Source organism: Arachis stenosperma, chromosome 6 (genome assembly GCF_014773155.1).
Source record: "Arachis stenosperma cultivar V10309 chromosome 6, arast.V10309.gnm1.PFL2, whole genome shotgun sequence".
Lineage (NCBI taxonomy): Eukaryota > Viridiplantae > Streptophyta > Magnoliopsida > Fabales > Fabaceae > Arachis > Arachis stenosperma.
The window spans coordinates 20591269-20735447 of NC_080382.1; the positions used below are offsets into that span (position 1 = coordinate 20591269).

The following is a 144179-nucleotide window of genomic DNA, read 5'->3' on the forward strand; positions in this document are numbered from 1 at the left end:
AGTTTATTCAAGTCTTGGGAGGATAAAATGTATGTGACACTACAAAATAATTGAAATTTTAGCAGTAGAACAATTATAATACTAAATTATACAGAAGTATTAAAATTATTTGTTAAGTATCCATTATATACTTACAAAAAGTTATATTTATCTAAGTTGCATTAGGTTTTTCTTTAAAAATCTCTTTTAGAGGGAGATTAATATCACCAGTTGCTAACTAAATATATAAGTATTTGATGTTACATTATTTTTTTTTTAAATTAGGAATAAGACTTAAACTTAAAATTTTTAGGTGATAATAAAAAATTATATCATTTGAATTATAATTTGTTGGTTATATTATTGTTATTTTACTTAAATCTTAGCGAAGTATATATATATATATAATTATGTAAATCTTCCTATATATTTAGTAATTATGCATTAAATATTAGGATTTAGCTAAGTTTATAAATTAAAAATTTTTTTATTAAAAATATAAAAAATTTAAATTTTAATATATTTATTTTATATTTATTAAATAAAAATATTTAAATTTTTTATTAATAATAAATTTATTATGTATTTTAAAGATATATGTTAGCTAAATCTTAAATATTATAGTACTCGTCAATATAACTGTAATAATGTCATTTTATTAAATCGATGAACTACTGCACAAAACGACGACAAAGGTTGGAAGCATATATGATATTGTCAACATGAGAAATTAATTACATCACAATATTTAGAGAAACCTGTGATATTGATAACTTTGACCCGAAGGAATTCTTTTTATTGTGATTTTTTATTACATAGTATAATATTTTATTTTATATTTCTTTTATTTAAAGAGTATATAGAGAAAGACTATAATTTACAATATCACAATCTATAAGTTTTTTTTGGGTCTGGCCTGTTAATTTTATTCTCTGCTTGACTAATGCCTCTGCCTCGGCGAAGGGTACAATCCCGTTCATATTTAATTTTTATGGTTAATTTATTTTAATAAAGTTTGTTATCAAATAATAATAATAATAATAATAATAATAATAATAATAAATAAATAAATAAATTTATTATTATTATTATTATTATTATTATTTAGTTTAATTATTCTGTTGGTTCTATAGTTTTGCGAAAATTTCAATTAGGTTTCTATATTTTTTTTTCTTTTAATAGGTCCTTATATGTTAATTTTTTTTTTCAATTTAGTCTATATTAACATTAAACGTCAAAAAAATGTTAGTGAATTGTGAAATTACTTTTATACCCTTAGGGACCTAATTAAAAAGAAAAAAAATATAGGGACTTAATTGAAAATTCGGTGAAACTATAAATATTCAATGAAAGATATTCCTATAATCTCTATTCAATGATTCTAAGATATGAAAAATATTCCTATAATCCATTTTATTTTGTCACTATCATTCTTTTGCTTATTTATATACAAATTGTATCAAAAATACTTTCTTTTTTTTTCGATTTTCAAAATACCTTATCTTAAGAACCTAAAAAAAAAGAATGGATAAAATGAAATAGAAATAGTGGTAATAAGCATGTATAAAATTCAATTTTCATCCTTCAAGTATTCATTATGATAATGCATCCAGTTTACATAATAAACTTTACATTAATACTTAAGAGCATACTTACATCTAGTTTGAAATTTGAGGAATGCATCTACCAATTGATATTGTATACAAATAAACAATAATCGATGTAAAATAAAATACTACAATTTTGTATGCGCCCTTTAGCAAATGAGCAAAAGATTATCAGTGTGAAAATCCATACTATGCCTAATGAATGCAAAATTGGGTGACTTCAATTCAATAGGTAACTACTCATGCCTGTCTAAGAACTTCTCTATAACGACTGAGAATGCCGCAAAGCCAGCACAATCAGCACATGCTGCTTTTGGACCACTTACAATCACAAAGTAACACCAAAGCATTTTGAAACAAAGATAGAGAACAGATTTTTGAACTAAAAACAAAAAACATTTAAATCTTAATTGAAAACAGTGTACAAATGCCACATTGCATCCCAATCTTAATTCATACCACATTTTCTTTGAAAATATAAGAATGTTTGCTATTCCTTTAAGAATGATAGATTCTATTATCAGGAAAGAATAACTTAGATACTAATAATGCTTTGAATTTCCAAGATTTATTTGAAGAATTGCTCTTAAAAAATAACTGACATTTGAGAAAGGTGCTGACTAACATTAGTAGAAACAGGAGATGCAATGCAATTACATCAAATATCAAAACATTATTAGCAATTTATAACGATCATTTGTAATGTCTTAGCAGAGAAAAACAAAGAAAGGAGGCAGAGAAGGGAACAATGTATTCTCACAAATATATTTTCAAGCTCCTTCTCACAAGCTTCATCACATAATTTCGGCTTATCTTCCGGGAGCAAACCAGCTCCTTTGGCTTCCAATGAACCAACAAAAAGGCTTGAGATTCCCAAAGCCAATCCAAGAAAGTCTCTGCAGGAATTGGTATTGACCATAGCAGCACATTCAGTTGTATCTGAGGCCTTTGCTTTTATCACCGATCTTCGGTATTGCGGAACCAAGCATCGAAGCCTGTCAGCAGCAATGCCTTGAGGATTGCAGCCCAAACTTTTACAAGTAGAACCTGTATGCCTCTATGACAATGATCAATTAAACTCATAATCAATTAATTATAGATAACATACATAATCAAAACTCATAATCAATTCAACTCTCTCAAAGGCATTTAATCAAACACCTTATCTCCAATCTCATCTCTTTCCTTATTTCTAATATAATCAATTAATTACACATAAAATACATAATCAGAACTCATAATTAAAATTTTTTAGCACAATCAAAACTAATTTTAGCAAACTAAGCTTCACAATTAAATCAGTTGGTTCTCTTTGTCATTCAGAATGCTGGTTATCTAATCAAATAAAGTCAAATTATATACAAGCAGCAACCAAAAATAAGCATAAGCAAAATTAAAGGTATTTAACAATTAAGATTTCTCAACATTGAACCTAAAGTATTAGAATCGGGAGAGGATGCCATTTGACTACTAGTTATTTTAAGCATAACATTTCTCCCGTTCTTAGTGTAGTGGGAGGAAGACATTATTGAGAAGAATTATTATCCAATGCTAAAAAACTAAAACAAAATTCAATCATCACCTGTTGTTGCAGAACCAGTCCAGACAACAAAACGCGGAGTCGAGGAGCGGCGATTTGAGGCAAGGCACCGCGAGGCGCGGTGAGGCAAGGCGGGACGAGGGGATGCAATAGGCAAGGCGGACGAGCGGAGTAGAATAGAGCACCTGTGGGCGTCGCAGAGGGACGACGACCACCCAGCGACGGACGACGATGATGCCATGGAAGACGGTAGCAGAGTGCGACGGAGGAGAAATCTAATTGGGAACTTAGGAGAATAACTTGGGGATAGTTAGAGTTCTCTGATTTTGAGGGACAAAAATATAAAGGATATTTTTGGTATTTTGTAAAAATAGAGGTGTTTTTAATTAAATTTTTTGACTAAATTATGAGAATATTCGATTTTTAATGGAATATTCTGTTATTTCAAATGGTTTTATGACGGTAAGGACTAAATTAAAAAAAATAAAAGTATAGGGACTCAATTAAAAGAAAAAAAGTATAGAGACCTAATTGAAAATTTTGCAAAACTATAGGACCAATAGAGTAATTAAACCTTATTATTATTATTAGACTGACGACCCTAACTAGCTACTAAAATCATCATCATATATATTATTATAAAATAAAGCGGGCGGAATATATTGAATTTCTTAATATATTAATATATGAATATTTCTTATTATTCATTTATCATCCTTCTTATAAAATCATATATCTATAACAATATATAATGCGAAAACTTTAAGTTTGGTGTCCAATTTTCTTTCCTATTTTAACCCTGCTAAGTGCCAACATAATCCAAAACTAACTTTACAGTTATGCATTTTGTAACACCCTAATTAGCCTAAGCCTTACCTCGCGTCGTAAAGCCAAGGTTAATCAGAGATTACGACAGTTCTAAACTCATACATAATATATATATATATATATATATAGAAAGAATAGCATAATCTAGAAGCCCGATGAAAGATATAGCTCAAAAACAAAATTTCGAAGCATAAACGTACTAACGGAGCTACTAGCTTAAGGCATAAGAAACAGACAAGATATAACAAAAGATAAGTATATAATATCATAGGGAACTAGCCACGACTCGCAGAGTTTAAGCCGGCTAGCCATATACTGATATACAATACCATACAGTGAAAACAGCTTATACAAGTTTTTTTCTCTCAAATACATGCCTCTAGGCAAAACAAAATACAAAAAGAGATGTATAAACAAAATAAACCAAAAAGAACTCCAAAATGATCCAAGATTCTCCGCTCCTGTCACCAACAAAAGCAACTCACCGAGATGGGTTGCGACCTGCATCTGAAAAATACAACAACAATATGGTATGAGAACCGGAGGTTCTCAGTATGGTAACAGTTCCCAGTGATATAGGATATAAGACCCCGGGACGCCAAAGGCAATCCTAAGCTTCATATCCATCACAAGATTCAACTTAAAGCATTCTAAAACATTTAAGCATAATATACCAACTTGACTTAAATAAACCAGGTTATCTATCTTAAGAGATTTCTATTCTAACCAAACACCGCTGTCCCACAGCCTTCACCAACCGATTCTCCATGCGATCCCATCGCCACCGCCTTCCGAACCTCCTCAATCCCAGCAGAAAACACAGATAATGTTCAAAGCAAGTAAAGCACAAGTAGTAGCATATATGGCAACTAATTCAGATAGCAAGTTAGCAAGTAAGCATGTTATTCAATTAGGCAAACCATTACAAGTAGACAAAGTATATAAGCAGATAGGAAATGCATATGATGAATGCCTGCCCTACTGGCTGTGATATCACATTGTCGGTTCAACTGCCAACCCGACACATCTCCATGGAGACGTCGCCCTTCGGATTTCTCATATGGGAACCCCCGAGATATAGTGCCCGGATCACTGTCCAGGTACCGGCGCCTGCTCGCCCTATAGATCCGAAGGGATGTGAGCGGAATATTCTTGCCTCAGACCTCACATCTCAACGTAAGCGAGATTAACCACCGTCCTTACGCCGCCGCCGCTACCTCGACAAGCGGGATTAACCACCGTCCCTGCCAGGCGCATAGCGTCTCAAAATATCATGTAAAAATATTATTCCAGTGGTTTTCAAAAGCATTTTCAGTATACATAGATCCATCATTCCTCATCTCATATACCAATTATCCTTCACCTAATGTCAAACCATTCTCAGCACGCCAGAAACCTAGGCCTCCGTTTTCTAATTTTATCTTAAAATCATGTACTAGAGCCCTTGATTTATATCCCATGTTCTAATACTCAAAACTAGGCCCAAACGTCTTAAAATGGTGTTATAGAAGCTTACAACCTTGTTGGGAAGGCAAAATAGTTGAAAACAAATAAATTTTTGAGAAACAAGACGTGTGCACCCGCATAATTCAGAAATCATGAAACTCTGTAACTTTGTAAAATTTCAGATTTTTAACACCAACTTTGAATGATCGTAACTTCCTCTACAAAATTTCAATTTTCACAAACTTTATACTGATTCAAAGAGTTTTCAAAGATCTTTAATTCTAAACAATTTTCAATCAATTTCGAAAATCAAGGCAAAAGTTATGATCGAACAAAGTTCATCAAAAACTCAATTTTTCCAAACTTCACAATTACCACCCTATCTCACCATACCCACACCAAATCATACCAAACCATCCAAAGCTCCATTTTTCATCAAAATGTACCTGTTATAGCATAATACATCAACTTTACCACATTTTTCTTCTCAATTCCAACATCAACTAAATAACACTTATGATCAAAATCACCATCAAACCCACCATTTCATAAATCATAACACTACAATCATCATAATAACCAACTCCCAATCCATACAATCATTCAACATCATCATATCATTATAATTCATCACAATCAACTCAACATTCATCAATTCATCAACATTTAACACACCAACCATCATTTTAGTTCAACCTATCCTATTGGTCACTAGCCTATGTGTCCATGAATATTATATACTACATAGAGGAAACCGAAACCATACCTTGGCCGATTCTCTTTATGCACCCAAACTCAAAATAAGCACCAACAAGCTTCCAACCACAATCCAAGCTTTCAAATCCACTCCAACAAGCACAAATAAGTTCCAAAAGCTCCCAAAGCCACAATAATCAAACTATATACATATAAATCACCACAAATCAACCTAGGGTTCAACATAAGCATAATCTCACAAGGGTTTAAGAGCTCTTATCTTTTCCAACAGATTTGACAACACAAATCCAAAGCTAAGCAAGGATTAGAGCAAACCTAAACATCCAAAATCACAAAAACCCATTTAACCCAAAACTCTAATAAAATCCAAAATTTTGAAGAGCAGAACTGGAAGGATTTCGTGATTACCTTGAGGGTTTCTTGGGTGGGTTTTGTAGAGCTCTTCACAAGGAATGCGTAGCCGCAAACGGTGCGGCGATCGGAGCTCCGTAGCTCAAGATATGAGCTTGGAAAGTTTGAAGTGAATAGTAACAATAGTGGAAAGCTCTCACCTCTCTCCTCACTTCAGCTGCTGTTGTGTTTAGGTTATGAAGGTGAAAGTGGCTGAAATGGGTTCATTTAAGTGTATTTATATGTTGGGCTTGGGCCCAACTTGGGCCCGGTCCAACCCGTTAGTGTTTTTAGCCCGTTTGGCCTAACTTCGGGTCAAACCTTTAAAATAAATGCCCGATTTTCTATTCCTAATATTTTTCTAAGTTTTTTGACGGTTTTCACTTTTTATTGTGCGGTACTTGGCAGACTTGAACCGGTTCAATTGCCGGTTCGTAATTTTTCACGATTTTTTGTAGAAAGCACATTTTCTGACTCAGAAAGATCCACTGAGTCCAAAAATCACCTTTAAATCCTCAAATTCTCTCTCTAACCTTTCGGAATCTAATTTGGGCAATTAATTCACTTAATTAACCGGTTGATTAGTTGCGGTTCTTACACATTTCACTACCAGTTACAAAAAAAATTCACACGTAACTTCTTTTTCAATCTTCCACTTAAATAATCTATTTTTTTTAGTTTGTACCGTTTTGTTCTAAGTACAATGTAATGTACTCTGTAGCTTCATTCTAATTATTTTATTAAGAGTTTTTGTTGTAGTTTCTTAAAAAATTTTATCATTTTTGTATTTCTTTTGATATTTTTCTTCTCCTTTTTTTTAACATTCTCAATTGAATTGCCTCCATCCTCCTCCTTTGCCTTTCTCTACTGCGGTTACAATTTTTTTTTTCAATTTACTTACTCAATTTATATTTTTAATTTATTTTTTATTTTTTTTAATTTGTTACCAACTTTTTACGTAGACAAATAGCATTATTTTTTTCTCTCATTAATTTGATTTGACAAAAAAAAAAAAAACAGTTTCTTTACATTTTATATGCACATTTTATTTATTTTTTTAACATGTTTGTATTTAACTATCTATCAATGATAGAATGAAAAAATTTTATAAATATTTTTTTAACATTTTTTTATATTGCTTTTAATGGGATAATTTTTTTAATTTTCTAAAATACTTGATTACTTAGAATATTGTATTTAAAATTTGAGTATATAAATATTTTTAAATCTATAACAATATATAATGGAAAAACCCATTTTGGTCTCCAATATTTTTTTCCATTTTTATCCTTTTTAATAACTTACTTCCAGTTACAGAATTTTCACTATTTCATTTTCATTCACGTTCACGTCAATATAACTTCTCCCATTAATTTCTCTCTCTCACATCACGTTACTGCATCAGTTATAAAATTCCTACTACTTAATCTTCATCTTCATCTTCTTCATCTATAATAACTAATAGGATACCAATTTTCAATTTCTCCTCTTAATCTCTCTCACTGCACTGGTAACTCCATAATAATATAAAAAAGTTCCTTCCTTTCTCCTCCATCTTCTCCCATTTTTATATGTTTCTTTGAATAATTAGAACAGAGGCAACAACACCTTGCCAGAAGGCGTGCCAGTTACCAAGAGAGTATTAGACGAGAAAAATAAATCGATATATCAAGTGGACCAACTAACATGACAACACCATTACAAGATATCACAAATATACCCCATCAACAATAATCTGTATTAGGTACTCTAAGTTATACTTCCCATTAATAAATTTATGTTGTTAGTTGATCATTTAATATCAATTATTTTTTACGATATATTTATGTTACTGGACTCTTAGTACGTACCAATTACGTATAATTTATCAAATTACATTACTTTCATCTTACTAACAAATTTTCTATATATACAGATACTCACAATAACACCGGAGCTGGTTCAAGTAATATACCAAACGGTCCAAATATGGGTAGAAATCCTATATATTTATATTTATTTAATTAATAATAATTTATTTTTTCTTAAATTTTGATTTAATAAATCATTTATTATAATTTTAAATATATATATATGTTCAATGTTTAATAATATATTTGTTATTAAATTTTTTTACTCTGTAACAAAAAAAACTTAGTAGATAATTCTGGTATTTTTTTAATCTTTTTTCTACAATTTAGTTTGCCATTTAATTTGAATTATTTCTACAATATTTCTGTGTTACTGTACTCTTAGTTCTATGTTACTGTACTCTTAGTACTATTTATCTGTAATTTATCTACCAAATGTACTCTTAGATTCTCAACATACATTATTTTCATATTAATAATAAATACTTATAATAAAAGAGAAACTGATTCAACTAATAGATCGAAAGGTAATAAATATGGGTAGGACTCCTGTATATTTATTTAATTAATAGTAATTTATTTTTTCATAAATTTTGATTCAATAAATCTTCCGTTATTATCCTAAATAAATAATATTATTATAAGAATAAATAAAATGTTCTCGCGCCGTATCATTATAAAAAAAATTATATTAGATATATGTTTAATAATAAATTGTAACTTAAATTTTTTCACTATAGAACAAAAAAAATTAGTTGATAATTTCGATATTTTACTATAGAACAAAAAAAATTAGTTGATAATTTCGATATTTTTTTTTTTACTTTTCCTCCTAAAAAATAGATATATCAAAAGTGACAATTTCTGATTTTTTTCCCTACATAAATTTAAATTGATAAATTTACTATTTTTAATATCTATAACAATATATAATGACAAAACATGAGTTTGGTGTCCAAAATTCTTTTTCAATTTTACCCTTCCTATAATCTATCCCACTGTATGTCAGTTATTCTACATTAAAAAACTTCAACTACCTCATCTTCTCTCTTATCACATACATCATGTTCTCTCTTATCTCATTCATTCACATCTACAAAACTTCTATAATTATCTCTTTTTTCTCTTATTATTCATCATCTCAAATTACTATTACTGCATAATATGGGTAGTAATCCTATATATTTATTTAATTAATAATATATTTTTCTTAAGTTTTGATTCAATAAATCTTTAATTATTGTCCTAAATAATATTGTTATAGATATTATTATATTATCTTAATGTACTTTAAATTCATAACAATATACAATGACAATAACAGAAGTTTTGGTGTCTAAATTTAAGTTCCAATATTGTTCTTAATGAAAAAGATTTATTATTAAAAAGAATTCTCCTATAGAATCGTCAAGTTACTTTAAATAAAAAAATTTTCATCCATTTTAAACAACAACTCCCTTAAAATTTTTCTATTGGATGTAAACCATTGTTGCAGAATTTTAAAGAACAAAAATAAAATAGTTTAAATAGGGCATTTTTTAAATAAATGTACAAAAAATATATTTTTTTTAAATTATTATTATTATTATTATTATTATTATTATTATTATTATTATTATTATTATTATTATTATTATTATTATTATTATTATTATTATTATTATCGTATTAGTTTAATATACTCTTGGTATCTACATAATATATAAGGATAATTGGTGTGTCTAAATTTAAGTTTTAATATTGCTCCTAAAAAAAGGTTTTTTTTGTGACTACTAAAAAAAGGTTTATTATTAAAAAATTCTTTCATCAATTACGTTAAATAAAAAAAAAATTTACCCTTTTTTTTAGGTAATTTCATTAAAATTTTTTTATTAGATGTAAATTATTATTGTAGAGTTTTTTTATTTGGATATATTTTTAAAGAATAAAAATAAAATAGTGCAATAGGAACAATTTTTTAAAAAATAAATTTACACAGAATAATTTTTTTTATTATACTCTTCTAATATACTCTAGGTACCTACACAATATATAATGTCAAATGGCGTCTATATTTAAGTTCTAATATTATCCTTAACGAGAGAGAAGTTTATTATTAAAAAAATTTCTCCCACACATTCCTAAGTTAAGTTGAATACAAAAAATTTCACACATTTTTCATAGCAACCTTATCAAGAGTATTGGATGTAAATTATTCATGGGAATTTTTTTTACTTATAGATATACTTTTAAAAGAATAAAAGTAAAATAGTTTAACAGAACAATATTTTTTAAAAAAATTTATTATTAATATATCAGAATTCATTTTACATATAATATTCATTCATCTGAGTATATTCATAAAGTGCCTTATAAAAATTATATTTAAGTAATTTTTTGTATCTTATAACTATTTTATATTTTGGAATTCAAAATTTTATATTTTTTTTTATTCAAGATTTATTTTTATATTTTATTTTAGTTATGTTAATAAAAAAGTATTAACATTAGTTTTAATGTTTAATTTTTAGAATAAATAAAAAGATGAGACTTTTTTTTTATAAATTAAATGATTAAAAAATTATTTATTATGGAAGTAGTTAAGTCTATTTTTTTACTATAGGAATATATATAATTTATTCTTGAATGTAATCAAAATAAATATATATTTATTTAATTTTTTAAATTTTATATTAATTATTAAAATCATGATGGATGTATTCCTATAAAAAAAAATAAAAATGACTTCATAATTATTTTTTGTTGAAAGAAAACATGACTCAATAATTATAGGGTAATTTAAACAACTGTAGATAAGTAACATAAGTAATAAAAAATGGACATAAAGTTTAATTTTTTTGTTATTTGGTACAAAAATAACTATAATAAAATAAATTACTGTTTTCATACATAACGACATAAAATATAACATTATTCTTTTCTAGAGCTATTTTTTTTAGTTTTTATCCTTATTTTTGCATTTTATTTTAATTTTATCAAACAAAAAATACTAATGTCATTTAATTTTAATTTTTAACTTTTATCATAAATAAAAATATGTGACATTGTATGTATTAGATAATAAAAAAATTCATAATAAAAAAAGGTTAAATTTACTCATTTGTTATATTTATAGGAGTGTAGATGATTCACATAAGAGTTACGAGATTTTTTTTTAAACTTTTATTTTTAAAGTAATATTCACTTATGAGTGTAATAACCATGAACTAATATATGTTAGTAACTAATTGCGATTGAAGAGAAGATAGAAAACGAATAAAAATCGGAGGAAGAACGAGAGAACAAGTTAATATAAGAGTAGTGGTGACACATATGTAGATAGATAGATAGATAACGATAAAAAAAAGAATAATGAAAAACAAAAATTAAGAATTCTAAAAGAATAATAAACTAAAGATAATTTAAAATGTTGAATATAAAATTATAAGAAATAAAATTTTTTAGCTATTAAAATTATGCGAGAGAAAGAGTGATTTAAATATAAATTTTTATATCTGCTTCAAATTAAATATAATTGAGAAATAAATAAATTTACAAATATTTATAATTTTTTATCTTCATTGTTACACATAGTAATAACATAATAATTTTAGTATTATACCTAAATTAATTTAAATTCAATTATTCTATATATTAAAAAAAATAAATAACTAATAATTTTTTTATTTTTTATTTAATTATTCTATACAAAATTTTTGAATGCTTGATATCTTAGATTTTTTGTAAAATGATAAAATATGACTTAACAAGTAAATATGAAAAATAAGTATCTATATAATAGCTATACACCTAGATATCTAAATCAAACAAAAAAATAATTCTTTTAACAAATCTTTAACAACTCAAAAGTTAACACAATGGATATGCATGGATCAAAGTGATAAACAAAAATGAGAGTTGTGATAATGATAATATGAAATGATGGTAATTGATTGCAATTGTGGTTAATAGAAGAAGAAAATAAAAAAGAAAAATAAAACAAGGTAACATAATAGTGACGGCAAAACAATAATAATTATATATATAAAAAAATTATAAAAAAAAATAAAAGTGTATAATATGATGAGATGATATAATAAAAATTAATAATTTTAAAATAATAATAAAATTAAGGATGTTTAATATAAAATTAAAAAAATAATTTTTTATCTATTAAAATTATGTGTAAAAAAAGAATATTTTAAATATAAATATAAATTTTTAAATTTATTTTAAATTAAATAAAATTAAAAAATAAATAAATTTAATATATAAATAACTAATTTATAAATATTATTAGTAAATTTTTATCTTGATAATAACAATATAATTTTTTTTAATTTTTTAATTTAAATTTATTTATTTTATATTATATATATATATTAAATAATTTAAAATATTTTATTTTTTATAATTTATTTTTTAATTATTGATATTAAATTTATAATTTTAAAAATAAAAATATAAAATTATTTTTTAACTCAATAAAAAAGCGACTGAACAGAGACTGCCGCTAGTTTAATTAAACAAAATACGTGAGCATTATTCATTTTATAAAGTGTAATACTTTATGACTCCAATAAGTATATATAATTATATATATATAACTCTTCTTTATTTGGAATCAAGAGATCATTTACATCATTCCATTTATTTTATCCGTGAGTTCTATATATATAACTCTATATATAATATAGAGTTCTATTAAATAAGACAAATCAAGGTACGTAAACGGTATTTTTTTAAGCCAATAAACTATAATTCAATAGTAGTATAGTATTTTTTTCTCATCAAAAAATTTTTAATTTGAATTTTACTTTTAATTTAAAAAAAATTATATTTTTTCAAAGAACTCTATTTAAATATAATTTATTTCAACGTGTTATAATAAAATATATTAGAGTTCAAACTCGGAAACTAATAATTAATTATATCTACTATATTAACAAAAGATCAGAATCATTAAAAGTTTTGAGAAGTTAATTAGTTTCATTACAATAATATATCTATTGGGAGAATTCGTAGACATCTAATTTTTTCTATGTGCATGTTTGGACGTCATTATTTTGTTAAAAAAAAATTTTTTTCAATGAAAAAAGATCTTTTTTTATTTTTTAACATGTTTAGCAAATTTCCAAAAGTAAAAGTAAAAGCACTAGTAAAATCAAAATAAGATCTTTTTTTAGAAGCTGTAATTTACATCTTTTTTTAAAAGATCTTTTTTTTTCTTAAAAAAAAAGATGTTTTTCATGTAATAAATAAACAAAAAAGTACTTTTATATTGTTATACCCAAACATAATTGATAGATAAAAAGACCTTTTTACATGAGATATCCAAACATAAAATTACTTTTACTTCTCTATAAGATCTTTTAAAAAAAGATAATTGAAAAAAAGATCTTTTCTTAAGAGTTTACCCAAACAAGCCCTATACGTCCTCTTATGAAAAGCAAATCATCCTATATATTAATTAGGTCTTAAATTACCTCCTACCAGCCACTCCATAACCATGAGGGGTTTGATGGATATAAGGATTTATGATTTATTTTTTTTAATAATTATTATATCCAAAAGTAAATTTGTTTTATGCTATATAAACATAAAATAATTTTCTTAAACTAACTTATTCTTCATATATTCGAATAGGGTATTTATGAGTGCGAATAATCTAATTACTTTGATAAAACTGACCTGACTCGACTATATTGATTCTGTATCCAACGGATAATCAGGTGCAATTAGTTCGGACCGATTAAACTCAATCTTAATTGATTCGAATATTAATTTTGAAGTTAAAGAATTTGAACCAATCTAATTATTTGATTAGATTTTTATTAATTTTATAAAAATAAAATATAATAATATATATGTTAGAATATAATTAGGATCAATTAAGATCAATTAGTATTATTTAGTATATCTGAATATTTATTATAAGAGATTACGTCTTTATTATTATGATTCTTTTAGTACTTATAAATACTCTTTCATATTGTATCATTTCAGACAACTTAAATAAACAACTTAAATACACTCAATAATACACAAATTTTTTCTCCAATTTAGCCTCTTATTTTTAACAATATATGCAGTTTTATCCTCTCTCTAATTTAAATTATGATATTTATTTAACTATAACTTTAATGATGTATTACTTTTTATATTATTTTATTTACCATTACATGCATATTATTTACATAAAATTTTTTATTTTTTTAATTTTTAATTGAACACCTGATTATCCAAACAATTATTTCGGATTGGTTCGAGTTCATTATATTCACAAAAAAACCTTAGATCTAAACCCATTAAAATTTAATCAATTTGATTTTTTCTTCTTTAAATCCAAACCAATCTGACGTTAGAAAAAACAATTCAATTCTTTTTAAAATAATTCATCTAATTTTTTTTAACTTAATTTCTTAAAAAGTAGTTATGCCAAAAATTAGTTAAAGCAAACAAACTCTAATAAATACTTGTGTGTTAGAGCAAAAAAAATAAAAATAAGAAAAAGTTCAATTCCGTTTTAAAAAGGCATTTGATTCTTCAAAAACTAGAAGTTGAGGAACCCACCTTCATTGGGCATATATATTTAAAAAGAAAATGCCATAAAAGAAAAGTAGGCAATAATATTTATGTGGTGGGCAAGGCAAATATTAATATGGCCATAGGAGGAGCGAAGAAAATAAATAATATTTTTTGCGCAAATGGAATATATGTATATATAAGGTTTATATAATTTTGTTTTGAATTAAATTGTAGAGAATACTTAATACTATTAATAGAGACCATAATAAAAATGGAGTCTTATTAATTGGTTCTTGAGTCATACCATCCAACTAATAACTAACAACTTTATAAAAGTCTGAAAATTAAGCATTTCCCAAAAGTCCTTTATAATAAGATCACTTGACCAAATAATAATAATTATGAATACGAATATGGATTAGCGTGCACACGATTAAAATGGAATAAATAAAATAAAATAAAAATGAACTTAATTAAATGGTTGTGGTTAGATTACAATCTTAGGAAGTTAGTAGACAGGAACCATACACGTCGATGCGTGATTTTGTCACTTTCACCTACTTCCAAATTTCGAATCCATCTAACTATATATATATCACATTTTTTTAGCTATTTTATTTTATATATGAGTTAATTATTAGACCATTGTTCAATTAAAACTTTGTATTTATAATATATGAAGTTTAGAATTTCATATATCCTAGTACTAACATACATTTTTCTATATAATATATAGGCAATTAAATATCTATATATATAGAATATTTTTATATTGACAATATAATGAATAGAGTCATTTATGTAAAATAATACTTTTATTTCAAGACAAATTTATCTATTTTTTAACGACTCAAATACTTAAAAAATGGTAGAAATAGGGATTGAAGTATAATGTTTTGGCCTTATTTTTTTTTTTTTTTATATCTATACTTCTATTTTGGGATATGAATATACAAATAAACACAATTTCATCATTTTATTTTATTTTATTATGAGACAAAATATTTAAATTAATTGTTAGGTCTCTTACCCAATAAGTGTCCCGGAAGAGAAATACATACATAAGTATAAAGATATACTACAAGAAATTTGGCCAATTAACTCTCAATTGAATTAACTAGTGATCCTTTTCTTGCTAATTTCAAATTGTTAATTAATGGGGCAAAAATAATATAATTTGTCATAAAATTATTTAGCGACGCAAAATGTTAGTCACTAAATCCATCATTAAATCAAAAGTTAATTTCACAGCAAAATAGATTAATATAATTAATCGTTGCTAATTAACAATAAATTTTATCGCACCGAATTCGTTACAACATCAAAGTTAACTTCATAGACAAAAAAAATTTCGTCAATAATTAGAGACAAATTGTGTTATATTTAACAACTTGTCACAAATTATTCTTTAATAGTTTAATACCATTGCAAATCCGTTACATTTTGTAACAAATATATTTAGAAAAAAAAACAAATATTAAGACTAGTACAACTTGTTTTAATTTTATGTTTTAAAATCTTCTATTTGACACTTTTACCAAATTAAATACATTTTATATTATTTGATTTAATTTATTAGTATGAGACAAGGACATGTTTCTGTTGAGAAGGGAAATTGTTCATTGTAACAGAAGATAGATACATAGAAAGGAAATGAAGATTATGATTTATGCGTTAAGTGTAGGTTTAAGGGTGTAAGGTGTTGCAACTTACAACAGATTCACCAACTGGTTGTTAGGGTTTGAACAATTCCAAGCAAACAACCACTTCTATCTTCTTCTCTTCTTCTCTTCTTCTCTTCTTCTTCTTGTTGTTCTTCATATTACATCTCACATACAAGTTCCTAACACCATTCAATGTTTCTCTTGTTACACTACCATAAACCAAATTATAAGGCCATGCTTTGTTCCTAGAAATTTCTATATTCACCTCTTTAATTTTTTTCTTGAACAAAAAAATTTAATAATTAATTAATAAATAATTAGTTTGATAAAGCATATTTATTCTAAAGTAAAAATTTAGGTGCAGTTAACTTTATATAAAGTTAATAATTTAACATGTTTGACTTAATTTATTATCTAACAACTATCAATTATCAACTATCAACTTTACATAAAATTAACTACACCCGAGTTTTCACCTTATTATAATACAAAAAGTTGTTCATCATACATATATATTTGTTTAAAAGAAGTTAAGTATTAATATATTATTCTTAGCATAATAATTTTAATTGAATAATTAACTCATGATAACGATATGTCTTTATATTGGCCAACAAAGAAATTTAAGAATAAAACCTCAAGTTATGACCTTTTGATATGGTTATATTATAGGAATCAAACACTTTTAATAATATAATAATAATAATACACTTTTAAATAAAGGTAATTGTGTACTAATATAATAATACACCTTTAAATCTTAATATTTGAACAAATTAAAAAGTTTTTAAATAATCTAATAATTATGATTAAATAATTTAAAATCCACCATAAAAAATAAAATAAAATCATTGAACTCTTAAAGAAGAAATTATTGTGTATAAAACATGAATAAAACACTAATAAAATAAAGTATATTTTTATACTATTCTTTTTTCTTTTCTAATGCCGTTTGTCACACGTGACATTCTCAACAATGATTGATATTGAAATTTGCTAATTGTTTATTCCTTTGCAAATTTTTCCTCTCACTATAGACATACACACAAATTACAAAACCACACAAATAAATAAATATATAAATAAATAAATAAATAAAGGTAGTTGGTGTTGGGAAGTAATCAATTTCTTTCACTAATAAATAAACATATTTTTCCTTCCATTGGTTGTTACTATTATTATTATTATTAAACATATTTTCTTCCTTCATTCAATAGGTTGTTACCATTGTTTCAATCAGATAATAATAACAATAATAGTTTAATATTATTATTATATAATACAATAATATGAAATTTATATATCTTGGGATTGCCACTTGTCTAGGCTTCCCCAAACTGTGGATTCTTGTTCTTTCTCTGTAAACTTTGCTCTTAACTTCTTACCCTTTTGTTTGCTTCTTCTCACACTCTCTCTCTTTCCTCTTCTTTCTTCAGGTATCTCTTTCTCTCTTTTCTGTCATCTCTTCACTTTTTCTCTTTCAAATTATTATTCTTTTTCTTCTGTGTATGGTGTTTTTCCATGTTTTGTTATTCCAAACCATAGCATATTAATAAGAATAAAATAATAATAATAAAATTGTTTTCTGTTCCTTGTTTGTCATGTGTTTTTGTGTTCTTTGTTTCTGGTGTTGCGGAATTTTGTTTGGTTTTCTGAACCATGTTTGGTTACATAGGTTTCTGCTACCTGCTGCTACTGTTCTTGCAACTCTAGATGAAAAAAGAATGCTTTTTTTTATTATTTTTTTGCTTAGTTAAACCAAACAAAGCAAAACCCTTTTTTTCCTTTTCTTGATAGTGTTGTATTACATGGTATGCTTAATAAATGAAAGTGCCACAGTCCTAAGTGCATGGTAACTGAAATTACTTTCATTCATTGAAAGTTTTCTTAGCTGAAATATGCAGGAGCAGGATCTAGGTACTAGTTCAATGAAGTGGTGGTGTTGTTTCATAGAATCCCCTTACCATGTTTTAGTTTCCTTTTTCCATGCAAATTATGAATTCGCCGCCGTAGGTACCGGTGAGAGTTTAGTCTAGTGGTAAGCGAGTTGAACCATGAAGGAAATACCAAAAGTTCAAAATTTTTTGAAGATAGTTCTTGGAAGAGTGCATAGGCATATTGATGAATGTATGAAAGTATGATGTTGAAGGTTTGGAAGAGTACTAACTCTTTTAGTTGTCCATTTTTGGAGGGTAAAACTAAAATTGAAAAAGAAAAAAATTTTTGGAAGAAAACAAAAATTGTTAAATTATCCCATGAAATTTGAGTGCTTAGCCTTATAATAAAATAATCTTTTTGTTTGTACTTGGGGGACTTCTATATTATGAATTTTTCCGAAATTCAGTCTTTCATCATTAACATGTTCATCCATTTTTGGCAATTTCCTTTTTAGGCTTAATCCACAGAGAAATTCCCAACTAAGATTCCATGGAAGAGGTAACATTATAGCTTCTCAAAGCCTCATTGGAGAAGATGTTTATGTGAACTAGATTTCGAAGAAGGGACCAAGAATAATAACTAAACCTCTCATTTTCAAATTGCAAAGTCATATATATTATATATCATATATCATATCATCATCATGTATCAGAACCAGGCCTTTCCTTCAGGATCCTATGAAGAAATGTTATCTGGGAATTCCCTATTAACTCATCATAACTATGGCGATTCGGTTGGAGGAGGAGGACACAACAATGAGCTGAAGTTCATCACCTCTCTAGGTGAATCAATGACTATGCAGCCTCTTGAAGAGCATTCCAATGCTGCTGCGACCGGCGATCCATCTTGCAACTCTTTTGGTGATCAAAACATTCAGTGCCAAGGTTTGTCGCTTAGCCTTGGATCGGTTATGCCTTCTATTGCAACATCAATGCCTCATCACTTTCAATACCCGCAGTATCACAACTCTAGCTTCACTTCACTGATGAATGCCATGCCAAACTTAAAGGGAAATAATGGATCATCTCTTAAGGATGATGAGGTGAGAAACACCGAATGCATGACCCCGCCAATGTCTTCCGGAGGATTCTACAACTCTATAAAGAGGGAAGGTTTGTATAACAATACTAATCATCCTTCAATGTGCCTCAGCGAAGGCCAGGTTGATCCAGGCCTACACGGATCGGCTGGTTTTTCCTCCAGTACTGCCTTAAACTCACAATACCTGAAGGCAGCACAGGAGTTGCTTGATGAAATAGTTAATGTTCGAAAGGCTTTGAAGCAACCCGGATTGGAGAAACAACAGAGTTTTCGTGATGCCGGATTAGATGGCTCCAAAGATTCTGATGGAAAATCTAATAGTCAATCTATGCAAGTATCTTCAGGTGCCAATGGTTCTGCTGTAAACTCTTCAACCGAGCTATCGCCGGCAGACCGACAGAATTTGTTGGACAAGAAGACAAAACTTTTGGCTATGTTAGATGAGGTAATTAAAATGCTATACCCTTTATAAGTCTTTATCTCTTCACTAATACTCTAATGTCATGATTTATTTAAATCCCAATGGAACTGATGAGAAATATCAGTGATTTGGTGACATTTAGTTTCATATGGTTGATCTTATATTATGCAAATTTAGTTTCATAAGTAGGTTGCATTATTGTTGAACCATATGCTTAGCTAGAATTTTCTTTGTGCTCATCATAGGTAGATAAAAGATACAGACAGTATTGCCATCAGATGCAAATTGTGGTATCATCATTTGATATGGTTGCCGGGTGTGGAGCTGCCGAACCGTACACTGCGCTTGCATTGCGCACAATTTCACGCCACTTTCGATGTTTGCGCGACGCCATCAGTGGCCAGATTCAAGTGACTCAGAGGAGCCTTGGAGAGCAAGAGGGAATACCTCGGCTCCGCTACGTCGATCAGCAACTAAGGCAACAAAAGGCACTTCAGCAACTTGGTGTGATGAGGCAAGCTTGGAGACCTCAGAGGGGACTTCCTGAGAGCTCTGTTTCTATACTTCGCGCGTGGCTATTCGAGCATTTCCTTCATCCGTAAGTCACCTTATATCTTTTCTTAATCAACAGTGATATTCATATTAGAATAGATAATTCTTGGAGAGTTTATTTGATAATTTCTATTCAAATTTTTCATTCTTATCAGTTATCCAAAGGATTCAGAGAAGATTATGCTGGCAAGGCAAACAGGCTTGACCAGAAACCAGGTACAATTTAATGTTTTCCTAACTGCACATTATGTTCATATATGATTATTATGAGTTAAGGCCAAAAGATCAAGAATCTACAAATATTTCCATGGTATCAAGTTAGTTCACTAGAAATTTTGTACATTAATTTGGCCCCTTAATTTAGATCACCTTATATGTAGAAGCTTCTGTTTCGGTCAATTGCCAACAGAGTAGATTTGTTAAATGTATTCAACCTTCCCGGGACGACCGGTGAATTTTCTACCTTTTGGGCTAATTTGCTAGCATGTTAACCATTTTTGTACCATTTGAAGATTGATTTCATAGGTAATAAAATATACACTCCAAAAATAAGCACCATGAAGTTGCTAAGCTTTTAATATTGGTTCATTTTAGGTGGCAAATTGGTTCATAAATGCAAGGGTGCGGCTATGGAAGCCAATGGTTGAAGAAATGTATAAAGAAGAATTTGGTGACTCTGAGATGAGTTGCAACCTCTTATCTGAAAACAGCATACCAAAAGCTTCAAGAGATGATGTTCAAGTTTCTGATAATAACAAAAGAGAAGAATCACAAGAAAATTTGGCAGCTGTTGATGATAGTGTTCAACATGGTATCCAAAGTAGCGATTATGGTGAAAACCTCATGGATTCTTCTTCTTCAAGGACTAGTAGGAAATTGCAACAATGTGATCAAAGATTTAACATGAAAAACACACCGTTTTCAAATGCTTCTACAATACAAATCAATCACCATAATGGTCATGATGATGGTAATGGTTGCTTAGCTTCTACTCATGCAACATATGATTATTCCGCGTTGGGAAACTTTGCGGCCGTTGGTGGCCATGTGTCCCTTGCGCTCGAGTTGAGGAACCGCGAGAGCAATGGATTAGGCATGTCAAATGGTGATGAGATACACAACAAAAGAAGTAGTAACCAGACTTTGGCTTCTTCATCTGAGAATGATTTGTTGGATTATCATTTGACAGAACAAGAGAAGCAACAGCAACAACAACAACACAAGTTTGGAAATCCACAACAACGGTTGTTACACGAGTTTGTTGTTTGAAATTTGAAAGTTAAGCTACATAGAAGTAGAAATTAGATCTATGATGTTGCTTCTTGTTGATAAAAAAAATTACTGCATCCAATATACTTAATCAAAATGATAATGTATTTTGTAATTGTAATGGTGTATTGTAGTACTTATACTTTCATGCCACGCCCAAATTGCTTTTGGACATCCAAAATTAATGTTGTTGATAAAAGTTTTCATCTCCATTCCATACCAGTAGTTCTAGTTTTGTTTAAATGTTTAAGTATTTGTGGTCACTTTATCAATCACCTCAACAATGAGGCAATAATTGGATCAGCAGCAAGGTTTATTTTAGCTTCACAGAATCTTCATGCACATAATGTTACTAAACTAGATACTCATTTTCTTTCTTTCTACTATTGATTTTTGTCATTCTTTTTGGGTGAATTATTTCAAATTCATTAAGAGCTGCCATGACTATGCAGGTTCACAAGTTCTTCTGGTTTGCTCAATCATTTTTGGCTGCCAGCTACCGTGAAATAATTTATTATAAATTTATAATATTCTAACTGTGTAGCGCTGCTAATCTGCTATGAACAAATATAACAGAAAAGAAACAACCGCAACTATTGTTACATTCTTCAACCTGCTATTGTATTTTTGTTGTGCCAAAACAAAAATAAGCATTTCGATTCAAGCAAATTTCCAAACTTTGCTAATTCATTCAATACTTACATAACATATATGATTACATTTCTCTACAATTTTATTCCATCTAAGCCATTGAAGCATACAAGCAGCAACCAAATTTTATCATGACTCAGAATAAGGTATAGGCGTCATGCTCTAATAATCAGGGATGGCAGAAAAGCGGTATCCTTGGGCACCTCGCCATGCATAATACGCAAGTCGAGTCTCATAAAAGCCTGTGGCCGAAAAAACAGTACTATGTTGCAGGATTAGCCAATAAAAGATTGTGATAACAAAAAAAAAAAAAAATAATAAAGGTTGCATGATATAAGCAAACTAGATTTCTTTGGTCTACTATTGCAATTGCACTATCTTATGAACAAACAAGACAATCGAGAAAATTGTCAAGAAACATCATCTCACTTGGAAACGCACATCGATAAAAGCCTTTTTGTAGTCCTACTAGACGGAAGATGGTTAAAATATATCGATAAATTATAATGATAACATGATTATATATTGTCATTCTGTTGAAACAGTCTTCGGTGATTCAATACAAAGGTTGGTAAACAAAAGGAGGCAGCACAGTTTATGTTGTGATGTGAAGTCAATACCGTCAATTTCACTGAAGTTATTTGAACACTAACAAAAACGGATCCTATACGCTTGCCATGCTAGATGGAGCACTCAAAATTATCTTTATGGTTCATATTACAGAACCATCACCAAATTCATCTAAAGGCATATTCGCAGGCTCAGTTGCCAGAAACAGTAACTCCCCTGTTCTTTATGGTAAACTAGAGCAACTAGTGTAAATAAGTAACACACATGACATTCTGGTAAACCCAACATACCTGGGAGAAAGCTAAGAAACCCCAGGGCTAAAAGGCCATAAGCTTGAGAACGATCTCCTCCCATATGACCAGTGAAGATGAAGTATGATAGAAACAAAAGTCCTGTCCCAAGGAATAACAGAAAGAGAGCTAGAGCAATGGATTTCCAGGGAACTTTTTCCAAACTTTTTGGTGTATAATCAAATCGAGGATCGAACGGTCTATTCCGATTACGAATATCATCATCCTCATCTGTAGGAAGAGATGTGTAGCGGACATTGCGCCTAGTTGCCATTTCCTGAGTTCTTTGCTCCTAAGTTATGTGACACAAAACAATCCGAGGCTGCCCTCAAACAAGATAGAATAAAAAGGTTACATTAGATTTAAATCTGATGAGTGCCAAAAAAGAACTTAACCAGAAATTCTAACCCCAGACAACAAAATTATAGAGACTGGGATTCTTTCAGTCAAGGAAGGTTAGCTGCGTCAATGGATTGAAAAAACTACTATCACTTACACTAACAGATTTATGAACACAGAACATACAATAATATGACAAATTTCAGTATTTCATAACAATATTATCATAAACACTATACATGCAAACTGTTTATAATTCACTGTAGTCCTAATCCTACTTAAACATACACAATAAATTTGTCTAGCATTTCTTTTTTTTCCCCTTTTTTTTAAAATTTACGCCATATATGCATCACTAAAAAAAGAGAACAAAAAACAAAAGCACAAATCTTGGGTTTTTAACACTGAATTATGATTTTCCAAACTTGAATTCCTTTAGAACTTACATGGCAGAATTATCAGAGCTGCAGATAATTATGAAACAGCACACATTAAGGTTTGGATATCATTTAATTTTAAACCCTAAGTTACGAGACCCTAGATTTACAGATTGCTTACGAGAACTGTTTAAGATGAACAAAGAGGGAAAAACTATCGGGATTTTCGATTTGCGAGGCTTACCGGTGCTTTGCCGATTGGTCGGAGAGAGTTCAGCCGCCGCCACCGCCGCCGCCGGAGGGAAAAGTGAAGCAAGCTATGAGGTGAAGTTAGAGGGATGCGAGATTTTACTTATTTGTTCCGAGAGACACACAAAAGATGAGTAAAGACCCGGTTCTTCTCCGTGTTCGTTCTCCGTTTTCCCGAACGACAAAAGGATCCTTATCTAAAAAAAAGACATTTCGACTCTTGACCTTTTTATTTTGGAATAATACGATTTTTTTGTTAAAAAATTTATTAAATAATAATAAAAATTAATTTTGTGGGGTTTTATTTGTATTTTATAGGAGTTTTAAATTCCGACAAAAATCTTTTCAACAATATAATCAATTACTATTACTATTACCATTATCTTTTTCATCCTCATTATTATCATTCTTACTTCTATTATTTTTATTATGTAACCATATTTTATCATTATCATTATCTCTTTTACCGTCATCATTACCAATACCAATATTATCAACATTAAAGTTTTCTTCTTTCATTTTTTATTCCATGTTATTTTTTTTCTTTAAAAGGTATTATACTATAATTACTTTTATTTTGTGGCATCATTTTTATCAATGGTTTTTCTTCACTTAACCACCATTGATGAAAGAATTTTTTAAAAACAAAGTTATTAATAGTTTGTGGAGGTTTAAAACCCCCTACAAAATACAAATAAAACCCCCTCACAAAATTAATTTTTATTATTATTTAATAAATCTTTTAACAGAGGGACCGTATTGTCCCATAATAAAAAGATTGAGGGTCGAAGTGTCCATTTTTTGTGGACAGTGATCGTTTTGTCCTTCGTAAAAAGGGACGAGGATCGGATTGAGTGTTTACTCTACAAAAGATGAAAGTCACCTTTAAATTGTAAGTGTACTTTAATACTTAAAAACAATTATTATTAGTTTGAATAAATTATCATTTGTACTCGTAAAAGATGCAGACGTTGATAAATGTACTCATAAAAGAATAAAACGAGTCAACAAAAAAAAAAGAATAAAACGATAATTGTAACCACGAAAGATAGCCTTCATATGCCAAGAGTATCCAAATGTTGGTTATGCAATTTAGGAATGAACGCGGATTCGATATGGCTAAAATTTCGATCCGATCTACACTAAAATCATCAGATCGGATCCAATATCCGTAGTTTTTTAGTTTGGATCCGATCCGATGCGCATATTTGTGGATCGGATAGAATATCGGATATATCCACAAAACACAAAAATATTTTTAAAAGCTTATTTTTATTAAAAAATATCAATAAAATTCATTTTTTCTATTTTTAAAATATATTTACTCTTAAAATAAACATATTTTTTTAAATAATAAATTAAAATAATACAATATATGATAATTATTAGTTGAAATAAAATATAAAAAGAATATTTATTTATTTATTTATTTATTTATTTCTTTATTTTTGCGGATACCTACACAAAATCCACAATCCGATTCGATTAGTGTGCGGATCTTATCCGACAGCCTTGCAGATCGGATCCATATCCGCAATTTCGAATTAGATTCGGATAAATACTGCGGATATGCAGATTGGATCCGATCCATTAACACCCCTAACTTGTAATTGGTCTGTTGGGGTATTTTTAACACACGAAAATCATTTTTTGTAGTTACAATTGTCATTTTATTCTTATATGGGTACATTTGTTAACGTCCGTATATTTTATGGGTACAAATAGTAATTTATTCTTATTAGTTTATTACCATGAGTATGTATACAAAATTTAGTTATAAAATATAGGTTAATACTTAATATATAAAATACATATTAAAAAATATGTATATAATAAATTATTTAAATTAATTAATTTATTATTATTATTATTAAAAAAATTTATAATGTATATTTCTTTTATTTTTATTTAACAAAAACATCAAACAAACCAATCAAATTGGTTATTAATGAATTCTCATTCTAATATTTTAGTTTGAATAAATTTTAGAATAATATTATATATTTAAGTTTTTTTTATGAATTAAGTTTTATTAAGTTAAATAATAAGATTTAAAATAATACTAGTTATAATTTATAATTAATTTTTATTATATTAGATCAACTTAGTTAAATTTAATTAAAAAAAATTTAAATATATAATATTATTTTAAATTTTAATAATCATTTTTTATTAGAATTTAATAGATTTAGTGAACTTGTCTTTATTATTGTTGTTTAAAAAAAACATTTTGAAAAAAAGAGCTTCAAATTGACACTCGTACTAAAAATATTTTTTAATTTAATAAAAAAATATTAATTTTGATTCACCGAAAATATAAAAGATGTTATAGAATTATTTAATTATATTTATTTTTTTAGATAATTTATTATTATATTATTAAATATATGTATAAAATTACTTCAGGAATTAAAAATATATATATTTTTTGGTGACTTTAAGTGTACTATTAAAATTAAATTAAAAAAAATGCAGCAAAACATTGATGATTAAAATATTTTTAAAAAAATAGAGAGACGAAGATATTGATGATGATTCTGGACTCCAGAGGAAATGCAAGTAAGTGAAACAGAGAAGTGAAGGGAAAAAGAGAAGAGAAGAGAAGAAGGTGTAACTGCAAAATGAGCGCATGCCCTCTCTATGGTTCCATAATCAAGCCACCATCATCATCAACAACCCTATCCCTTCTTCTTCGTAATCCTCCATTATCATGCAACTTCCCCACTCTCATTCTCAGGAACCGAAATTCCATCTTTGCCCTTCACTCATACGACGCCATTTCTACTCAAAACGCCATTCGCTTTGACGTACAAGATTCCACCGCAACTGATTCAGCTGAGGTAGTAGTGGAACCTGCTGAAGCACCTCCATCAGGTTCATGTTTGGATTCCTTATTATTCGTTATTCTATTTAGTTTAAGCTGTTAACATAAAAAAGAAGCCATTTTTTTTTCTTCCCAAACATGCCGTAGACAGTGTTGTTGCTGCTGCGAAACCTCAAGAGAAATTAACCAAGCTTCGGAAGAAGAAAGTACTATTTCAAGAAGACGATGACACCATCGACAACCGCTTCAAGCTCCGCAATGGACGAGAGGTTAGTAATTTGAGTGCACAGAACTAATTATCAGCAACAGGAAAAAAATGGAATTAATTGATTTTTATTTTTTTATAAATTGTTAATTATTGTCATGAAACCACTTGTGTAAATTGGTATTTTGAAGTGTGAATCTCGCTTTTTGTTTGTTAAAATTCTTTTTTTTGGAACAACAAATATCGAATTCTAAACTTTTTTTTTTTCGTCATGGAATGAAATTCCTTAGTATCTAACAATTACTATTTGAAGGTATTTGAAGAGAAAGCTTATTTGGTAGGGGTAGAAAGGAAGGGAGATAATGAGGATGTGTTTGGGATAGAAGAATCTCTGAGGGAATTGGAACAGCTAGCTGACACTGCTGGCTTAATGGTTGTTGGCTCTACCTACCAGAAGTAAGTTCTAAGTTCTAACTGCTTTGTAATTTATTTGTTTTTCTTGGTTTGGTTTGCCTTCAATTTGAAACATAGCATAGTTCAACACAAAGGTCGACTTCCCAATGCATTGAAGGTGAGAGTTATGTTTATGTTGCTTGAGAGGAGGGAAATCTTGGTCACTGAATTATTTATGGATAGTGAAGATTACAGAAGTTATTTAAAAAGCTGTATGGTAACTTAAAATAGTTGAATAACTTTATGTGTTATTATATTAATATTTATTATTCAGTGGTCAAGATTCAAGATTTACTTATTTTGTTCTCACCAATGACCAGCCTTACAACTTGATATGCTCGATCTGATGTTGTATCTAATTCTATTCTTTGTGCTTACACTGCGAAAATTCTTTGGGAATAGAGTGCAGGCATTGTAGTTATCTTCTGCGTGCATGACAAACTAGTAACTGAGTCTCTTTGATTCCATTTGTTTTCAACTACCTGAAGGCCACTTCTTATTTATGACAGGAGCTGTATTTAGTTTATTCTTTTCTTCGTCCCAAATTCTTCTGTTGATGTTAATAGATAGGCATTCAGTCTATGTCTCTTACTATTTCTTTTCCCCTTCATCATGCTGTCAATAATTAATCAACGGATTTCCTTACTGTGTTGTATGATTACTGTTTCCAGGATAAGCTATCCTCTCTCTCTCTTTGAAAATGGTTGATTGCTGAATACATATATGTCCTTTTACTGTTTCTTTTGAGATAAAGTATTGTCAGTTGACTCAATTTTTGAGTTGCTGTGAAATTTGTACAGGCTTACTTCTCCAAACCCAAGGACATACATTGGCTCTGGAAAGGTTTCTGAAATTAAGAGTGCAATCCATGCCTTGGACGTTGAAACTGTAATTTTTGATGATGAGCTATCACCTGGGTAAGGGCCCCTTTATATATATATGATGATTGATTTGAAACATATTGAATTTTATAGTCATGTTGCCGCAAAAGCAATGCCACTTTGGGTCTCACACGACATTAATGTCCCTTGTTAATTCTAGGCAATTGCGCAACCTGGAAAAGGTTTTTGGTGGGGACGTGAGAGTTTGTGATCGAACTGCTCTCATCCTTGATATATTTAATCAGCGAGCAGCAACACATGAAGCATCCTTACAGGCAATTATATATATATATATATGGAAAATTTTTTTCTCTTCTATTTTGTGTTTCGTTGCCAGAGCCAGCTTTGGCAAGTAGGAGAACCTAAATCCCATTTCTAAAATCATATGGTCATTCTAGGTTTCATTAGCACAAATGGAATACCAACTACCTCGTCTAACAAAAATGTGGACACATCTTGAGCGTCAATCAGGAGGAAAGGTGAAGGGAATGGGAGAAAAACAAATAGAAGTGGACAAGCGTATTTTGCGAAACCAAGTAAGCAGCTTTTTACAACCACGCCAAAGTTAAAATCAGCTATATTTCATTCAATTAATGTGCTGTGTGCTTATGTCATTCTATCTGTGAAGTTATGTAGGCACATTGTATATCCGATTAGTAATCTTTCGTTACATAGATTATGCATTTCTTCACTGTTATTTCTGCTTTCTCTCTGGAATCTCAGTTTTTGAGTAATATTCTGATGCCTTTGCTTTGACAGATTGGTGCACTTAAGAAAGAGCTAGAATCTGTTAGGAAACACCGACAGCAGTACCGTAACAGGCGTTTCTCAGTACCTGTGCCGGTGGTAGCCTTGGTTAGTTCCTTAAAAGTATATTGAAGCCATTTTTTTTGCTTTTGCTGATATTGTCTTTGTAGCTTATACATCATGGTAATGTATATTACATAAGTTATCATTCTTTGTATATTCTTTGTGTTGACACTTTTTTATTTGACATTGTAGGTTGGGTACACAAATGCTGGAAAGAGTACCCTTTTAAATCAATTAACTGGGGCAGATGTTTTTGCCGAGGATAAATTATTTGCAACTTTAGATCCAACTACAAGGAGGGTCCAGGTTAGTCAAAGTATACTTGGAGAGCATTCATTTTCTTTTAATTTACAAATGATCCATTCTTGTTACATTCTTGTTTGCTTTCAACTATTGTGCATATATTAAAATGAGATTCCACTCCAAAAAAATAAGAACTAATAAAAATAGGTTATTCTTTATCTAAGAGAATAGCCATGTTCCATGGTTAAATTATGCAATGGCTGTACAGCCAAAAAAAAAATATGTTTCCAACTTAAATACAATATAATTAAGTTTTTACAATTCAGATCATTGTTAATTTAACATGCCATGCTTTCTTTGTCTGCTTTCAACCAGCTGAAGAATGGAAAGGAGTTTCTCCTAACAGACACTGTTGGTTTTATTCAGAAATTGCCAACTCAACTGGTATGAAAGTTAACCCTTTTAAAAATATTGTTTCTCTGTTATATGACCAAAATGTTGATGCTTATTTGGTGTTTTACTTGTAACATTATCAACTGTGAAATTCACTTGTTACTGACTTCTCCTTTCTGACTTCTGTAGGTTGCTGCCTTCAGAGCTACCCTGGAGGAGATATCAGAGTCGTCACTTCTGGTGCATGTAGTTGATATCAGGTGAGAGGAACTTCATTATTGGTAAAACTGCTGAGAGGGAACTTTATTATCAGAGAATGGAAAAATAATAGAGATACTGGTGTTGACCTCTACATTATTATCTCATTAATTACGTTTTGTTTAGTGCAGTCATCCCCTGGCAGAGCAACAAATAAATGCTGTTGACAAAGTTCTGTTAGAACTAGATGTATCATCTATTCCAAGATTGATGGTTTGGAACAAGGTATTGGAGAATAGTTTGTTAGTTTGTGTGAAAATAAGTTTTGTTTTTCTTTTTATTTTTGGATCAAATTCTTTTATCGAGATGAAGAGAAGAAATATAGAAAAAGATAGGACAAGATATCCTCTAATACGAAACGAACAAAAGAAAAGAAAAAAACTATCAATGAAGTAGAGCTTCTTTAATCACCCTGTTGGTTAAGAGGACCAAGACGAATTTTGTTCCTTTCATTAATGAGCTTTACCAAGCGCCCTAAGTTTCTCTTACAGCATGAACTAGAAGTTGAAAATTTGTGTATATCTGAATTCTTATGTCAGGTTGATAAGGCTAGTGATCCCCAGAAAATCAGGTTAGAAGCTGAAAATAGAGATGATGTTGTATGCATATCTGCATTATCGGGTGATGGCCTACCAGAATTCTGTAACGCAGTTCAAGAAAAATTGAAGGTACAGAACTTGAAAGTCATTTTGAATATAATCTACATATGCACTGTATTATATCTTGCTTTCAATTTGTTAGAACATTTGCAATTTGCTCATTAAAACTTTTCTTCTTTTACAGGACTCCATGGTGTGGGTTGAAGCTTTGGTACCATTTGAAAATGGAGACCTTCTCAGCACCATACACCAAGTTGGAATGGTTGAGAAAACTGTAAGTAAATATTTCCATTCTCATTTACCAAAAGCCACATTTCGATCAGTGCCTTGAATATTCTTGCCTTTTAAACTATTATAGGTTATATTTTATTGAGTTTAATTTCTATGTATTGTTAAGAGTTTTACACTAACTTATAATCAAGTATTGCCACATAAGCAAAGGTAATTTACTTCGACAACCAGTATCTAAAAAAGAAACGACATTTGCCTACATGGTAGTACTTGATTACATGTTAGTGTAAAACTTTTCGACACTGACAATACATAAAAGTTAAACTCAATTTGCCTATGTAGCAACACTGTACTGGATATCAGTGTAAAATGCATTGCAATTAAGCTCTATTTTGTTTATCATGTCATGATTTTCTTCCTACCTTACAGTTTCACTTTGAATTCACATTTAGGAACACACAGAGCAAGGGACATATATCAAGGCACATGTGCCCCTTCGTTTTGCAAGATTGCTGACACCCATGAGGCAAATGTGTAGATCCCAATCTTAACTTCTTAAATGTATATAATTTGGTAGTTTATAAAGTTATAAATATCTTTTGTATCATACATGTCACTTTAAAGATGTACATATTTATGTAATTCTTGTAATCATACTCCTTTGCCCTTTAAAAATGGAGATACATATATGACTAAGGAACTATGGGAATGCAAGTTTTGCAAAATGTGATTGCAACTACATTTGTCATACATGATTCCATTCCTTTCTTTGTTTTCAAACATTAAGATGGCATATTCTGCAAAATTCCTGAGATACATCAGCAATAACCAATAGCACATTAGCAGAGATGTGGTGTGCTTTATATATAAAAAAAAACTTGGTGATGTTTCAAAGGTACTCAGAGTAATGCTACCAACATTTTAAATTTGATTACATTTTATTGTGAAATATATTAAGTTTGATTCAATAAATGTATAATTATGTTGCTTATGTATCATGATTTTAGTGATCAAATATTGTATTAATATGCATAAGAATTTCTAGCTGTTGACTAGTGTATGCCCAAGTCATGAAATCAAAATTGCTGACTCTAAAGTATGAACTGCCTTTACCAACTCTTTGAAACATTTCACCTTAAGCAATTCACAGTGCAATATGGTTCAATATTGAAGTTCACCAATGTTCATTTGTGTAACATGAATGGAAACTGAAAGTATTGAGTAATGTCAGGCCCTCAGGGCACTTGTTCTATTCTTCGAACCAAAGTCCTCTCTCTTTTTCCTTGCATCCCATAAAGAAACCAAAGAAAGAAAGAAATACAGCTATTCAAATATTTTAACTTCTTTTGATAATAAATTATGACAAAGTCAAATTTCAATTGTTCTACACGTAAGAAATATCTTCTGAGATAATTTACATGAATCAACAAGGCAAGAGAATGTGATTATTCAGTATGAATAATAATACTCAAAAAAGAATAAATTTGTCTGATAAAAGATAAATTTGTCACTTTTAAAACTTTTTTGATATCATTTTTATCCCTTATAATTTTTTTGAAGGATGAGATTGGTGTTTATTGTAAATAAATAAAAGGCATCTAATGCAACAAGATGCCTAACTTTAGAGAATAAGTGTGACCCTTTATTTGGTCCCAAATCAAAGTGGCATTTCCCATGTGATCATGACAGATACATGTACATTTATTTCCATTTTCGGCCGAGTACTTATCTGCCATACTTTTAACCTTAATAGTGGTGTAAAACTTTGTACAATGCTTAAAACATGAGAATTGCTGCTTCTCTTCTTAGACTTCACTTCCATGATTGCTTTGTCCAGGTGAATCTCATTTTATATATATCCGTTATAGCAACTGTTTCTCGGTGGTAAGTTGCTTCATGTTCTTTTTGCATGAATAGATCAACTAGTATTCATAAGTTCTTTTTTTTAATGGCAGGGCTGTGATGCTTCGATTTTGCTGGACGATAGCCCTGCAATAGTAAGCGAAAAAAACTCTGGCTCGAACAAGAATTCCGTCCGAGGTTTTGAAGTGATCGACGAGATCAAGGCTAAGTTGGAAGAAGCATGCCCTCAGACTCTGTCTTGTGCAGACATTCTTGTTGGGTTTTTTCTCTCCTTTGTGAGGCCCAAGCCTAACATTTTAGGGGTGTATTCTTGCACCCTAGTGTCACAACCCTAATTCAGTTTTTGAGGTTTTTTGAGAGAGAGAGAATAGCCACCAAGTGAGAGAGAAGAGGGAAAAACAGAATTCCCGTTTTTGCCCAAAGCAGTAAATTTCAAATGGCAGTTTCTCAGTTGTTCACCGTTGGATCGGCTTGAAATTTAAACTGCGTGTTCTTATCATCTTGTTCTTCATTCTGATCGGTGGAGATGTTGATTGAAGATTTGCAGTGAGAGAAATTGGCTTCGCAAGAGAGAAATTAGGTTTCCCGTTTTTACACAGAGCAGCAATTTTGGAACGGCAGTTTCTCATTATTTCACCGTTGGATCGACGTGAAATTTGGACTGTAGATTCTTCACATTTTGTTCTTCATTCTGAACAGTGGAGATTTTAATTGGAGGTCTGCAGAGGGAGAAATTGGCTTCGACATCAGCTCTGTTTTTTGGGTATATTTCATCTTCTTGCCTATTATTTGTGAGCTTTGGTGCATTGATGTTTTGGCTGGTTATATGCACATTTTTGTACTTTATTTGAGACTCTCTTGTACCTCATTTGATTATAGTGGAGCTATTTCATTGGTCTGGACGACCCGTGGTTTTTACCTCTCACGTTGAGGGGGTTTTCCACGTTAAAATCTCGGTGTCTTCTTGTTATTGCTTTACTTGCTATATTTGCTTGTTATAGTTGCTGCCATATTGTGTTGTGAGTGCTTCCATATTGTTCTTGTGTTGGACATTGTTGTCGTTTCCGCTGCTAGGCTCTTTCATACTGGCATCAGAGCTTGTTGGTATTTTTCTGGGCTTGTGATTCTGTGAACAATGGAAGCTAATACTAATACTAGTAGGATGATCACTCTTAATGGTCCTAATTATGATTTGTGGAAGTCAAAGATGGAAGATTTGCTTTATGTCAAAAATTTTCATCAACCAGTTTTTGGTACAGAGAAGCCTAATGATAAGTATGATGATGATTGGACTTTGTTGCATAGACAAGTCTGTGGATATATTAGACAGTGGGTTGACGATAATGTGTTGAACCATATTATTGGAGAGACACATGCTCGAACCCTTTGTATTAAGCTTGAACAGTTGTATGCTCGAAAAACTGGGAATAACAAGATGTTTTTGATCAAGCAGTTGTTGGCTTTGAAGTATACAGATGGGACATCAATGACAGATCACTTGAATAATTTCCAAGGAATTATGAATCAGTTATCTTCCATGGGTATCAAGTTTGATGAAGAGGTTCAAGGATTGTTACTTCTTGGCTCCTTACCAGACTCGTGGGAAATTCTCAGAATGTCATTGTCCAATTCTGCTCCTGATGGTGTAATCTCTATGGATCTTGCCAAGAGGAGTATTTTGAATGAAGAGATGAGAAGAAAGTCACAAGGTACATCGACTACACATTCAGATGTTCTTGTTTCTGAGTCTAGGGGGAGAAGCAAAAGTCGAGGTCCTAAAGGTAGAGATCAAAGCAGAAGCAAGTCTCGAGGAAAGTATAAGAATATTGAGTGTCATCATTGTGGTCAAAAGGGACATGTGAAGAGATTTTGTTGGCAGCTAAAGAAGGAGAAAGCCAAGGCAAGTAAAGACAAGAGCACAAATAAAGATGATGGTAACAAGGAAGACAAGGTTAATGTAACTCATGATGATTTTCTTGTTGTTGAGGAGTTTGAATTTGTTAACCTTGTTGATAATAGCACTAGTTGGGTGATTGATAGCGGTGCTTCTATTCATGTTACATCTAGGAGGGATTTGTTTACGTCCTATACTCCTGGTGATTTTGGTGATGTGAAAATGGCTCATCAAGGTGTTGCAAAATGTGTTGGTGTTGGACAGGTTTGTTTAGAAACCTCCAACAGTACCAAGTTGACTTTGAAGCGTGTGAAGCATGTTCCAGATATTCGGTTGAACTTACTTTCTGTTGGTAAGTTGTGTGATGAAGACTTGGATAGCTCATTTTCTCGTGATAGCTGGAAGCTCACCAAGGGTTCCATGGTTGTTGCTAGAGGCACAAGACACTCTACTCTTTATTTAACTCAAGCAAAGATTATGAAAGATGTTGTTAATGCTGCTGAGTTTGTTGATGAAACTGATTTATGGCATAAGAGATTATGTCATATGAGTGAGAAAGGCATGAATATGTTATCCAAGAGGAATCTTTTATCTGGTTGTAAGGTTGCTTTGCAAAAGTGCAATCATTGCTTTGCTGGGAAACAAAACAGGGTTTATTTCAAGAGCCATCCACCTTCAAGGAAGCTGGAGATACTTGATTTGGTGCATTCTGATGTTTGTGGGCCGATGAAGACAAGAACACTTGGAGGGTCTATCTATTTTGTAACCTTTATTGATGATCATTCTAGGAAATTATGGGTTTACACTTTGAAGACCAAAGATAAAGTTTTGAGTGTGTTCAAGCAATTTCAAGCTTCTGTTGAAAGAGAAACTGGGAAGAAGTTGAAATGCATTCGTACTGACAATGGTGGTGAGTACTCAGGTCCATTTGATGCTTATTGTAAAGAGCATGGTATAAGACATCAGAAGACTCATCCAAAGACTCCTCAGTTGAATGGCTTGGCTGAAAGGATGAACAGAACACTGGTTGAAAGAGTTAGGTGCTTGTTGTCACAATCTGGATTGGCAAAATCCTTTTGGGGTGGAGCTTTGAGCACTGTTGTTCATGTCTTGAACCGGACACCATGTGTTCCCTTGCAATTTGAAGTGCCAGAGAAGGTATGGTCAGGTAATGATGTTTTTTATGATCATTTAAGAGTCTTTGGATGTAAAGCTTTTGTTCATATTCCTAAAGATGAGAGATCTAAGCTTGATGTAAAGACTAGGCAGTGTATTTTTATTGGCTATGGCATGGATGAGTTTGGTTACAGGTTTTATGATCCTGTTAACAAGAAGGTGATTCGAATTAGAGATGTTGTCTTTATTGTAGACCAAACATTGAAGGATGTTAATCATGCAGAGAAGCCAATGGTTCAGCCTAGTGATGATTTTTCTGAGATGGATATTACTCCCTCTATGCCTATGGTAGAAGATGGTAGAGTTGAAGCTCAAAATCATGAGCATGATACAAGTGCAGGTGAAGATGGAACAGTTGATCCGATACTTGATGAAGTTGGTGATGATGATCAAGATGAAGAACCAACTTTGGAAATTCCTGCAAATGCTCTCAGAAGGTCTACAAGAGAGAGGAAGCCTTCATCAAGGTATTCTCCACATGAGTTTGTTTTGTTGACTGATGGGGGAGAACCTGAATGCTTTGGAGAGGCTGTTGAAGATGAAAGCAAAGCTCAATGGCTTGAAGCTATGCAAGAAGAAATGAAGTCCTTGCTTGAGAATGATACCTATGAGTTGGTGAAGCTACCGAAGGGTATGCGAGTTTTGAAGAACAAATGGGTATTCAGAATCAAGAATGAAGAACACAATTCTATGCCTCGATATAAGGCTAGATTGGTTGTTAGAGGCTTTAGCCAGAGAAAAGGTGTTGATTATGAGGAGATTTTTTCTCCTGTTGTGAGGATGTCATCCATTTGTGCTGTGCTTGGATTAGCAGCATCTCTTGATTTGGAGATTGAGCAAATGGATGTGAAGACAGCTTTTCTTCATGGTGATTTAGATAAGGAGATCTACATGGAGCAACCGGAGGGCTTTGTTGTTAAAGGAAAGGAAGATTTTGTGTGCAAGCTTAAGAAGAGTCTTTATGGGTTGAAGCAAGCTCCAAGACAGTGGTACAAGAAGTTTGAATCTGTTATGGAGAAGCATGGTTACCGTAAGACAACTTCAGATCATTGTGTATTTGTGCAAAAATTTTCTGATGATGATTTTATTATTCTTTTGCTTTATGTGGATGATATTTTGATTGTGGGCAAGAATGCTTTGAGGATTAATGAGTTGAAGAAACAGTTGAGCAGGTTCTTTGCTATGAAGGACTTGGGTCCTGCCAAACAGATTTTGGGCATGACTATTACTCGTTATAGAGATTCCAAGAAGCTTTATTTGTCACAGGAGAAGTACATAAAGAAGGTGCTTCAAAGGTTTGGCATGAATGATGCCAAATATGTTGCTAGTTCTTTTGCTCCTCATTTTAAGTTGAGTACCAAGCAGTGTCCAACCACTGATGAGGAGAAACAAGCAATGAATGAAATTCCTTATGCTTCAGCTGTTGGAAGCTTGATGTATGCTATGGTGTGTACTAGACCAGACATTGCTCATGCGGTTGGTACAGTGAGTTGTTTTCTCTCTAATCCAGGTAAAGAACATTGGAATGCTGTTAAATGGATTATGAGATATCTCAAAGGTACAACTAACTTGAGTTTGAGTTTTGGTGGTGAGAAAGCTTTGCTAGTTGGCTTTACTGATGCAGACATGGCAGGAGATATTGATTCTCGAAAGTCTACTTCAGGTTATTTGGTCAAGTTTGCAGGGGGAGCTATTTCATGGCAGTCAAGGTTACAGAAGTGTGTTGCACTTTCTACCACAGAGGCAGAGTTTATTGCAGCAACTGAAGCATGTAAAGAGTTGTTGTGGATGAAGAAGTTTCTTGCAGCACTTGGTTTTAAGCAAGACCGTTATGTCTTGTTGTGTGATAGCCAAAGTGCTATTCATCTTGCCAAGAATTCTACTTTTCATCCAAGATCTAAACATATCGATGTTAGGTATCACTGGATACGGGATGTGTTAGATTCCAAGTTGTTGGAACTTGAGAAAGTTCACACTGATGACAATGGTGCTGATATGATGACAAAAGCATTGTCAAGAGAAAAGTTTTGAAACATGTTGTTTGATCGCCGGAATGGCGAGGGCCTCCACCTAGTCGAGAAGGGGGAGATTTGTTGGATTTTTTCTCTCCTTTGTGAGGCCCAAGCCCAACATTTTAGGGGTGTATTCTTGCACCCTAGTGTCACAACCCTAATTCAGTTTTTGAGGTTTTTTGAGAGAGAGAGAATAGCCACCAAGTGAGAGAGAAGAGGGAAAAACAGAATTTCCGTTTTTGCTCAAAGCAGTAAATTTCAAATGGCCGTTTATCAGTTATTCACCGTTGGATCGGCTTGAAATTTAAACTGTGTGTTCTTATCATCTTGTTCTTCATTCTGATCGGTGGAGATGTTTATTGAAGATTTTCAGTGAGAGAAATTGGCTTCGCAAGAGAGAAATTAGGTTTCCCGTTTTTACACAGAGCAGCAATTTTGGAACGGCAGTTTCTCATTATTTCACCATTGGATCGACGTGAAATTTGGACTGTAGATTTTTCACATTTTGTTCTTCATTCTGAACGGTGGAGATTTTAATTGGAGGTCTGCAGAGGGAGAAATTGGCTTCGACATCAGCTCTATTTTTTGGGTATATTTCATCTTCTTGCCTATTATTTGTGAGCTTTGGTGCATTGATGTTTTGGCTGGTTATATGCACATTTTTGTGCTTTATTTGAGACTCTCTTGTACCTCATTTGATTATAGTGGAGCTATTTCATTGGTCTGGACGACCCGTGGTTTTTACCTCTTACGTTGAGGGGGTTTTCCACGTTAAAATCTCGGTGTATTCTTGTTATTGCTTTACTTGCTATATTTGCTTGTTATAGTTGCTGCCATATTGTGTTGTGAGTGCTTTCATATTGTTCTTGTGTTGGACATTGTTGTCGTTTCTGCTGCTAGACTCTTTCAATTCTTGCTCTTGCAGCAAAAGGCTCCACTATTCTTGTGAGAAAATCACACTTTAATCTACTTTAATTGCTTGTTATATGATAGAGATTAATTTCGATAAGTAATAAAATATTTTACACTGTCAATTAATTTGTATAGAGATTAAATTGACCGAACATTAAAATTTAACTTTATTACCTGTACAAGAGGATTCTAGTACGGGTTGAGATGAGGATCGGGAACCTGTGGGTCGAGACGGATGTCGGACTATCCGAGCGGAGCGGGGGGGGGGGGGAGGTACCTTCAAAGACACTCCGACGCTCAAGTCAGAATGGATCTAAGAGGTATAAGGTGTGAGGAATGAATCCATACCTGGAGGGACCTGGGTCCTCTATTTATAGGTGATGGTTAGTTATCCTATCTTATCTTGTTTGGCTTAAGATAAGGGAGATGTTTGAATTCAAAAGTTGGTTAGGAGCTCTAGAGGGCCGGTTCCGGGCCTTCCGATCGAAATGGGTTTAACCCGAGAAACCGGGTCTGTAGGATCCGTGGGTTGGATCCGTAACAGTTGCCCCCGCTGCGGGAGGGCGAGCGTGATCGGGCTGCCGCTGGGTGATGTTTGTTTTCTTTCTCGGGTGCCCGTCTGGTCCCTACGCGGTGAGGTCAGTGACTTGGTTTTGCGTCGTGGAAGATTCGTCTGACCGTTTAGGTCTGATGTGACTCTTCCGTGTCAGTTGCGCCTGTTGCGTTCTTCGAGGCGTTACTTTTTTCGATGGGGGGTATTTATTGCGAGGGGACGTTTTCCTTTTTTACCCCTACGAGTCTTCGTTGTGCCTAGGGTTAGTTGTGTCCTTTTGCCTTGTTTTGAAACCGTTTTTGCTTTTGTTTTAGTTCTCTTCGCTCGTTTTTATCTTCTTCTCCATTTTCTTTTCCAAAAGACTCTTCATCTGAGGGGGAGCTTTCTGTGGTTTCTGCTTTGCTTCTTCTGTTTTTCTGGCTTTCGTCAAGTTTCCTTTCTGTATTACCAGGTTGGCATGCTTTCTCTCTTTTTACTTTGTAAATGCTTGTTCTGTCTTTGCCATGCGTTGTTTTGTTTGTTACTGTGTTTGGTGTCTTTGGGGTGTAGTAATTTGAGTTTTTGGAGGGGCTGAGCACCGCCGTGTCTTGCTTAATAGTGGTGGTGAGCCACCGCGCTAGTTTGGTAGCAGTATTAGGTTTCTGTCTTGCGTAGAGTTAGTAGGCTGATGGTGGTGCTCCTCCCTGTTTTAGGTATGCAACGACGAAGAAATGAGGGTGTGGGAGCCCCAGTAGCCCCCTCCAGGGGCGTTCCTAATCGCTACGGTTGGGTGACCAGCGATGTGTGGGGTGTTCCGTCGCGGATGACGGAGGACGACCTCCAGCGGCTCCGTGATCAGGGGGCAATCTGTGGTGGTGGTGATGAGGAGGGGCGGTATGAGCTCGTCCTCCCTGATGCCGACGAGCGCGTCTGTTATCTGAACCTTCATTCGCCCACTGTGCCGGACTGGATGTGGGTTTACGAGTCTATGTTCACTCGGCTCGGCGTGCGTTTCCCTTTTTCGCCTTTTGTTCAAGATTTGCTGAGTCGGTGTTCCGTGGCACCGTCTCAGCTTCATCCGAACAGTTGGGCTGCCGTGCGGACATTTGAACTGGTGTGCCGGTATCTCGATCTTCCGACTTCTGTTCCTGTCTTTCTCTTTCTTTTCTTATGTACTCTTCCGTCTAAGGAAGGGAAACATAAGAAGGGATATATGTCTTTCCGTGCTTAACCTCATCGTCGGATTTTTGGGTTGTTTGAGGATTCTTTCCATGGTTTTAAGTGGGAATATTTTAAGGTACGTCCCGTGCAGGGACATCGTCCGTTTTGGCTGACTTTGGAGGGCGAGCGCCGATTTCCGACGTATTAGAACTTTGGTGCTGGCCCGTCGGTTCTGACTAAGGTTACTTATGATGATTTATCTCGGGAGGATAAGGACATTGCCAGCGTTTTGTGGCGCTTGTTCGGCGAGCGTCCGTTGAATCCCCGAGATGTTATGGGGGATCCCGAGGCTTGTCGGACTTATATTGGTGTGTGCTCTTTTTTTTTTTTGATTTTTCTCTGGGTTTTTGTTTTTTCAGTTAAGATGGCCGGTGGGTTGACTTCTTTGGCGAGGCTGAAGGCGGCGTTGATCCGGGAGGAGGGGTCGTCGTCTCCGGCTACTCCTGTTTCGAATCCAGCCGTGGATTCTCAGGTTGTTTCTCAGGAGGTGGTTTCCTCGGGGGCGCGTACCGGTGCTCAGGCTCCTCCTGGTCCTGCGAGCTCGCCCGAAGTCGTCGTGGTGACGGCTACCGAGGCTTCTCGGAAGAGGAGGAGAGCTGAAGAGCCGAGTAGTGAGACTTTTGAAGATGAGGGTTTGGTACCTAGTGTGATGGACCGACGTTTTGACGCTCCGGGTTTTATTGATCAGCACTTGATGCCTGGGACAGAGCCGTTTTTTGATGGCTGTGATGTCTCGTTTCAGGCTAAGTCGGTGTACCGTGCACTTCTCCGTTCTGCCATTGTTGTCCGTAAGGCTGAGCCCGTGATGGCTCAGGTTGGGTTGTTAGATAAGAAGCTTCGTCAGTCGCAGACTGAGGTGGCTAAGTTAAAGGAGGAGCTTGAGGCTGTTGGGGTCGCGAAGGAGAAGGCGGTGAAGTCTTCCGAGGAAGCCGGGGCGGAGATTCTCCGGCTTTCCGTGGTTGAGACTTCACTTCGTTCCCAGTTGGCAGAGGAGCGTAAGCGGGATTCCGATGCGGGTTCCCAGTCGGCGGTGCTTCTCGGTGAAGTGGAGATTTTGAAGGCCGAGGTTGCTGCCTTGAAGAAGGAGAAGATGGAGTTGCTAGCTGATGCAAAGAATGCAATTGTGGCTACCGAGTAGACGATGAGGGCTCAGGCTTTGGTGCTGGCTCCTGGTGTGGATGTGTCTGCGATGGGGGCCTTCAAGACTGTTCGTGATGGCCAGATTGTCGACCTCGAGTAGTTTCTATCTATATTTCTTTAGTTTTTTCTTTAAACTGTCTTTTTGAATATTTTGGATGGCCAGGGGCCGTGTACTTTGGAACACCGTACTTTTCGTTTTTAGTAGCATTTATTGGCCGTTCGGGCTTTTTTGTATGTTCCGTAGTTATGTTGTTTTTCGGCCGTTCGGGCCTTATGTTTTGAGCTATTCCGCGTTTTATTTTTCGTTTTCTCAGACCGTCGTCTGGTCGGGTTTTATTATGGATATCCGTGTGTTTGGGCCTGGGGGGTGATCAGTCCTCCGGTCGTGGCCGTGTCTTCGTTCCATTTTTTGGAAGTGGAAATAGCTTTTAATGGAATTTTTATTGAATGGTTGGGCCTCGTTAAAACCCTCCGTTAACGGCGGGAAAGAGTACCCGAGATTACAAATATAAATAAAGGATAAAAACAGAAAGGAAAATAAAAGGGGGGCGACCTATTTAGGTCGGTCTAGGTGTAGTATCGTCGCAAGTTGGCTGCGTTCCAAGTCCTCGGGACTTCGTCGCCGTTGAGCCGTTCGAGTTTATACGCTCCTTTTCCGATTACGGCCTTGATTCTGTATGGTCCTTCCCAGTTGGGGGTGAGCTTTCCTTCTCCTGGAGTCGGGGGACCGATATCGTTTCGCCGTAGGACGAGGTCGTCAGCCGCGAATTCTCGTCGGATAACGCCGTGATTGTATCTTAGGCTGATTCTTTGTTTAAGTGCTAATTCTTTGACGTGAGCTATGTTTCTTTCTTCGTCAATGAGGTCTCTTTCTGCTTCTTCGTCGTTATCTCCGACCGTTTTCCTGGGGCTGGGGTCCCCGTTTTCAACTGGGATGACTGCTTCAACGCCGTATGTTAATCGGAAAGGCGTTTCCCCCGTGGTCGTTTGGGGTGTTGTTCGGTACGACCACAGAACAGACCCTAATTCATCCGCCCATAGTCCTTTGGCTTCGTCGAGCCGTTTTTTGAGTCCTTTAACGATTATTTTGTTTGCGGATTCCACCTGTCCGTTTGTTTGGGGGTGTTCTACTGAGCTGAAGCGATGGGATATCTGTAATCCTCCTAGGAACTCTTTGAATTTTTTATCGGTAAATTGAGTTCCGTTGTCCGATATGACGACCTCGGGGATTCCGAAGCGGGTGATGATTTGTCGCCAGACGAATTTCCGGCATTGGGTCGCCGTTATGGAGGCCAGAGGTTCGGCCTCGATCCATTTGGTGTAGTAATCTATAGCGACAATGAGGTATCTGAGCTGGCCGGGAGCCGTAGGGAAGGGCCCGACAAGGTCGATCCCCCAAGTGCCGAATGGCCGTTCTGCCGATATGGTGCTGAGCTGGTGTGGGGCGGCTTGGTGGATATTGGCGTGTTTTTGGCATTTGTCACAGTTTTTTACCAATTGTATGGAGTCTCGAATGATTGTGGGCCAGAAGTAGCCAGCCCTGATGATTTTTTGGGCTAATATTTTGCCTCCGACGTGGTGTCCGCAGCAGCCTTCGTGGATTTCGCGGAGCATGTACTCCGTGTCCCCGGGTTTGACACATTTGAGCAGAGGTTGCGAGAATCCTCGTTTGTATAGTTGTCCCGCTATGATGGTATAGTTGGCGGCTTCCCTTTTTATTCGCTTTTCTTCTTTCGGGTCTGGCGGTAAAGTTCCGTCGAGGAGGTATTGTAGGATGGGGTATGTCCACGACCCCTGGCTTGAGATCGTCAGATGAGAGTTGGTTGCTGTTGATACAGAGGGCGACCTAACGACCTCTTGAATCAGCGATTTGTTGCCGTGTCCTGGTTTGGTACTGGCTAGCTTGGAGAGTAGGTCTGCCCTGGTGTTTCGTTCCCTGGGAACGTGTCGTATGATAATGCTTTCGAACCCTTCTTTCAGTTCGTTTACCTTGGTGAGGTATTGTTGGAGCAGGGGATCTCGTACTTGGTAGCTACCGTTGATTTGGGAACTGACTACCTGGGAATCGGTATTTACTTCTAAGGCGTTTACACCGACTTCCCGGGCTAGGGTCAGACCTGCTAGGAGGGCTTCGTATTCCGCTTGATTGTTTGACACTGGGAATTCATACCGTACTGACTGTTCAATTGTGATTCCGTTTTGGTTTTCGAGTATGATTCCGGCTCCTCCGTGAGTGGAGTTTGATGAGCCGTCGACGTGTAATTTCCATGGTTCCGGGGTGAGTTTTCCTGGAGTCATTTCGGCGATGAAATCAGTCAAGGCTTGTGCCTTAATAGCGTTCCGGGGTTCGAATCTGATCTGGAATTGGGATAATTCGATGGACCATGCTAGCATTCTTCCCGCTAGGTCGGGTTTCTGTAACACTTGCTTGACCGTCTGGTCGGTTCGGACCGTCACGGGGTGGGCCTGGAAATATTGTCGCAGGCGTCGGGAGGCTGTAAGGAGTGCGAAAGCTAGCTTTTCTAAGCGTGAATAGCGAGTTTCCGCATCCTGTAAGACTTTGCTTATGAAGTATATGGGTTTTTGCTCCTTTTTCTCGTCTTCACGGATGAGAGCCGCTGCAAGTGCCTCTTCTGTTATGGAAAGGTATAAGTAGAGCGTTTCTCCTGCTTGGGGTTTTGCGAGGATTGGTGGTTCCAATAAGGCCTTCTTGAAGTGTTGGAATGCTTCCTCGCATTCTGTTTCCCACTTAAAGGGGGTCCTTTTTTTCATTAGTTTGAAGAAAGGGATTGCTTTTTGGGCTGATGCACCGAGAAAGCGTGATAACGCGGTTAGTCTGCCGGTGAGCTTTTGGATGTCCTTAAGGTTTTTGGGGCTTGCCATTTCGAGGACGGCACGACATTTCTCCGGGTTTGCTTCAACTCCGCGTTGTGTGATCATGAAGCCGAGGAACTTTCCTGCCTCCATTCCGAAGGCGCACTTTGCCGGGTTGAGCCGCATTTGGTGCTTTCGTAGGGTGTTCATTATGACCGTGAAGTCGTTGATTAGTTGTTCGCTGGATTCAGTCTTGGCGAGCATGTCGTCGATGTAGACTTCTAACTTGTCTCCTGTTAGGTCTCGAAAGATCTTGTTAACAAGTCTTTGGTAGGTGGCTCCAGCGTTTTTCAAGCCGAATGGCATCACGGTGTAACAATATGTTCCGTCTGGGGTGATGAATGCGGTTTTTTCCTCGTCTGGTCAGTGCATCGGGATTTGGTTATAGTCGGAATATGCGTCCATGAAGCTGAGGTATCGGTGGCCGGATGCTGCGTCTACTAATCCGTCGATGTTTGGTAAGGGGAAGGCGTCCTTCGGGCAAGCTTTGTTTAGGTCCGTGTAGTCGACGCACATTCACCATTTCCCATTAGGTTTCCGTACTAGCACGACGTTGGCCAGCCAGGTCGTGTAGGGGAGTTCCCGGATGAAGTTGGCTTCGAGTAGGGCTTTGACTTGTTTTTTGACTTCGGCGGCTCGGTCTGGCGATATTTTTCGTCGTCTTTGTGCTACTGGCTTAGCTTGGGGGTCCACGGCTAGGTGGTGGGACATTAGGTCGGGGTTAATTCCCGGCATGTCGGCTAGTGTAAATGCGAATAAGTCTTTGTTTTGTTTCAGGAGTTGGGAGAGTTCTTCTTTAAGATCGTATGGGAGGTTTCTATTGATGAAGGTATATTCTTCCTTGGTCGGTCCTATCTGTAGTTTTTCCATGTCTCCTTCTGGTTCTGGCCTAGGTTGGCCGTCTTGTCGCGCATCTAGGTCGGCTAGGAATATTCCGGCCGCATCTCGGGATTTTTTCCTTAGGGCTAGGCTGGTGTTGTCGCATTCGGCTGCGATCTCTCGGTCTCCGTGAATGGTACCGATGGAGCCGTCGTCGGTTCTGAACTTCATGAGGAGGTATTTGGTGAAGATGACTGCGGAGAAGTCATTGATTGTTTTTCTTCCGAGGATCACGTTATAGGCTGTGGAGTCTTTAAGGACTACGAATTCAGATAGGATTGTCTTTTTCTGATTGCTTGTTCCTATGGTGATGGGTAGGGTAATTGAGCCGTCTGGTTTGAGAAAGTTGTCGCCGAGTCCCGTGACGCCGTGGCGGTGTGTTTGGAGGTTATCGTTGCGGAGCCCGAGCTTGTCAAAGGCTCATCGGAAAAGGATGTTGGAGTCTGCGCCGGTGTCTACCAGTATCCTTCGTACTAGTCCTGTTCCGATCCTGGCTGAGATGACGAAGGGGGCGTCTTCGGCTGAGGTGCCGTGCAGGCAATCCTCCGGTAAGAATGTTATCGTGTTGCTAGTGGTGGTGATTGGGGCTTGGTTTCTGACGGCCATTACCTTGAGGTCTTTTTTCATTGTTAATTTTGACTTGCTCGATACGTCCTTGCCTGTGATGACGTTTACTATGATGGTCGGGTCTTCCTCCGGACTCTCCCTGGTGGGTTGCCTTTGTGTTCTTGGGTTACGTCCTTCTCTTTCTGGTGACTTGTCTTTCTCCGCGTGTCTTGGTTCTCTGATGATTTTGGCAAATTCCGGGAGTTTTCCGTCTCGTATGGCCTGTTCAAGAGCGTCTTTGAGGTCGAAGCAATCTTGTGTTTTGTGGCCGTAACCTCGGTGGTAGTCACAGTAGAGGGTTTTGTTGCCTCCCGTTCTCTCTTTGAGTTGTCGGGCTTTTGGGATGATGCCTCGATCTGCTATTTGATGGTATATCTCCGTAATTGGTGCAGTTAGGGGCGTGTAATTAGAGAATTTGCCAATTCTTGGTGGCCGGTTGGTCGGCCTGGGGTGGTCCCGTTGATTCTCTTTGGGTGTTGGGTTATGCCGGGGAGCCGAATTGCCGTGTTGGGCGTGCTGCCGCTTGTTGGCAGCGACGACCTGGCTGACCTCTTCGTCGTTAATGTAGTCTCTGGCGACGTTCTGGATTTCGTGCATGGTCCATACTGGTTTGGTAGTGAGGTGTTTGCGAAAGTCCTCGTTCATGAGCCCGTTAGTCAGGCAAAGGCTTGCGACGGAATCCGTGAGTCCGTCCACCATTAGGCATTCGTCGTTGAAGCGGTCGAGGTATTTTCTTGTGGATTCGTCTAGCTTTTGTGTGACCCCTAACAAGCTGATGGGGTGTTTGGCTTTGGTGATTCTGGTCGTGAACTGGGCCATGAATTTTCGTGCTATGTCGTGGAAGCTGGCTATGGACCCATTCGGGAGGGCGTTGAACCATTTGATCGCCGGTCCGGCAAGGGTTACCGGGAAGGCCCTGCACCGGACTGCGTCGGCTGCTCCTTCTAAGTTCATTCTGGCCTCGAAGGCCGTTAGATGTTCCTGAGGGTCCTTGGTTCCATCATACTTCATGTCGGTGGGTTTGTCGAAACCTTTGGGGAGTTTTGCTCTTAAGATTCTTTCTGTGAAGGGTGTAGCTCCCATTATGGTGTGGTCGCTTCTCGTGCGTTTGGTGCTTCGGTATCTCCGGTCCTCGTCCGAATCGTGTTGACGACATAGGTCCCGAGAAGCGCTGCGGTGGTGTTTCTTGTTGTAACGCCGTTCTGGCGATTTTTCGTGTCGGTGGTTGCGTGAGATGCTGCGATCATCTCTCCTATCGTGTTGCCGGGTTGGCGACCTGCCGCGGTGGGATCTTGACCTGGAAGTTGCCTGGCTTCCGTGTTCGTTATTGCGTTTTTCTCTGTTAGTTAGTTTGCCTTCAAGTTCTTGGACCCGGAGACAGAGATCCTGGATGATCTGTGCCGCTTTGTCCCTGGCTTTCTCGGGATGTTGTGGGTCCGTGGTGACGTGTTCGTTCGTGTGGTGGATGGTACTTGCTATTTTTGCTTGGTTTGTGGCTTCATGGTGTTCTGAGGCCGGACGACGCGGTTGGGAGTCGTCCTGGCTTGATGGGTTCTCCTCCAGGATGCCCTCTATCCAGTTCGACTGTCGCAGTCCCCACAGACGGCGCCAATGTACAAGAGGATTCTAGTACGGGTTGAGATGAGGATCGGGAACCTGTGGGTCGAGACGGATGTCGGACTATCCGAGCGGAGCGGGGGGGGGGGGGGGGGGAGGTACCTGCAAAGACACTCCGACGCTCAAGTCAGAATGGATCTAAGAGGTATAAGGTGTGAGGAATGAATCCATACCTGGAGGGACCTGGGTCCTCTATTTATAGGTGATGGTTAGTTATCCTATCTTATCTTGTTTGCCTTAAGATAAGGGAGACGTTTGAATTCAAAAGTTGGTTAGAAGCTCTAGAAGGCCGGTTCCGGGCCTTCCGATCGAAATGGGTTTAACCCGAGAAACCGGGTCTGTAGGATCCGTGGGTTGGATCCGTAACATTACCGAACATTAAGATTAAATTGTTATACTTACATTTTACTTTAAAATGATTATTGATATATATGGATATGCTTAATATCTTAATGATAAATGAAATTTAAATGATTATTTTTGAAACAGAGTGGAGGGCCTAACTGGGAGCTACCATTAGGGAGGAGAGACTCGAGAACAGCATGTTTAATTGGTTCAAACAACATTCCACCACCAAATGCTACCATTCAAAATCTAATAACATTTTTCAAGCGTCAAGGCCTTGATGAAGTTGACCTTGTTGCCCTCAGGTTAGAATATAATTGATTCAACCTATTTTCCTTCATTTATATATATATTTTATGTCATGCTATATCATAGTCATCTATCTCCATCTTTGTTCTAATCAAATCATCAGTTATGAACACTCGACATAAATATTTTTTTATACAATTTTTTTTAAATTTATTAAATTTTATATTAGTAATGCTTGCTAGTACTATACTCTACCAAAAATTTAAAATATTTTAGACATATTAATACTTTCTTCTGCTAAGTTTAGTTGAAGATACAATAATTCTTATTAGTGTCTTAACAACCAAATATATTACACGTATTCATGTGCTTATTATACTGAGACAATAAACAAACAAAACGTAACTGTTAGGCCCTGATACTTGTTAAATGCCTAGTTAGACAAGCCACTTAATTAATCTTTCTGTGCTTCATAGCTTAGTATTAATGATCACATTTTATGGATTTTTACTCTTTTTTTTGTTAATTATATTATTATTAGGTGCACATACAATTGGGGTGGCAAGGTGTGCAACATTCAAGCAAAGACTATACAACCAAAATGGAAAGAAAGAAGCAGACGTGTCAATAGAAAGAACATTCTACTTTGGTCTCAAAACAGTGTGTCCAAGATCAGGTGGTGACAACAACATTTCCCCATTGGACTTTGGTTCTCCCAGGATGTTTGATAACACTTACTTCAAGTTCATTCTTCAAGGAAGAGGCTTACTCAATTCTGATCAAGTTCTTCTCTCTGGTGGTGTCATCAAGACTCAAGAACTTGTCAAGAAATATGCTCAAGATGAGGCTTTCTTCTTCCAACAATTTGCTATGTCTATGATCAAATTGGGAAACCTTCGACCCATTACCGGTTTTAACGGCCAAGTTAGAAAGAATTGTCGCCGAGTTAATTAATAATTAAGTATAATTATGCGTTTAATTAGTAATATTATTGACATGATGATGATATATAAAAGTAGTAAAATTTTATGTAGTGAAATATGTGGCTTCTGTGTTACTTTATTTGGTCTAGCTGGCTTATTGTTGCAACTTTTGATAGTGATGTAATTTGTGAAATGTGAAGTGCTGATTGAAAATTATGTTATATATAGTAGTTAAGATAAGATGGGGACAAAAATATATCTCCAAAAATTATTTCACCCTTCTGTTCAACTTTTTTTCTCTTCTTGATTTAATCGATACCGTGATTTCTTTTATTTGTAAATTGAAATAAAAGTAACTTTTAATTAACATAAGTTATAAAATTTGTGTTTGATAAGATTATTTTTAACATTTAAAATAATTTTAATATATATAAATATAATAAATTATATGTAATAAAAAGTATTTTAGATAAAAATAAATTAAGCATCAATTCTTCTAGTATTTCCATTATATTTAGTATAGAAATAAAGACAAGTAGCACCAAGGTGCCCCAAAATAATTATATATTGGTGACTTATCTTCAGCCTATTCATGATGATTTGATGTTTTGTGAAGATATTTACTTGGTTCTATTGCCTCTTTTACTTTTTAATAAGTGTTTTTAATAATAGAGTCCAAATTTTTTTGGAGTCTTGTGATAACCTTAGTTTGAGGGAAGAAGAAAAACGATTTTAACAGGAGCTAAATTTTATCGTCTTAAGAGAAGAGATTTACTGGTTCCAAAAGTTTAGAAAAAATGGGTCAAATTCGGAGACAGAAATACTAGTTTTTTCATCTCCAAATCATTGTCAAAAGGAAAAAAAATAAAATCCATAACCTTATGTTAGAAGATGGAACTTGGTCGAATAACGAGGGATCCTTGAATAATAATTTTTTCTAAAAATTTTTTTGTTCTAGAGAGGAAGTGGATTTTGGTATTCTGAACGGGGTTTTCCTACCGCAACTTAGTCAAGAGGCCTGCAAGTTTCTCTCTGAACCAGTTTCTATTGAGGAGGTGAGGAAGACTATTATGGAGATGAACTCCTTAAAGGCACCTGGATCAGATGACTTCCAAACTATTTTTTTAAGGAGTATTGGGACGTAGTGGAAAAGGATGTTTGGAAGATTGTGTGTAAAGCTTTCATAGGTGAAGTTTTAGATGGTTCCTTTTTTGAGACTCTTATTGTTCTAATCCCGAAAGTGGACAGACCGACGGTCATGAAAGAATTTAGGGCTATAAGCCTATGTAATGTCATATACAAAATTTTAACTAAGGTCCTTGTTAATCGCTTCCGCCCTTTCCTTACGGAGGTCATTGGTCCCCTTCAAGGGGATTTATCCTGGGGAGAGGAATGAGCGAGAATATCATTATTGCGCAAGAGATCTTTAATTTTATGCGCAAAACCAAGTCCAAGAAAGGTACTATGACTTTTAAAATTGATTTAGAGAAGGCATATGATAGGGTAGATTGGAGATTTCTTCAACATACTCTTACTAGTTTTGGCTTCCCTCAGAACATAACTAGCCTAATCATGAGGTGTGTTTGCTCTTCTTCTCTTTCAATCCTATGGAATGGCAGGAGATTACAGAATTTTAATCCTTAAAGAGGGCTAAGACAAGGTGACCCTCTATCTCCGTATCTCTTCGTTATGTGTATGGAACGATTGGCGTGCCTTATCTCTCATTATGTGTCTAATGGATCTTGGGTCGCTGTTGCCATCTCCAAAGGGGGACCTAGGATTTCACATCTTATATTTGCTGACGACCTTTTCCTTTTCTGCAAAGCAACAAGGTCGCGGGTTGAAATGGTTATGCAGGTTCTTGAACTCTTTACAAAGGCATCTGGATTGAAAGTTAATCTGGCCAAATCTAAAGCTCAATGCTCTAAGAACATCACTCAGCGGAGGAAGGAGGTCTTGTCAAGGGTTTCTCAGATTTACTTAACTCGGAACATAGGCAGATATTTGGGGGTAAACATTGGTCACGATAGAGCGGCGAAAAGGACGGTGCAAGAGGTTATTGACAAGATCCAAAGGAGGCTAGCTAGTTGGAAAGGTAGGCTACTTAATAAGATAAGAAGGTTATGTTTGGTTAAGTCGGTGTTGACTTTCATTCCAGTGTATGATATGCAAGTAGCCTTTTTTCCCTCTTATGCTTGTGAAAAAGTTGATTCGATGATGAGACAATTCCTTTGGAAGGGTCAGACTGATGGGAGGGACTACCCCTTGTGAATTGGACTAAGGTTGTCGCTCCGAGAAAACACAGAGGCCTAGGGGTGAGGGACTCTAGGTGTGCGAACATTACCCTTCTAGGAAAGATTGTTTGGCAACTTCTTCACTACAAAGAGAAACTATGGGTACAACTCCTAACCAAGAAGTATCTGGCTATTGGGAAAGGTTTTGTGGAGGTTATTGGGGGCTTTTTATGTTTGGAAAAGTGTGATTAAAGCGTTCAATAGCTTGAAAGAGGGCTTCGTGTGGTGCTGTGGTACTTTGGATGAATCCTTGTGGTTTGATCAATGGTCTCCTTTGGGTAAGCTTGCAGACTTAATTCCATACGTTCATATAACTGACCTCCACCTTTCTCTAGATGACTTTATTTGCAATGGTCGATGAGATTTTAGCAACCTTTATTCTTCTCTTCCTCATCATACCCGTTCGTCCCTAATTGAGTTGCCTGTTCCTGGTAACAACCACTATGGCCCAGGGTGGGTTTGGGCTGTTGCCGCAACAAAGGAGTATTCTTCTAGAAGTGGATATCTTTGGTTGGCGAAAAGAAAATACCAATAGGATGAAAGCGAAGACTGAAACTGGATATGGAAGCCTTTCATCTCGGAGAAGATTAAGTTCTTGCTCTGGCTTTCTCTTCACAATGCTGTCCCTACTGACGCGCTCCAGTTCAAGTGCAAGTTAACACCTAGCGATATTTGTAAGAGGTATGGTTCCCATTCGGAATCAATTCTACATTGTTTTAGAGATTGTGATAGGGCCAAAGCTGTTTGAAATATCATCGACCCTTCGTTCATTGAGACTAGAGGATCGTCCGATTTAGCTCCTTGGCTCAAACAAGGCATATCTAGTATGGGCTACCTCTTTGCATCCGGAATTTGGTGGATATGGAGGCATCGATGTCATGAGGTTTTCAACCCGGATGAAGTTTGGTCTGATAAGAAAGTGGCGATACTAGCTAGAAATATGAGCTTTGATCTTAGAAATCTTCATTACAACTGGATTATCTATTCATATATTGAAAGAAAATTTAAGTGGGAGCCTCCACCCAATGGCACTTTCAAGGTCAACTGTGATGCGAGTGTTCTTCAGGGAGTCCAGCGAGCTAGTTTTGGTTGTGTTTTGAGGGATGATAGAAGGAGATGGGCGTTGGGCCGTTCAGGTGCTCTTCCTTTCTGGTCTGTTTATCGTTGTGAGCTGCTGGCTTCTTGGCAGGGGCTGATGTTAGCCTGGGAAGCTGGTTGCCAGAGGGTTATTTGTGAAACAGACTCACTCGATGCTTACTTTGTGTTGAGTAACATCACCAGCCACACAACACATAAGGTGAAGGATATTGTGTTAAAACTCTAAGATCTTTTGTCCAAAGACTGGGAGGTCCAGTTCCATCTAATTCGAAGGGAAGCTAATAGTGTCGCTGATTGGTTGGATAAATCTGGAGCAAGAAGTGATTCAGCTCATGTTTCTTGGATCAAACCTGGTGCAGATTTGGAGCAAATTCTAGTGCAAGAGTCAACTGGTTCTAGCTAGTTTGGCTTAGCTTGTGTTTTGTTTCTTTATGTTTTGATATTTTCAGTTACAAAAAAAAAATTATTGACATCATGATGATATATAAAAGTAGTAAAATTTTATGGTGTTTTTTTTTAACAAAGATAGGAGACTCGAACCCGCAACCTCTTAATTGAGTATTGGGAGACTATACCATTTGAGCTATAACTCATTGGCAAAATTTTATGGTGTTTGCTTCTGTACGATGATAAATTTATACGTATCGGTATAATAAAAATATGGAAAAATTAAAATATGACATGTGGACTATATTTTCCACGTCAATAATTAATTTTTCTTTTTTTAAATACATATCATATTAATACTTTTACTAAATTACCCTTATAATTTAATAAAAATATAAAATAATTTTTATTTAATATTACAAAAAGGCTTAAATATTTTTTTTGTTATGTTGAACAAAATTATTCATTTAAATTAATCAAATTTTAAAATTCAACTAATTTTAATTTTATAATTCTAATTTTTAAACAATTTAAAAAAACATTTAGTTATTTATTCACACTAAAAACAAATCATTCAATCTTATTAATGCTTTTCATGAACCCTAATTTTTCATAGTCATTTATAGAAAAAAAATTAATGATGTTCTTCATCTTTCTGGGTTTTCTCACCAATCCTTTACCCTCTCGAGGAATATCTCTTACTCTCAATTCTCAAACTCAAACTCTCTCTTCTTTCTTACTGCCACTAGCCCACTAGAGTCTCACTCGACTCTCGTCTCCTTCACACCCGCCGGCGTCTCGTCGTTCGTCTCATCTCGTTGCCGGCCTTTCAACATCTCCCGGCCTTCCCTGGGCTCCTTGTCGCCAGCGACAAAAGCAACTCGTCGGGTTGTCGGCGCTCGTCGTCTTTTGGTTTCGGGTATCCGCCGTCACTGAATCATCGTGGATCGTAGACCATCGTGGGGTCGTCGCTCGTCGTCTTCTGGTGTCGGGACCTCGTCATCACCGAGTCGCAGTGGACCGTTGGTGAGTCCCTGCATCATCGCTTCTTCTGCTCTGTCTTTTCCAGATTTTCCTTCCCCATGTATTTTGAGATGATGTTGAATTGCTAATCAATTAATTTGTCTTGTTGATGATCTAAATATTGCTGTAAATCATGAGCAAAGTAGGATTATGTTACGGCCAATCCCTAGCTGGGCACGATGACCGACCCAGCCCGCCGGCAGCCCGATCCGTTCGGTCGGGCTAGCGCGCGTAACCCGTTCGATCTGTGACTGGTGCACTGGTGCACGAATTTGTGATTCGCACAACTAACCAGCAAGTGCACTGGGTCGTCCAAGTAATACCTTACGTGAGTAAGGGTCGATCCCACGGAGATTATTGGTTTGAAGCAAGCTATGTTTATCTTATTATTCTTAGTCAGGATATTAATTAAAATTATCAGTTGGAATTATTAGATTGGAAAAATAAAAGAGAATAAAAGCGTTACTTGTTGTGCAGTAATGAGAAATATGTTGGAGTTTTGGAGATGCTTTGTCCTCTGAACTTCAACTCTTCCTTGAAATCCTTTTCCACATGCAAGATCCCTTCCATGGCAAGCTCTATGTAGGGTGTCACCGTTGTCAATGGCTACTTTCCATCCTCTCAGTGAAAACGTTCCTATGCTTTGTCACAGCACGGCTAATCATCTGTCGGTTCTCAATCAGGTTGGAATAGAATCCATTGATTCTTTTGCGTCTGTCACTAACGCCCAGCCTTCAGGAGTTTGAAGCTCGTCACAGTCATTCAATTCCGGAATCCTACTCGGAATACCACAGACAAGGTTTAGACTTTCCGGATTCTCATGAATGCCGCCATCAATCCGGCTTATACCACGAAGATTCTGAGTAATGAATCTAAGAGATACTCATTCAATCTGATGTAGAACGGAGGTGGTTGTCAGGCACACGTTCATGGATTGAGGAAGGGGATGAGTGTCACGGATCATCACCTTCTCCATAATTAAGCGCGAATGAACATCTTAGATAAGAACAAGCGTGTTTGAATGAAAAACAAAGGAATTGTATTAATTCATCGAGACGCTGCAGAGCTCCTCACCCCCAACAATGGAGTTTAGAGACTCATGCCGTCAAAAAGTATGTAATTCAGATCTGAAAATGTCATGAGGTACAAAATAATTCTCTAAAAGTTGTTAGGGCCGTCAAAATGGGCTAAACCCATCGGGCCAGCCCGTTTACCCGTTTAAATGGGCGGGCTTTGCCCCTAAAATTAAGCCCGTTTAAATTTCGGGCTAAACGGGCTGAGCCCGATTCACCCGAAAAAAATGACGGGTTAAACGGGCTAGCCCGCGTTCGGGCTAAACGGGCTGAGCCCGATTCACCCGAAAAAAATGACGGGTTAAACGGGCTAGCCCGCGGGCTAAACGGGTGGCCCGTTTAATTTTTTTTTTCATTTTTTTTAAAAAAAGTAACACTTTTAGCTAATATTTTTCCCGATCCGACCCGAAAATCCGACCCATCAACTAAAAAAAAAATTTTTTTAAATGGTTTTTGACCTAAAAGTGGTTTTTTTTGTCAAAATATTTTTCAAAAATAAAATAAATGAAAACGGGCTGGCCCTTTAACCCATCGGGCTGACTATAAATGGTCCGGGCTAAAAAATTTTGGCCCGCGAATAAAGCGGGCTTAAATGGGCCAGCCCGTTTAACCCATGGGCTTAATGGGCTGGGCCTAAATGGGCCGGGCTAGCCCGTTTGACAGCCCTAAAGTTGTTTAAATAGTAAACTAGTAACCTAGGTTTACAGAATATGAGTAAACTAAGATAATTGGTGCAGAAATCCACTTCTGGGGCCCACTTGGTGTGTGCTGGGGCTGAGACTAAAGCTATCCACGAGTTGAGGCTTTTCTTGGAGTTGAACTCCAAGTTATGACGTGTTTGGGCGTTCAACTCCCGGATCATGACGTGTTTTCTGGCGTTTAACTCCAGACAGCAGCATGTACTTGGCGTTCAACGCCAAGTTACGTCGTCTATCCTCGCGCAAAGTATGGACTATTATATATTGCTGGAAAGCCCTGGATGTCTACTTTCCAACGCCGTTGAGAGCGCGTCAATTGGACTTCTGTAACTCCAGGAAAATCCATTTCGAGTGCAGGGAAGTCAAGATCCAACAGCATCAGCAGTCCTTTTTCAGCCTAAGTCAGATTTTTGCTCAGCTCCCTCAATTTCAGCCAGAAAATACCTGAAATCACAGAAAATTACACAAACTCATAGTAAAATCCAGAAATATGATTTTTGCCTAAAAACTAATAATATTTAACTAAAAACTAATTAAAACATACTAAAATCTACATGAAATTACCCCCAAAAAGCGTATAAAATATCCGCTCATCATGCACGAAATTGTGATCATCAATGGCGCCATCAACATGGTATGCTCAATTGCAATCTTAACTCTTTATCACAACTTCGCACAACTAACCAGCAAGTGCATTGGTCTCCAAGTAAAACCTTACGCGAGTAAGGGTCGATCCCACGGAGATTGTTGTATGAAGCAAGCTGGTCACCTTGTAAATCTTAGTCAGGCAGATTCAAATGGTTATGGATGATATATGAATAAAACATAAAGATAAAGATAGAGATACTTATGTAATCATTGGTGAGAATTTCAGATAAGCGAATGGAGATGCTTTGTCCCTTCCGTCTCTCTGCTTTCCTACTGTCTTCATCCAATCCTTCTTACTCCTTTCCATGGCAAGCTGTATGTTGGGCATCACCGTTGTCAGTGGCTACAATCCCGTCCTCTCAGTGAAAATGTTCAACGCACCCGTCACGGCACGGCTAATCATCTGTCGGTTCTCAATCAGTTGGAATAGAATCCAATGATTCTTTTGCGTCTGTCACTAACGCCCAGCCTTCAGGAGTTTGAAGCTCGTCACAGTCATTCATCATTGAATCCTACTCAAATACCACAGACAAGGTTTAGACCTTCCGGATTCTCTTGAATACCGCCATCAATTCTAGCTTACCACGAAGATTCCGATTAAGGAATCCAAGAGATAAACATTCAAGCCTTGTTTGCTTGTAGAACGGGAGTGGTTGTCAGGCACGCGTTCATAAGTGAGAATGATGATGAGCGTCACATAATCATCACATTCATCAAGTTCTTGAGTGCGAATGAATATCTTGGAATAAGACAACTGAATTGAATAGAAGAACAATAGTAATTGCATTAATACTCGAGGTACAGCAGAGCTCCACACCTTAATCTATGGTGTGTAGAAACTCCACCGTTGAAAATACATAAGAACAAAGTCTAGGCATGGCCGTGAGGCCAGCCCCCAAAACATGATCAAAAGATCCAAAGATTCAAAGATCTAAAGATCTAAAGATACAATAGTAAAAGGTCCTATTTGTAGAGAACTAGTAGCCTAGAGTTTACAGAAATGAGTAAATGACATAAAAATCCACTTCCGGGCCTCACTTGGTGTGTGCTTGGGCTGAGCATTGAAGCATTTTCGTGTAGAGACTTTTCTTGGAGTTAAACGCCAGCTTTTGTGCCAGTTTGGGCGTTTAACTCCCATTCTTGTGCCAGTTTCGGCGTTTAACGCCGGGCAGTTTTGAGCTGATTTGGAACGCCGGTTTGGGCCATCAAATCTTGGGTAAAGTATGGACTATTATACATTGCTGGAACGTCCAGGATGTCTACTTTCCAACGCCGTTGAGAGCGCACCAATTGGGCTTCTGTAGCTCCAGAAAATCCACTTCGAGTGCAGGGAGGTCAGAATCCAACAGCATCTGCAGTCCTTTTCAGTCTCTGAATCAGATTTTTGCTCAAGTCCCTCAATTTCAGCCAGAAAATACCTGAAATCACAGAAAAACATACAAACTCATAGTAAAGTCCAGAAAAGTGAATTTTAACTAAAAACTAATAAAAATATACTAAAAACTAACTAAAACATACTAAAAACAATGCCAAAAAGCGTACAAATTATCCGCTCATTACAACACCAAACTTAAATTGTTGCTTGTCCCAAGCAACTGAAAATCAAATAAAGATAAAAAGAAGAGAATATGCAATGAATTCCAAAAACATCTATGAAGATCAGTATTAATTAGATGAGCGGGGTTTTTAGCTTTTTGCCTCTGAACAGTTTTGGCATCTCACTCTATCCTTTGAAATTCAGAATGATTGGCTTCTATAGGAACTCAGAATCCAGATAGTGTTATTGATTCTCCTAGTTAAGTATGATGATTCTTGAACACAGCTACTTTATGAGTCTTGGCCGTGGCCCAAAGCACTTTGTCTTCCAGTATTACCACCGGATACATACATGCCACAGACGCATAATTGGGTGAACCTTTTCAGATTGTGACTCAGCTTTGCTAGAGTCCCCAATTAGAGGTGTCCAGGGTTCTTAAGCACACTCTTTATGCCTTGGATCACAACTTTATTTCTTTCTTTTTCTTTCTTTTTCTCCCTTTTTTTTCGTTTTTCTCTTCTTTTTTTTTTTTGAATATTCACTGCTTTTTCTTGCTTCAAGAATCATTTTTATAATTTTTCAGATCCTCAGTAACATGTCTCCTTTTTCATCATTCTTTCAAGAGCCAACATTCATGAACCACAAATTCAAAAGACATATGCATTGTTCAAGCATACATTCAGAAAACAAAAGTATTGCCACCACATCAAAATAATTAATCTATTATAAAATTCAAAATTCATGCAATTCTTCTCTTTTTCAATTAAGAACATTTTTCATTTAAGAAAGGTGATGGATTCATAGGACATTCATAACTTTAAGGCATAGACACTAAGATACTAATGATCGTAAGACACAAACATAGATAAACATAAGCATGAAAATTCGAAAAACAAGAAAATAAAGAACAAGAAAATTAAAGAACGGGTCCACCTTAGTGATGGCGGCTTGTTCTTCCTCTTGAAGATCTTATGGAGTGCTTGAGCTCCTCAATGTCTCTTCCTTGCCTTTATTGCTCCTCTCTCATGATTCTTTGATCTTCTCTAATTTCATGGAGGAGGATGGAATGTTCTTGGTGCTCCACCCTTAGTTGTCCCATGTTGGAACTCAATTCTCCTAGGGAGGTGTTGATTTACTCCCAATAGTTTGGTGGAGGAAAGTGCATCCCTTGAGGTATCTCAGGGATTTCATGATGAGTGGGATCTCTTGTTTGTTCCATCCTTTTCTTAGTGATGGGCTTGTCCTCATCAATGGGGGTGTCTCCCTCTATGTCAATTCCAACTGAATAACAGAGATGACAAATGAGATGAGGAAAGGCTAACCTTGCCAAGGTAGAGGACTTGTCCGCCACCTTATAAAGTTCTTAGGCTATAACATCATGAACTTCTACTTCCTCTCCAATCATGATGCTATGAATCATGATGGTCCGGTCTATAGTAACTTCAGACCGGTTGCTAGTGGGAATGATTGAGCGTTGGATAAACTCCAACCATCTCCTAGCCACGGGCTTGAGGTCATGCCTCCTTAGTTGAACCGGCTTCCCTCTTGAATCTCTCTTCCATTGGGCGCCCTCTTCACAGATGTCTATGAGGACTTGGTCCAACCTTTGATCAAAGTTGACCCTTCTAGTGTAAGGGTGTTCATCTCCTTGCATCATGGGCAAGTTGAATGCCAACCTTACATTTTCCGGACTAAAATCTAAGTATTTCTCCCGAACCATTGTAAGCCAATTCTTTGGGTCCGGGTTCACACTTTGATCATGGTTCTTGGTGATCCATGCATTGGCATAGAACTCTTGAACCATCAAGATTCCGACTTGTTGAATAGGGTTGGTAAGAACTTCCCAACCTCTTCTTCGAATCTCATGTCGGATCTCCGGATATTCACTCTTTTTGAGTTTGAAAGGGACCTCAGGATCACCTTCTTCAAGGCCACAACTTCAAAGAAGTGGTCTTGATGCACCCTTGAGATGAATCTCTCCATCTCCCATGACTCGGAGGTGAAAGCTTTTGCCTTCCCTTTCCTCTTTCTAGAGGTTTCTCCAGCCTTGGATGCCATAAATGGTTATGAAAAAACAAAAAGCAATACTTTTACCACACCAAACTTAAAAGGTTTGCTCGCCCTCGAGCAAAAGAAGAAAGAAGAGAGTAGAAGAAGAGAAGAAATAGAGGAGATGGAGATGGCTTTGTGGTTCGGCCAAAGGGGGAGAAGTAATGTTTAGGGTGTGTGAAAATGAAGGAGTGAAGATGGGTTTATATAGGGGTGGAAAGAGGGGTAGGGTTCGGTTATGAATGGGTGGGTTTGGGAGGGAAAGTGGTTTTGAATTTGAATGGTGAGGTAGGTGAGGTTTTATGAAGGATGGATGTGAGTGGTGAAGAGAATAGTGGGATTTTGATAGGTGAGGGGTTTTTGGGGAAGAGTGGTTGAGGTGATTGGTGAATGGGTGAAGAAGAAGAGAGAGAGTGGTGGGGTAGGTGGGGATCCTGTGGGGGGTCCACAGATCCTGAGGTGTCAAGGAAAAGTCATCCCTGCACCAAGTGGCGAGCAAAAATGCTCTCTGTGCCAATTATGGCGTTAAACGCCAGGCTGGTGCCCATTTCTGGCATTTAACGCCAACTTCTTGCCCTTTCCTGGCGTTTAACGCCAGTCTGGTGCCCCTTTCTGGCGTTAAACGCCCAGAATGGTGCCAGACTGGGCGTTAAACGCCCATTTGCTAGCTTCACTGGCGTTTAAATGCCAGCAAGTTCTCCTCCAGGGTGTGATGTTTTTCTTTCTGTTTTTCCAACAAGCGCTTCTTTAATGTCAGTAGCTTGACAGTGAGCTCTCATGGAGCCTCAAACATACTCAGAGCAATGTTGGAACCTCCCAACACCAAACTTAGAGTTTGAATGTGGGGGTTCAACACCAAACTTAGAATTTGGTTGTGGCTTCCCAACACCAAACTTAGAGTTTGACTGTGGGGGCTCTGTTGACTCTGTTTTGAGAGAAGCTCTTCATGCTTCCTCTCCATGGTGACAGAGGGATATCCTTGAGCCTTAAACACAAAGGATTCTTCATTCACTTGAATGATCAATTCTCCTCTGTCCACATCAATCACAGCCTTTGCTGTGGCTAGGAAGGGTCTGCCAAGGATGATGGATTCATCCATGCACTTTTCAGTCTCTAGGACTATGAAATCAGCAGGGATGTAATGGTCTTCAATCTTTACCAAAACATCCTCTACAAGTCCATAAGCTTGTTTTCTTGAATTGTCTGCCATCTCTAGTGAGATTCTTGCAGCTTGTACCTCAAAGATCCCTAGCTTCTCCATTACAAAGAGAGGCATGAGATTTATGCTTGACCCCAGGTCACACAAGGCCTTCTTGAAAGTCATGGTGCCTATGGCGCAAGGTATTGAGAACTTTCCAGGATCTCGTCTCTTTTGAGGTAATCTCTGCCTAGACAAGTCATCCAGTTCTTTGGTGAGCAAAGGAGGTTCGTTCTCCCAAGTCTCATTACCAAATAACTTTTCATTTAGCTTCATGATTGCTTGGACGCCCATTGAGGTCTTCCTCAGTGGCGTTCACTGCCTCTTCCTCCTCCAAATTCGGCCATGTTGATGGCCTTGCACTCTCCTTTTGGATTTTCTTCTGTATTGCTTGGAAGAGTACTAGGAGGGAGTTCAGTAATTTTCTTGCTCAGCTGTCCCACTTGTGCCTCCAAGTTTCTAATGGAGGACCTTGTTTCAGTCATGAAACTTTGAGTGGTTTTGATTAGATCAGAGACCATGGTTGCTAAGTTAGAGTGGTTCTGCTTAGAATTCTCTGTCTGTTGCTGAGAAGATGATGGAAAAGGCTTGCCATTGCTAAACCTATTTCTTCCACCATTATTATTGTTGAAACCTTGTTGAGGTCTCTGTTGATCCTTCCATGAGAGATTTGGATGATTTCTCCATGAAGAATTATAGGTGTTTCCATAGGGTTCTCCCATGTAATTCACCTCTTCCATTGAAGGGTTCTCAGGATTATAAGCTTCTTCTTCAGATGAAGCATCCTTAGTACTGCCTAGTGTATTTTGCATTCCAAACAGACTTTGAGAAATCAAATTGACTTGCTGAGTCAATATTTTGTTCTGAGTCAATATTTTGTTCTGAGCCAATATGGCATTCAGAGTATCAATCTCAAGAACTCCTTTCTTCTGATTTGTCCCATTGTTCACAGGATTCCTTTCAGAAGTGTACATGAATTGGTTATTTGCAACCATTTCAATTAGTTCTTGAGCTTCTGTAGACGTCTTCTTCAGATGAAGAGATCCTCCAGCAGAGCTATCCAAAGACATCTTGGACAGTTCAGACAAACCATCATAGAAAATACCTATGATGCTCTATTCAGAAAGCATGCCAGAGGGGCACTTTCTGATCAATTGTTTGTATCTTTCCCAAGCTTCATAGAGGGATTCTCCTTCCTTCTGTCTGAAGGTTTGGACTTCCACTCTAAGCTTACTCAATTTTTGAGGTGGAAAGAACTTTGCCAAGAAGGCATTGACTAGCTTTTCCCAAGAGTTCAGGCTTTCTTTAGGTTGTGAGTCCAACCATATCCTAGCTCTGTCTCTTACAGCAAAAGGGAATAGCATAAGTCTGTAGACTTCAGGGTCAACCCCATTAGTCTTGACAGTGTCACAGATTTACAAAAATTCAGCTAAAAACTGATGAGGATCTTCCAATGGAAGTCCATGGAACTTGCAATTCTGTTGCATTAGAGAAACTAATTGAGGCTTAAGCTCAAAGTTGTTTGTTCCAATGGCAGGGATATAGATGCTTCTCCCATAGAAGTCGGGAGTAGGTGCAGTAAAGTCACCTAGCACCTTCCTTGCATTGTTGGCATTGTTGTTGTTTTCGGCTGCCATGGGTTCTTCTTCTTTGAAGATTTTTGTTAGATCCTCTACAGAGAGTTGTGCCTTAGCTTCTCTTAGCTTTCGCTTCAAGGTCCTTTCAGGTTCAGGGTCAGCCTCAACAAGAATGCTTTTGTCTTTGCTCCAGCTCATATGAAAGAGAAGAGAACAAGAAAATATGGAATCCTCTATGTCACAGTATAGAGATTCCTTGAGGTGTCAGAGGAAAAGAAAAATAGAAGGAGAGGTAGAAGAATTCGAACTTATCAAAAGAGATGGAGTTCGAATTGTTCATTGAGGAATAGTGTTAGTCTATAAATAGAAGGATGTGAGAAGATAGGAAGAAATTTTCGAAAATTAAGTAAAAGATTTTAAAAATATTTTGAAAAACACTAATTGATTTTCGAAAACTAAGAGTGGAGAAGAAATCAAGTGATTTTTGAAATCAGAAATCAAAAAGATATGATTGAAAACTATTTTGAAAAAGATGTGATTAGAAGATATGATTGAAAAGTTATGATTTTAAAAAGATGTGATTGAGAAGATATGATTTGAAAAACAATTTAAAAAGATTTGATTTTAAAAAAATTAATGACTTGCCTAACAAGAATGATTTGATTCAGACATTAAACCTTTCTCAACAGAAAAGGCAACATACTTGAAATGCTGAATCAAATCATTAATTGTTAGCAAGTATCTTTGAAAATGGAAAGAAATTGATTTTGAAAACATATGATTGATTTGAAAAAGATTTGATTTTGAAAAGATTTTGAAAACTTGAAAAAATTTGCATTAAAAACAAAATCTTCCCTCTTGTGCCATCATGGGGTTAAACGCCCAGAATGGTGCACATTCTGGCGTTTAACGCCCAAAGCACTACCCTTTTGGGCGTTAAACGCCCAGCCAGGCACCCTGGCTGGCGTTTAAACGCCAGTTTGCCTTCTTCACTGAGCGTTTTGAATGCCCAGCTTTTTCTGTGTAATTCCTCTGCTGAATGTTCTGAATCTTCAATTCCCTGTATTATTGACTTGAAAAGACACAAATTAAAAATATTTTTGGATTTTTAATAATGAGGAATAATCAAAATGCAACTAAAATCAAATAACAATGCATGCAAGACACCAAACTTAGCAGTTTGTATACTACTGACACTAACAAAATGAGAATGCATATGACAAAACACTCAAGTCAAGAGAATTCAAAGATCAAAGTAAGGAAATCATCAAGAACATCTTGAAGATCTCTTAAGACACATGAATGAATGCAAGAAGAACAGAAACATGCAATTGACACCAAACTTAAAATGAGACACTAGACTCAACAAGAAACATAAAATATTTTTGGTTTTTTATGATTTTGTAAATTTTTTGGATTTTTCGAAAATTAAGTGGAAGAAGAAAATGAAGATATCAAAATTCTTAATGAGAATTCCAGGAATCATGCAATGTTAGTCTAAAGCTTTAGTCTAAAGGAATTAGACATGGCTAGCCAAGCTTCAGCAGGACATTGCATTCAAGAGCTAAATTGATGAGAATCAATCAGCTTTGGTGATGATAAGACATCACCTTGAAACACTAGAATTCATTCTTAAGAACTCTGAAGATAAATACCTAATCTAAGCAACAAGATGAACCGTCAGTTGTCCAAACTCGAACAATCCCCGGCAACGGCGCCAAAAACTTGGTGCACAAAATTGTGATCATCAATGGCGCCATCAACATGGTACGCTCAATTGCAATCTCAACTCTTTATCACAACTTCGCACAACTAACCAGCAAGTGCACTGGGTCGTCCAAGTAATAAACCTTACGCGAGTAAGGGTCGATCCCACGGAGATTGTTGGTATGAAGCAAGCTATGGTCACCTTGTAAATCTTAGTCAGGCAGATTCAAATGGTTATGGATGATATATGAATAAAACATAAAGATAAAGATAGAGATACTTATGTAATTCATTGGTGAGAATTTCAGATAAGCGAATGGAGATGCTTTGTCCCTTCCGTCTCTCTGCTTTCCTACTGTCTTCATCCAATCCTTCTTACTCCTTTCCATGGCGAGCTGTATGTTGGGCATCACCGTTGTCAGTGGCTACAATCCCGTCCTCTCAGTGAAAATGTTCAACGCACCCTGTCACGGAACGGCTAATCATCTTTCGGTTCTCAATCAGGTTGGAATAGAATCCAATGATTCTTTTGCGTCTGTCACTAACGCCCAGCCTTCAGGATTTTGAAGCTCGTCACAGTCATTCAATCATTGAATCCTACTTAGAATACCATAGACAAGGTTTAGACCTTCCGGATTCTCTTGAATACCGCCATCAATTCTAGCTTATACCACGAAGATTCCGATTAAGGAAACCAAGAGATAAACATTCAAGCCTTGTTTGCTTGTAGAACGGGAGTGGTTGTCAGGCACGCGTTCATAAGTGAGAATGATGATGAGCGTCACATAATCATCACATTCATCAAGTTCTTGAGTGCGAATGAATATCTTGGAATAAGAACAAGCTGAATTGAATAGAAGAACAATAGTAATTGCATTAATACTCGAGGTACAGCAGAGCTCCACACCTTAATCTATGGTGTGTAGAAACTCCACCGTTGAAAATACATAAGAACAAAGTCTAGGCATGGCCGTGAGGCCAGCCCCCAAAACATGATCAAAAGACTCCAGATGATCAAAAGATCCAAAGATTCAAAGATCTAAAGATCTAAAGATACAATAGTAAAAGGTCCTATTTGTAGAGAACTAGTAGCCTAGGATTTACAGAAATGAGTAAATGACATAAAAATCCACTTTCGGGCCTCACTTGCTTTGTGCTTGGGCTGAGCATTGAAGCATTTTCGTACAGAGACTTTTCTTGGAGTTAAACACCAGCTTTTGTGCCAGTTTGGGCGTTTAACTCCCATTCTTGTGCCAGTTCCGGCGTTTAACGCCGGACAGTTTTGAGCTGATTTGGAACGCCGGTTTGGGCCATCAAATCTTGAGTAAAGTATGGACTATTATACATTGCTGGAAAGCCCAGGATGTCTACTTTTCAACGCCATTGAGAGCGCGCCAATTGGGCTTCTGTAGCTCCAGAAAATCCACTTCGAGTGCAGGGAGGTCGGAATCCAACAGCATCTGCAGTCCTTTTCAGTCTCTGAATCAGATTTTTGCTCAAGTCCCTCAATTTCAGCCAGAAAATACCTGAAATCACAGAAAAACACACAAACTCATAGTAAAGTCCAGAAAAATGAATTTTAACTAAAAACTAATAAAAATATACTAAAAACTAACTAAAACATACTAAAAACATACTAAAAACAATGCCAAAAAGCGTATAAATTATCCGCTCATCAGTGACCCGGACACGCACCCCGCTACCAGCTATATGACAGCTGTGGGAAACGAAGCTTCCAGGAAGGAGGCCTTCCCCCGTGGGGCCCGCCCTACTGACAGGGTATATAAGGGGAGGGTCCTACCCCTCCCCCAAGGTACGTCACTTTATTCCTTTCTCTCACACCACCTGCACAGTCTGACTTGAGCGTTGGAGTGTCCTTGCAGGTAGCACCTCCCATTTCACCTCGAAAAGAGCTCGTGAAGTCGGCTACGCCCGCAACTCGCTCCGCGGACCCAGACCAAGGCCAATCCCCATCCTACCCAGGAGACATCTCCGACCCGTCCGGATACCGAGCAACCGAACATTGGCGTCATCTGTGGAGACTGCCTGAATGAACTTTCTAATGGGTCCTGTGGAACCAGGCGACGGAGCCGAACCCCGGGGGGGCTCTGTGGCCTCCTCCCGTGAGCGCACGAGATCCCCTCTACGACAACCCAAGCCATCTTCGCGCTCCCAGGAGAGACGCCCTTTTGGGGGGACTGGCAGTGACAGCGCCAGAATAATGCAGGAACTGCGACATAGGGTGTAGAACCTGGAATGTGAGCTAGCGACTCGAGGGCATCGTCAACAAACTCCCGAACTATATCGCTCACGATCCCCTCCGAAGAGGAGGAGAACTCCCTGAAGAAGTCACTCCAGAATTAGATAGTCCTTAAGGGGAAAACAGGGAGGCGCCAAGAAGGCGACGGGATCCCCTGATTTACACCCGACCCACAAGGAAACAAGCCGCCGAAGAGAACCGAAAAGGCGACAGAGAGAGACCGAAGAGAACACGACGTCCTGTAATCATGGGGGCAACCCCTTTCCATCATTCTATCCTCGAGGTCTGGCTACCGAAGCACTTTGATAAGCCAACAGATATGAGGTATGATGGGACCCAAGACCCGCAAGAGCATCTAACGACCTTCAAGGCCAGGATGATTCTAGAAGGGGTAGGTGACGAGGTGAGGTGTCGCGCCTTCCCAGTCACCTTGGCAGGGCCTGCCATTCGATGGTTCAACAGCCTCCCACAATGTTATGTGGTCACATTTTCAGACATCACCCACGGCTTCCTGGCCCAGTTTACTACCCGCATTGCAAAGGCAAAACACCCGATCAACCTCCTCGGGGTGACACAACGAACCAGAGAGCCGACCAGGAAATACCTAGACAGGTTCAACGACGAGTACTTGGAGATCGACGGCCTAACTGACTCAGTGGCCAGTCTATGTTTGACGAATGGGTTGCTGAATGAGGATTTCAGGAAGCACCTTACCACCAAGCCCGTATGGACGATGCAGGAAATCCAAAACGTGGCCAGGGAGTATATCAATGATGAAGAAGTCAGTAGGGTTGTGGCAGCCAACAAGCGGCAGCCCGCGTACAACCAACCTTGTCAGCACAGTAGCGGGGAAAGGCCGAAGGAGCACTCCAAGGATGGAGTTCCGGTAAAGACCTCCAGGCCATTCCCCCGGGTCGGTAGGTTTACCAATTACACCCCCCTGGTAGCACCGATTGTCGAGGTCTATCAGCAGATAGCCGATAAGGGCATTCTGTCGAAGCCCCAACCTCTAAAGGACAGGACCGGAGGGAACAAAAACCTCTATTGTGATTACCATAAGAGCTTTGGTCACAAGACACAAGACTATTTTGATCTTAAAGACGCCCTGGAATAGGCAATCCGAGATGGCAAGCTGGCGGAACTATCCCATCTGATAAGGGAACCGAGAAGGCGCGACAGGGACCGACCTGGTGACGGCCAGGATCGGGCCGTGAGACAGACGGGAACCCGAAGAGGATAGCGAAAGAGGACTTACGGTCGTGAATGTTGTAGTTGGTAGGGACACCGCCCCTAGGTTAAGGTCGGCATGTAGAAAGGATGCCAAAGTCTTGGCAGCATCCTCATGCAATGCCACGCCCTCCCCCAGGAAAGTACCATTAATCTCGTTTGGACCTGTAGGAAAACCCCCTATGGTCATGACGGCCAGGGTAAGAACCGGGCTGGTTAAGCGAATCCTGGTGGATACCGGTGCAGATTCGAACATCATATTCCGTAACGTATTCGATGCCCTAGGTCTCCGAGATACCGACCTAAAGACCCACCAGCACGGTGTGGTCGGTCTTGGGGACAATTTCATTAAGCCTGATGGGATAGTCTCCCTGCCGGTCTCCATAGGAAATGGCTGGGAAAAGAGGACTGTGATGGCGGAGTTCGTCGTTTTGAGGGACTCCATGGCTTACAACATCATCATGGGCAGGGAAACCATCAATAAGCTCAGAGCAATAATCTACACCAAGCTCCTGGTAATGATGTTTGTTTCTGATAATGGGTCGATTGGATCTATCAAAAGAGATTTAGAAACGGAAGTCGCATGCGACAATGCCAGCCTCTCCCTAAGAAAGAAATCCAAGGAAGCAGTCGGGGTCTTTTTGGCCGACCTGGACGCAAGAGTCGATGACAAACCCAGCCCAGAGCCCGAGGGAGACCTCGAGAAAGTCAGGATCAATGACTCGGACGCCAAGTTCACCTTCATAAACAAGAACCTCCCCCATGAGCTAAAGGGACCACTGGTGGAGACAATTCGGAAAAACGACGACCTGTTCACCTGGACTCCAGCCGACATGACCGGGATTGACCCCAAGGTCATGTCGCACCACCTAGTGGTGAGAGCGGAGGCTAAGCCAGTGGCACAGAGGAGGAGGAAAATGTCCCAAGAGAGAGCCGAAGAAGTGGCTAGGCAGACGACCAGCCTCTTAGAGGCGGGATTCATCCGAGAGCTAGAATACTCGACATGGCTATCAAAAGTTGTCTTGGTCAGGAAACCTAGTGGGAAATGGAGAATGTGTATAGACTATTCTGACCTCAACAAAGCATGCCCCAATGACTCTTTCTCCCTCCCCAATATTGATGCACTGGTGGACGCGGCCTCGGGATACCGGTACCTAAGCTTCAAGGACGCGTATTCGCTACAACTAAATTCCGATGCACCGACCCGATGAAGAAAAGACGGCGTTCATAACGCCAGGGGGAACATATTGTTACAAGGTGATGCCGTTTGTGCTGAAGAACGCGGGAACCACGTATCAAAGGCTGATGAATAAGATATTTTGTGACCTCATCAGTAAGACGGTGGAGGTTTACGTGGACGACATTCTAGTAAAGACCATTAAGGCCGACGACCTCATTGATAACTTGGAAAGCATGTTCGCAGCTCTTCGGTGGCACGGTATGAGGCTAAACCCGCTCAAGTGCGCCTTCGCCATGGAGGCCGGGAAATTCCTGGGCTTCATGATGACCCAGAGGGGGGTAGAAGCCAACCCAGAAAAATGTGAGGCAATCCTGCGAATGACAAGCCCAGGAAACGTAAAGGATGTGCAGAGACTAGCAGGTAGGTTAACCGCGCTATCTCATTTCCTCGGCGCATCGGCAGCCAAGGCCCTCCCTTTTTTCAACTTGAAGAAAAAAGGGATAGCGTTCGAATGGACCCCGGCTTGCGAAGAAGCCTTTAATCATTTCAAGAGCATCATCTCGTCGGCGCCTGTACTCAGTAAGCCCGAAAATGAGGAAATGCTATTCTTGTACCTGGCGGTGACGGACGAGGCTTTGGTAGCCGTCTTGATATGGGAAGAAGGGAAAGTTCAGCAGCCGATCTACTTCATAAGCAAGGTGCTGCAGGGGGCATAATTGAGGTATAGCAAGTTAGAAAAGCTGGCTTACGCGCTCCTGACCTCATCCCACAGGCTCCGAAAATATTTCCAAGGGCACCAGATAACAATTAGGACAGACCAAGCGATTCAACAGATATTGCAGAAACCCGACCTAGCGGGCAGGATGATGACGTGGGCAATTGAGCTATCCCAATACGACCTGCAGTACAAACCTAGGCACGCCATCAAGACCCAGGCAATGGCAGATTTCCTAGTTAAAGTGACAGGGGATCATCCCGACGACCCGAACACACTGTGGAAGCTCCATGTAGATGGAGCCTCTAACCAAATGTTCGGAGGAGCAGGTATCATCTTGGAAAGTCCTACCGGAGTTGTGTACGAGCAGTCAATCAAGTTCGACTTTTCCGTATCCAATAATCAAGCAGAGTACGAGGCCCTCCTTGACGATCTCCAATTTGGGGCTACAAGAGTAGAAGTGTGTAGTGATTCCCAGATCATCACATCGTAGGTCAATGGGACGTATCAAGCTAGGGATTCACTGCTGCAAAAGTACTTGGAGCAGGTTAGGAGGTTGAGTAAGGAATTTGACGAGGTCGCCGTACAACACGTCCCTAGGGAGAAGAACACAAGGGCTGATCTCTTATCAAAGCTGGCGAGCACGAAGCCAGGAGCGGAAAACCGTTCTCTTATCTAAGGCCTGGCAAAGGAACCAGCAGTGGCACTGCACTTTGCCCATTCGAGTCCATCATGGACGGACTCGATCATTGATTTCTTGGAAAACGGCAAACTCCCAAGCAACGACAAAGCAGCGAAAGGGTTAAGAAGAGAAGCAGCCAAATACACTATAATACAAGGCCAATTGTTTAAGAGAAGGCTTAGCTAGCCCCTACTGAAGTGCCTGCATCCCGACCAAACGGACTACGTGCTAAGCGAAGTCCACGAGGGATGCTGCAGCCACCACATTGAAGGGAAGGCTCTAGCCCAAAAGCTCGTCAGGGCTAGCTACTACTGGCCTTCAATGATGGCGGACTCTAAGGCGTTCGTGAAAAAATGCAGGAAGCGTCAGAAGAATGCCAGTTTCCATAAAGCGCCAGCGGCGGAACTGAGCCTCCTAATGGCCTCTCGGCCATTCTCTCAGTGGGGAGTTGACCTACTGGTGCCTTTTCCGGTGGGACCCAGACAGGTGAAGTACCTAATCGTTGCCATCGATTACTACACCAAATGGGTGGAGGCCGAATCACTAGCCAGTATATCCTCAGCCAATTGCCGAAAATTTATGTGGAGGCAAGTGATAACCAGATTCGGGATCCCAGAGGTCGTCATCTCAGACAACGGCACTCAGTTCACTGACAAACTTGGGCATAAAGCAAAGGTTCTCGTCAGTTGAACATCCTCACACTAACGGCCAAGTCGAGGCCGCGAACAAGGTCATCGTACAAGGCCTCAAGAAGCGACTGGACCGTAAGAAAGGGGGATGGGCAGACGAGCTGGCCTCAGTCCTCTGGTCCTACTGCACAACTCAGTAATCATTTACCAAAGTACTCAAGAGAGAGTTCGAGCAGAATGACTTGGTCTTACGGCGTAACGACATCAGGCTGGCAGCAAACTGGGAAGGCCCTTACAGAGTGAAGGAGGCATTCGGCAATGGCACCTACAAGTTAGAACGGGTGGATGGAAAAGAAGTTCCGAGAACATGGAACGCGAACAACCTAAGAAGGTTCTATTCCTAGGCTAAGCACGCTGACCAAGCGGCCTGCCTTCCTAACTGGCTCAGTAAGATCCATGTTATTTTATCTTGCATTGTTTACCTTTATTTGTTGTCACTCTATGTTGAACAAGTCACCGGTTAATATTCACTTTGCGTTTATTGTATATTTGTTATCATTTATTTCTTTTCTGTACGCTATGTCATTCGTCAAACTGCCATGCTGAATAATCAACACCATGGCAATGCGGTATCCCGGGACTGATCACCCCGGGAACCACCCAAATAACACACCACAATGAACGACTACAAAATAAATAAAAGCCACGGCCTGGTTTTGTTAATTACCAGCGAAACGGTAAACAAGTACAAAATAGCCATTGCCAACAAAACAGTAGAAGAACGTAAAATAAGGAGGTTATCGACTAAGCGAGAAAATGCGCAATTTGATACAAGCCGACCAAGCGGCAAACAGTTTTCAAACAAGAAAATTCAACAGTTTACAAAACCCACAAAAGTACAAATCACTTCCTTGGCATGTCAATGATCTTGCCATCTTTAATAGTCTTGAAAACCCCAACTGCTGTGGTGTCGAAATCGGGAGCCAGCAGCTTCACCTGAGCCTTCAGAGCCTCCTCGGTCATAAGGATGGCATTCTTGCCCTGCTTCACGGTCTCCTTGTACTTCTTCTTGAATTCAACAGCTTCGCCCTGGGCCGTCTTAGCCGACGAGAGGGTCTCTTCGCGCTCCTTCTCTAGCGCGGCCACCCGACCTTGAGCATTATTAAGCTGGCCTTCCAGGGCAAGCTCTCGTTCGGTAAGACGCGCCACGGAAGCATCAGCAGTCTTAACCTTCTCATCGGCGGTCTTGACCTTTTCCTCAGCGGTCTTGACCTTCTCCTCGGCAGCGGCAAGCTGTTTCCGAAGCGACTTCACCTCGTCTTTGTATTTGGCATTGGCCTTAACAGAGGATTCAAGTTTGATCTCCAATGACCGAGTCCCCGCCAAGGCAGACTCTGCCTTTCTCGCTATAGCAGCAACCCGGAGCAAAGATCGGTACATCCATTTTGCCTGCGAGGAGAGGTCCCCACCATAAAAGAAGTCCTCTGTGCCAGGAAGTAGCTGAGAGTCGATGAAGTTCCTGGCATCAAAGTTCTTCTCCATTACTGTGAGAATCCCTTCAGGACTAGAGGATGGTTTCCTTTTCCTAGGATTGTCAAGGACAACCACCTCCTCCTCCAGTTCCTCCTCTGCTTGGGGCTTCGGATCGACTTCCACCTGTGGTCGAGGACCAGATCCAGCACTGGTGCCGGCCACCTCCCCCTGGGTGGGTTGGGACTGAACCTCAGGATTAACAGTATCTCCGGGTGGCACCTCCTGAGCAGGAGTAGCAGAGTCATCATCGCTGCCGGCCAAAAAAGTGTTGAACAAAGCATCGAGACCTGTTACCTCGGCAGACATTGACACTGCAACAAAACACGGAAGCCAGTCAGTCGTCAAATCGGGCAGATAAATAAGAACATAGATAAATTGCTAAGACGACCACTCACATATATAATTCCTAGCCATGTCCTGGTCACCAATAAGATGGGGGTTAACGAGGTTTTTTCCAAAAACAGCCAACAATATGTCGGCAACCTTTTTGTTTTCAGGGGATAACCCCTTGTATGTTATTTTGATAAAGGCATTAGACCCCGCCCTAAAACTCCAGTATGTCGGTATGCGACGTTCCCCTTCTAACGTCAACCAAAATGGATGTCGACCTTCGGCCGGGCAGACCTTGAAATACTTGTCCTTAAAACCATGGCAGGAATCTTCGAACACGCCGAAAATTCTCCGGCCTTGGGCCGCCCGAAAGGACATGAAGCCCTTTTTAGCCCTCCCCTCCTTTGAAGGGTTTGTCAAAGTAAAAAAGAAAAAGAAACACTTCAATAGAGACCGGTGACGCGTGAGCATCTTTCCTACCTTTTTCTAGTGAATTTGCATTTGCATCTACCGGCAACTCCAAGTGGTCGCAAACCATCTCAAAACAGCGAATGGAAGCCCAGCTGTTCGGATGCAATTGAGATGGCGCCACGTCGTAACTATTAAGTAGCGCCATCTGAAAGGGGGAGAAGGGGAGGCGAACTCCCAGACGAGTAGACATGGCCTTATACAACCACATCCAATCGGGGACCTGAAGAGAGTGCAAGTTTAGTTGGAATATTCGCTCGTTGTCGGCAGGAACGAAAATTTCGTAATTAGCCTCCTCGTCAGTCCCTCCACAAAGATATTCGCCCCGTCGAAACTCGGTAAGTTCCTCCAAGGACATTTGATTGGGGGTTTCCTTTATATCTGAAGTCACCCACGCATATTGGTCGTATGGAGCCGGTCTCACGACCCTTATGATGCGACGCTGGGCCATACCTACAGTGGGGGCACCACTCAAAATCAATCTACGAGGTTGGGAGATCGGCAATAATACCAGAAAACTACAATGTCATTACCAGAAACTAGAGTTTGCCTATCTAGTAACTATAATCATCAAAATGGGGCCTAAAAAGTAAAATCCTAGAATGGTAACCCCCTACAGTATGTACCTAATGCTAAAACGCCAGCAAGTACGCAGTTTATATCAAGCAGTTCATATCAACAGTGCAACGCACATGCAAAACCAGGAAAATAAACAACACCACACCAATACCAAGGAAGAGAATAGGAAGCTTACCAGGATAGGGATGATGATAGAAGGGGATCGAAGAATTGATTAGGGTCTAGGAAAAGCAGAGGCTCGCAGAAGAGATTTTGGAAAGAAAAAGGAGAAAGCAAAGAAGACGCAACGGCAGTACAAATGAAGTGAAACCAAATGAAAACTGAAAAAGAAACCAACTCTGAGAAGCGCGAAGGGCAGGGGCATAATAGTCTTTTTTCGCAGGGTTTTGAATTTCCATTAAGAGAATTAAATGCTCGGCTCGAGGAACGAGACGACGAAAGACGCTCCCCAGTAGTGAACAGACCTACACGCGCAGAAGGCGCGTGCTCACCACGGGCGACCGACGAGGCGACGACACGCGAAGGAGAAAACGAACGCGCCACCAACGACGCTTGCAGCCATAATTGGCGCGTTGGGGGCACTGTTACGGCCCATCCCTAGCTGGGCATGATGACCGACCCGGCCCGCCGGCAGCCCGATCCGTTCGGTCGAGCTAGCGCGCATAACCCGTCCGATCTGTGACCCGGACACGCACCCCGCTACCAGCTGTATGACAGCTGTAGGAAACGAAGCTTCCAGGAAGGAGGCCTTCCCCTGTGGGGCCCGCCCTACTGACAGGGTATATAAGGCGAGAATCCTACCCCTCCCCCAAGGTACGTCACTTTATTCCTTTCTCTCACACCACCTGCACAGTCTGACTTGAGCGTTGGAGTGTCCTTGCAGATGACACCCCCCATTTCACCTCGAGAAGAGCTCGTGAAGTCGGCTACGCCCGCAACTCGCTCCACGGACCCAGACCAAGATCGATCCCCATCCTACTCAGGAGACATCTCTGACCCGTCCGGATACCGAGCAACCGAACAAATTAACAATTTACATGAAATTTCTTAACAATTGTGCATTCAATTTAGCAAAATTGGAACATTCTACATTTACAAATCAGCATACTACCTTAACTTATGATTGTACTACTTATTTATGCGTTGTGAATGGATTTCAACTATGGTCATTTGCCAAGTTTCATGTCTAATCATTTAATTACTTCTATTGGTGATAAAATATTCTGGTTGTCTATATTTTTGTCATGGTATGTATGTACATAGATACATGTTTCTATCATTAGTATGCATCTACTGGGGAACTTATGAGATTACATTTGCTGAAGTTCTAAAATTGATGTGATAATTTGTTGTTTTATGATCCAGTTGTTGGGCAAATTTTTCTAGACGGGAGGGATTTAAAGCTATATAATTTGAGATGGTTGAGGAGCCGCCTTGGTCTGGTTCAGCAGAAACCTATTATTTTCTCAACCACCATAAGGGAAAACATCTTATATGCTAGGCATAATGCCAGTGAAGCTGAGGTGAAAGAGGCCGCAAGAATAGCAAATGCTCATCATTTCATTAGCAGTTTGCCTCATGGTTACAACACACATGTTGGGATGAGAGTTGCTGACTTAACTCCAAGACAGAAATAGAGAATTGCAATTGTTAGGACAATTTTGAAAAATGTACCTATGTTATTGTTGGATGAAGCCGGTTCATCTATTGAATCTGAGTCTAGCCGAGTGGTGCTAGAGGCTCTGGACACACTAGTCATGGGGAGGTTTGTATGTGGCAAGAACAGGAACAATAAAGCTTGAATTAGCACTAGACACTGATAGTCATAGAAAAGAGGAAAGTGTAGCAGGAATAGATGGGTAGAATTTGAAAAAACAGAATTTAAAATCCATATCAATACCACTCTACTACACAAAGGATTGGCTAAAGGCCTTTTAAGTATTGTACACAAAATATTAAAATGCATATCAATGTCAATAGTATACTTTCTATAGGTCTGCTCAAAAGAGAAAAAACAGAACCAAGTTATGCAATAACAATTCACAAAAGAATGATTTCATCATTCCCATAAAAGCGAAGCAAATACGCTAGATTAATTACAAAATTCATGAAGCTGTCTCATTTAAATATTTGGTTACAGCCAACAGGGTGGTGTGGGTCATAGATATGTGAATTTATATATATCAGAATTTACACGTGTGTTGCATCTTGCTATTCAAGCTTACAGAAAAGTCAACCAACCTGAACCATAATTGATGCAGAATCCAAATCGGGTTCCCCTTCTAGTATTGTAGAAAGTTCACGATAGACTCTCTCAACATTCAAGAGAACGCAAAGTCGACGAATTATCAAAGCACCTCGTCTAGAGCATTAAAAAAAAATAGAATTTAATAACTAAAGATAAAAATATAAGCAAATACAATATTTTAGTGAAACTGCATAAATAAAGATAAAATTTTGGAACAAGAAAAAAGCATACTTCTCCAAAAGAGAAGTGTCTATCCTAAATTTGTCCACCAGGAAAACAACAATTTGCCGAAAGTGTTGAGGATCTTTTGCAATAGCTGCATAAACATCGAGAACTAGTAGTACATCCTGTTTAATTTTTTTTAATTAAAAAAAAGGAAGATGAATCACTGATAATTCTAATAAATTGCTTATTCCAGAAAAATTATCTTACCAAATCATATATACCAATTAGAAAATAAACAGTGCCTTAAATCCAAAGTCGGGCAAGCAATTACATTAGAAACATGAACAACCAAGCCTTAATAATTATCCACTCAAGAGAGTAACTTACCTCATTAATAACTATAATTATAAAACACTCATTCTTAGTTGATGCACTGAAATAAAAACTGAATCTCATTACTTAATTAACTAAGCTTGATCACAAGAACTTAATTAGGATTTGTTAATTAAGCCATGTACATATAACAATTAAAGTACTATATATATAGCTAGCAATTAAATCCCATAATAATCCAAAGTAACCATATAACAATTAAAGTACTATATATATAGCTAGCAAGTGTAAACAAGAACTTAATTAGGATTTGTTAATTAACCCATGTACATATGGATCCCAACTGCTAACAAGAAAATGCATATAAGAGCAAAGTAGAGGATTGCATGAACCAAAATGGATAATTCACTCGTTTGAAAATCGCCAAACTCAACGAACCTGTCTCTTCCAGGAATTTGAACCAACAGCTCTGGAGTTAACAGAATGAACAGGACTACTGACACAAAAACTGGACCCAATCAGACATCTTCAAAAATCAAATAAACTTTTTGGTCTTATTATTATTTCAATATATGTTGTGGTAGTCGCAAATTGCAATGAGAATTGATATGTGGGAATTAAGTGGGAATGGGACTTAAAAAGAAAATGAGGCAAAAAGTGTTAATTGGTTGCCTTTAATTTTAGTACAAGAGACAAGCAATTGATGACAAGGAAAATAAATAAATAAATAAATAAATATAAAGTGAAGGTTAAAGAATCAAGTTATTTCGATTCAGATTTATATCTGCAACTCTCACATCCACACGCACGGCACAAAATTAAAACTACTACTAAAAAGGAAGCTTCATGTCATGGCTGGGTATATGTACATAACACCCTCTTTTTTTTTTCGTTTTTTAAAAATAAAACACATATATCTTCTTAAAATAATATAGTAGTGCTCACTATTTTGATGGAGCTAGACTTTTATTTTTATTGTATATTTTAATTATGTTAGAACTTGAGGGAAAAAAAGCCTAAATATCGATAAAGCAAATTCAATACTCAGTATATCTTAAAAGCAAAAGCTTAATTCGATTTACCATTCTAAATTCTATTCTGTTAATGACTTAATCATAGTACTAGACTCATTATACTCAACTCTAACCCATGTTTAAAACAGAGACACAATAGTAAAATCGGTATCCAATTCAGTAAATGACTAAGCGAACATATTATGTTGGTTTTGCAAAAGAAGTCAACGAAAAATATAGTATTTGTTGAAACAAGAATAATTTTCACAGATGTTTTCGACTTATCGCTTTTAGTACCCTTCCATTATTTTCACAAAACAATCAGAAAAATCCAGAAACAAGAAGCCAAGAGGGGGCTGAAAATTTAAAAAGCTTAATTTTTTTCATGATAGCATAAGTATTCCACTATCACCAAATAGCTTCCACGCCACCTAAGAAATCTCGCTAGTTCCACATTTGGTACTGGTTTCGCAAATCTTGGTTTGGTGTACCAGGGAAAAGAAATATAAGCATCTTTTAATTCTGGCTCAATTCATGGTGTGAGAGGTGAGACTGAAAATCATGTCAAAATGTGACTCAATGCAATTTCGCTTAACATATTGGATTAAGTTGAAATTCAGATTGAACCCTACAAACATGGTTTTTGAGCATTCTCAGTGCCATGCCTAACCAATTCCAATCATTATGACAGGGGAATTGAGACAGTGACATAAATATATTCTCTGGTTATAAGCCCGGTTATATGAAAAACAATGAAGCTGTCGAGTACAGATGAAAGGAACAGGGGAATTTGTTAGAACTCACCAAATCATGAAGTAGTTTCTGATTGCGCGAAGGAAGCTGACTGCGAGACTCGAAGCAAGAAGACGACGAGCCCCCGGACCTGCTGCTTCTGCTGCCGGCGACGAAGAGCGCAGCCAAAGCATGCGACTGTGTGCAAGACAATGACGAGACAGAGAGCAACGACGACGACCAATCTCAAAGACGAGAAGAGGGACGACGACGTTGATTACGCGACCGGAGACGAGAGAGAGAGATTGAGTGCGACGCCGAGACAGATGAGAGAGATCGAGCTTGAGAAGATGAAGAACCATGAAAGAATAATTTTGATATTTTTTGTTTATCAGATATGTTTTTGTTTTGTTATTTAAATTATTTAAAAATATAAAATTAGAATTAGTTAAATTCTAAAATTTTATTGATTTAGAAGAGTATTTTTTATTTAATTAAATAAAGTAAGAATGTTTATTACATATTTCGCCTTCTGGTTGTGATTTGGGTTGGAATCGGGAGCACACTCTTTACTCTGCTAAACAAGGATATTTATGGTTAATTCAGAATAAGTTGAATTGGGATAGGAATATCAATTGACTTTGGTTTTGGAAGGCGCGGGTCCCTGAAAAGTTGAGGCTCCTAGTGTGGCTTGCCTGCATGATACTGTACCAACTCAATATCTACGTTTTCGGTGACATCTCTCCTCCTCATCCTTATGTACACGTTGCAATCAACTTCAGGAGACAATTCTTCATTGTTTTCAGGATTGTGAAGTGGTGCGATCAGTATGGATTTCTCTAGGTTTTTCTGATGTGTGTTTCTTTGACTCTCACGAGATGCATGATTGGTTCAAGCATGGCCTCCTCAATGAAGGTTGTTCCAAATTTGCAGCTATAATATGGTCAATTTGGCAAGACAGAAATATTGGTAATTTTCAGAGAGTTTTTTGATCTTTTGGATCAATTGCATACAAGACTCGCAAGTGGATGGTGGATTTTGAATATACAACTCAGAATCGAGTGTGTTGCGTCTATGGATTAAAACCTCTGTCTTGGTCTCTGCCAAAACCTGGTGCTTGGAAGTTAAATTGTGATGGGAGTGTGAACTTGGGGGATGATTGTGCTGGTTTTGGGTGGGTAATTCGCGATAGCTCCTGTCAATACGTAATGGGATGCTCAGGAAATTCCTTTGGATCTAGTGTCATCAAGATGGAGTTGTGGAGTATGTGGAAATGTTTGGCTTGGGATTGGGAGGCGGGTCTTAAGCTTGTTGTCTGTGAGACAGATTGCGTAACAGTTTTTGAGCTAGTGACTGGTTGGCAAGTTCCATTGTGACATCTTGAAAAAGAAGTGATACAACTGATCTTTGAGTTGAAGTTAAGAAGGGATTGAGATATTCGTTTTGAGCTTATCCCGAGAGAAGCTAATGTCGTGGCAGATCAGTTCGCAAACATAGGATCTGTAGGTAGCGGAGCTGATGAGGTTCACCTTTGGCACCAGCCGCCAAAGGTGGTTTGTCCTCTCTTGTTGTTAAGAACCTGATTTCTTTTCTTTTTTTTTTATGCTCTTTTGTTTTTTTCACTTGGTTGTTCACAAAAAAAAAAGTAAGAATGTTTAAGATTTTTTTATAAAATTAAATAAAAAAATATTTTTTATTTTTATTTAATTAAAAAGATATTTTAATAAAAGTGATGATATAATATATATTTTTAAAAAAAATAAATACTGATATAAAAAATAAATTTTACATGGCTTATTATTATTTGTTTATATTTTAAACATATCGGTGTGTATGAATTTATCATGGTACCATAATAAACACCTAATTAAATTGAAGGTGAACTGTTTAAAATAAAATACACTCAATTATTTTAAAACTGATAAAAATATTTTAAATTTTATTATCAATAAAAATATTTTTAAATAATTTAAAATTATATAAAAAATATTTAACTATAAATAAAAATATGATTTATTAATAAAAAATGTAACGCGATTCACTTATCAGCATAAAATACTTAATCGTTATATCATTATTTTTTATTAATGTAAAATGTTTCAATTAAGATGTATAAATTTTTTCATATTTTTAAATAATTTAAAAATATTTTTATTAATAATAAAATTTAAGATTATCAATAACAAAATAGTTGGATTTTTTATTTTAATAAATAAAATAATTATAATAATTACTGAATAAATAATTTAAAAAATATTTACCGAAATAAATATTCTTCTCTTATTTTATTTATATTCTAAAAATATCTCGTTTACAGTGTAAACAAGATACATATATATATATATATATATATATATATATATATATATATATATATATATATATATATGTTACGGCCTGGCTCAAAGCAGCATAGGCCAACCCGACTATGGGCCCTCCGACCAGGACGGTCGGGCGAAAAGCATACGAAGTCCAACCCGAACATGCGTCCAGGGCAGCTCCTCATCACAGCTGTCTAAGGAAGCTTCGAGGAAGGTGGGCTCTGTCCTTGCGGGGCCCACCCCTGACACGGTATATATGAGGGGGTCCAGCCCCTCCCCGAGGTACGTCACACATTCCACCTGTCTATTTCTCGCCTGCACACTAACTGACTAGAGCGTCGGAGTGTCTTTGCAGGTGACACCCCCATCTCCACAACAAGAGCTCGGCAGAACGGTTGGCCCGATCCGATCACAACCGATCAGAACAAGGCGTCCCCACCATCTCAAACCTCCACCCGAATCGTCCGTAACCAACCAACCGGACATTGGCGCCGTCTGTGGGGACTACCTAAATGGATGTCGTGCCGGGCACCGGAGACCAAGGCCGAACAGCCGGCGCAGAGGGGGCAGCCTCTGTCGCCTCACCGGGAGGGCGACGAAGGTCCTCCCGGCAGCGCAATGAACCGCGCACAAGGACGCGAGAGACACGCCCCTTCGGAGGAACTGGTGGCGACAGCGCCAGGATAATGCAGGAGCTACACCATAGGGTCCAGAACCTAGAACGACAACTAGCCGATCAGGAGCATAACCGACGAACAACTGACCCTAGCTACTCCCCGTCTTCTGAAAGCCGAGAGAGAGATTCCCACCGGAGTCGCTCCTGGCACGCCTCCGCTTCCAGAACGGAAGCGGAAAGCACCCGAGAAGATTCGCCTATCCCGAGAAAATGAAACGACACAATCATCTACTCCCGAGGCAAGGAAATGCGCCTCACGGGACAAGATCATGAGGACGGGGAAGAGAGGCCTGTGAAGACACGGCGACCCGTGATAATGGGCGCCACCCCATTCCACCAATCCATCCTCGAAGTCCGGTTGCCGAAGCACTTCGACAAACCAACGGACATGAGATATGATGGAACCCAAGACCCTCTGGAACACCTCACGGCCTTCGAGGCCAGAATGAATCTGGAGGGAGTAGGAGACGAGGTGAGGTGCCGGGCCTTCCCGGTCACCCTGGCAGGGCCTGCGATCCGGTGGTTTAACGGCCTCCCACAGGGATCCATCTACGAGTTTTCGGACATTAGCCGTGCCTTCTTATCCCAATTCACAACACGAATAGCAAAGGCTAAGCACCCCGATCAACCTACTTGGGATAATCCAAAGGCCCGGGGAGCCGACCAGAAAATACCTGGACCGGTTCAACGACGAATGCCTAGAAATTGACGGCTTAACCGACTCGGTGGCCAGCCTTTGTCTGACGAACGGCCTCCTCAACGAGGACTTCCGAAAACACCTCACCACGAAACCGGTTTGGACGATGCACGAGATCCAAACTGTAGCTAAAGAATACATAAATGATGAGGAAGTCAGCCAAGTCGTGGCTGTCAATAAACGACACTCCTCCTACAATCCACCTAGGCAACAAGGTAACGGAGAAAGACAGAAGGAGCAAGCCAGAGATGGAGGGCCGAGCAAGGCACCCAGACCGTTTCCCCAGATCGAAAAATTCACCAACTACACTCCACTCACTCTTCCCATCATGGAAGTTTATTAGCAAATAGCCGAGAAAGGAATCTTTTCGAAGCCCCGACCACTCAAGGATCGTACTGGGGGAAACAAGAGCCTCTACTGTGACTACCACAAGGGCTATGGGCACCAAACACAGGACTGCTTTGACCTAAAGGACGCACTAGAACAAGCGATAAGGGACTGTAAACTAACAGAATTCTCCCATCTTATAAGAAAGCCGAGGAGACGACATCACGACCAAGACGAGAAGGGCAAGACCCGGTCGACGACACGGCGACAAGAGCCAGAAGATAAAGACCACGGCCTCACCGTGATAAACGTAGTAACCGCCAAAAACACCGTGCCAAGGTCGAGATCGGCGCACAAGAAAGACACCAAGGTCCTGGCGGTCTCCTCCCCGCTGGTGCGAAGCTCTAAGAAGCCCCCATGCATCTCTTTCGGCCCGGAAGACCAATGGTTCGACGAGACCCCTGAAAACCCACCCATGGTCATCACGGCCAGAGTGGGAACCGGTCTCGTCAAACGAATCCTTATCGACACGGGGGCAGACTCGAACATTATGTTCCGCAACGTGTTCGACGCACTAGGATTAAGGGACGCCGACCTATCGACTCACCAGCACGGGGTCATCGGGTTAGGTGACCACTTCATCAAGCCAGACGGAGTGATATCTCTGCCGATCTCCGTGGGACAGGCCCAAGGCCGAAGATCGGCAATGGCTGAGTTCATGATTCTCCGAGACTCCACAGCCTATAACATCATCTTGGGAAGAAAGACGATTAACGATGTTGAGGCAATAATCAACACAAAGCTACTAGTCATGAAGTTTGTTACCGACGACGGATCTATAGGGTCCATAAGGGGAGATCTAAAAACGGCGGTCGCTTACGACAATGCCAGCCTCTCCCTAAGGAAGAAATCTAAAGAGACGTCGGGGGTGTTCCTGGCCGACCTGGACGCCATAGTTGACGACAAGCCTAGACCGGAACCAGAGGGGGACCTGGAGAAGTTCAGGGTCGGTGACACGGAGGAAAAGTTCACGTTTGTCAATAGAAACCTTCCACATGAATTGAAAGAGCCTCTGGTAGAAATGATCAGGGCCAATGGGGATTTGTTCGCCTGGACACCGGCCGACATGCCGGACATAGACCCCAAAGTCATGTCGCACCACCTAGCCGTCAAATCGGAAGCCCGCCCGGTAACCCAAAGGAGGAGAAAGATGTCGCGAGAGAGGGCAGAGGAGGTGACCAGGCAGACGGCCAGCCTTCTAGAAGCGGGCTTCATACGGGAACTAGACTACTCGACCTGGCTTTCAAATGTAGTTCTAGTAAAAAAGCACAATGGCAAATGGAGAATGTGCGTAGACTACTCCGACCTCAACAAGGCATGCCCTAAAGATTGTTTCCCCCTCCCCAACATAGATGCACTTGTCGACACGGCGGCGGGTTACCTGTATCTGAGCTTTATGGATGCCTACTCCGGCTACAATCAAATTCCGATGCACCGACCTGACGAGGACAAGACAGCATTTATAACGCCAGGGGGGACCTACTGCTACAGGATGATGCCATTCGGCCTAAAAAATGCAGGGGCAACATACCAAAGGCTGATGAACAAAATATTTGGCGATCTTATAGGCAAGACAGTGGAAGTCTATGTAGACGACATCCTCGCAAAGACTACGCGACCCGACGACCTCCTGAATGACCTGGGAAATGTATTCGCATCTCTCCGACAACACGGTATGAGGCTCAATCCTCTCAAATGTGCTTTCGCCATGGAAGCTGGAAAGTTCCTAGGATTCATGATAACCCAAAAGGGGGTAGAAGCCAACTCTGAGAAATGCCAAGCGATACTCCAGATGAAGAGTCCGGGCTGTGTCAAGGACGTCCAGAGATTGGCAGGTCGACTCACCTCGTTATCCCATTTCCTCGGAGCTTCGGCAACAAAAGCCCTATCCTTCTTTAACCTCATGAGGAAAGGGATAGCATTTGAATGGACGCCTGCGTGCGAGGAAGCTTTCAGACACTTTAAGGAAATCCTAGCAACACCCCCTGTGCTCGGGAAGCCAAAGGCCGGAGAGCCATTATACTTATACCTCGCCATAACGGGAGAAGCCGTGGCCACGATTTTGATACGAGAAGAAGGAAGGGTTCAACAACCAGTCTATTTCGTGAGCAGAGCCCTACAAGGGGCGGAACTAAGATACAACAAACTGGAAAAGCTAGCTCTGGCACTCTTGACCTCTTCTCGGAGGTTAAAACAATACTTCCAAGGTCACCAGATTGTCGTAAGGACAGACCAAGGAATCTGACAAGTACTCCAAAAACCCGATTTGGGGGGAAGGATGATGACTTGGTCCATTGAACTCTTCCAATATGACATACGATACGAACCCCGGCAAGCAATCAAAGCGCAAGCAATGGCAGACTTCCTGGTAGAAGTGACGGGAGATCCAACTGAGGAGACGGGCACACGGTGGAGGCTCCACGTGGACGGGGCCTCCAATCAGACGTCTGGGGGCGCCGGGATCATCCTAGAGAGCCCAGCCGGGGTCGTATACGAGCAGTCGATCAAGTTCGAGTTCCCCGTCTCGAACAACCAAGCAAAATACGAAGCCCTCATAGGGGGCTTAGCCCTAGCAAAGGAAGTTGGAGCGACGAGGTTGGAAATATGCAGCGATTCACAAGTTGTTACCTCCCAAGTAAACGGGAGCTATCAAGCCAGAGACTCACTACTACAAAAGTACTTGGAGAAAGTCAATGATTTGAGCCAGAAATTTGAGGAGGTTACGATCCACCACGTTCCAAGAGAGAGGAACACACGGGCAGATCTCCTATCAAAACTGGCCAGCACAAAACCGGGAGAAGGCAACCGATCTCTCATCCAAGGTATGATGAGGGAGCCGGCAGTCGCTCTGCACCTGTCAAGGCTAAGCTCCTCATGGTTAGATCCCATCACCAGCTTCTTAGAAAACGGCTAACTCCCCGACGACAGAAAAGATGCTAAGAAACTGAGAAGGGAATCAGCCAAGTACGCGATCATGCAGGGACAGTTGTTCAGAAAAGGACTCAACCAACCCCTATTGAAATGCCTACACCCCGACCAACCGGACTACGTTCTCAGGGAAGTCCATGAAGGGTGTTGCGGCCATCACATAGGGGGCAAAGCCCTAGCAAGAAAATTAATCCGAGCTGGATACTACTGGCCATCAATGATGGCAGACTCTAAAGAATTTGTTAGAAAGTGCGTCAAGTGTCAAGAGAACGCCAATTTTCACAGAGCACCAGCTTCCGAGCTAAGCTTGTTAACGTCTTCCCGACCATTCTCACAATGGAGAGTCGATCTCTTGGGGCCCTTCCCGGTTGGTCCAGGACAAGTCAAGTACCTCATAGTCACCATTGAATACTACACCAAATGGATAGAGGCTGAGCCGTTGGCCAGCATATCCTCATCCAATTGCAGGAAGTTCATGTGGAGGTAGGTGATAACATGGTTTGGTATCGCGGAGGTCGTCATCTCGGACAACGGGACACAATTTACTGACAAGAAGTTCACAGAATTCCTCACCGGCCTGGGCATAAGACAGAAGTTCTCCTCAGTAGAACACCCCCAAACAAACGGACAGGTCGAGTCCGCAAACAAGATCATCCTGTTAGGACTTAAGAAACGATTGGACAATAAAAAAGGTGCTTGGGCCGACGAGCTCGCCTCGGTCCTCTGGTCCTACCGTACAACCGAGCAGTCGTCCACCAGGGAGACCCCCTTCCGGCTAACATACGGGCTAGATGCGGTCATACCCGTGGAAATCGTGGAACCAAGCCCACGACTACTTTTGAAGGGAGTGGGAGAAGCTGTGGAGAATGACCTAATAGATGAAGCTAGAGAGATGGCCCACTTGACGAAAACAGCGCTAAAGCAAAGAATGGCCCTGCGCTACAACACCAAAGTACTCAAAAGAGAGTTTGAACCAAACGACCTCGTCCTAAGGCGCAACGATATCGGTCTACCAACCCCGGGAGAGGGAAAAATGGCGGCGAACTGGGAAGGTCCCTACAGAGTGAAAGAGGTGATTGGCAAAGGCGCCTTCAAGTTGGAAAGGCTCGATGGCAAAGAAATCCCAAGAACGTGGAACGCGAGCAACTTGAGAAGGTTTTACTCCTAGCACGCGCGCGGCGATTTAGCGACCAAACGAGCTAAGTAGTCAATTCATGAGATTGTACTTTCTAATATGGCTTATAAACCTTTTGTGCAATTACCGACTAAAATATACTTGTCAAAAAGTTTTGTTTCTTTTGTTTACTTTTCTTGGACAACCCATTGCGCGAATGAATCCCACGCAACGTGCGCCGAACAACACAATAATACGCGGCCCCGGGACAGATCACCCCGGGAGACCTCCAGCTACCACGATGGCAAACGGCTACACTAAAAAGCCACGACCTGGCTTAGCCAGAATACCATTAGTACAGTAGAACGAGTGCGAACAACAAACCAATAACGGTGAATATGGCAAGAACACAACCAGACAAACGGGAAAGTATTAACTACAATAAACCGGGCAGACGGCCCAAAAAATCATTGTTCACAAGAGCTAAACAAAACTACTCACAAAGATTTCATGAAATTATACAAGACATAAGAAGTTATTTCCTGGGTATGTCGACAATCTTGCCATCTTTGATCATCTTGAAGACACCAATTGCCGACGTGTCGAAGTCAGGGGCAACGATTTTGACCTGAGCCTTAAGGGCCTCCTCAGTCGCCAGTATTGCACCTTTCCCCTGCTTAACGACTTCCTTGTACTTTGTTTTCCACCCCGCGAGCTCAGTCTCGATAGCCTCCTTCGCCAAAATGCCCTCGTCGCGTTCTTTCTCTAGCGCGGTCACCCGCCCCTGAGCCACGCCGACTTGAGCCTCCAAAGTCATTTCCCGCTCAACAAGTCGTGAAACGGTGGCATCAGACTCCTCCAGTTTTTTCTCGGCAGCAGAGGCCTTATTCTCGTTAGCCTGGAGCTTCTCATTAGATTGGGCAAGTTGCTCCCGAAGAGTTTCAACTTCACGTTTAAAAGCATTATTGGCTTTCCCAGCAGATTCCAACCTCTTACGGAGAGATTCCATCCCGGACACCTCAAACTCGACCTTCCGAGCTATCACTGCGCCGCGCAGGAGGATACGATACATCCACCTCGCTTGCCCGGCCGGAGATGACTCGTGGAAGTGCTCTTCAGTGCCAGGAATCAACTGAGCGTCTATAAAATTCCCAGCGTCAAAATTTTTCTCCATCACGGTGAGGACTCCCTCAGGACTGCTGGACGTTTTCCTCCTTTTGAGATTGGGCACCTCTTCCACGTCATCGTCGGTCACTGGATTAGACGTCGAACCCCCAGTACCGACCACTTCGGGAAGAGGGGAAACACGCACCTCTTTGTCCCCATGAGCTAAAGCACCCTGAACCGAAGTGCCAACCTCATCAGCCACAACTCCCAGCTCGGAAGAAGCCTTACTCTTATCCTCTGGGGGGGCAGTCGACTTCTCGTTGGCCGCTTCATCATCACTCGCACATAGAAAGGTTTGGAACAAGTCATGGAGACCCGTCACCTCGGCAGACATCCCCACTGTAACAGGAAAAGGAGATTGTTAGTCGCAATGGAATACTAAAAAAAAAGAAAAAAAAGAAAGGGGCAAGAAACAAAAAGGAAAGCTCAAGTTAAAACTGCTCACAAATATAGTTCCGACCGACTTCCCGATCACCCATGAGGAGGTGAGGATTCACATGATTCCTCCCGAAGACTGCCCGTAACACGTCGGCAATCTTCTTGTCCACAGCGGACATACCCTTATAGGTTACTTTAATAAAGGCATTAGACCCCGCTCCGAAGCTCCAATACGTTGGGATGAGGCGTTGCCCTTCTAACGACAGCCAAAAAGGATGACGACCTTTGACGGGGCGCACCTTGAAATACATATCTTTGAACCCGTGGTAGGAGTCCTCAAACAAACCAAAAATCCTCCGACCTTGGGCAGATCGGAAAGACATGAACCCCTTCCTCGCTTTCCCTTCCTTCGAAGGGTTCATAAGGCTGAAAAGGAAAAGGAAGACATCCACGGACACCGGCAGCTCGAGATATTCACAAACCATCTCGAAACAGTAGATTGAAGCCCAACTGTTCGGATACAGCTGCGACGGTGCCACGGAAATCCGGCCAAGGAGCGCCATTTGGAAGGCGGAGAAAGGAATACGAACCCCCACTTGCGTAAACATGAATTTATAAAACCAAATCCAGTCAGCAACTCGGGGAGCACTGAAGTTGATCTCGTACAATCGCTCGTGGGGAGCTGGGACGAAGACGTCATAGTTAGACTCCTCGTCGGTTCCGCCGCATAAGTGCCCGTTTTGACGGAACTCGGTGAGCTCCTCCTCGCCCATTTGATTGAAGGAGTCCTTCAGATCGGAAACCACCTAGGCGTAGGGGTCGTACGCCGCGGGAGAAGGGAAAGCTCGGGAGGCGATGCGAGCCATACCTACATGGGGGTACCACTCGGTTAGTCTAATTGGTCGGGTGCTCGGAGTGAACGCAGAAACTAAACTCAACCTATTCTGCAACTAAAACTAAACACGGCTAAAAGGTAAAACCCAAACAAATTCCACCCTAGAATGGCAACCTCCCCCTAACGCACCCACTTAAGGCCAAGGATCAACCATCATGCAAAGTTAAACAAACAGCATGCATGAAAAGGAAGCAACGGCAGAAGTAAAAGAACAACAAAAAGAGGGTAAAAAGGATGCACAATTACCTGTATTGATTGCAAAGATCTGAAAGGAAGACAAGAACAACACCCTGAATTGCTGAGGGAGAAGAGGATGGAGATATCTAGATTGGAAACGAAAAGATAAACGCCAAATGAACACCAAAGGCATCACAAAACTGTTTTAAAACTACCACCAAAAGGAGCGCAAAAGCCTAGGGGTATATTAGTCTTTGCACGAAGGGTTTTAAACCCATTATGAGCATTTAATGCACTGCGCGAGGAACGAGGCGACAGAAGGTCACTTCAGCAACGAACAGACACGCGCGCAAAGATCACGTCCTCTCCACGGATGGCCGATCTGACGACAACACGCCAAAATGGATAACACGCCAATAACAGACCACACGGCTGTTACTGGCGCGTTAGGGGCACTGTTACGGCCTGGCCCAAAGCAGCATAGGCCAACCCGACTATGGTCCCTCCGACCCGGACGGTCGGGCGAAAAGCATACGAAGTCCGACCCGAACATGCGTCCAGGGCAGCTCCTCATCACAGCTATCTAAGGAAGCTTCGAGGAAGGTGGGCTCTGCCCTTGCGGGGCCCACCCCTGACACAGTATATATGAGGGGGTCCAGCCCCTCCCCGAGGTACGTCACACATTCCACCTGTCTATTTCTCGCCTGCACACTAACTGACTAGAGCGTCGGAGTGTCTTTACAGGTGACACCCCCCTCTCCACAACAAGAGCTCGGCAGAACGGTTGGCCCGATCCGATCACAACCGATCAGAACAAGGCGTCCCCACCATCTCAAACCTCCACCCGAATCGTCCGGTAACTGATGAGCGGATAATTTGTATACTTTTTGGCATTGTTTTTAGTATGTTTTTGATATGATATAGTTAGTTTTTAGTATATTTTTATTAGTTTTTAATTAAAATTCACTTTTCTGGACTTTACTATGAGTTTGTGTGTTTTTCTGTGATTTCAGGTATTTTCTGGCTGAAATTGAGGGACCTGAGCAAAAATCTGATTCTGAGACCAAAAAGGACTGCAGATGCTGTTGGATTCTGACCTCCCTGCATTCGAAGCGGATTTTCTGGAGCTACAGAAGCCCAATTGGCGCGCTCTCAACGGCGTTGGAAAGTAGACATCCTGGGCTTTCCAGCAATATATAATAGTCCATACTTTGCCCAAGATTTGATGGCCCAAACCGGCGTTCAAAGTCACCTCAAGGAATCCCAGCGTTAAACGCTGGAACTGGCACCCAAATGGGAGTTAAACGCCCAAACTGGCACCAAAGCTGGCGTTTAACTCCAAGAAGAGTCTCTACACGAAATTGCTTCATTGCTCAGCCCAAGCACACACCAAGTGGGCCCGGAAGAGGATTTTTATGTCATTTACTCATTTCTGTACACCCTAGGTTACTAGTTTCTTATAAGTAGGACCTTTTACTATTGTATAGAAAGCTTTTGATCACTTTTAGATCTCTAGATCATCTTTGGACATTTTAGTTCTTAGATCATTGGGAGGCTGGCCATTCGGCCATGCCTAGACCTTATGCTTATGTATTTTCAACGGTGGAGTTTCTACACACCATAGATTAAGGTGTGGAGCTCTGCTGTACCTCGAGTATTAATGCAATTACTATTGTTCTTTCATTCAAATTCCGCTTGTTCTTTATCCAAGATATCACTTGTTCTTCAACATGATGAAGGTGATGATTGACGCCCATCACCATTCTCACCCATGAACAAGGTGACTGACAACCATTCTTGTTCTACAAGCATCTGAGGCTTAGTGAATATCTCTTGGATTCCTGATTGCACGATGCATGGTTGATCGCCTGACAACCGAGTGCTCGCCTGACAAACGAGCCAACCATTCCGTGAGATCAGAGTCTTCGTGGTATAGGCAAGAACTGATGGCAGCATTCAAGAGAATCCGGAAGGTCTAACCTTGTCTGTGGTATTCTGAGTAGGATTCAATGATTGAATGACTGTGACGTGCTTCAAACCTGTAACCTACTGGGCGTTAGTGACAGACGCAAAAGAGTTATTCTATTCCGGTAGGGGAGGGAACCACACCGGTGATTGGCAGCACTGTGACAGAGTGTGTGCATTAGCTTTCACTGCGAGGATGGGAGGTAGCTGCTGACAACAGTGAGACCCTATACGAGCTTGCCATGGAAAGGAGTAAGAAGGGTTGGATGAAGACAGTAGGAAAGCAGAGAGACGGAAGGGAAGGCATCTTCATGCGCTTATCTGAAGTTCCTACCAATGAATTACATAAGTATCACTATCTTTATCTTTTATGTTATTTTCGTTCATCACCATATATATCTGAGTTTGCCTGACTAAGATTTACAAGATGACCATAGCTTGCTTCAATACTAACAATCTCCGTGGGATCGACCCTTACTCACGTAAGGTTTATTACTTGGACGACCCAGTGCACTTGCTGGTTAGTTGTGCGAAGTTGTGTAATGCCATGGTATTGGGCTACCACGTTTTTGGAGCCATTACCAGGGATTATGAGAGTTGTGAAAAAGTATAGTTCACAATTTCGCGCACTAAGTTTTTGGCGCCGTTGCCGGGGATTGTTCTAGTTTTGAGCAAGCCTTTGGTAACATCAGTGCCAAGATCCGGCAACAACATCAAATTTTTGGTGTTATTGCTCGGGATTGTTCAGGCTGGACAACTGACGGTTCATCTTGTTGCTTAGATTAGGTATTTTTTTTCGAAATTCTTGAAGATGAATTCTAGAGTTTCATGATGATTTGTTGAAATCTGGCTGGCTGAGAAGCCATGTCTAATCTGATTGGACCGAGGTTTCAACTTATCACCACAAGAGCTTGTTGATTTCGTATCAATCTTGCTTTTGGAGCAGTGATTTGCTAAGGCTTGGCTGACCTTTGGTCATGTCTAGTGTTTTGGACCGAAGCTTTCTTTGGAAGCTTGGCTGGCTGTGAAGCCATGTCTAATTCCTGGACCGGAGTCCTAGACTAGCATTGCACTGATTCCTGGAATTCTCATTAAGAATTTTGATATCTTTTTCCACTTAATTTTCGAAAAACACAAAAAAAAAATCAAAAAAATCATAAAATCCAAAAATATTTCTTGCTTAAGTCTAGTGTCTCATCTTAAGTTGGTGTCAATTGCATGCATTCATATGTCTTAGTGATCTTCAAGATGATCTTGATGATTCACTTGCTCTAATCTTTGAATTCTATTGACTTGAGTATTTTGTGTGTCTCATATGCATTTTCAGTTCATTAGTGTCAGTAGTATACAAACTGCTAAGTTTGGTGTCTTGCATGCATTGTTATTTGATTCTTGTTGCATTTTAATTATTAAAAAATCCAAAAATATTTTCAATTTGTGTCTTTTCAAGTCAATGATACAAGGGATTGAAGATTCAGAACACACTGCAGAGGAATTATACAGAAAAAGCTGAGCATTCAAAAATGCCCAGTGAAGAAGGCAGACTGGCGTTTAAACGCCAGCCAAGGCACCTGGTTGGGCGTTTAACGCCCAAAGAGGTAGCATTTTGGGCGTTAAACGCCAGAATGTATACCATTCTGGGCGTTTAACGCCAGGATGGTGCTAGGGGGAAGATTTTGTTTTCAAAATCAATTTTTTTCAAGTTTTTCAAAATCAAATCTTTTTCAAATCAAATCTTTTCACTCAAATGTTTTCAAAATTAATTTCTTTCCTTTCAAAGATACTTACTAACAATTAATGATTTGATTGAACATTTTTTGCCTTTTCTGTTAAGGAAGGTTTTATGTTTGAATCATATCTTTTCTTGTTAGGCAAGTCACTAATTTTCCAAATCAAATCTTTTAAAATAATTTTCAAAACATATCTTTTAAAATGGTTTTCAAATCATATCTTCTCAATCACATCTTTTTAAGACAATAACCTTTCAATCATTTTTTTTATCATATCTTTTTCAAATTAGTTTTCAATCAAATCTTTTTAGTTTCTAATTTCAAAATCTTTTTCAAAAATCACTTGATTTCTCTTCCACTTTCAATTTTTGAAAATTATCAATCAAATTTTCAAAATGTTTTCAAAATCTTTTAATTGAATTTTCGAAAATCCTCTTCCCTCCTTCTCACATCCTTCTATTTATGGAGTACCACTCCTTCTAAATGCACAATTCGAACCTTATCTAATTAAAGTTCGAATTCTTCTTCCCCTTCTTCTTTCTATTTCTCTTTTCCTCTGACATTTCAAGGAATCTCTATACTGTGACATAGAGGATTCCACATTTTCTTTTTCTCTTCTCTTTCATATGAGCAGGAGCAGAGACAAAGGCATTCTTGTTGAAGCTGATCCTGAACCCGAAAGGACCTTGAAGAGAAAGCTAAGAGAAGCCAAAGCACAACTCTCTTTAGAGGACCTGACCGAATTCTTCAAAGAAGAAGAACCCATGGCAGCCGAAAACAACAACAATGCCAACAATGCAAGGAAGGTGCTGGGTGACTTTACTGCACCTACTCCCGACTTCTATGGGAGAAGCATCTCTATCCCTGCCATTGGAGCAAACAACTTTGAGCTTAAGCCTCAATTAGTTTCTCTAATGCAACAGAATTGCAAGTTCCATGGACTTCCAATGGAAGATCCTCATCAGTTTTTAGCTGAATTCTTGCAAATCTGTGACACAATCAAGACTAATGGGGTTAACCCTGAGGTCTATAGACTGATGCTATTCCCTTTTGCTGTAAGAGGCAGAGCTAGAATATGGTTGGATTCTCAACCTAAAGAAAGCCTGGACTCTTGGGAAAAGCTAGTCAATGCCTTCTTGGCAAAATTCTTTCCACCACAAAGATGGAGTAAGCTTAGAGTGGAAGTCCAAACCTTCAGACAGAAGGATGGAGAATCCCTCTATGAAGCTTGGGAAAGATACAAACAATTAATCAGAAGATGTCCTTCAGACATGCTTTCTGAATGGAGCATCATAGGTATTTTCTATGATGGTCTCTCTGAACTATCTAAGATGTCCTTGGATAGCTCTGCTGGAGGATCTCTTCATCTGAAGAAGACGCCTGCAGAAGCTCAAGAATTGATTGAAATGGTTGCAAATAACCAATTCATGTACACTTCTGAAAGGAATCCTGTGAACAATGGGACTAGTCAGAAGAAAGGAGTTCTTGAGATTGACACTCTGAATGCCATATTGGCTCAGAACAAGATATTGACTCAACAAGTCAATTTGATTTCTCAAAGTCTGTCTGGAATGCAAAATGCACCAAACAGTACAAAGGATGCTTCATCTGAGGAAGAAGCTTATGATCCTGAGAACCCTTCCATGGAAGAGGTGAATTACCTAGGAGAACCCTATGGAAATACCTACAATTCTTCATGGAGAAATCACCCAAATCTCTCATGGAAGAATCAAGAGAGACCTCAACAAGGTTTCAATAACAATAATGGTGGAAGAAACAGGTTTAGCAATGGCAAGCCTTTTCCATCATCTTCTCAGCAACAGACAGAGAGTTCTAAGCAGAATACTTCTGACTTAGCAACAATGGTCTCTGATCTAATAAAGACCACTCAAAGTTTCATGAGTGAAACAAGGTCCTCCATCAGAAATTTGGAAGGACAAGTGGGTCAGCTGAGCAAGAAAGTTACTGAACTCCCTCCTAGTACTCTCCCAAGTAATACAGAAGAAAATCCAAAAGGAGAGTGCAAGGCCATCAACATGGCCGAATATGGAGAGGAAAGAGAGGAAGAAGACGCCACTGAGAAAGACCTCAGTGGGCGTGCACCACTCTCCTCTGAGTTCCTCAATGAGGAACCATGGGAATCTGAGGCTCAAATTGAGACCATAGAGATTCCATTGGACTTACTTCTGCCATTCATGAGCTCTGATGAGTATTCTTCCTCTGAAGAGGATGAGTACGTTACTGAAGAGCAAGTTGCTAAATACCTTGGAGCAATCATGAAACTAAATGACAAGTTATTTGGAAATGAGACTTGGGAGGATGAACCTCCCTTGCTCACCAAAGAACTGGGTGACTTGTCTAGGCAGAAACTGCCTCAAAAGAGGCAGGATCCTGGGAAGTTTTCTATACCTTGTACCATAGGCACCATGACCTTCAAGAAGGCCTTGTGTGACTTAGGGTCAAGTGTGAACCTCATGCCCCTCTCTGTAATGGAGAAATTAGGGATCTTAGAGGTGCAAGCTGCAAGAATCTCATTAGAGATGGCAGACAACTCAAGAAAACAAGCCCATGGACTTGTAGAGGATGTTCTGGTTAAAGTTGAAGACCAGTACATTCCTACTGATTTCATAGTCCTAGAGACTGGGAAGTGCATGGATGAATCCATCATCCTTGGCAGACCCTTCCTAGCCACAGCAAAGGCTGTGATTGATGTTGACAGAGGAGAGTTAATCATTCAAGTGAATGAAAAATCCTTGGTGTTTAAGGCCCAAGGATATCCCTCTGTCATCATGGAGAGGAAGCATGAAGAGCTCCTCTCAAAACAGAGCCAAACAGAGCCCCCACAGTCAAACTCTAAGTTTGGTGTTGGGAGGCTACAACCAAACTCTAAGTTTGGTGTTGAAACCCCACATTCAAACTCTAAGTTTGGTGTTGGGAGGTTTCAACACGGTTCTGAACATTTCTGAGGCTCCATGAGAGCCCTCTGTCAAGCTAATGACATTAAAGAAGCGCTTGTTGGGAGGCAACCCAATGTTTTATAATTAATTATTTTCTTTTGTTTTTTATCTTTTTTGTAGGTTGATGATCATAAGAAGTCACAAAAACAATGAAAAAAGCAAAAACAGAATGAAAAACAGGAAGAAAAACAGCACACCCTGGAGGAGAAGAAACTGGCGTTTAAACGCCAGTAATGCTAGCTGTTGGGCGTTTAACGCCCAGTCTGGCACCATTCTGGGCGTTTAACGCCAGAAAGGGGCACCAGACTGGCGTTAAACGCCAGTAAAGGGCAAGAACCTGGCGTTAAACGCCAGGAATGGGCACCAGCCCGGCGTTTAACGCCAGAAATGGCTCAAAACGTGATTTTGAGCAACATTTGGTGCAGGGATGACTTTTCCTTGACACTACAGGATCTGTGGACCCCACAGGACCCTACCATCACTCTCTCTCTTCTTCCCCCATTCACCAATCACCTCAACACCTCTTCCCCAAAAACCCCTCACCTATCAAATCCCATCTTTCTCTTCACCACTCACATCCATCCTTCATAAAACCCCACCAACCTCACCCTTCAAATTCAAACCACTTTCCCTCCCAAACCCATCCATAATGGCCGAACCTTTACCCCCCTCTCTCCTATAAATACCCTTCTTCAACACTTCATTTTCACACAACCTAAACCCCCTTTCTTACCCTTCTTGGCCGAACACACTACCATCTCCCTTCTTCCTCATTTCTTCTTCTTCTACTCTCTTCTTTCTTCTTTTGCTCGAGGACGAGCAAACATTTTAAGTTTGGTGTGGTAAAAGCGTTGCTTTTTGTTTTTCCATAACCATTTATGGCATCCAAGGCCGGAGAAACCTCTAAAAAGAGGAAAGGGAAGGCAAAAGCTTCCACCTCCGAGTCATGGGAGATGGATAGATTCCTCTCAAGGGTGCATCAAGACCACTTCTATGAAGTTGTGGCCTTGAAGAAGGTGATCTCCGAGGTCCCCTTTTCACTCAAAAAGGGTGAATATCCGGAGATCCGCCATGAGATCCGAAGAAGAGGTTGGGAAGTTCTTACCAACCCCATTCAACAAGTCGGAATCTTGATGGTTCAAGAGTTCTATGCCAATGCATGGATCACAAAGAACCATGACCAAAGTGTGAACCCGAATCCAAAGAATTATCTCACTATGGTTCGGGGGAAATACTTGGATTTTAGTCCGGAGAGTGTGAGGGTGGCGTTCAACTTGCCTATGATGCAAGGAGATGAGCATCCTTACACTAGAAGGGTCAACTTTGATCAAAGGTTGGACCAAGTCCTCACAGTCATATGTGAAGAGGGCGTACATGGAAGCAAGATTCAAGAGGAAAGCCGGTCCAATTGAGAAGGCATGACCTCAAGCCCGTGGCTAGAGGATGGTTAGAGTTCATACAACGCTCAATCATCCCCACTAGCAACCGGTCCGAAGTTACCATAGACCGGGCCATCATGATCCATAGTATCATGATTGGAGAAGAAATAGAGGTTCATGAGGTTATAGCCCAAGAACTCTATAAGGTGGCGGACAAGACCTCCACCTTGGCAAGGTTAGCCTTTCCTCATCTCATTTGTCACCTCTGTTATTCAGTTGGAGTTGACATAGAGGGAGACATTCCCATTGATGAGGACAAGCCCATCACCAAGAAAAGGATGGAGTACACAAGAGATCTCACTCATCATGAGATCCCTGAGATTCCTCAAGGGATGAATTTTCCTCCACAAAACTATTGGGAGCAACTAAACACCTCCCTAGGAGAACTAAGTTCCAACATGGGACAACTGAGGGTGGAGCATCAAGAACACTCCATCATCCTTCATGAAATTAGAGAAGATCAAAGAATCATGAGGGAGGAGCAACAAAGACAAGGAAGAGACATTGAGGAGCTCAAGCACTCCATAGGATCTTCAAGAGCAAGAAAGAGCCGCCATCACTAAGGTGGACCCGTTCTTTGATTTCCTTGTTATTGTTCTTCTGTTTTTCGAATTTTAATGCTTATGTTTATCCATGTTTGTGTCTTATGATCATTAGTGTCTTAGTGTCTATGCCTTAAAGTTATGAATGTCCTATGAATCAATCACCTTTCTTCAATAAAAACGTGCCTAATTGATAAAAGAAAGAATTGCATGAATTTTGAATTTTATAATAGTTTAATTATTTTGATGTGGTGGCAATATTTTTGTTCTCTGAATGTATGCTTAAACAGTGCATATGTCTTTTGAATTTGTGGTTCATGAATGTTGGCTCTTGAAAGAATGATGAAAAAGGAGACATGTTACTGAGGATCTGAAAAATCATTAAAAAATGATTCTTGAAGCAAGAAAAAGCAAAAAAAAAAAAAAACCGAAAAAAAAAAGAAGAAAAAAGAAAGAATAAGAGTTGTGATCCAAGGCAAATAAGAGTGTGCTTAAGAACCCTGGACACCTCTAATTGGGGACTTTAGCAAAGCTGAGTCACAATCTGAAAAGGTTCACCCAATTATGTGTCTGTGGCATGTATGTATCCGGTGGTAATACTGGAAGACAGAGTGCTTTGGGCCACGGCCAAGACTCACTAAATAGCTATGTTCAAGAATCATCATACTTTACTAGGAGAATCATTAACACTATCTGGATTCTAAGTTCCTAAAGAAGCCAATCATTCTGAATTACAAGGGATAGAGTGAGATGCCAAAACTATTCAGAGACAAAAAGTTAAAAGCCCCGCTCATCTGATTAATACTGATCTTCACAGATGTTTTTGGAATTCATTGCATATTCTCTTCTTTTTATCTTATTTGATTTTCAGTTGCTTGAGGACAAGCAACAAATTTAAGTTTGGTGTTGTGATGAGCGGATAATTTGTATACTTTTTGGCATTGTTTTTAGTATGTTTTTGATATGATATAGTTAGTTTTTAGTATTTTTATTAGTTTTTAATTAAAATTCACTTTTCTGGACTTTACTATGAGTTTGTGTGTTTTTCTGTGATTTCAGGTATTTTCTGGCTGAAATTGAGGGACCTGAGCAAAAATCTGATTCTGAGACCAAAAAGGACTGCAGATGCTGTTGGATTCTGACCTCCCTGCAATCGAAGCAGATTTTCTGGAGCTACAGAAGCCCAATTGGCGCGCTCTCAACGGCGTTGGAAAGTAGACATCCTGGGCTTTCCAGCAATATATAATAGTCCATACTTTGCCCAAGATTTGATGGCCCAAACCGGCGTTCAAAGTCACCTCAAGGAATCCCAGCGTTAAACGCTGGAACTGGCACCCAAATGGGAGTTAAACGCCCAAACTGACACCAAAGCTGGCGTTTAACTCCAAGAAGAGTCTCTACACGAAATTGCTTCATTGCTCAGCCCAAGCACACACCAAGTGGGCCCGGAAGAGGATTTTTATGTCATTTACTCATTTCTGTACACCCTAGGTTACTAGTTTCTTATAAGTAGGACCTTTTACTATTGTATAGAAAGCTTTTGATCACTTTTAGATCTCTAGATCATCTTTGGAAATTTTAGTTCTTAGATCATTGGGAGGCTGGCCATTCGGCCATGCCTAGACCTTATGCTTATGTATTTTCAACGGTGGAGTTTCTACACACCATAGATTAAGGTGTGGAGCTCTGCTGTACCTCGAGTATTAATGCAATTACTATTGTTCTTTCATTCAAATTCCGCTTGTTCTTTATCCAAGATATCACTTGTTCTTCAACATGATGAAGGTGATGATTGACGCCCATCACCATTCTCACCCATGAACAAGGTGACTGACAACCATTCTTGTTCTACAAGCATCTGAGGCTTAGTGAATATCTCTTGGATTCCTGATTGCACGATGCATGGTTGATCGCCTGACAACCGAGTGCTCGCCTGACAAACGAGCCAACCATTCCGTGAGATCAGAGTCTTCGTGGTATAGGCAAGAACTGATGGCAGCATTCAAGAGAATCCGGAAGGTCTAACCTTGTCTGTGGTATTCTGAGTAGGATTCAATGATTGAATGACTGTGACGTGCTTCAAACCTGTAACCTACTGGGCGTTAGTGACAGACGCAAAAGAGTTATTCTATTCCGGTAGGGGAGGGAACCACACCGGTGATTGGCAGCACTGTGACAGAGTGTGTGCATTAGCTTTCACTGCGAGGATGGGAGGTAGCTGCTGACAACAGTGAGACCCTATACGAGCTTGCCATGGAAAGGAGTAAGAAGGGTTGGATGAAGACAGTAGGAAAGCAGAGAGACGGAAGGGAAGGCATCTTCATGCGCTTATCTGAAGTTCCTACCAATGAATTACATAAGTATCACTATCTTTATCTTTTATGTTATTTTCGTTCATCACCATATATATCTGAGTTTGCCTGACTAAGATTTACAAGATGACCATAGCTTGCTTCAATACTAACAATCTCCGTGGGATCGACCCTTACTCACGTAAGGTTTATTACTTGGACGACCCAGTGCACTTGCTGGTTAGTTGTGCGAAGTTGTGTAATGCCATGGTATTGGGTTACCACGTTTTTGGAGCCATTACCAGGGATTATGAGAGTTGTGAAAAAGTATAGTTCACAATTTCGCGCACCAGTAACCAACCAACCGGACAATATATATATATATATATATATATATATATATATATATATATATATATAATTAAATATAATTTTTAAAAATAATAAAAAATATTAATAATTTAAATTGGACCAAACTCTTAAAAATGGAATGTTTCAAATAATAAGAAAAATAGACGATTTTAAATAATAAAAAAGATAAACAGTGCATTTTAAATAATAAAAAAGATGGACTGTACATTTAAAATAAACACGTTAACACGATTACTTCTTCTAATAATTGAAATAAGTAAAAGCATACATAATTGTATTTCTAATTACCTATTATTAATATTATTGCTTATTCCATTCACTTAAAACTTTAACTAATATTCTTAGTATATTGTTAGAAATAATTTTAAAATTCTAATGATAATAATTAATAAATTAAACATACATAGATTTACTTTGTTTATAAAAACTTTTTTATATTTTTATCTCTTTTCTAATAATAATTTTTGTACAAAAATAATTTGAAATAATTAAAATTAATATTTGCATTATTGTTTGTGTCCTGATTTTATATATTTTTATAATATAAAAATATTTTGTTTTATCTTTTCATATTTTAAAAACAATTTGAAAGTAGTTGAGCAAAATTTTACGGTAGAATAGAAGTGGGATACGAAAATGGAGTAAGGATGAATAAAGGGTTAATGTATTATTTGAGTATTAGCAGCCACGATAAAGAGGCAACATACAATTTAAATAATGAGTAATTAGAAAAAGATAATCGTGTTAATAGTGGGTAGTTTAACGGTACACTTATATATGCTTTCACTTATTTCAACGGTAAGAAAAAGTAAACGTGTTAACGTGCCTTATTTTAAAGAGACAGTCATCTTCCCTATTATTTAAAATGCACGGTTTATCTTCCCTAATAATTAAAATCGTCCATCTTTTTTGTTATTTGAAACGTTTTATTTTTAAGAGTTTGGTCCAATTTAAATTATTAACAAGTGTATTAACCCGTGTCATACACGTGATGAGATTAAAATTATAATTTTAAATTATTTTGTTAAGATTAATTTAAATTATAATAATTTGATTAATAAAAATATAACATATTATGTATTATTTGTTTTTTTCTTAATCTTGTGTTAAATATATTAACTCTAAAATAGTTATTAATTTGTTTTAGTAATTTACTTTCTTCAATAAATCAAACATATATACTCAATGTGACCATAAATAATTTAATAATACTTAGACTCACGAACAAATTTTTATATGTTGTTTTACTGTCAAGTAAGAATATGTCAAAATTAGCTCAAAATAAATAATAAATTATTAGATAATTCTAATGCACAAAATTCTCTAATAAATAATAAATAATTTAAATCTACTAAAAATCAACTCAACACTTTTCTTTGATGCCTACAAAACATATATCTGAAATAATATTATATCAATGTTAGTATACAGTTTTACAATCATCGACCGTATTTATTATACATGACTCCTTCTTAAAAGTTATTTTACACACGTGTGCAATCGAAAGATAAATTATACTATACATGAGTATTTTAATAAAAGAAAAGATGATTATTATTATTATTATTATTGAATAATAACGATAATTATCGTTATTAATATTAAATTGATTATATATATATATATATTTTTTGAATTATCATTAATATTAAATTAGTTATTTATATATATAATTATTGTTGCTTCTACAATCGTGCAATAATATTTTCTTTCATTTGTTAACTAATTAAACTTAGTTATTTATATTAAATATATTTAATGATTACTAAAAATTAATCATATAATTATCATTATTAATAACCAATTATTAATAATCAATTTATATTTCTCTAAAATATAATTTTTCTTGGAGATGAGGCTACCTTTCAAAAAAAAGAGGCTGAGCTTGCCAAAAGACTGGTAAATAACTAAACATTAATAATTCTAATTATATGTAAACTAATATTTGCTGCAAACCGTTATACACACACAACTTCTTGTTACTTGCAAATTTTTCTTGGATAAATTAAAGATAGTTCCTTGTCATAAGTAGAACTGATACATGTTAAAACTGAAATGTCACATATGAAGATGTTCTATACACCGTGTTATATATCTTATATATGCAGCATGGATTGTGCATTGTTTTTAGCAACTTGCTTTTAGTTATCTTGTTAAAGTAATCAGGAGTTGTTAACAAATAACAGACTAGAAGAGATGGGACCAAGATGTCCCTTGCTCAGAGCAAGAAATTGTCTCAGCTCACAGCTGATAATGCTCAATGGGAGGACAGGCAACTGCTGAGATCAGGAGCCGTTAGAGGTACAGAGGTTCAGACTGAGTTTGATGATGAGGAAGAACGCAAAGTTATTCTTCTGGTGCATGGTAAATCTTCATCTGGCTAATTGATGTTTTATGCAGTTTGTATGGCATTCACCTCTTTATACTGATTATTTTTTACCAACATTCGCAGATACAAAACCTCCATTCCTTGATGGCAGAGTTGTTTTTACTAAGCAGGCAGAGCCAATTATGCCAATAAAAGATCCAACATCTGACATGGCTATAATTTCTCGTAAAGGATCTACTCTGGTCAGAGAAATACGTGAGAAACAGAGTTCAAATAAGTCTCGCCAACGTTTTTGGGAGCTTGCAGGCTCAAAACTTGGCGATATCTTAGGTGTTGAAAAGACAGCAGAACAGGTATTCTTCTGGAACAGTTGTGATCTTTGCTTTCTCTTACTGGTGTATAAAGACTTATCCTTTTTAAAATCCTTTCAAATGCAGATTGATGCAGACACTGCTACAGTGGGTGAACAGGGTGAAATAGATTTTAAGGAAGAAGCTAAGTTTTCACAGCATTTGAAAAAGGAAGAGGCTGTGAGTGATTTTGCCAAGTCAAAGAGTATTGCAGAGCAAAGGCAATATCTGCCCATTTTTTCAGTGCGAGATGACCTATTACAGGTTGGTTTTTTCTTTATTGTATGTGTATCTCATAATCAGCTAAAAGAAGAAGTGGGAGATTAATATAAAAAATTGAATGTGGTACCATAAAAATTGGTTTTAAGGATGATTTTAAATCAAAATATACACGTTTGAACATTTGGTGTCCTCTAAACATTTCACTATATTACAAAACAGTATATCTGCAGAAACATTTAGAACCTTGTACAAAATTACAATTAGAAAGAAAACAAACAAACAAGCAAACAAGTAAAGAAAGCAGCTAAAATATTTAGTAGCAGTAAATAGATATCTTACTTATCCATGATGGTGAGAAGCTGTTTCCTGACATCCTGTGCTCTCCTCAATGATCGAGATTGAACAAAGTTCTCAAAACACCATGGTCCCGAAAAATTCTTGGCTTTCCAAGCCTCATAAACAGCAAGCAGTGTGAGATGGTCACCTTCAGGCTGGAAAAACTTTGCCCTCTTCTGATCTGCTTGGGCTTGCTTTTCCCTAGGCCTGTAAAAAATATTGCCAGTCTGAATCATGGAAATTATCGTCAATATCTCATCACTACATCCAAGGTCCACACTGGCAAGTAACATCTTAGACAATGGCGGATCCAAGGGAAATTCTGCCATTTTCCTCCCCAATTTGGTTAATAGGCCCTCTTCATCCAATGCTCCAAGACTATAGAGCTGTTCCATGGCTGAAATAATAGCTTGGGATGATGGTGGATCCATAAAATCAAAGGACAAAAGATCATTTATTCCCATAGCTTTCATGTTGAGAGTAGTCATTGCAAGATTTATCCTTTGAATCTCAGGAATCGTAGTGGGAGGCATCTCATTCCTATATGCGCTCTCGGTATATAGGCGATAGCATTTTCCAGGTCCAGTACGCCCTGCACGTCCCGCTCTTTGTTTGGCTGAAGCTTGTGATATCGGAGTTATCACCAATGAATCAAGTCCTTGTTTTGGGTTATAAACATTTTGCTTTGCAAACCCAGGATCAATAACGTAAAATATCCCATCAATAGTCAAAGAAGCCTCAGCAATGTTAGTTGCCACAACCACTTTCCTTTTCCCGGGAGGAGCAGGGTCAAATATCCTAGACTGCATTTCACTAGGAAGGGCACTATAAACAGGTAATATTATCAGTTCTGGAACATTCTTACCTAATCCCTTCATTCTTTCGTAGAGAGATTGACAAGCAAAATCAATCTCCTCTTGGCCAGTCAAGAAGAGAAGAATGTCTCCTTCAGGTTCTGTCAAGTGGATCTGTAGGACAGTGATTAAAGCTGCATCTAAGTAATCACTTTCTGGCTGCTTACTATAAAGAATCTCCACAGGGAAAGTTCTCCCGGGTATTGTAAAGATGTTACAGTTAAAGAAATATCCTGAGAACTTCTCTGCATCCAGAGTGGCAGATGTGACAAATCAATCGCAACTCAGGTCTACGCTGCACTAGCTGCTTAAGCAGTCCAAAAAGAACATCAGTATTGATGGTCCTCCTTTCATGGGCTTCATCAAGCATTTGTGACAGAATACTGTGACAGATTCTCATCAGCCAGTATTTCCCTAAGAAGCATACCTTCGGTCATGTACTTGATTACAGTATCTGGTCCCATAGAATCTTCAAACCGAATGGCATAACCAACTTCCTCTCCCAATCGACATCCAAACTCTTCTGCCGCTCGCTTTGCAATTGCAACTGACGTTGCAGCCACCCTACGAGGTTGAGTGCATTCAATTTTACCTCTTGTGGTGTAACCTGCTTCAGCAAGATACTGTGTAATCTGAGTAGTTTTGCCTGAACCTGTTTCACCAATTACCACCAACACCTGATTATCATGGACAGCCTGAATCAATTCTTTTTTTAACTTGTAAATTAGGAGACTCTGCCTCTGTTCTTGAATAGAAAGCTTTGACCTTTGTCCAAAAGTAATGGTCTTCCCATAAGCATCCTTCTTCCATTCTGGCATATCATAGGCTGACTTCCCATAAGTATTGATGGTCATATCCTGAGCAAGATACCTGAGCAAGGACGATTGAGATCCTTTGGAATAGAATCAAGCATGGTGCGCTGCTGCTGTTCTCGTACAAAAGCCGAAACACTGCATGTAATGGATCACCGAAGAATCCTCTAAAGGTCTCAGACTTAATCAACAAGAGACAGTTATGTTAACAGGACCTCTTTTGTCGAGTTTGAAACAATTCACTGAATGGCTACTTTAGAGTTTCTCCATTTTGAATCTAACTCATCAATTAATTTAGTTGTATAGGTTAGTATTTCTCCATTTTCATTCTAGTGATCGATTTACATTCTAATGATTTATTCACTAAAAAATAAGAATAATTCTAAATGAAACAATATTATTTGCTTGTTTAAAATTACTAGGCATTGATGGAAATTGGAAACACTGAATAAGTTCATTTTACCGATATGCAACAATAACCCGCAATAACTAGGAGATTAAAGTTGTAGCATCAACCAACAAAGTAAAAAAGTTAAGTCCTAAAGCTTTTCTCAACGGTAATGTTACTGTAGTGTCGTCTCTTGCAAGCTCATGTTCTCCAATGCTGAATTTGGTGCCTCTAAGGTTGCATTGGCCACAAGATTTCCATCCTTAATCTTGACAGGGCTAATCTCAGAGAGAAGGTCCAAGCATGGTGGTGTTTCCCATGGCAATTGTCTTTCACATACCTCTTGAACCATGGAGTAACCCTTACAATATCCCAAAAGAAATTGTTCAGTGACATCACTTGGATCATAAGCAAAAAGCTCATATTTGACCGGATTATAAGCTGAGTAGGCCTGCATCATCTCAATCAAACAATTTAACAAATCAAGATGGACATCAATCAATTGTACTAAGAAAAGATCAACTGAAAAGGTAGATGATTATACATACAGGATATCTAGGTGATGATGATTCAACAGATTGGGGACGAGGAAACTTCGATTTCAAGCCGGGAAACTGACGGATTATCATATTGATGTAGTGTTCTGACAAGTCAGTCGTGCCAGATGCCAGGCGAGACTCACATGCGGTCAGTCGAGTGAGCCAACGTGAAGCATCATTTAAGGCGTCCATGGCAAGGCGAAGGCCATGGATGGTGGTGAGATCGCAGGAGAGAGCAATGCGGGTGCAGAGGGATCCCAGATTGAAGAGAACAGAGGCCTTCTCCAAATGGATGTCATGCTGAGAAGAGTGATCTTGAGGGAAGATGGCATTGTACCAAACAAAGAACAAAACTTTTTTCTTTCTATATAAGTTGGTGAGTACACCCCTACTCCTGACCCTGGTATCCCTGTACACCTGCTTCTGAACCTACTTCGGCTTGAAGTACACGCTTACTCCTGAATGTGGGGTCCGCGTGACAGTACACCTCTACCGTTCCACTTCTGAGCAGCCAAGGGAGGGAAAACCTCTAAACCAATTTGCACCATCAAGCTTAACCAAGTCAAACTAACTAACATCTATCCACACACGAAGACGGAAACAGAATAAAAATATATCTAATTTAGTATGAGGATAACCATGCGTAAACGTAACAAAAGTGGAGATAATGCTTTATACGGTAATACCAGTTACGAGAATCATAAACGACAAACATGGGAAACACAAACCCCAAGATAGACAATTTTTATTCGAATGCAAACAACTCCCGGAATACCCGAACCTCGTAATCGTCCAAACCCTACACACAGGAGACCCGAGACAAATCTTCCACATCACCCACGGTGACTCTGGTGCGGCAACTGGTGGACCGACAAACCTCGGGCAGTCCAGTATCCAACGGCTTAAGAACCAACCCCGGACCCACGAATAAGTGACTAAAGACCCCTCTGCACCTTTCGAGCGCCCCAGAAGCACGTACAATCTCAAAAAATTTAAATGGTTCAGTGCCTCGTATGTTTCTCTACCGATGGTTCCGGAAAAGATAAGATAATTAATTAATAGGGACGAACGAAATACTAATGTGCTATCCAATTCAACTGATTTGGTTTTACGACGTAAAAATTTAATGTTGAATGTTCGATTTTTGTGTTATATTCATGACAACTTTAATTACTTACGTTAATTACTCGCTGAATAAATGTTAATCTTTCCTTTTTTTCACCGAAATAGTTTAAATTAATGTTTTATTTTCGTGAATAAACCCCATTATTGACACATTAGTTACGAAAAAAACGATTCCAAGCAACTTATATATATATATATATATATATATATATACATGTGCGCATTATTCACAACCCCAGACCCTACTAAGTACTAACCCTTCTTCACTTCTTCTTTGCCGTAACTCCTTCTCTCAACTCTCTGTCTACCCTTTTCTATTACTGCCATATGTTGTCGTCCTCTTGTCCCGAGAAAATGTCGGAGGAACCCGTCACTGACCACGCCATTAGTCCCGACAATCTCGCGGAACTCTCGATCGACGCATTTATCGACATCATCCGCGTAGATGAAAAGTCCGCAGATTATGATCTCGTTGAGGCCGCACTGGTGAAGAGGGAGGAGATGTTGAAGGCTACACTTGTAACAACCGACGCAGAACTGAGGCAAGCAAAGGTGGAGATGATGGCCGTCAACTTCGTTTTCGAGGCAAAGAAAGATGAACTGGAGGAAGAGGTGCAGGAAAGTCGACGGTTGAAAAAAGAATTGAAAACAGAGAAGCAAAAAAATGACGTGCTCCTTCACCAGTTGGATGTCACAGAGAAGGAATTAAAGGCAGAAATCGCCAAGCGCCGTGAACGGGAATAGGTTGAGTCTCTTCCGTGGCGTGACCTGGAACGCAGGCTCGACGTTATGGAGGAAAGGCAAAAGTTTTTGCTCCGTCGGGGTCGCCATCTGGCCGGGCAGAATGAAGACGGGATCGGAGTTATTTGATGTGCTGCACATGCTTGATATCTCAATGTCATGTTTTTCATCGAGGCCTGTATGATCCTTTTATTTCCTTTGTTTGTTCTGTCGCCCATTTAATCTTCTGTAGTGGAACTTAAACTCTTATAATATGATTATATATACTTTAATCTGTCTGTTCTTTACCTGTTGAGGCACAACTAGGAATTTATGTTACGACGGAGCCAAACGCAAATACATAATCGTTGAGATCGGAGCCAAATACCAGAGGCAGCGCGTTTGATTTACACGAATGTTTACGGGTTTCTTCTGATTTAAGTTCACGCACCGTCATTTTACACTAGACACTAGATAATAAAACAAAGGAATGCAGACATAGTGTCGTTTTTTTATATCCTAATATTATATGAAATTATAGGAAATACATCTTTCAAAATAGATTGATTGGACGAACAAAGAATGCGAAGCCGTTGATCAAAACAAAATTCAAATTAGTTCTCTCTCATGTTATATAATAAAACATACATTTAGTGCAATCACATAATAAAAACTCCTTAATAACCTCCATCATCGGGGTTTAGAAAACTACTTAAACGCAATAAGTCCCCAGGAACTTCCGCAACTCTTATTCGGCCAGGCATTACACACACGACACACTGGACAAATCGCTCAACAGTACAGTCCGGGAAGGATTGGCCTGAGTGGTAAACAGTCACAGTCATTCAGATGCATGCAAACAATTCATTTAAGGTCACCGTGGTATCTTTGCAAACGTCCGTCAAGAAATTGGTGTAGCTCTCGAGCTGCCCAGAAATACGAAAACCCTCCATCATTTGAACACCCCTAACCATGTCTTCCTCGTCTTCGTGATCAAACATTAGCAACATGGAATAAAGATAATCTGCTTCGACGCTGCCCTCCGTTGAGGCCCTAGCAAGCAGTTCCATGCCTTTGTCAAGGCGACCAAACCAGAGATATTCCGCGAACCCATGTCGGACTATAGCATCCACATTTTCCACTTTCATGCAGCGATCAAGGAATCTCCTTTCAGGTCCGTCGAGTTTAAGTAAAAAGCGCGCTAATGATTTATAAGACATCGTCGCATGCTTGTATACAGCGTCTGATCTCGCCGCACCGAGGAAAACCTTACACGTCGCTTGCATGTTGAACATATCCTCAATCGAATTCGATGCAACCATGGTGGCAATAATCGACCAAATTTCGCGAGGAAGGAGATTCAGCGGGCATTCGTGCTGAACGGATACGTCCACTTTCTTAGAGTCCTTCTCGGAACTTCCGGCCATTTGCAAGAACTTCGTCGATGGATTATTGGAGATTATGAAGAGGATAGACGAGTTTGTAACTGAGCTTCTGGCATTTTGCCTTTTCATATACTGCCATGGGGGGAGGGGGTTAGGGGGTTGTGGTTCAGTACCGCATACGTTTCCCTAGAGGTTTTCGTTTATCGATGCGTTCAGATAGTATAATAATTATATTGATGAAAGAAGCATTTATCATATTTAACTGGATGCCCATTTTTTAGGTGGGGCTAATATTCTCAAGAATGAAGTAATTTAAAGGAGCCTTAATAGTGGTGAATAAGATAATTGTTATTTATTTGTTCTTTGCTGGTGCAAATACACCACTATTCGTGAACCTAGAGTCCCTGCACCCCTACTCCTGAGTCCTGACCATTCTAGTTGCCTTAATTGTTTACTCTTCCATTTCTTAGCCTCCAGGTGAGAGAAAAAACCATAAACTGTATATTCCACCATCAACCCTAACCACCTCTCCCTCTCAAGGGTGTACCAGATTCCCTCTAACAGTCGGATGGCAATGCGCACAAAAGGTGTCTGGTACGTCGTCTTTAGAGGGAGGATACCCGGAATATACCACAACAACGAGACGGCAGCGGCTCAGGTGGATGGCTTTCCACGGAACCTGCTTCTTCGTTACCGGAGTTACCAAGAGGCCGTGAATGCCTGGAACGACTACTTCCAGGTGAATGCATCACCTGTAACGGAGCTGGGGAGTGAGCTCGCGCCGGCGTCAAGGTTCAATCAACTCGTTCACGGCGGACGACACGATTCGACGGTGACGACGACTCCGCCTGTTCCGGGTATGGGCAGCGAGCTCCCGCCGCCATCTGAGTCCAATTGATTCATCGTTCACGGCGAACGGCACGATACGACAGTGAGAAATAGTCCCGCGGCAGAACCAGGTGCATCTGGTAAGCGAAAAATGTGTTCTTTCGACACCCCCACGTCTAGTCACTTGCGTCGGTATCAATACGTTGCTAACAAAGTTACATCACTTACAGCCAGCCAATCGATTGAGGACATACAACGGGCCGTTGCGTCGATCGAGTACCGTGTATCCCAGATGGAGAGAGAGAAACATGAACTCAGGACTCAACTGGGAGAAATCATACGGCAGCTGGCCGATGTTTTGCTGGACAGGTGAAGTCTCGGGTCTTAGGGGTCAGTGCAACAATGGGATGGAGACACCGTAAACCGATCCCTCCCCTCCCTGGCAATGTATGTTTAGGTCTAGTATTGTACTGTTTAGGCCCAACGCTAATATTGAACTGTTTTGGTGTGTTTGTTTGTTTTTTTTTTATATTCCACTTGGCCTATTAGCTAATGAAGTTATGAAATAGTGCTTCTATCGAAGGTTATGCGTGGGAGCATTTAAAAGTTAAAACACGGTGATATGCATCGGTTCGAATATGTCATTTGTCTGACCCACAAAAGCGGGAATTTACAAACCCACCCAACTCAATCGCACGAATCATTAGCAATGAATACATTCAACTTTGGTTACAACGAAGCTTCATCTGAAAGTAAACAGACTAAGGAAATGCAACACCTCAAACTCGGCAAGGCAGTGGACGTACAACACACTCAACGAAGAATCGTTGGCGGCACCCATGGTCCCCGCGGCTCGGGCAGACGCTTGACCGGCAGACGACGGCTTCCTTGGATCCGACGGGTGCACCCCAATCAGCGGATTTGCGAACAACTACCCGAAGAGTTCTCTGCACAATTTGATTTTTCCAGCAGCCAGTACGTTCTCATACATTTCAACCCCCCTGCCGGCGTCTGCCTCGTCCCCAACACCTGGCGTCAGTAGCAGCATCGCACACATGTAGCGGGATTGGACGTCGCCCGCATCGACGGCCTCAAGCAGGGTGTCGCACCCACCGACTTCTCGGCCCATCCAGAAGAATTCTTTCATCCCTATACGGAATATAGCGACAGGATTTCCTGCGCGCGCGCTTTTATAAAGGAACTCATCCTCAAGACCGTCCTCCATGTCATAACCGAACACGACGGGTATCTCCGCCATGGAGGCTACCTTGTACACCGCAGATGAACGGGCTGCGTCCAGAAACACATTGCAGGTCGTCTGCATGTTAAACAGATCATGGATCGAGGCCGACGTAACCCTTGCTGCAATTCTCTCCCATATTTTGCGAGGCAGAAGAGTCAGCGGACAGACGCGTGGTGGCACCCCTTTTCCTTTCCCTTTCCTTCTCCCATATCTGGCCTTCTTTCCCCTTTTGCCTTTTTCGGAGGTTGCACCAAATTTCATCCTATTTGATTTAAATTTATTGAATACGTGGTGGAAGGGGAAGGTTACAGGAGGACCGTCGTTAGTCTGGATCACTAGACGCGATGAAGGAAAACTAGGTAGTGAACTTATATACTGCAAAACGGCTCATCAGATAAGTCAGGTACCGTGCCACATACGCCTTCATTTACGTCCACTGTAACCAATGCTTCGTTTTTAGGTTTGGCACGGGAATCAAAGACATCGTAAACGTAATTTTAAAAGCTGAACACTAAAAAATAATTTTAAATTTAAATTTAAAACTATATTAAACTTGTTATCCATTCTTTTTTCTTAAATATAAATCGCTTATTTTCCCAAAAAAAACGAAGTACATTAATTACTCATTTTCTACGAAAAAAAGTATTCGAAGCAGCTTCCCACTTTATACTGTATATGTATACGTGCCCTTTAACCCTATCCCTCCTAACGCTTCTTTCCCAGTTCTTCTCTGTCATAACTCCTTCTCTCACCTCTCCGTCTATCCTTATCCCCCTCCTTATTTCTGCCACCATCCATTGCTCTCTCTGCTGTGTATTTCGTTTAATTCAGATGCAGTTAACAATCAATATCTTCTCATCTCCTTGCTTGTTAGTAATAGTTTGTATTGAATTTAATTGAAATAAATATTTCCTAAACATACGCAAAATACGCTTTTCGCTTTTCGGCGACTCCCCATTGAGTCATTGACTATCCGAGTTACCAATTTTCTGGGCTGTTTGGTATAAATTAATTGTGACGGTATCAGATAGTTCACAGCCCCAAGCAAAAAATGGGGGGTGCGTTATAAAAGACCTGTCTATCGAATTATCCTTGCAAATCAGTTTTACACTACCGGAATAAACATTCGGAATTATTTTCATTTACCGTATCGTAATGTTATGCCAAATTCCGTTCCTTTATAAAGGATAAACCTGTTTCCAACTAAAATGCTTGGATCAACAAAGAATACGAAGGGACTGGTTTAAACAAGTTTCAAAGTACGTACCTCAGTGTGAGGCTATAATAAACCAATTAGTGAAATCAAATAATAGAATCTCCTTAAAAAACCTCATTGCTCATTAAAGGACCAGTATTGAACCTCAACCTACTATATTGTACGAATACAACCCATGATCAACTGGAAAATATGTGCATCAACGTTTCTATATTTTTATGTACCAACATCATTTTTTTAGTGCACATCTGACAAAACCTTACATTAACCCGATAAGTTTGTTTTGCATAGTATTTTAATTATTATATCATACAAAAAATTAATATTGCTGCTAAACGGTTCAACAAATTATCATACATGCAATAACTATTTTGGTGTTCCTCTTCCTTGTGCAGCCATGTGAGGTTTTTTTTTCGTGCAGTGAAAAGGACCATACTAAACCATTTATCTAGTTTTAACAAAATTTTTAATAGCCCAACACTTGAGCCCAGCATTGGTTCAGAAAAAATGTGCATCTCAAGAAAAAAAAATATACTCCAGAGGCCCATCAGGATTGACCCAAGTTCAACCAACTGTGTTCTAACCTAACCCGCCCGACCCGTAACACCATCGGCCATCTCCTTCGTCATCCTCTCGCCCACCATCCCCATGCCGCTTCGATCTTTCCTTGTTGGTCGTCTCCGGCAAAGCCATACATCTAGCCGAAACATCACTCATTGTTATCCGACGGTGGTCGAATCCAGCTCCGACGAGGACATTATGCAGATCTTCATCCTCCGAACCAACAAGTCGCGACAGATCCAAAATCGATTCTCCTGCTTCGTTGGTCTTCTCATTCTCCAGCTTCTCTATGCCGCTACGATCTTTCGACTATGATCTTCTGTAGCAAAGCGAATACTCTGCATGAACCACCACTACTTGTTATTCGTGGGGATCGAGTGATATTCTGGCGATGACATGACGGTCGCGTAATCCTCCGAACGCATGCACTGACGCAGATGCGAGATTTAGCGACTGGGAAATTCTGCGATTACTTCGTGCAACACGAACTGCATACACGTCACGATGGTGAGTGGCAGAATCGTATGTATGCGTCAAAAGACATCGACGACGCATCTCCTTCCTTCACAGCCTAACTCCAACGTGTTTAGTTAACGAAATACACAATCATTAACCTTAATCAATTTAAACTTAAGAATTCATAAATTATTGGAACTTAACCTCATTAGTTTTCGGATCTAACAAAAAAACCAACAACAAAATAAATTTTGCAAAATAACCCCTCTGTCACAAAAGCAGCAAAAGTAATCAGTAGCCAATCAAAAGAGAGAAGTAACAGCAGATCTGTACCATTGAAAGAAAGATCCAACGACTCTCATCCTTTGGCGCACCGGTATGCCAAAGATAAGTGCTATGCGCACCGAAACGCCACACACACACGACACATGGAATCCGTGCCAGAGCGGGAGAGTGTGAGTAAGAGAGAGGAGAAAGAGAGAACACAAAATATCAACACTTGTTATATATTACATAATAGATTTAAAATTCAAATATCCCGCCAAACCAATTTATCTCAACACTTGTCGCATAATGAAACCTAACACTTGTCAGCCAACCAGCTATGTACTGCTCTCCTATTATATATAGAAAGATTTTTGTCATGCCATGATTATCAACGTATCTTCGTTTTATTGAAGCATGATAGGCAGGAGCTAAACACATTTTTCATTCTCTCCTTGTCTGAGGAATGCAAAATGAGCAAACTATGTGATTCTACATGATAAAATATGAAAGGGAATTAGAGTGTTTTACACACTAAACTTAGACCTATGCAAGATGGATTCATTTTTATTAAAAGAAAAAATTATTAGCATATGATAGTTTTTTCTTCTTAAAGATAGAAATTATGTGCTAGTTTATTGATTCTCAATAGCATGTCATGTCAAGGTAATAAACGATTCTAATCAGCATAAAATTCTATTATGTTGGAATATTATATAAATGGCTACTTATTTCTTTTTCTCTTTTTTTTTTTACCAAAGATAGAAGACTCGAACCAGCAACTTCTTATTTGAGTATGGGAGACTATGCCATTTGAGCTATTACTCATTGGCTAAAAATTTGGAAAGATAGAAGACTCGAACCCGCAACCTCTTAATTGAGTATGGAGAGTCTATGCCATTTGAACTATTACTCATTGGCTACTTATCTCTCTTTCTCCCTCCCTCCCTTCTATAACGCTTCATGATGATAAATTTGAGTATTGATTAATAAGTTAATCCGTGATATTTCAAACTTGTTAATATTGTATTCCAGTTTTCACTGTATAGATATATCTTAAAACATTTTTTGCATACAGATTTTGCCAATCAAATCACATTGAATATATTAGAAATTTAAAACATAATAGTAAAGGATTGTATAAAAGTTACTGTACATTAAAAATGAGTTATTATATAATTATTATATATCTGCATAAATAAATGTATTGTTTTATCTATTTTTTCTAATAAATTTTTATATTTTCGTAAGTAAAATTGGGTTTATCTCTTTTGAGGTAAATAAATTTATAGAGAAAAATAACTTCTTGGATTATAAACTTTTATTTGAGTGTTTTGAAAATGATTTAAAGATAATAAATCATATTTTTACTTTGCAAATCTCATCTCAGAGAAATCAAATTAAGCAAACTTAATCCTGTGTTTAATAAGGAAATTATATATAGAAAATTAAAAAAAAAAGAGGGAAATTCATGCTAAAGAGGTCATGCTATAGCCATTGTTTTGCTTTATCAATAACATGTTAACTTTCCTGAGGTAATCACTGGTTTGCGTTTAATAACTATAATTATTTGGAAGTATTGTGCTTGCTTTGGAGGAAGTTGATGAGGCCTTTGAGTGCAATGTTCACATTTTCACTCTTCATCAACTCTCCTACAACCTCAGCAGGTGTTGCATTAACCTTGTCCAACAAACCTTGTATGTCATCAAACATAGGATGATGATGGTTCTGAATTCTTAAGTAGTTAGAAGCCAGTGTCTTGAAAGCAGTGAAAGAGCAATATGACATGTGAATGTGCAAGTCCATTCTACCAGGTCTCAACAATGCAGGGTCAAGACGTTCTTTGTCATTTGTTGTGCATATCACTATTCTTTCTTCTCCACAACTCGACCACAATCCATCAATGAAATTTAGTAGCCCCGACAGAGTAACCTTAATTAGAACTAACATATATACATACATAATTAAAATCATAAAATTTCATCACATGATGCTTATGTTTTGCATGCTTCAGTAGAATAAGGAGTCACATTTTAATGATATATAAGGTGCCAAAAGTGAGGAATTTTAAACAAAGTGGGATTCAAATGTTATATTTGAATAAAAAAAAGTTTACCTTATTGTTCACACACTGGCCCAACGATAAGGCCCAGGTCCCAACAATAGGCCCAACCCAAAAAGGTTGAGCTTCGCCTTGTACCGACCTCCTCCCTATGAAGTCGGTTCCTATCACGACTAACCCTAAAGAAGTCGGGAACGAAGATTAGCTGGCAGATAATCACTCATTCAAATGAGTAACTGCCCCTAAAATCTCTCTATCCACTTCCAGGAGCCATATCTCAACCTCCCTAAGATAAAGGAACGGTTATCCACCTTAAAAGGCGGAACTACTTCAGCGGTGGTTATTGGTTCACCACTATAAATACCCTGATACCCCTCAGGTATCTCTAAGTCTCAATACTCTCTAGACCTGCTTACACTCTTGCTGACTTAGGCATTGGAGTGTCTTTGCAGGTACCACCCCCCATTCTTTCACGCACACAAGTCGGGCGGAGGCCCCCAAAGTGCAGATCCACTCGAAGGCCTCTTCTTTCAAACGATTGGGCCAACCAATGCCATCCAATCCATTAATCTCCGGTTACCCATCGTAACATTGGCGCCATTGCCGGAGAACCGAGAGATCAGCCAGTGATGGCGGACAGATCCCCCGAAGAGGGTCATGTGGAATCAGATTCTGAACAAGAAAATCTGGATACAGGAAACAACGATGCAGACCCGACCCTCCACCAGGGAACTAACGATCAGCATAGAGAGGGTACCTCTAGAGTCAAAAATCCGAAGGTGAACTCCTCAGAAGGGCGCGAATCGGAAAGAGATGGATCATCCCATGCAACTGAACTCATGGGATTAGTCCATGTCCACCAAAGTCGCCTAGAGCAGTTGGAACAGGAACGGGAGCGACAAAGGGAAACGAAAAAGAGCCTAAAAGAGGAGATGGAACGACGAAAAGAGTTAGAAAGAAAACTCTTGAAGTTGGAATCCTCCCTCAAAGGCCGGAACTCCCGCGACGAACGAGAAGAGCCGCCCATAGGAGGGGAGGATCCTTTCAGCGAGGACATCATAAGGGCAAAGGTTCCGAGGAACTTCAAAAGCCCAATATGGACCTCTATGACGGAACCACGGATCCAAAGCATCACTTAAGCAATTTCAAAAGTCGGATGTACCTGGCTGATGCTTCCGACGCTACGCGATGCAAAGCTTTCCCGAATACCCTATCGAAAGCAGCGATGAAGTGGTTCGACAGCCTCCCCCCGAGGTCGGTCACCAGTTTTGAAGACCTCTCAAGGAAGTTTTTGATGAGGTTCTCTATCCAGAAAGACAAAGTGAAACATGCACCAAGCCTCCTGGGAATAAAACAGGAGGTCGGAGAATCCTTACGAGCCTATATGGAAAGGTTCAACAAAGCATGTTTAGAGATCCAAGACCTGTCCACTGAGGCAGTCATAATGGGGTTAGTCAATGGGCTTAGAGAAGGTCCCTTCTCACAGTCCATATCCAAAAGACACCCCATCTCTTTAAGTGATGTACAGGAAAGAGCTGAAAGGTACATCAACATGGAGGAAAATGCTAAGCTGAGAGATCCGAGTTGGCGACCCGGATACCTTCCCTCAACAAAAGAGAGGGAGAGGGAGCCCAGGAAAAAGGAAGAGCTCGGTCTCAATAGACCAAGGAAATATCACTCTTATACTCCTCTAAAGGTTTCTATAGTGGATGTATACAGAGAAATTTGCAATACTGAAAGGCTGCCACCTCCCAGACCCATTAAAAATAAAAAAGGAGGGAGCCGCAGCGACTACTGTGAGTACCATAAAATATATGGTCACTCCACAAATGACTGTTACGATCTTAAAAATGTGATAGAAAAGCTGGCTAGAGAAGGTCGGCTTGACAGATATCTCATAGAAAGGTCGGACAGTCATGGGAAGAGAAAGCGAGACGATATGGATAGAAGAGATCCACCACCGCAGACTCCGGAGAGACATATCCATATGATCTCAGGGGGATTCGCGGGAGGGGGACTCACCAAGTCTTCTCGCAAAAGACACCTCAAGCGAGTCTACCAGGTCGGAGAAGAATCATCCGACCTCCCCACCATTTCATTCACAAGAGAAGATGGGCAAGGAATAATTCCTGGGCACGATGACCCAGTAGTAATCACTATGATCCTAGCCAATGCCCATCTCCACAGAACCCTAGTAGATCAAGGGAGTTCAGCGAACATCTTTTTCAAGCCCGCTTTTGACAAACTAGGGTTGGATGAGAAAGAATTAAGAGCCTACCCCGACACCTTGTACGGACTAGGCGACACACCAATAAAACCACTAGAATTTCTACCCTTACACACTACCTTTGGAAAAGGGGAAAAATCCAAAACTCTGAGTGTAGACTTCATAGTCATCGATGTAGGGTCAGCATATAATGCTTTAATCGACAGAGCTACCCTTAATCGACTCGGAGTGGTGGTATCCACTCCCCACCTTTGTATGAAATTCCCGACCTCAGCGGGGATAGCAACGGTAAGGGGAGATCAGAAATTGGTAAGGAAATGCTACAATGAAAGCCTAAACCTGAGAGGAAAAGGCAGAGAAGTTCACACAATAGAGCTCGGTGGTGCAAGGGCTAGAGAAGAGATGCGACCACAACCGGGAGAAAAAACCAAGGAGATATAGGTCGGCAAAGAGGAAGGAAAAAATACTCACATAGGAGCCAACCTAGGGGAAACCCTAAAACAGGGATTGACTAAGCTCCTAAGAGACAACTCCGACCTCTTTGCCTGGAAGGCCTCCGATATGCCTGGGATAGACCCCGAGCTCATGTCCCACAAGCTCTCGGTCTACCCGGGGTCCCGACCTGTACAACAAAGAAGACGCAAGCTCGGCCCAGAACGAGCCCTAGTAGTAGAAGAACAAGTACAGGCGCTCCTAAAAGCCGGCTTCATCAGAGAAGTCAAGTACCCAACATGGCTAGCCAATGTAGTGCTAGCCAAAAAACAAAATGGCAAATGGAGAATGTGCGTCGACTATACCAACTTAAATAAGGCATGTCCCAAGGACCCTTATCCACTACCAAGTATTGATACCCTAGTAGACTCCAGCTCGGAGTATCAATACTTGTCGTTCATGGACGCCTACTCGGGGTATAACCAAATCCCAATGTATAAGCCAGACCAAGAGAAGACATCATTCATCACGCCCAGAGCTAATTTCTGCTACGTGGTCATGCCATTTGGATTGAAAAATGCAGGGGACACATATCAGAGGTTGATGAATAAGATGTTCGCCTCTCACCTTGGGAGTCTAATGGAAGTATACGTTGACGACATGCTGGTGAAAACCAAGAAAGAAGTCGACCTCTTGTCAGACTTCTCACAAGTCTTTGACACCATAAGGCTACACGGGATGAGACTAAATCTCGCAAAGTGTGCCTTCGCGGTAGAGGCGGGAAAATTCCTGGGCTTTATGCTAACACAGAGAGGGATTGAAGCCAATCCCGATAAGTGTAAATCTATCCTGGAAATGAAGAGCCCGACTTGCTTAAGAAAGGTCCAGCAGCTGAACGGCCGACTTGCAGCCCTCTCCAGATTTTTGGCAGGATCAGCACTGAAATCCCTTCCACTGTTTTCTCTATTAAGAAAGGGATGCCAGTTCGAATGGACTCCAGAATGCGAAGGGGCATTCCAGGAGTTCAAAGGTTCTTGAGCCAACCACCAATCCTAACCCGACCTATAGGCGGAGAGGACCTCGTCCTTTACTTGTCCGTAGCAGATAAAGCCATCGCATCAGCCCTAATAAGGGAGGACGAGGTCGGACAGCATCCAGTCTATTTTATCAGCAAAGTTCTACAGGGCCCCGAGCTAAGGTACCACAAACTAGAGAAGTTTGCCTACTCCTTAGTAATAGTCTCACGAAGGCTACGGCCTTACTTTCAAGCACATACCATAAAAGTCCGCACGAACCAACCCATGAAGCAAATCCTCCAAAAGACGGATGTTGCAGGGAGAATGGTTCAGTGGGCAATAGAGCTCTCCGAGTTCGACTTAAAGTACGAAACTCGGACAGCAATCAAAGCACAATACCTCGCCGACTTCATAGCTGAGTATGCAGGAGACCAAGAGGAAAAGCCAACTACATGGGAACTCTATGTAGATGGATCCTCAAACAAGGCAGGAAGTGGTGCCGGCATAATATTGGTAGATGAAAGGGGAACCCAAATAAAGGTCTCCCTCAAATTTCAATTCACAGCTTCAAATAATCAGGCAGAATATGAAGCCTTGTCGCTGGATTAAAGCTGGCAGAAGAAGTCGGTGCAACAAAAGTGATGATACACAGCGACTCACAAGTGGTGACATCCCAGATAAATGGAGAGTATCAGGCAAAAGACCCAAATATGAAGAAATACTTGGAAAAAACTCTGGAGCATCTAGGGCGCTTTGCAGAAACCGAGGTCAAACATATAACTCGGGATCTGAATAGCAGAGCAGACGCTCTATCCAAGTTAGCAAGTACCAAGCCGGGAGAGAATAACAGAAGCCTGATCCAGGAAACTCTCCAGGAACCCTCCGTGGAAAAGACAGAGGAAAAGCAGGTGATCCTTGAGGTAACCGGATTAAACCTCGGATGGATGAACCCCTTGGTCGAATACATGAAATTCGACATCCTCCCCAAGGAGGAAAAAGAAGCTAAGAAAATCCGAAGGGAAGCACAGTACTACACCTTGATGAAAAATATTCTCTACAGAAGGGGGATATCAACACCATTGCTAAAGTGCGTACCGACCTCAAGAATCACCGAGGTATTAGAGGAAGTTCATAGTGGGATCTGCGGAAATCATCTCAGAGCAAGTTCACGAGCCAGGAAAGTAATCCGAGCTGGATTTTATTGGCCGACCTTGCAGAAAGATGCCCAGGAATTTGTAAAAAAATGTCAACCATGCCAAATGCATGCAAATTTCCACATAGCTCCCCCCGAGGAACTAATCAGCATAACTTCCCCATTGCCCTTTGCAAAATGGGGGATGGACTTGTTAGGTCCTTTTCCCCAGGCCCCAGGGCAAGTCAAATACCTGATTGTGGGAATAGACTATTTCACAAAATGGATAGAAGCAGAACCATTAGCTTCCATCACAGGCCAGAGAAGTCGGAGGTTCCTCTACAAGAATATCATCACAAGATATGGGATACCATACTCCATCACTACAGATAACGGAACACAGTTCACCGACTCTACCTTCAGAAGCCTGGTGGCCAGCATGAAGATCAAACACCAGTTCACCTCGATGGAACATCCACAGGCAAATGGACAAGTCGAGGCAGCCAACAAATTCATACTGGCAGGACTGAAGAAAAGGCTACAAGATGCAAAAGGAGCCTGGGCTGAGGAGCTCCCACAAGTGCTATGGGCTTACAGGACAACCCCCCAATCCGCCACTGGAGAAATGCCCTTCCGACTAGTCTATGGCGTAGAAGCCATGATACCAATAGAAATCAATGAACAAAGCCCAAGGGTGATTCTCCATGACGAGATCGGGAACATACAGGGACACAAAGAGGAGCTCGATTTGCTCCCCGAAGTCCGAGAAGAAGCCCAGATAAGAGAAGCAGCATTGAAGCAAAGGATGACTACAAGGTACAACAAAAAAGTCATTCGAAGAACATTCGCCCCGAATGACTTGGTCTTGATCAGAAACGACATTAGAGTCAACAAATCAGGGGAAGGAAAACTCGCTGCTAATTGGAAGGGACCATACAAAGTCAATGAGGTCTTAGGAAAAGGTTATTATAAAGTGACCGACCTGAACGGCACCGAGTTACCGAGGTCGTGGCATGCTTGTAATATGAAAAGGTACTACAGTTAAAAGCGAACTCTACTCCCTGATGTACTCTTTTCCCAACTTCATGATTTTTTCCCAAAATCAAAGGGTTTTTTCTGGAGAAGGATTTTTAACGAGGCATCATAGTAGGGCCTAAGGGAAATAAGTTGTTAAAAGTCCTTAGTAGCAGTAAAAAGTACCTTTCCCAATAAATAAAGATCTTTTTTATTTATCTCTCATAAAAATTCCTTCTCGTTTATTTTCTTTTCTACGAAACGCGCCGACTTAAGCTCGACAAAACGTGAAAATCCCATGAACCGACCTAGATGGTCGTCAGGATAAAACGACGAGGTACAAGTCGGTGTAAAGAGGTTATATAAGTTGATCGTAAGAAACTCGAAAACACTCTAACTCATAAGTCGAAATGAAAACCCGAGTAGAAAAGCTCGGAAACACTTCGACCCGTAATTCGAAAACCGAGTAGAAGAAAAACGCATCGCAAAAATAACCTAAGACATAAAAGCTCAATAAACCACAAAGTTGAGTATAAAGGAATAGTGGAAAAGAGAGATCGAAAAAACCTAAGGACAAAAGACTGTCAAGCTCATAAAGACAGACAAGCCAAAGAAAAGGTTTTTCAAAAGGTCGGAGAAACTTTCTAAAGTACCAAACAAAAACAGAAAAGCATGCACACAAAAGGTAACTTAAACCCTTATTCAAAAAAAGGGTATTTCCTTGTTAAACATAAAACCCTTATCCAAAAAAGGGTATTTATAAATATTTTGTTTACGGCCTTAAGGCCAGAGAAAAAGTCAAGTCACCACCACCATAAACAACAAAGAGTTTAAAAAAGGGGGGACCCACAGGCCGGGCCCCTATATAGCCAACAAAATTTTTAACTATCACCACCGGGAGTAGTAGGATCACCACCAGAATCAGGAAGAGGAGTCGAAGCACCATCAGGACCAGGGAGAGAGGCACCTACAGGAGTTGGAAGAGAAGTCTCGGGAGTCTCGGAAGAACTCGGAGCATTATCTGGACGGAGAGGAGACTCTATGATTCTCTGACCCCGAGTCTTCAACTCGGACTCAGATACAGGTCGGGGAGGAGACACAATGGCCCCATTAATAACAATTTTGTCAGGGTCCAAAGGAAAGAGATCCAAATCGGGAGCAAGGACGCCGACTTGCTCCTTGAAAATCCTCCAAGCCTCCTCGGCTCCCTCAGCAATAGAGTCCTCAAACTCGGCATAAGCAGTCCGAGAATTCAACAAGTCCTTCCTCACCTCCACGAGATCCTTGAACAAGCTTGAATAACTCTCCTGCGCCTTCTTCCTCAAGCCCTCCTCCATATTGCATTGGGCTTGTAACTTTCTCCCCTCCTCCCGAAGGTCATCCCTCTCCTTCCTCAATTTAGCGACCTCCTCCTTCAACTCCTTCTCATGTTTCTGATATATGAGAAGCCTTTTCTCAAACTCTTCAACCCTCGAAGTTGAACCCAGAGAGCTAAGAAGAGTCTTCTCAAAAATATCAAGAAACTTGGTACACACCGCCGCCGCCCTGACACTCTCCTGAGCCAGAATAGTGAGGTGGTTCCGGACAGAAACATCATCCATACCTATACGGGTATGGGGATAGATGTGTTTCCGAACAAATGCAGGTGCATCCACCTTAGCCTCACCTTCAAAAGAAGAGGAATACTCTAAAGTCTTACGCTTCTTCTTCTCTGGCTCAGGAGAAGGTCGAGGGGGAGGGGGTGGCTGAGAAGAAGCCGAAGAGGAAATAACAATAGGCCGAGAAGGGGTCCCCAAAGTTTGAGGAGGAGGAGGAGGAAGAAAGGAGCTAGTTACCCTGGCACCGCCGGCCCTGGCGCGAGATCTTGCCCTGGCCTCCTGGACTCTCTGGTAAGATTCGCTGAAATTCTTCTTCGCCATCTCTGTAAAAGCAATTATTAGCCAAAAAATTCAGACAAGTCGGAAAAACAAGATACAAGTCAGAAACAAAGTATAAAAGATAAAGGCTACCTAATTGTGCCTGGACAAAGGCCGGCGACCCCTGGAGAAATTTTTTGGTATCCAGATATGGGGCCCTCCCCCACACTTCTCGGAGGAACCCCACAATGGCTGCCTCCACCTCATCCAAGTCATCCAAACCATATTTCTCGCAGGGGGAGGCCTCCAACCAATACAGAGGAAAGCGAGGAACATAATTTTCATCCAGAAAAAAGGGGTGGTGACCCTCTACACCTTGAACTTTGAAAAAATAATTTTTAAAGTCATGTAAGGATTCATCAAAAAGGGTGAAAACTCTCCGACCTTGTATGGCTCGGAAAGACACCCATTGTTGCTTGTTATTTAACCCACTGAAGGGCTTGGTCATATGGAAAAATAGAAGAAAATCCTCAAAGAGGTCGGAAAATCTAAGGCGTGGCTGATAAACTGGTAAATTTTCAGAAAACCCCAAGAATTGGGGTGAAGTTGGGTAGGAGCAACTCGGCAGTGACGCAAAACAGCTATTTCAAAATCAGAAAATGGAAGAAAAACACCCAAACGGGTAATCATGCTTTCATACATATAGAAAAAATGAGGAGCCTCATCAGTATCCCTCCCAAAACAAATCCGGTCTTCCAGACCCGGGACCACCAATTCATACTTCGACTCATCCACCTCAGAAGTACAAATATGGCGATGAGTGCGAAGGTTGGTGATGAACTCGGCATCGACCAAGGGTTCCTCCCCCAAGACCGTAACATCAACCTACTGAGCAAGAACTTCTACAGAAGACATTTTTTCCCTAGGGTACGATGTAAACCTACAAAGGGAAAAGGAAAAAGAATAAAAAACGAGAGTCCCTAAGGGGCATGAAATCTAAACAACCTACGACGTCACCCTCTCCTTCTCCAAAGAAAATAAAAGGCATGCAGAAGCACTTAATAAAAGGGAAGAAAGAACCAACCTTTGCCTGAAACGAAGTAGAGGAAGATGAAAGCCTTCAACGAAGAGTACCCCGCGAACAGATACGAAAGTATTCCACGAACAGATGAAAGGGAAAATTTTTTTTTGAAAAATCAAAGAAACGAAACAACGAAGGAAGAGGGAAGCATTTATAAGCACGTTAGGGGCATAATGGTAAAAATGGAAGCGGTCATTAATGAATGCATCGTTACCAAGGTAATTAATACCTACGCACACCCCTAACGGACGCGACGTTTGATTAGATGTAACTGTAAAAATCAAAAGTCACGGAAATTCACGTCGGTTGCAAACGAATCACGTCGGTTCCCTCACAAGTCGGTTACGACCCCGAGTAGAATACTCGAACCCAAATCTTAAAGGAAATTGGGCTCGAGTAGGGGCACTGTTCATACCCTGGCCCAACGATAAGGCCCAGGTCCCAACAAAAGGCCCAACCCAAAAAGGTTGAGCTTCGCCTTGTACCGACCTCCTCCCTATGAAGTCGGTTCCTATCACGACTAACCCTAAAGAAGTCGGGAACGAAGATTAGCTGGCAGATAATCACTCATTCAAATGAGTAACTGCCCCTAAAATCTCTCTACCCACTTCCAGGAGCCATATCTCAACCTCCCTAAGATAAAGGAACGGTTATCCTCCTTAAAAGGCAGAACTACTTCAGCGGTGGTTATTGGTTCACCACTATAAATACCCTGACACCCCTCAGGTATCTCTAAGTCTCAATACTCTCTAGACCTGCTTACACTCTTGCTTACTTAGGCATTGGAGTGTCTTTGCAGGTACCACCCCCCATTCTTTCACGCACACAAGTCGGGCAGAGGCCCCCAAAGTGCAGATCCACTCGAAGGCCTCCTCTTTCAAACGATTGGGCCAACCAACGCCATCCAATCCATTAATCTCCGGTTATCCATCGTAACATTTATCATCGACATTGGTTCCATGAGCATCTTCCCTATTGTGCAATTGAACAGAGCAATCAATGTCTTCAATGACCAAAATTGACTTGCTTCCTGTCCCAATCAACAACTTCCTAAGATCTGAATTGCATTGCACTTCTTCCAAATCCAAGTCAAACCTTAGATAGTTAGCCATGGCAGCTATCAAGCTTGATTTCCCCGTACCTGGTGGTCCGTACAGAAGGTATCCTCTTTTCCAAACCTTCCCAACTCTCTTATAATATTCTTTCCTCCCCAAAAAAAGCAAGTTCAAATCTTCCAACAACATTCCCAGTAATACAATACAAACCCATTACTACATCGTTTCTCGAATTAGATTAGTCATATTTCTGATAATAATATCCAAAGTAACACATTTTATTTTGTTAAACAAATTAGTCTCATTCTCGAGATAAAAATTTATGGACTAATTTGGTAACTAAAATTTGTTAGATATTAAAATGTAGGACAAAAAAATTTGAGAGACTAATTTAAGGTATTAAAGAGAGTTGTATCATACCTTTTATCTCTGGCTCCATTGCTATAGAATCAAAAGTTGAAGGGTGATTAAGAACAATAGAGTTCCAATAATCTGTTCCATTATAATCAATGGTTTAATTTTTTACTATTCTGAATTCATTTCAATAAAAAAAGATTTCCCCTCCTAAAGAAAAAGGCAAAAATAATTTATAACTACATAAAACTATAAAAGTACATTAATTCTGTTATTTATACGTTCATATATGGAAAATGATTAAAGTTATGCTTGACAGTGAATACTTAGTTTAGTTGTGATTTGATCTTTGTTTAAGTGTATTTTATCGATTGAATTAAATGGAAGAATATTACGAGTTAGACAAGAAAATATTGAGCTGTTATATAAACAAAGTATGAACATGGATCATCAAGAAAGAAACGAAGTTATCAACAAAATGGATCAAGAAGTAACAAATCTGCAGGGAACTTCTTGAGACAGCATATTGAGATTTCAATAACTTCAGTTTGATGATGATGTTCTTCCTCCTCACTTAATGTTGTTGTAATACTATAATCCAAAAATGAAGGTCAAAACTACTTGTAATTTGAGGTTCCACTTTCGATTTTTTGCTTTTTAATTTATTTTCCATGGCTTATTAATTATTATGGAATTTAATTTTAACATGCTGAGAGTATAAATAAATTTTATGTGCATCTAGTTATATATTATTATATTAGTAAAAATAACCATTTTTACAATCAATATGTGAATAATTATTTAAAAGAACAAACATGATTGAATGGTCATATAAAATAGTTTGTATATCAAAATTAGCTTTTATTATTGTCTCATGAAATTTCATGTTTCATTTTTCATCTATTAGAGTTAGAAGTACAATTTGCAAGGATTAATAAGAAAAATATTTGCTTGTTAAACTGAGGTAAACCCTTTTTAATTAATTGAGATGAATGATTTTTTCTCCTCCTACTCTTACTCTTGTCTACTTTCTAATACCTAAGTTTAATTATAATTACAGAAATCATAAAATAACCTTGACTTTTATATTAATGTGCAACCAAAAATGTTTTAGGAGATAAATGATTGGGAAATAGAAGAACATTAATTTCTATGCGTCCAAAATAAAAATCAATTTCATAATGTTATCTAATATAAACGAAAATATACCAAGATAATTATCTTAATATACAAATTGTTATAAATTGTTCATTATAATAAAGTAGTTTTTTTTTTTTAATTCTAATACTAAACCATTGTTCTAAATAATCTGTTCCATTTAAACCATTGTTCTAAATTCTAATACTTCATTTTTTTTTCTTTTCAACAAGTTAACCGAAACAGGGGAGAAAAAAAAAACCAGTACCATGAGGGAACACAGAATGATCAGACCTAAGAAGACCAAAATCACATTGTTTACCAAAAACACAGGACGTTGGCTAATAACAATCTTCTCAATTGATTCAAGGAATTTCCTAGACACCAAAACATGCACCTAACAAAATATCAAAACACTGTATTAAGATATCCCTAGTCATTAACTTTCTCATGCCATAATTAACCACAGTATCATAGAAACTCTTGTTACTAGCAAAACCCATTTTTTTTCAACAGTAAAATTAGTCAGAGTGTAGTACTGAAAGAAACAAAAACTAAACAATGAAACAAACAATGCTGGAGCAACTATTACATTTATGTGATACATACTCCAGCACCAACATACTTAGAACCAAGCAATGGCATCATAACATTCTCACATATAGTTGGTGGATGATATCCTTTTCTGAAGAGGAAACAAGTTCATTCACATCTTTCCAAAGCAGAAGTTCATTCTAAATGAAACAATATTATTTGCTTGTTTAAAATTCCTAGGCATTGATGGAAATTGGAAACACTGAATAAGTTCAGTTTACGGATATGCAACAATAACCCGCAATAACTAGGAGATCAAAGTTCTAGCATCAACCAACAAAGTAAAAAAGTTAAGTCCTAAAGCTTTTCTCAACGGTAATGTTCTCCAATGCTGAATTTGGTGCCTCTAAGGTTGCATTGGCCACAAGATTTCCATCCTTAATCTTGACAGGGCTAACCTCAGAGAGAAGGTCCAAGCATGGTGGTGTTTCCCATGGCAAGGGTCCTTGACATAAATCTTGAACCATGGAGTAAGCATTACAATACCCCAAAAGAAATTGTTCAGTGACATCACTTGGATCATAAGCAAAAAGCTCATATTTGACCGGATTATAAGCTGAGAAGGCCTGCATCATCTCAATCAAACAATTTAACAAATCAAGATGGACATCAATCAATTGTACTAAGAAAAGATCAACTGAAAAGGTAGATGATTATACATACAGGATATCTAGGTGATGATGATTCAACAGATTGGGGACGAGGAAACTTCGATTTCAAGTCGGGAAACTGATGGATTATCATATTGATGTAGTGTTCTGACAAGTCAGTCGTGCCAGATGCCAGGCGAGACTCACATGCGGTCAGTCGAGAGAGCCAACGTGAAGCATCATTTAAGGCGTCCATGGCAAGGCGAAGGCCATGGATGGTGGTGAGATCGCAGGAGAGAGCAATGCGGGTGGAGAGGGATCCGAGGTTGAAGAGAACAGAGGCCTTCTCCAAATGGATGTTATGCTGAGAAGAGTGCTGATGAGGGATGATGGCATTGTACCAAACAAAGATAGGTGGGTTGGGTGAGACATTCATAGGGAAGAAAGGCTCAATCATGCAAAGGTATTTCAAATAAAGGATGAGGCAATCACGGCGAAGGGGTAGCGAAAGGTCATCACGCAGCATCTCATTGCGCAATTTGTGTAGCATTTGGAGAAGGCCTTCTACTCTGTTTGCCACGCTCTCAGAGTATTTGAGGACAAAGTAACTGCGCAGGGACTCATAGAGATTCAAGGGCTCAGTCTTCTTCAAAGGAAGGAATCGAAGAATATCCGACAAGGACGAAGAAGACAACGAAGATGAGAGGATTGCCGAATCTGTTGGATAAGGAGGAGGTATATTCCATGGGTAAGCCACCAACTTTCCAAAGGACTCATAGAGATTCAAGAGCTCAGTCTTCTTCAAAGGAAGGAAGGACGAAGAAGACAACGAAGATGAGAGGATTGCCGAATCTGTTGGATAAGGAGGAGGCATATCCCAAGGGTAAGCCACCAGCTTTCCATCCTTCATAATCTTGAAAGGATTGTACTCGGAGAGGATGAGGTCAACGTACATTCGGGTTTGTATGTCGTATAGCTGGGTTTTCCTCGAGCAAATCCCTCTAACTAATATCTCAGTGACACATTCTGCATCATGATCAAGAGCACAAGATTCGACCCTTGAACAAACATGAGGTCGTTCGGATTGGGGTAGGATGGATGATTCCCTCTGACGAGCCTCCGCGTATAAGAATGCCAGCTTCTGTTTAAGACGAGTTAACCAGGTTCGGTCAAAAGAGCGCAAATGTTTCCGTGCAGCCAAATCATTCTTTATCATTGGATACGCTCTACGATAAAGATTATAAACCTACATCATCATCATCATCATCAATTCATCATCATTAGAATGAAAAATAAGTGTAAAATCATCAATCAAGAGTGAAGACTGACCGATATAAACGCTAGGGCACATCGGTGTTGTTGGAAAGCGTAACCGGCGTCGTTTTTGTTGAGGAGTTCGTGTAATTCGAGCTCGGAAGCCTGAGCGGAGAAGAGGAGGTGCAGAAACTCGGCGAAGAGGAAAGTTAAATCGAGGGTGGCGTAGACCACGTGCTTGGCAAAAAATTGCAGGAGTTTGCGGAAGAAATTGGCGGCAACTTTGAAGGCTTCCATTGCAAGGTGACGGCCAAGGGCGGTGGTACGGTCGCAAGAGGCAGCAATCTGGCTGTAGATGGCTCCGAGGTTGAAGAGAACAGCGGCCTTCTCCAATTGGATGCCGTTAAGCTGTGAGGAGACCCCATCTCGATGGTCAGGTTTGAAGGCGTCGTACCAGACAAAGAGAATGGGGTCGGCGTCGGAAGAGATAGAGGTGAAGAGTGGCTCAACCATGGAAAGGCATTTGAAGTAGTGGATGAGGCAGTCACGTTGCATGGGAAGGGAGAGGTCCGCTCTACGCTCCACCATGTCCCACCGGCATTTGTTTAGGGTTTCGAGAATGCTTTCAACTTTTTGTGCATCGCTCTCCGAGTATTTTGAGGCTACCAACTTACGTAACGGCAGGTACAGCTCCACCGGATCAGTCTTCTTCAGTGGGATTGACAGCATCGTTTCCGGGTTCAACAATTCCCGATCATCGTTGTTCATGGCGGCGTCGAATGAGGAGATAGAATATGATACGATTAGGGATCCGAAAATTGGAATTGGATTTGCGAATTCCGCATTTCATCAACAAAAAATTTAGCTCCAAATTTAACTCAGTGATGATTTTCATCAACCCAAAAGTTAGCTCATGTTATTAGCATCAAATTCAGAAAATCTTACATCATTCATGATTTACAGCAACATTTAGATCAAAAACAAAGTAAATTAATTGATTAGCAATTCAACATCATCTCAAAATACAAGGAGAAGAAAAATCTGGAAAAGATAGAACAGGGGAAGCGACGATGCAGGGACTCACCAACGGACTACGGTCCACGGCGATGGCGAGGTCCGAAATCAGAAGACGACGAGTGACGACGACCCGACGAGTTGCTCCTGTCGCCGGCGACAAGGAGCCCAGGGAAGGGCGCGACACGTGGAGACGCCGGCGAGTGTGACTGAGATGAGACTCGAGTGAGACTGAGAGAGACTATAGTAGGCTAGTGTGAGAGAGAAGAGAGAGTTTCAGTATACGAATTGAGAGAGAGAGATGTTCTTTGAGAGAGATGTAAGAAAATCCAGGGAAGATTAGGAACAGTTCTTTTGAATTTTTGTTTTTCAGATGTGTAGAAATTAGGGTTTATGGAATAATATCTACGAAATTGACTGCAGATGTTGTTCTATTTTTTAAATTGTTTAAAATTTATAAATATAAATTAGCTCAATTTTAAGATTTGATTAATTTTAGGAGATAAATTTTGTTCTAACATAAAAAAAAGGGTATTTAGGTCTTTTTGTAAAATTAAATAAAAAATATTTTTTATTTTTGTTAAATTATAAGGATATTTTAATAAAAATATTGATATAATATATATTTTTTTAAAAAAAATAAATGTTGAGGTAGATAATATAATCCATATGGTGTTTTGTTATTTGTCCTCATTTTTATTATATCGGTATGTATAAATTTATCATCGTACCGTAGCAAACACCATTGTGAAATATCTTATGAAAGTGGCAGGGGCCTCAACGCATCAAAGTGTTCTTTTGGAAGGTTGCTCACCAAAAATTGATGACATCAAAGCGCAGAAACAAAATATTTGGAATGAACCCCAATTGTCACAAATGTTCTGGAACAGTGAAAACAATCTCACATGTTATGAGAGAATGTCCTCTAGCTTCGAGAATATGGGCTAATATTGTCTATCCCAATCACCTTAACAACTTCTTTAGAGTTTCCTTTAATGTTTGGATTCATTGAAATCTGTCCATGGATCTAGGCTTGTCCAAAAATGAGGAATGGATCTCCCAATTCTTAGTAACTTGCTGGTGGCTATGGTATTGGAGAAATAAGAAAATGTTTACACTCCTATTTCAAAGACCATCAAACTCGACACAAGTACTCAAGTAGAGCAAATTAAGGCGGCATTCGAGAAGAAAAGATTGCTGAGAGAAACACCAAAAAAAATAGAGGTTCATGTTGGCTGGAAGGAACCTCTACAAGGCTGGATTAAACTTAACACAGATGGAGCAGCAGATAAAAATTCTGGCATTACGAGAAGTGGTGGCTTATTGAGAAACCACTTAGGAAGATGGGTTGCATGCTTTATGGTCAATATTGAAAAATGTACAGCATATATAGCTGAGTTATGGAGTATATATCATGGATTGAAGGTTGCTTGGGACATAGGGATTCCAAAGGTTATTATAGAATCAGATTCTAAATCTGCAGTAAAAATTCTGGTTCATAAAAAAAAAATAGAGGAACATCCTGAAGTTTTGGTGCGTAGCATAGGAGAGTTCATGAAAAGAGACTGGCAGATTAAGATCAAGCACACTTACAGGAAAGAAAACAGAGCGGCAGATTGGCTCGCCAAGAAAAGTTTAGACATATACCAAGGGCTTGTGTTCATTGATCAACCCCAAAAGAGTTAAAAAGAATTCTTGATGAAGACATTAGGGGCACTATGTTGCTAAGGCTAATTTATAGTCGTTAGTTTTTTTTTCTTTTTGTTGGGCATAAAGCCCCTTTGTTTATCGAAAAAAAAGTGTTATTTTTAAATTGGGATATTTTAAATTTTAAATTTTTATTTTAAAGAATAAAGTTGATTTTTCATTTTTGAAGGATTTTTTATATTTTTTATGATTTTATTTATGAAATAAATAGTAAGAGATCACATTTTATCTTTTAAAATAAAATTTAAAATTTAAAAAATTTAAAAAATTATCTTAATTTTTATAAAAAAAATATTATTTTAAATTCGATAAATTATCTATTTTTTTAAATTAGAGTATTTTGTTGAGTATTATTATAGTAGTAAATTATATTTTTATCCTTCATAGTATAAAAAATCTATTATAAAATAATATAAATAAATTATTGTAATAATTTTGTTATATATATTTAAAACATATTCGTGAATAAAATATATAAAATATAATTATTTTAATGAATTTATTTAATATGCCAATGAGTTATAACTCAAATGGCATAATTTTTCGATGTTTATTTAAAAAGATGTGGGTTTGAGTTTTTCTATTTTTAGTAAAAAAATGAATTTATTTAATATGTTACAATTTTAATATTATAGAAAAAATAAATAAATTTTAAAATAATTTACCTTTATATATGTATTATAAAATATAAAGATTTTTTAACATCTAATTAAATTTTAATGTTATTATAAATATTAAAATATTTTTATATGATAATCTATCTATCTATCTATATTAAAAAATTATAATTATAAATATGTAATAAATATAATTATAAACCAAATTTTTTAAAATAAAATAATAAAATCAATATTGTCCAAAACAAAGCAAATATTGTCCAAAATATATAATTAAACATCTTCAAGTTTATAATCAATCAAACATAAAAACATAATCCAAAATATAACTTAGAACATCTTCAATTATCATCTTCATCCTCTTATAAATTAATAATATCGTAGAAATTTGTAAAAAAATTGTCTTGACAAAATAAAAGTTTGGCACAGTAAAAAAACCTGCACCGTCCCACCGAAGCCCGCCAAAGCTCATGGATTAGGCGATGCGGGATAGGCGGGCGTTTTAAGTTTGACAGTCTCAAATTTCCAGCCAAACTCTCCTTTTTTTTGTCGGGTCATGAAACTATCATTTACCTAATATTATGATTTAATTAATAAGAATGATGACATTAATATTTTTTCATAAGTCTTGTTATTATTTATAATTAGGAAATAGCCATAAATAAATTTATTTCCTTAATGAGTGTTAAATTTATTGTCAAATTCTATATTACCTTTAAAATTTTAGCATAATTGAGTCTAATTTCTACCTTTTGAAATGAATTTACTCAAAAAAATTAATATATAAATCACATTATTATTATAAATTACTTTTTTAACATATTTAGTCTTTAATTCACATGATTTGAATTTAGCTTAATATATATTATTTGATTTAATTTGATTTAATTATTAGTTGAAAATATTTCAATTGTCTATTTTATTCATAAATTTATTATTTAATGACTAATAAATTAATCAAATTAATTAATTAGTACACACAATAAATTTGGTTTAATAAATTAAAAGAATCAAATTAAAAAATACTAACAAAAAATTAAAATAAATGAATTAAGAAATATTACCAAATCAAATTGATATAAATTATAATAAATTATATGATATTTAAATATCTAATCAAATTAATTAGTTGATATAGTTAGTTTATCGTAATAACTTGTATTTAATGAGTTAAAAGAAATAAATTGGGAAACACTCTCAGAAGCATGCCACGTCAGCTCCATCATTAAGTGCAGAAATCCAATTTTTATATAAGTCTCTAACAATTATATTCAATTAATTGATATACATAATATTAAATTGTGTGATACTTAAATATCTCAATTAGTTGATATAATTAATCCACCGTAATGAATTGTATTTAATGAGTTAAAAGAAATAAATCAGGAAATATTCTAAGAAACATGTCACGTCAACTTTATCATTAATTACAAAAATTCGATTTTTATATAATAGAATAAATAGAATAGATAGATATCTCATTATTCGTTATTTTAACTTATCTATTAGATATTTTTTATATTTACCACTCAATATATTAAAATACAATTTTATATCTAGATAAGAATTACATAGATATTTAATTGAAAGAGCATTTAATTTTTTAAAATATAATAACAGTTTTGATTTCTTTGATTTTTTTTTACATTTTTTTGTGTGTTTTTTTAAATAAAAGACAAGCCTATAGCAAAAATAGGAAGAGATTGTAGTATTTATTGAAGAGAGACAAAATAAATATAATTAAAAATTCAAACATTTAAAATGTGTTTGAACTTTGAAAAATGAGATGAGACATGAGAATCCATAGACACTTGGCTTCAATGAATCTGTTTACACCATTCAACTCAGTATTTTTTAGCTTTCTGTTTTCTTCTCATATATTTTATATGAATTTATCAGTGCCAAACATGCATCACATAAAGTATTTTTTAACTCCATCCTAATCCATATATTATCTTTGCTAAACAAAATATAAAAGGAAAAAAATATAGTAAATAAATTAAAGTTATTATTATTTAAAGAGATAGTAAATATATTAGTATTTTTGTATTTTAAATTAATTAAGATCTAAATAAAAAATAACATTAATTTAAAAAAGTTAAATTAAAATTAACTCAAGCAATGATATTTAAATTATAAAAAAATTGATTTTCATATTTTATAAAATATCATACTGGCGGTAATTGTAAATATGACACTACTTAAAATTAAATAAAGTAACACAGATAAAACAAATTAAAAAATAAAAAATAACTTAATCTTATATAAAAATTTACTTATAAAATTCTGTACCGAAAAATAAATTTAATTTTAGTATATTAATAATATAAAATATTTTATATAATCATTTAATTCAATTAGATTTATCTATTTAGGTCATTATTAAAAAATAAATTTAAGATACCAACATACAATTACTTTAAATTAAGCAACAATTATCAATACTATATAAGGGACACACTATTCCACTAACAATGATTGCTATAAGGAATAATTTTCTAATTTTTTATACTAATATTAGAAAGTTTATATAATACTATATAATAATATTATCATTATCAATACTATATGATATCAAAACAAAAAAATCACCGTGCTAATATAATATTATCAATATTATATAAATCATCTTTGTATTTATTTTTCTGTGCGTATATAATATTTAGTTAACACATTAAGACATATATAATATAAAGTGATTTACAAATTATTATTAATTCGTATATAATATATAATTAAATTTAATGAATTCAATTAGAATAAAAAATAAATTATTTATTTTATTTTAGACTTTATAAATGAATAAATTAATTAACTAATATAACAAATTATAATTAATGTAGTAAAATTAATTAAGTAATATATATTATAATAAATTATATTAATATTTAAATATCTAATCAAATCAATTAGCTGATATAATTAAGTCATGGTAATAAATTGTATTGAATGAGTTAAAATAATTAAATTGGGAAACACTCTCCAGAGCATGCCACGTCAGCTCAATCATTAAGTGCAGACATCCGATTTTTATATAATAGAATAGATAGAATAGATTAGGAAATAGCCATAAATAAATTTATTTCCTTAATGAGTGTTAAATTTATTGTTAAATTATATATTACCTTTAAAATTTTAGTATAATTGAGTCTAATTTCTACATTTTGAAATGAATTTACTCAAAAAAATTAATATGTAAATCACATTATTATTATAAATTACTTTTTTAACATATTTAGTCTTTAATCACATGATTTGAATTTAGCTTAATATATATTATTTGATTTAATTTGATTTAATTATTAGTTAAAAATATCTCAATTGTCTATTTTATTCATAAATTTATTATTTAATGACTAATAAATTAATCAAATTAATTAATTAGTACACACAATAAATTTGGTTTAATAAATTAAAAGAATCAAATTAAAAAATACTAACAAAAAATTAAAATAAATGAATTAAGAAATATTACTAAATCAAATTGATATAAATTATAATAAATTATATGATATTTAAATATCTAATCAAATTAATTAGCCGATATAGTTAGTTTATCGTAATAACTTGTATTTAATGAGTTAAAAGAAATAAATTGGGAAACACTCTCAGAAGCATGCCACGTCACCTCCATCATTAAGTGCAGGAATCCGATTTTTATATAATAGAATAGATTGGTTGTTAAAAGTGTTTCTCAATTTATTTTTTTAACTCATTAAATACAATTCATTATAGTAAATTAATTATATCAACTAAATAATTTAATTATATATTTAAATATCACATAATTTATTATAATTTATATCAATTAATTAATTATAATTCATTATATTGATTATTTTAATTTATTAATTTATAAGGTACATATTAAAATAGATAATTTGTTATTTATTATAATTGAATATAATAACCATAGATTAATTTAGTTAAGAAAATTATTGTTTCCTAAGAAAGTGTTTTTCTATTTATCTTTTTAATTCATTAAATTTATTCAACTATTTCTTGATTTATTTTTTTGAATTCAATAAATTAAATCAAATCAATTATACTAATTATTTGTATTAACTAATTTATTTGATTAATTCTTAAAAATATTTTTATTTGATTTGTTTTATTTATTTAAATATATTAATTATAACTAATCCATTATTTAATTTTATTAGGATAATATTAAATTCTATTTCTAATATAAACATACAAAATTTTATTCCCTTTATTTTTATTTTATCATTATAAAATGTTATATATATTAGAAGAGGATCTCATTTTTTTTATCAAATACTTTTTTATTTGGTAATTTTTACAACAATTTTTTTTTCTTCCTACGAGACGTCGTGACAAGAAAGCAACTATCGACTTATCGTGGATACAAGCCACCAGACCCTCCAACTCCCACTCGGAGCTATATATAATATGTTAACCAAGAAGTATTCATGAACCATGGTTAACAAGTTCTCAAGTTGGAGTTTACGAAAAATCTGTCCCTGACAATTTTAACATGGACTATGAACACTGAGAATGTGTTGGGATAGAAATTCAATGGCCAAATATTCAAAATGTTATGGATATAAGATCAATCTAAAGAGGATAAGAAAAATCAATTTTGAAATGTTAATCCGAATTATATAAATATATCGATGTCACTACCTTTGTTTTATAATTTTTTTTTGTCTCTAGATTTGCTGTAGCTATAAAAGATTTGAATATTTAGGTCATGAATGTAATTTCAGTAGATACTTCAGATACACTTCCTATTATATATGAACGTAGTCTTTTTGACATGTATCACAATTGGTGTAAATTGTTTAGCACTTATCCTGAGTCTTACGATTTTCTCTATGCAAATTATCTGTTTTTAAGACTCAAGAAAATGTGTGTATAATTATTTCACTTCTCATTTATCAAAATTAATAGTTTGTCAGATCATATCAACATACAATAATTATATGTGTCATTTTGCTAATGTATTTATTAGTCTCTTAAGTATAATTTTCAAATTATTGTGGTTGAGATTGATCAAATTCTGAGACTCCCGAAAATATGTTTCTAAGAGTGGTAAATTTAAAATTTTAATTAACTAATTATATTGATTAAAATTAAATTTAGTAAGATGATGATAGGTCTCACCACAAAAATTTTTTTTTCATCGATCTTTAACAACTACTAAAAAAAAGCTTCCGTTTATATATTTTATTTTGTTTAAACTTTAAATCATTTTAATCTTTTAATAAATTAACTTATTTTTTATTTTTAATCTATATTTATTATTGTTATTATTATTATAATAAATTTTGTTAGATCCAAATAAAAGATATATTCATTATATTATATTGTTGTAGGCCAAAATATAATTGTAATGTATTCAAAAATATGGCTCACATATTACATAATTAGTCATACTAATAATATCCGTTTGTAATTAATTTTCTCATTTCTTTTATATTATGAGCAATAGAGCATACTGAATGATCTTTTTATTATTAAAATAAAATAAATTACACTAATTTTTACTAGCATCTAAATTCACAAAATACGTTTAAATAAATTAATAGTTAACAATAGAAAATATCACTTATCATATTATTATTTATAATTTTTAAATTTTGTAAGAATGAACATGCTTGACAATGAAACTTATGACACATATTTTTTTTTATTAGATATATCATACAACCGTTTATTTTTAAACAATATTGTCATATAAACTATAAACTACTTTACTATATATTTTGTAAATAAAAAATAAATTTGAATTACATGGTTAATACTTGATACATGTGTTTCTTTTACTGGTTTAGCAATTTGTGATTTTTTTAGTATAATAATGGACAAAAATAACAGTTTGGACTGAGTTGTTATTTTTCGAACAATAACAAAAAAATTCAGTTTATGATGAAGTCTATTATTATGTCAACATAATTAATTATAGCGAAAATAATTACTCATCTATACTCTGTGCCGAAAAAAAAAATTTATCTGTATCAGTTGTGCAAAAAGTACAGATTTTTTGTCTTCCTTTCTAAACATTTATCAAATTTTCTAATCAACCAACACATATCTATAAGCATAAAAATTCTCTTCATTCTATACCATAGAACACTCACACAGGGAGCGGTGACTATGCTAATGATAATTATAAGCGGTTTCACTCTTTTTTTTTTTTTGAAATTTGGGCCCATACAGATATCACAGAAAACCAACCATCATAAAAAACAAGCCAATTAATATTATGAACAAAAACTAATTTTCTAAATTCAATGACACTAGCACACACTGAACTTTAATCTCTCCAAGCCAAGACTTAAAAAAACAGTTCAACTAGTTATCTAAAAAAATGATCTTTTATTCATCTTTTTATTTTAATATTAAAAAAATATTAAAATAAATTCATCCAATAAATTTAGTACTTTTTTAAAATTGAATGCATATTTAAAATACAAACTAAAATTTAAATTTTAAACTTTAAAATTTATGTTTTCTTTTTAATATTTTTAATTAATAATAAATTACAATTTAAATACAAATTATAAAATCAAATTAAATAAAATTTGAAATTTTAATTTTAAAATTAATAAAGGCTTTAAAATGAAAAAATACTAGTGCTCAAATAAATAATAAAAATTTCAACTAATACTATGATAAAAATATGTTAAATATATTTTTATTGAATAAGATCTAAAAAAGTTAACTTAATTATTCATTTTAATAATTTAAAAAATATTAATATTCAAATAAGTAACAAAAAAAATCTAACTAATAATAAAAAAAGAAATATTAGATGCATTTTTATCGTATAAAATATAAAAAATAATTTTATTTTTAACTTTTAAATTTAAATTTTAGATTTATGATTTTGGATGTGTTTTAAAAATATTTTATATATAATTTAATAATTTTAGATGTGTTATAATTGAAAAAAAGATTTATTAACATACATTTTAATAATTCAAAAATATTAATGTTAAAATAAGTAATAAAAAAATCCAACTAATAATAAAAAATAAGAAATATTAGATACGTTTTTATCGAATAGGATATAAAAAATTAATTTTATTTTTAACATTTGAATTTAAATTTTTTATTTATGATTTTGGGTGTGTTTCAAAAATATTTTGTATATAACTTAATAATTTTATATGTGTTATAATTAAAAAAAAAACAAATTTTATGAATATAAATTTTAATAATTTTAAAAGCGTTAACGTTTAAATATATAAATAATGAAAAAGTCTAACTAATAATAAAAAAATAAAAAATATTAGATAAATTTTTATCGAATAAGATATTAAAAAAATAAAAAACATATAAAGAAAATAAAAAATAATAAAATATTTATTTTACGAAATGGGTAAAAAATAAAAAAATTAATATTTAAAATTTAAATTAATTTTAATTATTAATATATTTATTTACAGAATAAAAATATATTTTAATTAAAATTTAATTAAATAATATTATTTAAATTTAAAAACTGATTAAAACCTAAAAATTAAAAAAACAACAAGCATCTTCTAAAAGAAAAAAAAAAGAAAAAAAAAATCACAACTTGAAACCAACTGCTTAAAGAAAATGCAAGTTATTGCTTACTATGTTAATCAAACGTTAATGATACACTCTCACAATCCAAGTGTTATCATTCTATTGCGTGATCAACACATAGCTATTTGTAGCCACCACCGATATAACCACCAGAGACACAACATATATATATATATATATATATATATATATATATATATATATATATATCACACACGTACATAGCCGTTTGACCACTTTTTAAATACTTTTTTATAATAAAAATAACATATAAAAATTCACAGCTTTTTAAATATTTTTTAATAATAAAAATTAATATTTATTTATTAAATTAAAAATAATATTTTTTAAATATTTTAATAATTTTATTTTTATTATTATTTTAAATTTTAATTTTTTGTTAATTATATTTTTATTATTATTTATAATTACTTTTTTATTTAATTTATCCAAAAAATATATAACTATAAAATATTAATCATAATTAATTATAATTTATTTTATTTAATATTTATTAATATTAATAATAATTAATAAATATTAAATAAGATAAAATTTTATTTTTTTTGGTCTACTTAACATTATCGAAATACTAAAGTTAATTGGATGCATGCACTATGATAATAATAAACTTAGTATATTTGAGAGTTGTTTCCTTGTTGCTTCTTCAAAATGACATGTGTATATTTTGGCTTGTTGTTTTTGTTGGTAGATCAAGTATTAATAAGGAATGATTTTTTTTTAAATAAAATAAAAAAATATTATTTTTTCAAATATTATTTTTTTAAATCTTATTTTTTAATTTTATTTTTTTAAATATGATTTTTTTTATATATATTATAAAATTTGTTGGGAGATCAGACAGGTTCTATATAAATTATAGAGTTCGTTAGGGATACAACAAACTCTAAATATAAAAAAATATAATTAAAAAATTAAAATTAAAAAATTGAATTTATAAAAATAATAAATTTTTTTATTTTATTTGAGTGAAAAAATCCTAATAAGGAACCTAGTATTCTATAGTGGTTGTTGTATTTTTTATTTCTTATTTTTTAAGTTCTTTACTTATATCATCTATTAAATCATTAGTTTTTAATCTATATCATGTATTTAATGCATAAAAATTCTTTTAATAACATTTAATTTAAAATATTAAATTTAATTACGATAAGCTAACGCATTTCATACAATAATAATATGACATGTCACACGGGTATCTTATCCTTTAAAATTTAGAGAGTTAAATAGAATTTATCAAATTTTTATAATTATTTGGTTAATGTAAACTAATTTTAATAAAAGAATAAATTATCATTTGTACTCATAAAAGATACAGATACTGACAAATGTATCCATATAAGAATAAAACGATAATTATAATCACGGAAGATGGCTTCCGTGTGCCAAGAGTACCCAGACGTTAGTTACACAATCGGTCCGTTAGGGTATTCCTGACACACTGAAGCTATCTTTCGTGGGTACAATTGTCGTTTTATTCTTATATGGATATATTTGTCAGCGTTTGTATCTTTCATGGATACAAATGGTAATTTATTCTTTAATAAAATGGAAAAACAACCATTTGTACCCATGAACTTTACGAATGCTGACAAAAGTACCCATTAAAGAAGGAAACTAATGTTGTATCCATCAAAGATGGATTCCATACGACAAAAGTACCCAAATCCAAAATTTATGTTGACTTTTTAATAAAATTTCAGAATTACCCCATCATTATCTTCAACCCCTCCTCTCTTCTTTCTCAAATCTCAAACACCTCCATTGCCTAAAAACTCTAATCTCAATACCTAAAAATCCTAAATTATCATTTTCCCAACCCTAATCTCAATACCTAAAAATCCCAAATTATCATTTTTCCAACCCTAATCTCAATACCCCTTTCAACAAATTTCAACCCTCTATTTATTCTTTTCATCAATTTTACCACAAATTCCATGTCCAGCACCAAGCATGGTACCTCTTCCATGGCTGGTGAGCCTAACCACTGCAACTGCAGCTTGTGTTGCTGCCACAGCAACATCAGCTGCAGCTGCAGTAGCAGCAGCAACAACAATGGCATGCTTGTTCTGCTCCTTTTCTGTCTCATTGTAGAAAGATTGCAACCAAGTTGCTTCAGCTGGAGAAATGTTTGGTGGAATGGTAGCTGGATTGTGACATAGAACTCTAGAATTACTTGAATTTCTCTAAGCAGCAGAAGTAGTAGAAGAAGATAAAGAGAATTTCATGCTTCTGGGGTCTCTATAGTTTGAATTTTCTTGTTTGTGTTGTTGTTCTTTGTCTCTTCTTATCCCAAACAAGTAGTAAAATTGATGAAAAGAATAAAGAGAAGGTTGAAATTTGTTAAAAGGGGTATTGAGATTAGGGTTGAGAAAATGATAATTTGGAATTTTTAGGTATTGAGATTAGGGTTTTTAGGCAATGGAGGTGTTTGAGATTTGGGAAAGAAGAGAGGAGGGGTTAAAGATAATGGTGGGGTTAATTTTGGAATTTTATTAAAAAGTCAACATAAATTTCGGATTTAGATACTTTTGTCGTACGGAATTCATCTTTGATGGATACAACGTTAGTTTCCTTTTTTAATGGGTACTTCTGTCAGCGTTCATAAAGTTCATGGGTACCACGGAAGATGGCTTCTGTGTGCCAAGAGTACCCAGACGTTAGTTACACAATCGGTCCGTTAGGGTATTCCTGGCACACGGAAGCTATCTTCCGTGGGTACAATTGTTGTTTTATTCTTATATGGATATATTTGTCAGCGTTTATATCTTTCATGGATACAAATGGTAATTTATTCTTTAATAAAATTATAGTTGTACCATACCAATAACTTCGGCTACAGAATTATTGACCGAGCATTAAACGCAACCAAAAATGACACCTCAGCATATTCCAACGCAAGGATCTCCGCACCATTATTTGACGTTGTCAAAGATACGGAAAACAAACCCGAGAATCCCGAGCAGTTCTCTCATCATACCGTTACAAAGCTCAGTCCTCTAAAGTCTATATAAACAAGTTGCAACTACAAACGTAGATAAGTCAGTTCCATCGAGACTGAGCTA

General features: G+C 37.8%; 9 protein-coding genes, 2 non-coding genes and 1 pseudogene across 13 annotated transcripts; 6 read left to right on the forward strand and 6 right to left on the reverse strand.

Annotated features, from left to right (window-relative positions):
- Positions 1 to 17841: 17841 nt before the first annotated feature.
- On the forward strand, positions 17842 to 22009 carry LOC130933476 (BEL1-like homeodomain protein 7). 2 transcript variants are annotated; one of them, XM_057863112.1, is made up of 6 exons: positions 17842 to 17964; positions 18921 to 18964; positions 19138 to 19952; positions 20174 to 20526; positions 20636 to 20696; positions 21075 to 22009. In XM_057863112.1, exons 3-6 carry the CDS (start codon positions 19152 to 19154, stop codon positions 21747 to 21749), a joined length of 1890 nt encoding a protein of 629 aa, XP_057719095.1. In that variant the 5' UTR covers positions 17842 to 17964; positions 18921 to 18964; positions 19138 to 19151; the 3' UTR covers positions 21750 to 22009. The 2 variants fall into 2 exon arrangements, with proteins under 2 accessions (XP_057719095.1, XP_057719094.1); XM_057863111.1 differs by having other exon boundaries at positions 18921 to 19952; positions 21075 to 22008.
- Positions 22010 to 22345: 336 nt separating this feature from the next.
- On the reverse strand, positions 22346 to 24416 carry LOC130933477 (uncharacterized). Its single transcript, XM_057863113.1, has 3 exons — positions 24221 to 24416; positions 23261 to 23582; positions 22346 to 22642 (listed from the first exon to the last, which is right to left on the reverse strand). Exons 2-3 carry the CDS (start codon positions 23532 to 23534, stop codon positions 22563 to 22565), a joined length of 354 nt encoding a protein of 117 aa, XP_057719096.1. The 5' UTR covers positions 23535 to 23582; positions 24221 to 24416; the 3' UTR covers positions 22346 to 22562.
- A 2329-nt stretch (positions 24417 to 26745) lies between these two features.
- Positions 26746 to 31862, forward strand: LOC130932571 (uncharacterized). Of its 2 annotated transcripts, XM_057861917.1 has the most exons (14): positions 26746 to 27099; positions 27197 to 27318; positions 27568 to 27710; positions 28508 to 28624; positions 28749 to 28863; positions 28987 to 29124; positions 29348 to 29443; positions 29591 to 29704; positions 30017 to 30085; positions 30224 to 30294; positions 30424 to 30517; positions 30832 to 30960; positions 31076 to 31165; positions 31575 to 31862. In XM_057861917.1, exons 1-14 carry the CDS (start codon positions 26847 to 26849, stop codon positions 31671 to 31673), a joined length of 1650 nt encoding a protein of 549 aa, XP_057717900.1. In that variant the 5' UTR covers positions 26746 to 26846; the 3' UTR covers positions 31674 to 31862. The 2 variants fall into 2 exon arrangements, with proteins under 2 accessions (XP_057717900.1, XP_057717901.1); XM_057861918.1 differs by lacking the exon at positions 26746 to 27099 and having other exon boundaries at positions 27125 to 27318; positions 27578 to 27710; positions 31575 to 31860.
- Positions 31863 to 32905: 1043 nt separating this feature from the next.
- Positions 32906 to 49396, forward strand: LOC130933843 (peroxidase 9-like). The gene is made up of 5 exons (XM_057863451.1): positions 32906 to 32959; positions 33078 to 33239; positions 38968 to 39012; positions 48338 to 48498; positions 48982 to 49396. Exons 1-5 carry the CDS (start codon positions 32906 to 32908, stop codon positions 49394 to 49396), a joined length of 837 nt encoding a protein of 278 aa, XP_057719434.1.
- Positions 49397 to 62498: 13102 nt separating this feature from the next.
- LOC130938001 (small nucleolar RNA R71) lies at positions 62499 to 62602 on the forward strand. The gene has a single exon (XR_009069186.1). It is a non-coding gene; the product is annotated as a small nucleolar RNA R71 (small nucleolar RNA).
- A 4559-nt stretch (positions 62603 to 67161) lies between these two features.
- Positions 67162 to 68028, forward strand: LOC130933844 (uncharacterized). The gene has a single exon (XM_057863452.1). It carries the CDS (start codon positions 67162 to 67164, stop codon positions 68026 to 68028), a length of 867 nt encoding a protein of 288 aa, XP_057719435.1.
- A 26324-nt stretch (positions 68029 to 94352) lies between these two features.
- Positions 94353 to 94460, reverse strand: LOC130938234 (small nucleolar RNA R71). The gene has a single exon (XR_009069407.1). It is a non-coding gene; the product is annotated as a small nucleolar RNA R71 (small nucleolar RNA).
- Positions 94461 to 103303: 8843 nt separating this feature from the next.
- On the forward strand, positions 103304 to 103790 carry LOC130933845 (pre-mRNA-splicing factor ATP-dependent RNA helicase DEAH7-like). Its single transcript, XM_057863453.1, has 2 exons — positions 103304 to 103466; positions 103551 to 103790. The coding sequence occupies exons 1-2, from the start codon at positions 103323 to 103325 to the stop codon at positions 103788 to 103790; spliced, it is 384 nt and encodes a 127-aa protein (XP_057719436.1). The 5' UTR covers positions 103304 to 103322.
- A 223-nt stretch (positions 103791 to 104013) lies between these two features.
- Positions 104014 to 108066, reverse strand: LOC130933846 (probable pre-mRNA-splicing factor ATP-dependent RNA helicase DEAH5; annotated as a pseudogene).
- Positions 108067 to 109304: 1238 nt separating this feature from the next.
- Positions 109305 to 109973, reverse strand: LOC130933847 (putative F-box protein At1g67623). Its single transcript, XM_057863454.1, has one exon. It carries the CDS (start codon positions 109971 to 109973, stop codon positions 109305 to 109307), a length of 669 nt encoding a protein of 222 aa, XP_057719437.1.
- Positions 109974 to 115978: 6005 nt separating this feature from the next.
- LOC130933849 (AAA-ATPase At5g17760-like) lies at positions 115979 to 128281 on the reverse strand. The gene is made up of 5 exons (XM_057863455.1): positions 128223 to 128281; positions 128047 to 128072; positions 126708 to 126779; positions 126170 to 126463; positions 115979 to 116355 (listed from the first exon to the last, which is right to left on the reverse strand). The coding sequence occupies exons 1-5, from the start codon at positions 128279 to 128281 to the stop codon at positions 115979 to 115981; spliced, it is 828 nt and encodes a 275-aa protein (XP_057719438.1).
- Positions 128282 to 128386: 105 nt separating this feature from the next.
- On the reverse strand, positions 128387 to 131045 carry LOC130935904 (uncharacterized). Its single transcript, XM_057865819.1, has 3 exons — positions 130292 to 131045; positions 129036 to 130208; positions 128387 to 128938 (listed from the first exon to the last, which is right to left on the reverse strand). Exons 1-3 carry the CDS (start codon positions 130982 to 130984, stop codon positions 128663 to 128665), a joined length of 2142 nt encoding a protein of 713 aa, XP_057721802.1. The 5' UTR covers positions 130985 to 131045; the 3' UTR covers positions 128387 to 128662.
- Positions 131046 to 144179: the final 13134 nt, after the last annotated feature.

What these genes read in the sequence shown, in the direction of transcription:
- LOC130933476 (XM_057863111.1), top strand. Translation starts at nt 19,110, where the DNA reads ATGTATCAGAACCAGGCCTTTCCTTCAGGATCCTATGAAGAAATGTTA. An exon ending in TTCGAGCATTTCCTTCATCC is followed by an intron (nt 20,527 to 20,635) that starts GTAAGTCACCTT and finishes CATTCTTATCAG; the next exon opens with TTATCCAAAGGATTCAGAGA. An exon ending in CAGGCTTGACCAGAAACCAG is followed by an intron (nt 20,697 to 21,074) that starts GTACAATTTAAT and finishes GGTTCATTTTAG; the next exon opens with GTGGCAAATTGGTTCATAAA.
- LOC130933477 (XM_057863113.1), bottom strand. Translation starts at nt 23,534, where the DNA reads ATGGCAACTAGGCGCAATGTCCGCTACACATCTCTTCCTACAGATGAG. An exon ending in GTTTCTTAGCTTTCTCCCAG is followed by an intron (nt 22,643 to 23,260) that starts GTATGTTGGGTT and finishes TTTCGGCCACAG; the next exon opens with GCTTTTATGAGACTCGACTT.
- LOC130932571 (XM_057861917.1), top strand. Translation starts at nt 26,847, where the DNA reads ATGAGCGCATGCCCTCTCTATGGTTCCATAATCAAGCCACCATCATCA. An exon ending in AGCGTATTTTGCGAAACCAA is followed by an intron (nt 29,125 to 29,347) that starts GTAAGCAGCTTT and finishes TTGCTTTGACAG; the next exon opens with ATTGGTGCACTTAAGAAAGA. An exon ending in CTGTGCCGGTGGTAGCCTTG is followed by an intron (nt 29,444 to 29,590) that starts GTTAGTTCCTTA and finishes TTGACATTGTAG; the next exon opens with GTTGGGTACACAAATGCTGG.
- LOC130933843 (XM_057863451.1), top strand. Translation starts at nt 32,906, where the DNA reads ATGAGAATTGCTGCTTCTCTTCTTAGACTTCACTTCCATGATTGCTTT. An exon ending in TGTCTTGTGCAGACATTCTT is followed by an intron (nt 33,240 to 38,967) that starts GTTGGGTTTTTT and finishes TTCTGCTGCTAG; the next exon opens with ACTCTTTCAATTCTTGCTCT. An exon ending in CAAAAGGCTCCACTATTCTT is followed by an intron (nt 39,013 to 48,337) that starts GTGAGAAAATCA and finishes TTTTTGAAACAG; the next exon opens with AGTGGAGGGCCTAACTGGGA.
- LOC130933844 (XM_057863452.1), top strand. Translation starts at nt 67,162, where the DNA reads ATGGGGGCAACCCCTTTCCATCATTCTATCCTCGAGGTCTGGCTACCG.
- LOC130933845 (XM_057863453.1), top strand. Translation starts at nt 103,323, where the DNA reads ATGGCTATAATTTCTCGTAAAGGATCTACTCTGGTCAGAGAAATACGT. An exon ending in TTGAAAAGACAGCAGAACAG is followed by an intron (nt 103,467 to 103,550) that starts GTATTCTTCTGG and finishes TTTCAAATGCAG; the next exon opens with ATTGATGCAGACACTGCTAC.
- LOC130933847 (XM_057863454.1), bottom strand. Translation starts at nt 109,973, where the DNA reads ATGAAAAGGCAAAATGCCAGAAGCTCAGTTACAAACTCGTCTATCCTC.
- LOC130933849 (XM_057863455.1), bottom strand. Translation starts at nt 128,281, where the DNA reads ATGGGTTTTGCTAGTAACAAGAGTTTCTATGATACTGTGGTTAATTAT. An exon ending in GTTAATTATGGCATGAGAAA is followed by an intron (nt 128,073 to 128,222) that starts GTTAATGACTAG and finishes TGGTCTTCTTAG; the next exon opens with GTCTGATCATTCTGTGTTCC. An exon ending in AACCAATGTCGATGATAAAT is followed by an intron (nt 116,356 to 126,169) that starts GTTACGATGGAT and finishes TATATATGTTAG; the next exon opens with TTCTAATTAAGGTTACTCTG.
- LOC130935904 (XM_057865819.1), bottom strand. Translation starts at nt 130,984, where the DNA reads ATGAACAACGATGATCGGGAATTGTTGAACCCGGAAACGATGCTGTCA. An exon ending in GTGCCCTAGCGTTTATATCG is followed by an intron (nt 130,209 to 130,291) that starts GTCAGTCTTCAC and finishes ATGATGATGTAG; the next exon opens with GTTTATAATCTTTATCGTAG. An exon ending in CATCATCACCTAGATATCCT is followed by an intron (nt 128,939 to 129,035) that starts GTATGTATAATC and finishes GAGATGATGCAG; the next exon opens with GCCTTCTCAGCTTATAATCC.